The following is a 144,179-nucleotide window of genomic DNA, read 5'->3' as shown; positions in this document are numbered from 1 at the left end:
ACAATAAAAAGAGTTTCTAAGACTTTATTTTTTAAAAGCCTTTTAGGACCATTATTCTGGAAGCTGTGCAGAGAAGGGAGCCAGACTGGAAACAGAGAGGTGATCAATTGGGTCTCAGTTACATACAAGAAACAGCAGAGATGAGACGGTTGAAAGATCCTTCTGGGTTCCTTCTCTGCATCCGAGCCAGCATGTATCATTAGCATCCAGTAGTAGGAATATTTGATGCCAACATTTTTCAGAATCTGCAGAAAATATATCTTGGCTCCTCCACAGAGCCTTGGGTGTCAGTTCAGCAGAAATCAATAACTAGCTTCTGTTCTCTTGTTGCCTATTCAGGGGTCCTTGAGTCCTGAAGATTTTACTCCTAGCCTCCCATGTACTTACAAAGAGTCTCCTCCTCCTGTTTCCATCCATTCTGCCCTTTCTCCTCCCTCATGTATAGCAGACAGATAATACACGTGCTACGTTACTCCCAGATCACAGCTGAATCAGCATTCCTCCAGATAGGGTTTCATGTAAATAGGGAACATTTGAGGTGGTGTTACCTATCCCCAAAGAACTAATTGCTAAAAAGTAGGTACTTTGGGCCTGCAGGAGGGGGCTAGAAGAAATATTTGGGGCCAAAATCATGTAATTCATCTCTATAATGATTTGACAGGGTTTAAGAAGGCTGATCAAATGGTCCCAAATCTGGCTGCATCACAGAATCACCCAAGGGGTTAGAAAAAATGTACAGATTTTGAGATCCCCAACCGCATTCTGAATCACTGGTTTCTGGGTAGAGCCTGGAAATCTGTATGTACAGCAAGCAACTCAGATGATTCTGGTGCAGGGGGCTCTGGTGCAGCTCTTCAATGGGCCAGTACTGAGGAGCCAGCACTCAAAAGCATGCCGGGTCATTAGAGCCCACGTTCCTCATGGCCAGGAAATGTGTGGGCCACCTTTGCTTACCTCCGTCCAGTTGCCCTGGGTCCAACCTGAGGACAAATGTTCCTCTAAGAGCCCAACTTGATCACCTTGCAACTCTCCAGATATCTGTTAGGTAAACCCAGGACAACTCTAATTTCTTCCCTCCACTCTGAACTAAATGCTGTTCCGCCCCCACTCAAGAAGACAGACCTTAGTATAAAGTAGTTCTGCATGCAGGTAGATACCCAAAAGAAAGTCAGGTGGGGAAGTATGGCCACAAGTTTATGTGATGTCTGGGAACAAAGAAGGATGCCTCTGAAGGGATGTTTTGGGGGCCATAACAACATGCAAATGGGGTATCACATTGAAGCCCTTGAGAGCAGCCTTTCTTAACTTTTTGATCTCAGGACCCCTTTATGCTTGTTTATGTGGATTATACCCATAGATATTTACTGCATTAAAAATTAAAAGTGAGAAAGGGCTTCCCTGGTGGTGAAGTGGTTGAGAGTCTGCCTGCCGATGCAGGGGACGCGGGTTCGGGCCCCGGTCAGGGAAGATCCCACATGCCGCGGAGCGGCCGGGCCCGTGAGCCATGGCCGCTGAGCCTGCGCGACCGGAGCCTGTGCTCCGCAACGGAAGAGACCACAACAGTGAGAGCCCCACGTACCGCAAAAAAAAAAAAAAAAAAAATTAAAAGTGAGAAAATGTTTAATATTTACTTATGAATTAATTTATAAATAACAATAATAAACTCATTACATATTAACATAAGTATCTCCTATATGGAAAGTAACTGTATTTCCCCCTTCAAAAAAAAATTTAGCGAGAAGAGTGACTTGTTTTAACTTTTTGCAAATCTCTTTAAGTTTGGCTTGATAGAAGACAGCTGGATTTTCAGATCTTCTGCATTCAATCTGTGGCAATATGTTGTTTTGATAGAAATATATAAAGAAAATCAGGCTTCACACAAATATGTAGTTAGGGAAAAAAGGAGTATTTTAATCTGCTTCTGCACTCAATCTGTTGTGCTAGTCCATGCCATGTAACCTCTGGAAAATTCCACTGTACACATGAGAGAATGAAAATGAAAAAGGCAAAAACATTCTAGTGCTACTATGAAAATAGTTTTAATCTCACAGACCCTCCCTGAAAGGTTCTCTCCACCCACCAGGATCAGGACCACACTTTGAGGACTGCTGCCTTAAAGAAAAACAGTGTGTGCATTTGTTTGCCAATAGCAATAGCTATTGCTTTGATACTGCTGTCTTGGCTGCACAACTGAGGCAGGGTGAGGTGGATAGGCTAATGGACCACATGCCTCTGTTTGCAAAGCTGGGTAAAGCACTAATTATAGGCAATTATGATTGAGGCTTTGGTCCAAGACGACACCTCAACAGGTAAACCTAGTGAATAAACCTGTCTCTGCTGGGAGCCACAGCCCATAGTCCTACTCAAACAAGATACCCAGGGCATGTCCAGGCCTGGGGACAAGTGGTACTTGGACTGAGAAACAGACTGGCCAGTATTCAAAACACCTCAAAAGCTGTGGTGTTTACAGGGTTCTGAGTGTGGGCAGACAAATGGCTCTCCTCATTTGCTCAATGCACTTGCTAGGTGAGCCTACCCAGACCACATTCTTTAATACTGCAGCTGCCAACCCCGCAATCCTGATCTCTCACGCCGTTCTGTGTTTTTCTTTGCACCAGCACTTATCACCTCCCAATACACTATATAATGTACTTATTGATTATGTTTATTGCTTATTGCCTGCATCTCCCATGAGACAAGTATCTTCGTCTATCTTGTTCACTGCTATATCCTCAGGACCAGAACAGTGCCTGGGATAGAGTAGGTGTCAATAAATATTAGTGAACTAGTAAGATTTACAGAAGAAGGGGCAGAGAAGAACATCACCAGCCTGCAAGCAGCTTGCACCCAAGAGAGGAGGAGGGCTGAGCTGAGCATGCCCAGTTTATTCTCTCCAAATTCCTGACGCAGATTAGACCATTCCTTCCCCTTTGGGTGACTGAAGAGCAAATAAAAGTTGAAAATGTGGCATCTCCACATGAAAGGAAACATCAGAAATGGACAAGCATCACCTACCATCGACTTTCAATTGTTTGTTCTCAATCCCTTTGTGCTTTAACTATTTAGCCTATGGTCAACCAGGGGTGTGGTGATCCTCAGATGAGGAGACCAGAAGTTCTATCAAGACCTTTCTACTCCTCTTTCATCAGACACTCCCCCAATGCCATCCACAGCATCTGGGCCCTTTATGTCCCTACTGTTTCTCAGCTCCAAGCCCACCCTCCACTCCACTTTTGATGCTGAAGGTGGGGCGGGGACTCTGCAAACCACATTTCCCAATTCCTTTGACAGTTGTTTCTTGTTAGGTAGGATCCGCCAAAGGGAGATGGGCAGGATATTGTAAAAAAAGAACACATCTTGGAGAGTATGGGGGGCTCATTTCCTGTCTTCCAATCATCAGCTTCATCATCTCCTCAGAGTTACTAGCAGGATTCAGACCACACTTCTCCTCGGGTGCATAGAGCTTGCCCCAGGAATCCCAGCATCTGCCCTGGGGGCCCTCCTCTGAACTCATAGAGTAACTCCACGTCTCTCCTTTTGTTCCCCCAGTCTGAGGGATGGTAGCTGCTTTCTGCAGTTATTAATCTCTATGTTACCATTCTTCTTTGCTATTTAAGCTCTCCAGCACCTGTGTACCCAATTCCCTGCACTGAGACCCTTCTATTTGAAATATCTACCATGGTTCCTCTTTCCCTTGGATGGCCCCTGACTGGTACAGCTCCTTTGTGGATCCTCCTGGGACCACTGGTGGACAAGTTAGAATTGATCCCCAGAGGATTCCTACATGAGTCAGAAAATCTCCATTAATTAAATCTCTACATTGCTGGAAATTGATTCCCTATTCCATTTCTCTTTCCTAATGATGTCCCTCCACATTGTCCAATATAGCTAGAGTGACTGTACAGCCCAGTTCAATCCAAACAGTATAGGTTTATGCCTGTTGTCCCAGCATAATTATTAATAGAGCCTCCTTTCTCTCTCAAAACTATCCTAGTTTGGGTGATAAATTATATCGTCACTCTAATATAGATCATTATATGTTCTACAAAGAAATTAAATGACGGTAAGATACTCCAGCAATAAAATACCAATTACAAGATGTTCCAAGTTTGAACATCAACCCCTTCTCACCACGAATTTTCTGGGAAGAAATTAAATTTCAATGATTAAAGCCAATGATTAAGTTAAAGTTCAAAGATATTAAAGTCCAAAGGATTTAAGGTCTCAAATCATATTCTCTTCCCCTTGTGATTTAAGGTTCGAGGAAAATTAGAGTCCAATTCTCTCCCAATTTGTTATTCAACTCCTATGTTATATTCCTCAATGTTCCAAGGACCTGCACCAAATGTTGGAGTTAAGGGGTCCAAAAATAGCCTCTCTCTTCCCATGAGAGCTTTGAACAGATTATAAAATAAAACAAAGGATGACAGAAGGGAAATTAAAACAACACCCTTATGTGCTCCCTTTTAGCATGATCCATAAAAACTTCCCATGAGTATTTCTCATGCTCTCTCCAACCCCATCTGCAAGCTGAATGGAAAGAGCTCTGAGGACTTAGAAAAGGGTGAAGCTAAGAAATTTCCAGAAGTTGTTTCTTGCAGCACTTAGGTCACCCTGCCTGATATACCCACCAGGTTCCTGGAAGCACTGACCCAGGACAGGTATTCCTACAGCAGGGAGTTAGCTGCGCAGGGGAGACTTAAAGGAGCAGAAGAAAACTTCTGTACCCTGTGGACAGCCCAAGCCCAGGAGAAAGAGAGTGGAGCTGAGGTGAGCATGCTCAGCATCATCTTCCCATTCAAGCCAGTCAGATTCAACTCCACCGGGTAGGACTGAGGGATCCTCTTTCCAGAGACTAAGGTGATCACACCTTCCCAGGGAAGGATCTATCTCCCCACCTTTTTGTGCACCCCCTGTTTTGACCTCCAACAATCTTTCCTTTGCTCCCCACCCAGATTCAATTAGCTCTTTCTCAAGACACACCCCCTCCTAACTTCCTTAGGTATAAAATAGAGGAGAACTACATTTGCTTCTCTCTTGTGACTAGCCCACGGCAAGCCAGCCAAATAGTCCTCGCTGGACAAAGTTGGGTGAACATTCAAACAACCCTTCTTGACCTGCCTCTCTACCTGCTCCCAATTTCAGAGTCCACAAAGGGTCATTCTTAGTAGACATAACAGGAGATCCTTAGCACATTCTTTTATTGTTTTTCTTTAAAGAATAGCGGCATTTTCTTACAAATCACCAGGCTTTTTCTGAGGGAAACTTGTGCCCTCAGCAATTCCCTGCCTCAGAGTCCACCTGCCCTGGAGACCACCTTCCTTTGCTTGAAATGGAGAGAGAAAAGCTCAGATCCTCACCATAGCAGGAATAATGCTGGCCTGGGCTCCCTTTAGTGTGCCTACCAGTCTTTTCTGAAGGACACTGTCCTGCATAGCCTTTAATACTCAGGCCAACGTTTGGTCCCATGTGGCCTAGCACCTCATGGCCAAAGCGGATTAGACCAAGGTAGACCCCCAATCCATGGGGGCTCATCCACAGACTGGTCAGCATACTATGGACAAGAGACTGAGTCATTTAGTGGGAACTGAAACCCAAATTTCATATGATTCAAATGGGAGAGGTCACAATGGACACTTTCAAGCCCATAAGACAGCAGGACCCATGAGTAAGCAGAGGAAGTTGACTGATAGAGAAAGGACAATGGGGTAGTTGTACAGAGAAATGCAAATGGAGAGAGGAGGGGGGAGAGAGTCCCGAGAGAAAGAAAGAGAGAGAGAGGACACAGTTTGGAGGAACCTATCCATGGCGTTATCTTCGATCCTAACAGTTGTTCAGTTCCTTCTACATCTGTCCTTATAATAACCCTCTTTTTCCTTGACTAACTTGAGTGCATTACTGTGCCTTGTCTGACTAGAACAATTCATTTCCATAAATGTTTCCAGACTGTGATGAGGGATCCCCTAGAAGACCATGAACATGTGGGCTTCTTCCTACCTACCTGTCAGGTGGCTTGAGCAACTAGCTTTGGGAAGAAGTTGTGAATAAATAATAGAGAGTTTGGCAAGATCGGCACTTTGGGAAGAAAGGAGAATAAGTAGGTGAATCTTTGCTTTCTTCTTTAGGTTATTATGAGGCTCAGAGTTTAGGGTAAAGGAGAAGACATCACAGCAAGAAGAATTCTCCAGGCCACATGGGGAAATAAAGGAGGTTTCTTCAAGGACATCGTGGTGCTGGACATTGTGCGTGTGCATAGTCTCACATTCAATAAGGGAGTTCAGATATGAAAAGGAGGCACTTTGAAATCTGTGGAATGAATAAACTAATGAGGCACGTCTACCCCAGATGGAGAAAGCCCGTCAGTTTTATTAAAAGTTTCCAATCTTGGGACTTCCCTGGTGGTCCAATGGTTAATACTCTGCGCTTCCATTGCAGGGGGTGCTGATTCGATCCCTGGCCGGGGAACTAAGATCCCTCATGCCGTGTGGTGCTGCCAAAAAAAAAAAAAAAAAATCCCAATCTTTAAAATTTATAACATGGGAAGCTATAATATATTGAATTATCTCAATCTTCTGCCCCCCAAATAAAGAAGTTAGTGAGGCCATCAAATGAGATGAATTTGACTGAGTTCAAACTAGCCAAGTAGCCAAATAATCTGGTGTACATTAGAATACTATTATATAAACCTCTGGTGAGTTTCCTTTATTAAAGAGCAAGAAGTCAGCAGGAGAAAGGCAGCTTTCAGGGGGTATGCAGAAGTAAAAGCGAGCTGGAGTCAGGAACCCCTCATCATCCTCCACCGGAAAGCTAGGGAGAGATGAGGCGGCAGTACCCCTCGGCACCTCCCCTCAGCATCCTCCAGCCAGCACCTCCCAGCACTCCCTTATGCCTGCCTGGCTCACCCATCTCTGAGTAGCTCTGGCCTAGCTGGGGAGAACACGGAGACTGGGAATTGCAGCATCCCTGACCAATGAGAGTTGAAGGTCCCTCAGCAGAGAGTAATCCCCCAAGTCAAAGGAAGGGATGAGATTTGAACATAGACCTGCACTAGACACCCAGCGCCAACCCTAGCAGGGCCCACCTCTGGGACACAGCAGCACCTGTGCTTGCCTAGGAGAGGGGTGGTGGTGAGCCTGCTCTTGGCATGAGAGAGAGTGAACTCCCACTAAAGGGAAGAGCTGGGTGCCCAGCATGGCCCAGTAACACAGGCCTGGTTCTTCAGAGGAGAGCAACTTGGGAGTCCTGTGGTATCTGTCAATGTGTTTGCCACCTTAGCAACTCCAGTTTAAACCCATCAGGGCTGCTTTGTCCCCCCCTGTCAAAATAGAATACAGATGGGGAAAGAGGCACTGCCAGTCCTCACATTGCCAAAGGCCTGGGTGGGGATGGTCAGAAAGACGAGGGGCCCCGGCTGCAACACCAAGCCTGTTTGAAGGAAGTAGCAGCTCCAGGTGGAGTTGAGACAAACCTCTCATGAGGAATTGGAAAGACCTCACAGGAAAGCTCACTGTGCGTAGCATTTCGGGCCAGGGTTCTGAGGAAGCGAGTCCCATAATGACCACGGAAAGAAGACTGTCCACCTTGCCACCCTCCAAGACAGGGCTGACCCAGGACCCAGTATGATAGCAGACAGAACTGTTTCTGAATAACACTCTCTGGAAACTGCGAGGAAGGAATTGTCCTCATTGCCAGGTGAGGGCAAGAATCAGTGAAACAGGGATTGGACAGTAAAACAATTCAAGTGAAACAATAAAACAGTTCAAGGGGAGAAATCACAGGCCTAGTCATTCAGAGTGCTTGAAAGTGATTATTCTAAAATGCAAATTTGGTGACATCAGATCCTGTTCAAAATCGCTGCCTTTTCTCCATTCCCACACGCCCCGCCTTAGCTCAGACCATAATTAACTACCACTAGGATAATTGCCATAGTCTTCTAACTACCACCAGACTTGCCTCGCACCCTCCCCACACACTGACTGCTTTTGGGAATCACAACTTGAACCTTTCTTAGAGGGTGAAACCGGCAGGGCTCGGGGGGGTGGTGTGTATTAGTTGAGAGGCAACAGAAAGCGACATCTTTCTGAACTAGAACTCATGATTTTTGTGCCAAGTATGCTAGATACTTTCTCATGCTCTATTTCATTTAATTTCATTGTCACATCCCCTCAAGAGGCACATGTCAGTATCTGCACTTTAGAGATGAGGAAAATGAGACTCAAAAAGGGCACGCAAAATGTCCAAGCCACATAGCCCTAAGGGGTATGGGGTTTGAACTCGGGCTTCCTGATATCCTGTCTCATGGTGTGAACCAGTGGTGACATTTCCCTGCCCTCATCTGCCCTCTTCTTTCTCTCTCCTCAAAGCCCCAGGACAACATATATTGGTCTGGCTCCCAACATCTCTTCCTTGATCTGCTGTGGTCTATGACCTAACCAACCCTGTCACCTTCTTCTGTCCACATGTCCTTTGCCCCTTCATCTCCCCCTCCCCACTCCCCCTCCCAAGACTCCATCAGAGTTTGCTGTAGCTTCACCCCCATTTTCTGGAGAAGAGCTGAATAGATCTCAGCATGTCCAAGGCCTACAGTATTTCTGAGGAAGGTGGTAGGGCCCAGGCTGCGGCTATGTGAACAAAGGCTGTTACAATAATGCTTTCAGGGCTGGACTAAGTGTGGTGTGCACACAATGCCTCGCATTTTGTCTCTTAATCATCCCCTCGCCTATCTGGCTGGTTCCTGACATTGAAATCCTGTAACATCCAGTGAAAAGAGAGCCATTGTTTCTTTCCAAAACAGAATCTGGCCTGTCATTCCAAATACAGATAGGAGCCTCGCCTTTTTAGTCAGTATCTGCAGTGCCACTGTCCCTGCTGGCCCTTACTCTCCCCTAACAATAGCAGCCAGGTGTCACTGAGGGCATGAGCCAGCACAGCTGGAGGCCTCCAGGAAGTGCTGGGGCTTGACACCCTCTTGGAGAATGGCTTCATTCCTCACCTTAAACTTGGGGATCTCCAGGCCAATCCAGTGATGGAGCTGCAGGTCCGGGTGCCCTTACTGGGCCTCTCAGTGGCTTGCCTGAACTTGCAGCCTCTGATCTCACCCCTCAAATCAGGCCCTTGAGTGTAGGGCACCGGAAGCAGCTATGCTCTTTAGAAGATGTTACCCCTTAGAACAGAGCTTCAGTGTGTATAGGAATCCCTTGTCATCTTGTGAAAATGCAGGTTTGGATTCAGTCCGAGATTCTGCATTTCTAACAAACTTCCAGGTGAGATTACTGTTGCTGGTCTGGGACTATGTGTTTACTCACAAGGGCGTAGAGATTTGCTCAGTCCCCAGGGACAGGATTAGAACTGACATATGAGGGGCATCTGTGAGGCTGTGAGGAAGCCACTCTGCTGGAGTCGGCCATGATGCCATTGTCCCCTCAGCAGACCCAGACACAGCAGCAGGGTCCAGCCCTTGGGAAAGAGTTGAAGAGGATGAAAGAAATGATCAGAGATGCTCACAGAATAAAAAGGGGTAGGGGGAAGGACATCTGTGGTGGTATTAGTTGGAAGGTGAGAAACAGGGTGGAGTGTGGGCTATAGGTCCTGTGAGGAGCTATCAAAATGAGGTCACACATAGGAAGACCCTGGCACTTATTCATTTTGATAAACCTTTCCTCTTTTCCGGAGTCCTCTCTTCCGTGTCAGCTCCAGGAGGCTGACTGTGTGATGCACTCAAGGAGAAAGCCAGAAGCCCAGCCAGCGGGGCCTTCCTGGCTCCTCTGCTCTAACCACAGGCTGCAGGTGGTCCTGGGCCCTCTGCTACTTCCTACTGCTCACGACGGCACACGGACGCCAGTGGTTCTGCAAATGGGTCACAGCAGGTTGGGCTATGTCAGAACCAGCAGGGAGGCTTGTGAAATTGCAGCGTTCAAACCTAGAAATTCTGACATAGCAGCATGTGGGAAAGAGCCCAGGAATTTACAAAAAGGTTTAAGCTCCTCAGGCTGTTATGAAGCACAGCCAAACTTGAAAAGTATTGATTTATGCAAAATAATACTACCATCCAACTGTGCAAAGTGCTGCTAACAAAAGGGAGTTAAATGCCAGTGTTATAGTGTAACTCCAATTGTGTTTGTGTGTGTGTGTATGTATATGTTTTGTAGTATATAATAAACAGTATACTTCCAAGTTTATAAATACACACACATTAGATATATAGATGCATAGATATCTGGGTGGTAGGATGATAGGACTATAGGGTTTTCTCTTCTTTATTCCTTTCTCTTCTTTACTTCTGTTCTCCACCCCCACTGCCCAAAGGACGGGGGTGACCTCAGGCTCCCTTGTCCCTGTGTGCACATCTGATGACGTCACTCTGGTCTAGAGACAACGGGCGGATGGGGTCAGGGAGGCCTTGGAGCAACACACATGTGCCCCAGTCCCAGCCTCACCACTTACAAGCTGGGCAATGGACTTCCATGACCCAGTTTCACCATTTGTAACAAAAGGCTAAATAGTACCTTCTTTAGGAGGCTGTTGTGTCCCTGACACAAGCACAATGTAGATACTGAACAGAATGTTTTCTTTTCTGACCCTTTTACTGGAAATTCCTGCAAATTTGATCCCAGTTAAGTCTCGAGGGTATTAAATAGTATTTTTTCCACTTATTTCTGAGTCGTACAGATAGTCTTCTGTGCATCAGCATGAAATTCATGAACCCTTCGCAGGGTCTGAGGCCACTGTCCACATAGCCTCTGCCACTGAATGTCCTCTAAGAAGATGAGAAGGGGGTTCTTTGTTATCCTCCCTCCAACATACGCACACCCTTCCACCCACCCCCACCCAGAGCTTTCGGTCCTGGGGTCTGTTTCTGTGTTAAAATGTACCCAGGTTTGCTTCAGTCAGGTATGACACAGACTGTCACAGAGGAAGAAATTTATACTCATGGATCCCTAGAAACAAGAGGAACACCATGCCATACCATGAAGGGCCACATGAGAAGCACCAGGGTAGGTTAGGAGGCAGAAGAGAACATGGCCCAGAGCGTTTATTAGGGTTTTCCCCAGAGGGGATGGGCCAGGCAGGGTAGGTACAATGAGTAAACTTAGGATGGGAAAGTTTGAAGAATTTCAGCAGTCTCTGGGTGGGTGGTCTCTAGGTGTCTGGCACCTGGCTCTAGGGTGATTAAGGGCAGGAGGAATACTGACTTGTTGTGTGCAAGTTTGGTAAAGGAGATGATGTATGTGTGGGCTCTGGGTTGGTTGGTTTGTATATGACAGGTGCACTCTTGGGGAAATCATTTGCTATTTTTAGGAATTAGCTGGCACTGGGAGGGGCAGTCTCTCCAAGATCAAGGCACCAAATGCCAGAGTATTAAGGATACAAAAAATTTTTTAAATATAGTCAATACAAAAACAAACAATCCAACCAAAAAATGGGCAAAAGACCTACCTAAATAGAGATTTCTCTAAAGAAGACATACAGATGGCCAAGAGGCACATGAAAAGCTGCTCAACGTCACTAATTATTAGAGAAATGCAAATCAAAACTACAATGAGGTATCACCTCACACCAGTTAGAATGGGCATCATCAGAAAATCTACAAACAACAAATGCTGGAGAGGGTGTGGAGAAAAGGGAACCCTCTTGCACTGTTGGTGAGAATGTAAATTGATACAGCCACTATGGAGAACAGTATGCAGGTTCCTTAAAAAACTACAAATAGAATTACCATATGATCCAGCAATCCCACTACTGGGCATACACCCTGAGAAAACCATAATTCAAAAAGACACATGCACCCCAATGTTCATTGCAGCACTATTTACAATACCCAGGTCATGGAAGCAACCTAAATGCCCATCAACAGACGAATGGATAAAGAGGATGTGGTACATATATACAATGGTATATTACTCAGCCATAAAAAAGGAACAAAATTGGGTCACTTGTAGAGATGTGGATGGATCTAGAGACTGTCATACAGAGTGAAGTAAGTCAGAAAGAGAAAAACAAATATTGTATGTTAACACATATAGGTGGAATCTAGATGGTACAGATGAACCAGTTTGCAAGGCAGAAATAGAGACACAGATGTAGAGAACAAACATATGGACACCAAGCGGGGAAAGCAGTGGGGCGGGGGTGGTGGTGGTGGGATGAATTGGGAGATTGGGATTGACATGTACACGCTAATATGTATAAAATAGATAACTAATAAAAAAAATTAAAAAAAATAGTCAATACAGCTTTGCATAATCTACCCTCAAAAATGCCACTGAGGTCTTTAAATGACACAGAGCAAAATCAATTGCAGGGTAAGAAGGTTTGTGTATTTTGGAAAATCTTGTGAGGTAGACACAGACTTCAGGACTCTTCTACCTGCCTCTTTAAATGACGGCCCTCGTAATTTTAGCACCAACTTTTACATAGCACCTTCTTTCACAAATTTTACTTTATTTAATTTCCATAACCATTCTATGAGATAAGCCTTTGGTCCCCATCTGATTTATAAAGAAACAGTCTGGTGGGGTGTTTGGGGTCAGGGGAGTGAAAAATAAGGGACACACTAACATGTGTGAGAGCTTAACACATAGCCCTCCTAAAGGGTAGGTAGTGTTCTCTTCGTTTTACAGATGGAGATTTGGAGGCTCAGAGAGGTTCAATGGCCCTGGTCAAAGCCGGAAACTGAAAGGTCCTCCTGGGTTAGGCACTGAACCCATATTGGTCTGATCTCAAAACCTATACCCTTTCCACCATATTCACTGATTCAAGCAATAGTGGTGAACCCCCGTGTGTTCCAGATGCTACTCTGGATGCTGGATGTACAAAACTGAGCAAAATAGATGGCATGTTCCTTAGTCTTGGGGAATTTACAGAATAGTAGGCGGAAAGATATTAATCAATTAATCATCAAAAAATACAAAATTAGAACTGTGTTCAATACTTTGAAGGAACACTTCAGTGGCCCGGAGCCCACCTCTAAAATCCTGGGCCAGGAGTCCAGGTCTAGGGTCTATTTTACCAACAATGCAGCCCTGGTTGGGGCGCTGAAGCTGTTTCCTGGTCCATAATAACCACCAGGGCACCAGGGGCGCGCAACCTCCTTCATAACGGGTACTGCTTGACCCTTCAATGCCCACCTCCTCCAGCAGGTCCAGAAGGTGATGGCCACTCAAACCAGATTCCAGCAATACCAGAAGACATGGCAGAGAAGAGCCAACAAATAAATTGTTGAGGGCGGTTAGGAGGAAAATCCCTGGAATGTGAGCCTCATATGTTCACCTGCCCAAAAGAGTTTTCCTTCCTTAGGAGGAGTGACAGCATTTGTTACTGACACAAAGATACCAAGACTCTTCCCTTCCCTTTTTCAATTCTGACTCAGGGGATGTGAAAGGAAGACTTTTTTGAGAGGGGGAAGCTGCTGAGAAGGTTCCCTTGCTCTTTAGGGGGAGCCACAGGAAGAGACACTCTGAGTATTGAAAGGTCGGGGAGTGATGCTTCAATGTGGCTGCTGGCACTGAGGACACAGTCAGCGCCCAGGGGGCCTGAGCAGACAGTCAGACCTAGGTCCTCAATGCCATCACCGGGCCACCAAATTAGCTGTGTCTGAAGTCCACCTACCTCAGAACTTCCTGTAACCTGAGATAATAAAGTCCTTGTTTAAACCAGCTTGAGATGGGGTTTCTTAAAGACAGATATATATATATATATATATATATATATATTTTTTTTTTTTTTTTTTTTTTTTTTTTTTTTTGCGGTACGCAGGCCTCTCACTGTTGTGGCCTCTCCCATTGCGGAGCACAGGCTCCAGACGCGCAGGCTCAGTGGCCATGGCTCATGGACCCAGCCGCTCCGTGGCATGTGGGATCTTCCCGGACCGGGGCATGAACCCGTGTCCCCTGCATCGGCAGGCGGACTCTCAACCACTGCGTCACCAGGGAAGCCCCAAGACAAATATATTTTAACTGATGCCTAAGAATAAGTTTTATTTTTAGTATCATGAAGTTTACTTACAACCTCATGGGAGCAAAGTCATTGACGCCGTCTACCTAGATCAAAGGTATCTTTTTAAGTAAACGTTTTATTGAAGTATAGCCAACATTTAAAAATTTGTGCAAATTCTAGATGTACAATTTGATGAATCATGATAATGGGAACACACCCATGCAACCACCCAGGTTGGACCTAGAAAAATGGGGAAAATTTGGATAAGTAGAAGGTAAAGGGCCAGCCAGGCATGGTAGGTAAAATGAACAACGTTAAGTCTAAGTCCCAAGGTAGGACCTTATGAGGTACACTAGGGAGGCTATAAGAGTGCAGACTTGACAAACATGGATAATTAGGATAAAGAAAGAAAGCGCATCCAGACTCATTCATTATGTGCATTTTAATAGACTTGTCCTGCTGATGCACCCTTTTGTCTGGACCCAACAATATCTATTCCTATTAGGAATATAAAGAGGAGGAATCCAAGAAGTACCAAATCTAAGGTCAACAGCAACTTAGAAAAACGCTGGTTAGTAAGCACACATATATTTTCTTGCTCTGCCAGCTAAGAGGGACTAAAAGCTGTGACACTCCAGTAGCGATGAGCACACAGTGATTTCTAATATCATTCTCTAATTCAAAAAGCCAGGGTTTATCCAGAGCTGATTCTACGGCTGGGGCAGGAAATATACAAGATGAGCCTGGAGCATCTTGTAGTGCCAGAAATAAGGGAGTTCTTGGGAAGGAATAAACCCCACAGTGATGGGGGTATCTCAAAAGGACTGAGGAGCCAACTGAAAGAGCCCCCATGGCCAAGCTGGAACAACTTGAACAACAACATAAAGTAATGTTGGATCATAATCCACAGTGTAGAATAAATATCCACGAGTCCATATTCATATTAAAATAATTAAATAAATTAATAAGTAGAGAAGAAGAGACAAATCTTCCATACAGAAGAATTCTAAATAAGGTTGGTAGGTATTTCACCCTCAAGGATGTGGATTATAACTTCCCATCTCTTAAGTGTGGGCTGCAGATACTGACTTCCTTCCAAAGAGCACAGTAGGAAAAGGGAGAATAAGCATTTTTCTCTGTGGTAGAGAAAACTGACAAACACTACCTCAACCAGGTGGTGAAGGTCGGCACCAGTAGTCATAAATCATATCGATAGTATGCACCCTTGATATGATGTGATTAGAACCCCCAAAATACATAACCCCAGTGCAATCATGAGAAAATCATCAGACGAATTCCACTAGAAGGACACTACAAAATCCAAGTTTATCAAAAACAAGGAACGTCTGAGAAACTGTCACAGACAAGAGGAGCCTGAGTAGACAGGACAACTGTATTAGTTTCCTAGGCCTGCTATAACAAACAACCACAAAATGAGTGGCTTAACAGAGCAGAGGTTTCTTCTCTCACAGTTTTGGAGTCAAGAGGTCTGAAATCAAGGTGTTGTCAGGGCCATGTTCCCTCTGAAGCCTCTAGGGGAGGATCCTCCCTTACCTCTTCCAGCTTCTGGTAGTCCCAGGCATTCCTTGGGTTGTAGATGCTCCACCCCAATCTCTGCCCCCATCGTCACACGACTATCTTCTCCCTGTGTGTCTTCTCCTCTTCTTATAAGGACACCAGTCATGTTGGATTAGGGGCCCCCCTACTTCAGTATGACTTCATCTTAACACCTTACAGCAGCACCAACCCCATTCCCAAATAAGGTCACCTTCACAGGTACCAGGGATTAGGACTTAGTATCTCCTTTTGTGTGGTACAATTCAACCCAGAAACAATCCTCACACCAACTGCCATTCCCATTTTACAGATGAGGAGCCAGGGACTCAGAAAGGGAAAGCAACTTGCTCAAGAGCACCTGAGTAGCAGAGTGTCAGAGGCGGGTTTCTAACTCAGGGCTGCCTGGTTCTCAGGCTTGAGCTTCTCCACTACCTTATACAGTCTTTTTCACATTAGACATCCCTTCCTGCCTCTGCCCTCTCTGTTCATTCCCTTCAAATTACAAGGGAGCAAATTGAGGTCTAGAAAGGGGTAGTGATTTTCCCAATGTCAAATAGAGGGGAAAAGGGCTGAGACTTTGAATTGATGTATTTCAATTACAAATTCTTATTAAAAATCTTACCACTCAGCCATGTACAGGGAGAGGGAGAAAGAGTGAGAGAGAGAGAGAGAGAGGAAAAAAGCCTTGGGAATTGGTAGGATCTGGATCTGAGGGCCCTGTGTTTACAACAGAAGAGTTGCCTATGGCATTAGGTCTTCAATTGCTTCCACAGTTTTTCCTCCCATGATACTATCTCTGAAAACAGTGACCAGAAGAGAAAAGAACCAAAGAAAAGGAATTCTTAGAACAGGTCATCTGTCTTCCATCATCTGTCAAAAAGTTGGTACATTGAGGGTTTCATGGTGTACTTAACAAGGAACCCATGCCATAGGTCCATAGACACATCCTCTGTCTTCTTAGCCTGGGAAAGTTCTGTGCATTTTTCTCTAAGAACGTCAGGGTCATCATCATTGGCACTCACCTCGTGATTGATTTTACAAAGGTCACAGCTATGATGAGAGGCTGGAAATGCAGTCACTTATCCCCCTTCCTTGCTGATGGCCATTGACAAGGCTGGTGTAAAGATGGTGTCATGTGTTGAAAACTGGTCACACAAATATATCAGGTTCTAACTACTGAGACCTGTAAATGTTATAAGGAAAAAGAATCATTGTAGGTATGACTAAAGAAAGGATTTTGACATAGGAAGATTATCCTAGATTATCAGGATGGGCTCTAAATGTGATTACAAGTACCCTTATAAAAGAGCACAGTGAGAGATCACACGCAGAGGAGAGGAAATGTGACCACAGAGGCAGAGACTGACGTAGCTACAAGTCAGAGGCAGAGATTGAAGTAGCCGCAAGTCAAGGAAAGCCGGCTGCCACCAGAAGCTGGAAGAGTCAAGGAACAGATTCTCCCCAAAGCGCCGAGAGAGAGCACAGTCCTATGCCTTGATACCAGCTCACTGATACTGATTTCAGATTTCTCATCTCCAGAACTGTGAGAGAATAAATTTCTGTTCTTTTAAGCCACTGAGTTTTGGGGAATTTGTTACAGCAGCCTCAGGAAACTAATACACGTGGTAAAAGATGGATTCCACTAAGTGAGAAAACTCACCCTCCCATGTTCCTGATCTTCTCTGGTTGGTCCAGGTCTTGTCTTGGGTTCATAGTCTGTCCTCCTGGGACCCCACCCCCACCCCCGCCAGCTGCCCTAAGCAGTGACTGTCTCCTCTGTCCCAGAGACAACACTTCCTGAGCAGAGGTCTCATCAGCATCCCCTGGGGGTTTCTCATTCATTTTCAGATCTTTCTTAAGCAGGTCTCACCTTGAGGCACCCTCACCTATGACAAATCTCTGTTTCCTGCTCCCAAGTTGTCCCACTGGTTCTACTTCTGCTCTGCCCTTAGTCATCATGCCCGAAGCACTGAGACCTCATCCCTCTTCCCACATGCTACCCTCAGATTTTATCTTTGGCTTCAAGAGATGGTATATTTCTGCATTTCTGTTGTAACATTAATGTTTTCAAACTTCACAGAACTTCTTGGGCCATGGTAAGCTTTCTGGAGAAAATGTTCAATTGAGTAGGGCCACAAGGAGGATAAGTGGGACATGGATAAGAGAATCCAAGGATAGAACAAAGGAAATGGCACAACCTGATCACTCTAGTGATGAAGAAAAAGTCCGAAAGGAGAGAAGGAGCTGCAAGGTCACTTGCCAGCAGAGTAAAGATGAGCAGCCTCAGGTTCAGTAGAGAGGTCATGGAAAGTGGCTAGGGTAGGCCTGTCCTAGCAAGTGGGGTCCAGAGCTGCCCTTTGACATGGTGTCCGGTGCCGCCACACTGAAGGAGGCATTGCTGGGCTGGATGAGGCAAGGTTTGATGAGGTCTCCCCGTCCCACACCACCACCAGCTGTGGTCCCCCTGCAGTAGGTTGAGAAATAACCCTCCAAAGATGTTCAGCTCTCAGTCCTGGAACCTTTTACCTTACAGTATAGGGAACTTTGCAGATATGAGTAAGTTAAGGAGCTCTGGATGGGGAGATTATGCCCAATGTAATCACAAGGGTCCTGACAAGAGAGACACAGGAGGCTGAGTCTGTAGCAGGAGATGCGATGACAGAAGCAAGAAGCTGGAGTGGAGTGGAATACAGATGGCTTCTAGATTTTGAAAAAGAGAAGGTAATAGATTCTCCTCTGAAGCCTCCAGAAAGAACACAGCCCTGCTAAGATCTTGGTTTTCGCTTTCTGACTTTCAGAACTGTAAAAGAATAGATGTGTGTTGTTTTAAGCCACTAAATCTGATTTAATTTGTTGCAGTGGCTGTAGGGGATGAATACACCTCCATACAGTGCAGGGAGGGTTGATGGGAGCACATGGGGGCTTTGGACATTTTCCAAAACTTCATGGGCCAAGATATGCTGCAAATGGCAACATCCGTACCTTCTGCGGTCCCCAGGCCATCTCTGGGTCACTCACTCACTTGGTAAAATGCTTTTTATGTTGCCAACAAGGTCATCCACCTAGATGGTGAGGCCAGTGTCCACCCAGAGCCTGTTGGAATCCTCCAGGTTGACAGCATTGTGTATGTTAGCGCCAGTGGGACACAGCCATTCCACCTGTCACCAGGTCTCTTAACTAAAGCGTGACCTGCCTCACCCTGGCACTGTGGGGACAATGGGGTCTGTTCTTCTTTCCTGACTCTCACCCAGAGAGAGGAAAGAGAGCCAGGGAAAGCAAGTTCAGGCAGACTGTGGGATGCAGGGAAGGCACTTCTCCAGGCCCAGTCAGCCTGCCAGGCCAGCACCAGCACCCTGCCAATCGTAGCTGGCATCCCAGATGCTTGCAAATCGAAAGTGAAGAGCTAGGAGACCTCTGGCTGCCAGCAGGCTCCATTTCTCCACTCTGTGTTCCATTCCCTTAATAAAAGCAATTTCAAGCTACCACCCTGCAGAGCATGAGCGTAACTGGCCGAACCCTGGCAGTACCATCCTGATTCTTTCATTTGAAGCACATGTTCATTATAGACTTTCTTTCGAATAAATCATATTACTGGCTCCCAAGAGAATATTCCTCTGGGCTCACATGGCAACCCAGGAAACAATAGCACCACAGCCTCTGTGACATGCCAGGTACTCAGGCCTTACTATCAAAAGCTGGAGAGTGCCTGGAATCAGAGCAATGTTCCTACTGTGATCCTAAAATAATGACCACCGATCTGCAGGTGCATTTTCTGCAGGGAATAGTAATTTGCATGCACCTGCCCTGCTTGAAGGGGGCTGGAACACCACGCTGTAGGACAGCAGGGGGCAGGACAGTGGCTTAGATCCTGGAAAGCTATCTAAGGCAGCCTTCCCAGGCGGAGGTGAGCCAGCACCAGAGCACAGAACCTTCTGATTCCAATACCAGTACTCTCTCCACCGCCCATTCTGTACCGCCACTGGTAACCTCAATCCTTTTGCTGAAGGCCCCCAAATTCCAACACGCCTCCTAAGGGTAATCTAACTCTCCAATATCTACCTAAGCTCATGTTAGCTTTTTTTTTAACCTAATTTTCTAAGTTGATCTAAGGGAGCAGACAGTGATGGGTCCTTTGGCAGGCAGACCTGGGCGGGGCCTCAGTCTCTCGGCAGGCCCAGCCAGAGTTCCTTCTCTTCCACCTCCACTGTGCCTGTAACTGGGTGGGAAATTTAGGCTGAGGTCTTACATCTTCAGGGAAGGGGAGTGAAGCCTCTCTTGGATTCCTATCTTTACACTGAGAGTTGTGGCATCTGGCACTTAACGAAAAGGCACCTTGATTTCCGTTTGGCTATTGAAGCTTGTGTGTAAACCTCCTACCAGGTATTGACACTGGGAGGCCAGTGTAGTTGAGCCCAGAGCCCTTAACAAGTCCTACAGCTCAGGAAATAATGCCATAGGAGGTCATATGGTAGGCCTCGATCAGCAAGTAACTATAATTGAAGGGGAATGAAATCAATTACATATCTTGAGCCGTCCACACGTAATTATTTTAAAATCATATCATGGTATTTGGGCATTACTTAAATGACTTGAAAATTGGTCTTGATAAAGCCAGTAAATGCATTTGATTTAGGATTGTGTTGTGGCCAATACTTGTAGGACATGGACAGACCTCTGTGGTAGGCAGAATAATGGCCCCCAAAGATACGCACGTCCTAATTTCCAAACCTATGAGTATGTAAGGTTCCAGGGCAAAGAGGAATTAAGGTTACAGGTGGAATTAAGGTTGCTAATCAGATGACCTGAAAAGAGGGAGATTATTGCGGCTTATCTGGATAGACCCATCGTAATCACAGGCGTCCTTAAGTGAAAGAGGGAGGCAGCAGAGGGAGAACCCGAGGCATGGCACCTGAGAACTTGGCCTGACACTGCTGAAGAAAGAGGGCAGGAGGAACAAGTTACGAAATGTGAGTGGCCTCTAGAAGCTGGAAAAGGCAAGGACATGTTTTCTCCCTTAGAACCTCCAGAAGGAACATAGCCCTGCTGACACCTTGATTTTAGCCCAGTGAGACCCATTCAGATTTCTGACCTCCAGAACTATAATATAATAAATGTGTGTTGTTTTAAGCCACGGTGTTTGTGGAAATTTGTTACAGTAGCAATAGGAAACCCTCTCAACCTGAGTTTCTCAACTTCAGAGCTACTGACATTTTGGGCTGGAAAATTCTGTGTTGTGGGGCTGTCTTGTGAACTGTGGGATATTTTGTAGGATCCCTCACCTCTACCCACTAGATGTCAGTAGAAGGTCCCTCCCCAAGTTACAACAACCAAGAATGTCTTCAGACATTGCTTTGAGGGGGAAAGAAAGGGGGAAAATCACCCCTGGTTCAGTACCTCTGCTCTGAACTCACCATGGTTGTCCATTTTAATATGCACTTGCCCTCACACACATGGGATTCTAGTCACTGACCTTTTCTATGTGGATGCTTCTGGATGAGGTCTTTGATGCCAATTGAATATTAAGTACCACACAAAATCGGCATTAGTCTCTGATGCCTCAGAGTAAGTTTCTATCATTTCAACCAAGCTGGTTTAATGGTGACAGAGAAAAAGGAATCTGAACATGCTATTAAGTAAAGAGAACTGATATCTAAATGGATGCAAGACAAACTCTGCCCACTCCATGCAATGCTCTTTATCATTTAAGCTGGGCTGCAGCATGAACATGAGTAAGATGTGATTTCTGCTCTTAGGACCTCATTGTCTCATAAGGGAGACTCATGTGCAATTAAAAAAACCCAAACTCTCAGCAGAGATTAAAAGGACTGTACATACACCATGGTCATATATTTTGAAACAAGAATCCATGGTCTGGACACAAGCTGTGAGAAAGTATAACAATAGGACCAAATATTTGAAATCAAGACTGCCTCAGAAAATGTGTCCATGCCACCTATAAGAAGCATATGCAGCAACATGGATGGACCTGGAGATTAGCATACAAAGTGAAGTAAGTCAGACAGAGAGAGACAAATATCATATGATACTGCTTATATGTGGAATCTAAAACAAATGATACAAATTAACTGATATGCAAAACAGAAATAGACCCACAGACATAGAAAACAAACTCATGGTTACCAAAGGGGAAAGGTGGTGGGGGGAGGGAGGGATAAATTATGAGGTTGGGATTAACATATACACACTACTGTACATAAAATAGATAACCAATAAGGACCTACTATACAGCACAGGGAACTATACCCAATATTTTGTAATAACCTACAAGGGAAAAGAATCTGAAAAAGAACATATACATATATATATATATATATATATATAGAGAGAGAGAGAGAGAGAGAGAGAGAGAGAGAGATCATATATGTATATATATATCTGAATCACTTTGCTGTACACCTGAAAGAACACAACATTGTGAATCAACTATACTTCAGTAAAAAAAAAAATTAATTAAAAAAAATTTTTAAAGAGGCATATGCAAATTGCTACTGGAAGCTTCCAGAGCAGAGATTCACATGGGCGAAGAGGAGGAGGAGGAGGGGACCACAACCCAAGCAGGAGAAACACGTGCACAAAGAGGCAGGACAGGAAAGCATATGGCCCACTATGTAGAGTTAATCAGCAATTCCAGATAGATGGGGCTGTTTAAAGATAATTCCAAACATGCATAATACTAAGGTTTAAAAAAAACAGATGTAAGAAGAATAATTTTTATTTAAAAATACATAATCTGTCAAGAAATTTTTCAAGGGTAGGTGCTAAGGATTTAACCTAGATTCTCCTCTCTCCCTAATCACCCATGGTGTAACCCTATGCGAGGTACTTCTCTGTACCTCTGTTTCCACATCTGTAGCCTGGGAATAATAATGTCTACCCTGAGGTGCACTGAAGGAGTCATATATCTAGACTAAGTGCTTTATAATTGTTCCTATTAATATCACGGAAAGTGTTATTGCCAACAGCGCTTAAATAATAGATAGGCTGCAGTTCACCTGCAGGACTCCTTGCTACAGGGCAGAGTGTTGGGTTTGACCCCATCAGGGCACATGCTGCTGGGGGAGAGACTCAGGAGTGGGGAGAGCAGCCACGGCGTGGGGCACTCCAGGACCAGGCACCTGCAGGGGAGGTGTGGGGGAAGATCCAAGCCTTCTGAACCAGAGAAGGATGACTGTGTTTATGACCTCACCTGTGTGCCGCATGGTCTCACACGTGTCCCTGCAAGCACTGCACAAGAGCCCTTATACAGAACAGTCACGGAGGACTTCTCAATCTGCTGTCCAGATGGACATTAGGGAGCGGTGGGGCCCCTGGTGAACTTGAGGGGCAGACGTCTTTGGAAAGAGAGAGTCACCCCTCAGTTCCAGCCAATCGGTGTTATGAACATTTTAGCAGATCTCATTTTTAATTAAGAGAAGCTGGAAATCAGAAATTTCAGGGGGGAACTTCCTATGTTTTAAAAAGACAGCTCATTGGTCTGTAAGACAGATTCAGACTATAGACCACCCCTGTGAGACCCCAGGTTAGAGGCTTATGAAATTACGTTTCTTGCCATGTCTTCTGATGTCAGAATACCACCGGCAAGAAGTCTGGGTACTTTTTTTGTAAGACTCTGATGAGCCCCAGAGGAAGAAATTATTTCTGAGTTTCTCTGGAAGAATCTATATGTTGATTAAAGTAGTATTACTACCTTAACACCATTTTACTGCTACTTTTAGTGCCTCAGCTGGCAGCTCGCCAAACCCTTCAAGGCCAGGAGGCTGGGAGTCATTTGCTATCTCCTTCTCCTGGCCCTCACAGCCAGGTCCTAGAGAATGGATCACTTCAGTGTCTTGCAGATCCATCACTCCCACTGACACTTCAGGTTATGCCATCCTGTTGCTGAAGCCCTGCTGATGGTTCCTAAAAGATCCTCATGCATCCACCTGACCAGGTCCTCCTGCACACTCCACTCTGCGGTTACCATCCAAAGTATACATTGTCTGAGCTTGTGTCACTGCCTCACTTGGAACTACTCCAAGGTACCAGCATCAGCAAGTCAAAATCTGAGCTCCTTGGCATTACATACATGTCCAGGGAGTGCTGAATATATACATGTGTCTGAGTGTTGGGGGCAAAGGAAGCTGGGAATATCAGGTAGGGGCCATATTATAAAGAACCTGGAATGTCATGCTGAGGAGTTGGGCTGCATTATATAAGCAATGCAGAGCTATGGATGGTTTGAAGAGAAAAGAATCTTGTCTGGTCTAAATTTTATAAATCTCAACACTGTTTGCTTCCTTTATAGCGCTTATCACAGTTTGTAATTATTTCATTGACTTGTTTATTTTTTTCCATATCTCCCATTAAACTTCCAACTATGAGAGGAAAGGAACCATGTGTGTTTTGTTCACATTTATTTCTCTTCTACCCTGTAAGTGCCTGGAATATAGTAGGAATTCAATAAAAAGTTGTTGAATAAATGAGTAAATGAATGATGAATGCAGGAATGAATGAGTAGAAAGAGCACAAAAGTAACCATGGCTTCCATCCAACCCATACCTCACCATTGCTATTTATATAAAGACCTTTCAGAAATATGTCAAGATAAGCTGTGTATCACAGTGAAGTTTTGTAATGCAGGATAGAGCAGCAGTGACTGGACATTAATAGTGTGCATTTTTATTGAATATCCGCACAATGTAGAGCAGCAAGTAGTAAGTGATTAAAGGAGTAAGACTTTCAAAAGTGCATACATGCCATAATTAATTGAAAAATCTGCTCACTGTTACTAGGAGCATAAATGCCAAGATTTGGTATTCAACTTGTTCTGTAAGCATGAAATATCAAGAGACGTAGCAACAGACTTTATTCAGGTATGCCTTCTTTTAATTCAAATCAATCAAGTTCTTTAACAATTTGGATATATGCTGAAATGCTATCAGGGGTCTTCTTTGAGCAGTGAGATTTTCTCAATTTTGCAAATTTTCAGTTATAAGCACGCATTACTTTAAAAAATCAGAAAAACAGGATAAACAACAAGGTCCTACTGTATGGCACAGGGAACTATATTCAATATCCTGTGATAAACCACAATGGAAAAGAATATAAAAAAGAATGTATATATGTGTATAACTGAGTGACTTTGCTGTACAGCAGAAATCAACACAACATTGTAAATCAACTATATGTCAATTAAAAAAATTCAGAAAAATAAAACCTTAAGAAATGCTTCCTAAGAAGGGAATCAATTTACTGTGTGTTGTCTTAAGCCCTATAATTGATATTTTTCAAAACCTTTCTATATTAATTTTGATCCTTACAATCATGACTTTTTAGAGTAGGTGGAAATCTTGTAAGATCATCTCATATAGCTCTCCCATGTTTCATGGGTAAAATTTTGACTACCCACTCCCTCCCTCCCCCACTGCATGTAATTCTAATAAAACTGTCAATCATGGGGATGGGTAGGGTTGGAGGGGAGTGTGGAGATGCTGAGAAACAAGATCCAAACTAAACAACCAGAGAGTAATTTAAATCATTTCTTTAGAAACAATAATTAATCTGGCAGTGTTCACATGACTTAAATGGCCATTCAGATTACTTCTGCTGGGTGGAGGATTATTCTCTCTGTGTTGGCCCTCGAGTGAAGGAAAGGTGTGGATCTAGAATGGCCATTCATATCTTGAATGACAGATGTGCTTGGTCCAACTCCTCGGACTTCCCGGAAAAGTAGTAAGCCAATAAATGACCTTTTTTGCTGAAGGTTGGAATTTATTTTCTGTCACATACATCAGACAGAAATCTTAATTACTAATGCCATTTGTCCACTTTATTGCATTTATTTTATTTTTTAAAGAAAGGCAGACTGCCACATGCAGCACCACATTTGGATGTGTCTGCAATCTTGGAAGCTTGGCTACCCTACGTTTTCCTGCAGATGGACCTGGAGAGCTTGATTGGAAGTTCTAGCAGGGGAGTGCAGCTACTCATGTAGCCTTGACTAAAGGCTGGTTCTCCTCTATAAGTGAAGGTTGTCCTCTTCAACTAAGTGTGCAGCTTTGGGAGGGATGCTTGTGGAGCAGTGAGGGAGGAAGGGGACACCTGCCTAGCCAGCCAGATCAGCCAAATCAACCCTCGTGATCAGTGGGGTGACAGATGTCACAGTCAGATTGCCTTCACATTCTGTCCCCTTTATTAAGGCCTCCAAGACGAGGACTCCAAAATATCCCTGAGTCTCCTATCTCTATGATTTTTTTCCTAATAGTCAGAGAAAAAAACATTTGCTTATGTTGAACTTAAACTTTCTGCTACAATTTTAAGTTAAAGACTTTTGCTTCTACCTGAGATAGAGTGAAAGGAACTGGATTTACTCTCCTACTGAAATAGCAACAAGGACATAATATATGAAAAAAAGATTTTTAAGTCACTGGATATTAGGCAATGACGGACAGTGATCCCAGAGATAGCTAACTAATGAGGTGAGCCCTAGAATTGCCTCAGATTACAGCCTTGAGAGAGTTTACAGTCTGCAGCCTGTGAAGGGGGAAGCCAGAAAGAGGATCATGGACTCCCTGAACTGAGAGTCTGGGGAGGTGAAGGGAGCTTGAGCTTGCAAGACAGAGTACCAAAAGGGAGAGAATTGCTCAGATGGTGATCTGTAGAGGTTCCCTGGGTATTCAGCACAGTACTGATAAGCATAGACACTTAAGGAAACTACCCAATGCTGGGGGCAAACCATCTTGAAGGATTAGAGAACAGTGCCCAGTGCTCACACAGGACTGTGAATAGTGACTGTTTCTACCAGCCAGAGAGAAAAACACATAATTCATACACATTGGGTAGAGTACCCAGGAAAATCGTGTAGTAGAAAATAAATGGTCCTAGACTGAGCACAGCTCTGAACCCACCTAAAAAAATCATAAAAGCAAGACATATAAGATCTGTTTCAAAGTAACTTAATTGCATCACAGAACAAAGTTCAAGGATATTTATAGGAATATAAAAATAATCAGCACCAAACGGGATGAAATTCACAATGTTTGGCATAATCAAAGATCTTCAGATATGCAAAGAAGCAAGAAATCATGACCCATGATGAGAAGATTAATCTATCAATAGAAACTGACCCTAAACTAACATAGATAGTAGAACAAGCGGAGAAGGACATTAAATCATTTATTAAAATGTATTTTACCCAATATGCTCAAAAGTTCTGGAGAGACATGGAAATATTTTTTAAAGACCCACATAGAAATTCAGGGCATGAAAACTATTATGTCTAAGATGTAAAGTACACTGAATGGTATTCACAGCAGATTAGACATTTCAGGGAGGAAGATTAGTGAACTTAAAGGCACAGCAATAGAAACCATCTGAAATGAAACACAGAGAGTAAAAAGAATCCCTCCCTCCTGCCCCCCACCTCCCAAAAAAAATCGGTAAGCTGCAGGACAATTACAGGCAGCCTAAAATGTAAGTAGCTGGAGTCTCCAAAAGAGACAACAGAGAAAGGGGTATGGACAGAAAATTTATTTGAAGAACTAATGGCTTAAAATTTTCCAAATTTGATGACTACTATAAACCCATGGATCGAAGAAAGCTCAATGAAGCCCAAGGTCAAGAAACATGAAGAAAACTATACCAAGACCCATCCCAATCAAATTGCTAAGAAGCAAGTGAGAAAGGGCAAATTTTAAAAGCAACCAGAGAATTCTGACATATTACATATGGAGGAATAACAATAAGAATTACAGCAGATTTCTTCTGGGAGATGGTGAAAGCAGGAAGACGGTGGAGCAACATCTTTAAAGTACTGAAAGAAAAAACTGTCTACCTAGAATTCTTCACTCTGTAAAACTATATTTCAAAACAAAGGAAAAATAAGACCATTTCGGTCATACAGAAGCTGAAAGAATACCTCACCAGCAGACCTGCACCACAGGAAGTGTGAAGGAAGTCCTTCCTGTAGAAGGAAAATGATACCAGGTGGAAATCCTGAGCTACACAAAGGCATGAAGAGCAAACATGGAACTGAGCAAACATGTAAGATTTTTTTTCTTATTATTTAAATTTCAAGTCATTCTACCTTTAATTGGTCCTCCATGACCTCCAACTCTTCATTAAAGCCCTTCATATAAGTGAATACCAGTCAACTTGCCTTTTATCCAGCTCTCCTTCTAACTTCACATTCTCATTTCTATTGATTTTTATTCTCATGGGACTCACTTTCTTTACCTTCAGGACTGGTGCTGCTCTTCTTTACACTCCTCTAGCTTCTCTCCACCTTCCTGAACTGTGTAACTAAATGTCCAGAACAAGTTTCATTTAGTACCAATAAAGTCATAAGTGGCTTGATTGCCACCTCCTCCACTAAAGGGCTTTAAATTGCTTATGAGAACTTGCAGGTTATCCTTGTCCTGGAAAGTCATTGTGCATATTGGCATATTAAAGGTTCTGAGAAGGTTATTACTGAAGTATTCTAAGTCATTTATTCCAGCATTTCCCCAACTTATGGACACATAGGACCCTAGGAACACAATTTGAAAATTATTGTTCCCATTCAACATCCTCATTTTATAGGTGAGAAAAAGTTCAGAGAAGTAATTTGCCCAATAACACACATAATGTTAGTGTCAAAGTGGAAACTAACACTTAAGTCTTCCAGAATAAGTCCAGTGTTCTTTCCTCAGCATTCACTCAGAAATCTTGGAATTCTTGAAACTTTCCTTAGGAACTTCCTATCCTTCTATAACCAAGCAGGATCCTATGGGGCCTGGGACAGACCCCTCCCCCATATCCTCTGCTTTAGTTCCTCTCTGAAGTACCTAGATAACAGTATCTGATGCACATTTCCTGAGTTGTTTTACAGATGCTAAAACCTCTGCCACGTGGAAGAAGTAAACCACTTGAAAATCAGGGAGCACATAGGCCCCAGGCCTACTGGTACCTGAGGACTGAGAACCTAACCCCTGTGACACCACCGTTACCTCACCACCAACCAATTAGATAACTGTGCGCAAGCTAATCACATACCCTGCAACTCGCCTCCCTCACTTTGCCTTTAAAAATACCTCCCTGAAACCCCTCGAGGAGCTCGGGTCTTTTGAGCATGAGTTGTCCTGGACTTCACATCTGGCACCTTAGGATAAATGCTGCACTTTCTTTCACCACAACCCAGTGTCAGTAGGTTGGCTGTATTATGCCAGCAAGTGGACCCAGGTTTGGTTCGGTAACACCTCCAAAACCAATTTCACAGCTTATAACTTTGCCTTTCACGCAAAAGGATTTTTCCCAGCATAAAACTCTACAACTCTAGGAGTCAGTGGATGCCTGGGCATTTGGTTAGGAATCAAAATTTCAGATCATAAGCCTCTGCAGGGAGTGCAAGGTCGATGTGAAAATACCATGTGAAAAGGCAATGCTGGTGCGTTCTCCAAGGTGGCAATTCTACTTGGAATTAGCAGCCATTTCTCTGTCATCACTTAGTCATTTTCCTGTTCATCTCAGAAGGCATCCCTAGCTCTGCAGGGAGTGACAGATGCTGTGCTGAGCAGAGCTCCCGGCCCATCCATCTCAACCAGCCAGGCCCACTTTAAGCAAAGGCTGAGTGAAAGGGGCAGATGTGGGAGCCAGACTATTTTGACAGGAGATTGATTTTCTCCTCCCTTCCCCCACAAAGCTTTTTTTTCTCTCCTTATGTTTGGATGAATTATTCCTACTCTCAATGAACAGCAAAGAGGAACAGCAAAAAATTATTCTGGGGGGGTTGGGGAGACATCTGGGAGGAAAAGCACAAAAAGAAAACCTCAGAGGTTTACAGTATTAAGAATGGTTAGGGCTTCCCTGATGGTGTAGTGGTTGAGAGTGCGCCTGCCGACGCAGGGGACACAGGTTCATGCCCCGGTCTGGGAAGATCCCACGTGCCGCAGAGCGGCTAGGCCCGTGAGCCATGGCCGCTGAGCCTGCGCGTCCGGAGCCTGTGCTCCACAAAGGGAGAGGCTACAACAGTGAGAGGCCCATGTACCGCAAAAAAAAAAAAAAAAAAAAAAAAAAAAAAAGAATGGTTAGTGATCAGTTCCACCCTGATTTGCTCATCTGTGCTCAGCACTATGATTAAGGGAAGGGAAACGGAGGGAGAATTTTTTTGTTTATAATTTATTTTATTTTATTTATTTATTTTTGGCTGCATCAGGTCTTCGTTGTTGCTCATGGGCTTTCTCTAATTGCGGCGAGCAGGGGCTACTATTCTTTGCACTGTGTGGGCTTCTCATTGTGGTGGCTTCTCTTATTTCAGAGCATGGGCTCAGGGGCATGTAGGCTTCAGTAGTTGTGGCACGTGGGCTCAGTAGTTGTGGCGCACAGGCTTAGTTGCTCTGCAGCATGTGGGATCTTCCCGGACCAGGGATCGAACCTATGTGCCCTGCACTGGCAGGCGGATTCTTAACTACTGCACCACCAAGGAAGTCCCAGAGGAAGAAAGTTTTTAAGGTGTCTGCTATTTAAGCTTGATAGGGAATTCTTTTCAAAGAGATTCCTGATCCTCTGGTTGGGAAAAATAACCTAACAGAAATGTTTGGTTATGAATGAGAAGCCCCCTGGGAATAGATAACCTAGATAAGAAGGTTAGAGAGAAAAGAATTGAAATCAGGATCTCAAAGAGATATTAGCACTGCCATGTTCACTGCGTTCATAATAACCAACTTGTGGAAACAACCTAAATGTCTATCAACAAATGAATGGATTTAGAAAATGTGGTATATACATACCATGGAATATTATTCGGCCTTTTTAAAAAGGAGGAAATCGTGCTATATGTGACAACATGGATGGACCTTGAAGACATTATGCTAAGTGAAATAAACCAGTCACAGGCCCAATACTGCATGATTCTACTTATATCAGGTATCTAAAATAGTCAAACTCATAGAAGCAAAGAACAGAATGGTGGTTGCCATGGGCTTGTGGGAGGGGAAGATGGGGAATTACTAACCAACACGTATAAGTTTCACTTAACCAAGATGAAAAAGTTCTAGAGAACTGCTGTACAACATTGTGCCTACTGTTAACAATACTCTATTGTACTCTTAAAATTTGTTAGGAAGGCAGATCTCATGTTAAGTGTTCTTACCGCAATTTTTTTAAAAAAGGGTTAGGCAAGGAGGAGATAAATTGCTCTGCGCAATGAAGGGGAACTTACGATTTGACCAGAGGGGGCTCACTAGTGGCTGGAAGTGGGGGGCTGTTGACCAGAGGAGGAAGGAGAGTGAAACAGAGCAAGAACAGCATCCAGCAGCCCGGCAGAGGGCTGGGCCAAGGGAGGAAGCCTAGCCAGTGAAACATTTCCCGAGGTCTTAATGGGAGCACAATGGCAGCACCACCACCCAGGCCCTCCTTTCACCCCAGACCTCAGGGCAAGTGTGTGATGTAGTGGCTCTGGTGTCTGGCCAGCCGTGTCCAGGGGCTTAAAGGAAAAGAGCTGCCTGCTGAGTTCAGGGTGAGGAGGAAAGAACAGTGATAGGAAAGAAGATGAAAGAAGGTGTTGGTGTGATTGACAGGCCAGCGAGGTGAAACAGCAGCAGGTGGGAAGAGATCCCTAGATCATTTTTATTCTTATGTTAAATGGAAGACTGAGCACAGAGAGCTGGCAGTAACTTGGTCACAAAAATTAGATCTCATTTAAACCTCACACCCAGGCTATGAAGAATCATTATTCCTACTTTACGGACTTGAAAACAGAAATTTACAAAGGTTAATGTGTTGCCTAAGATCCCTTAGCCTTTTCCAGAGAATGGCAAAGCCAGGCTGCATGCCCTGATCTGACCCTCAGCAGCACATGTGCTCCTAACCAGTGTGCTTGGGATAAAACTTGCACGTCCCTGAACTTAATTCTGGCTCTCCTTGACAGCAGGGAGTGTTACTTATTTATTCTATGATGATTTCCCAGTGCCTGGCATACAGCAGGTACTCAACATATGCACGTTAAACTGTAACAAAAAATGAAACTAAATCCTACAATTTCTGTCATGGAGAATATTCTCCAGATACTCAGAAGTTAATTAGTTTGCCTGAGATCACATAGCTAAAACGTGACCCAGATCTGCCTCAAGTAAACACTTCCGGAGGACCTTCAGCCAACCTCCCAGTGGCCCTCTGGGGGCACCACAAAGCCCCCCAGCCTGCCACACCTGTGCTCCCGGCCAAGCTAAAAGGTCCCAGCGCTGGGGTGAGTTGGCTTTTGCATAGCACCTCCTTGGGTAGGGAGTGTCTCGCCAATTCTTTACCACCCAGGGTAAGATTCCAAGTCAGGGGGAAACAGCAAGCAATGGGAGGCTGGGTGAAGGGAGAAATCAATAAAGGAGGCTATCGTGCATTAAAAAAAAAAAAAAAGCTTTGCACACAGACTATGAATGATAAGGCCTCCTGACTTCAGGAAATTGATTCTTGGCAGAAATCTTTGCTCAGCATGATTCTTCTGTTACCATAGGGATCTTTTGGTGCTAAAAAAAGGTCTTTGTGTCTGGAGTAAACAGGGAACCACAATAATCATTTGCACAAATGCAAAGTGAATGTTTAGTCACCTGGAACCAGAAATAAATTCTGTATGAGTATCAAAAACACGAAGCAAGGGGCACGAAGACACACTTAACTAGAAACCCCAATGTGCCCTTGTGTGTGCCAGTGCACACAGGAGTCTCTTTCACTCTCCAGTGTGGTGCCTTCCTGCCTGGGTGTGGGGAGGCTGATGAGGCCACATCATTTCAGCCTCCTTATCCACTGCCATCATGGGTAGGAGGCAAAGGAGGGAACGGGCATTTATTACACTTTGACTGCAAAACTTTTACATACAATACCTCATGTAATCTACATAACAGCCATGTGAGACTGGCATTATTTCTTATCCCCACTTTACCCAGGGGGAAATTGGGCTTTCCAGAGGTAACTGACTCGGTGCTTGTAGAGCTAAGTGTCAGAGTCTGGATTCCAACCCCATTAACTGTGTTCCCAAGGCCGAGGCTGTGTTCTTCCTACCACACCAAGGTGAATGGGGTGCCTCGGGCTAGGCCCTGGGGAGCAACTTTCTAATTTCAGCTTTACTACTGAGTACTAGCCCCAACTGGGGCAAGTCACTTCCCCTCTCACAGCCTCAGCTTCTCCATTTATAAAAAGATGTCAACTTCAACCTTGCCAGCAAACACTTTCTTCTAACAGCCTGTGGTTTTGGAACCCAGCAGAACCTTGTGCCCCCAGCCCCCCCAAGTACAATACAAAGACCGCTCCATGTCTCCTGTTTCTTGTTTGTAGATAAGCTGAAATCTCCCACGCCTCCCTGATTCAAAAAAAAGCAGGCTTAAGCAGTTAAGGATTAGGACAGTAGAGTCACAGACCCACTGTCTGATTCAGTTGTTTTACAGGTACTGTAACCACCCTCAGCAGGAAACCCCCTTTGCTTTGTCATTTTTTTTTATATGATTTTTCAAAACATCCTTATTGGAGTATAACTGCTTTACAATGTTGTGTTAGTTTCTGCTTTATAACAAAGTGAATCAGCTATATGTATACATATATCCTCGCATCCCCTCCCTCTTGCGTCTCCCTCCCGTCCTCCTTATCCCACCGCACTAGGTGGTCACAAAGCACCAAGCTGATCTTCCTGTGCTATGGTGGCTGCTTCCCACTGGCTATCTATTTTACATTTGGTAGTGTATATATGTCAAGGCCGCTCGCTCACTTCATCCCAGCTTCCCCCTCCCCCTCCCCATGTCCTCAAATCCATTCTCTATGTCTTTTTTCTTTTTTTTTTTAGATTCCATATATATGTGTTAGCATACGGTATTTTTCTCTTTCTGACTTACTTCACTCTGTATGACAGACTCTAGGTCCATCCACCTCACTACAAATAACTCAATTTGGTTTCTTTATATGGCTGAGCAATATTCCATTGTATATATGTGCCACATCTTCTTTATCCATTCGTCTGTCAATGGACACTTAGGTTGCTTCCATGTCCTGGCTAGTGTAAATAGTGCTGCAATGACCATTGTGGTACATGACTCTTCTTGAATTATGGTTTTCTCAGGGTATATGCCCAGTAGTGGGATTGCTGGGTCATATGGTAGTTCTATTTTTAGTTTTTTAAGGAACCTCCATGCTGTTCTCCATAGTGGCTGTATCAATTTACATTCCCACCAACAGTGCAAGAGGGTTCCCTTTTCTCCACACCCTCTCCAGCACTTATTGTTTGTAGATTTTTGGCCATTAATGGCCATTCTGACTGGTGTGAGGTGATACATTGTAATTTTGATTGGCATTTCTCTAATGATTAGTGATGTTGAGCATCCTTTCATGTGTTTGTTGGCAATCTGTATATCTTCTTTGGAGAAATGTCTACTTAAATCTTCTGCCCATTTTTGGATCGGGTGTTTGTATTTTTGATATTGAGCTGAATAAGCTGCTTGTATATTTTGGAGATTAATCCTTTGTCATTAGCTTCGTTTGCAAATATTTTCTCCCATTCTGAGGGTTGTCTGTTTTGTCTTGTTTCCTTTGCTGTGCAAAAGCTTTTAAGTTTCATTAGGTTCCATTTATTTATTTTTATTTCCATTTCTCTAGGAGATGGGTCAAAAAGGATCTCGCTGTAATTTATGTCAAAGAGTGTTCTTCCTATGTTTACCTCTAAGAGTTTTATAGTATCTGGCCTTACATTTAAGTCTTTAATCCATTTTGAGTTTATTTTTGTGTATGGTGTTTATTTTTGTGTATTGTGTTCTAATTTCATTCTTTTACATGTAGCTGTCCAATTTTCCCAGCACCACTTATTGAAGAGGCTGTCTTTTCTCCACTGTATATTCTTGCCTCCTTTATCAAAGATAAGGTGACCATAGGTGTGTGGGTTTATCTCTGGGCTTTCTATCCTGTTCCATTGATCTATATTTCTGTTTTTGTGCCAGTACCATACTGTCTTGATTACTGTAGCTTTGTAGTATAGTCTGAAGTCAGGGAGCCTGATTCCTCCAGCTCCATTTTTCTTTCTCAAAACTGCTTTGGCTATTCAGGGTCTTTTGTGTTTCCATACAAATTGTAAAATTTTTGTTCTAGTTCTGTGAAAAATGCCATTCGTAGTTTGATAGGGATTGCAATGAATCTGTAGATAACTTTGGGTAGTATAGTCATTTTCACAATATTGATTCTTCCAATCCAAGAACATGGTATATCTCTCCATCTGTCTGTATCATCTTTAATTTCTTTCATCAGTGTCTTATAATTTTCTGCATACAGGTCTTTTGTCTCCTTAGGTAGGTTTATTCCTAGGTATTTTATTCTTTTTGTTGCAATGGTAAATGGAGGTGTTTCCTTCATTTCTCTTTCAGATTTTTCATCATTAGTGTATAGGAATGCAGGAGATTTCTGTGCATTAATTTTGTATCCTGCTACTTTACCAAGTTCATTGATTAGCTCTAGTATTTTTCTGATGGCATCTTTAGGATTCTCTGTGTATAGTATCATGTCATCTGCAAACAGTGACAGCTTTACTTCTTCTTGTCCGATTTGGATTCCCTTTATTTCTTTTGCTTCTCTGATTGCTGTGGCTAAAACTTCCAAAACTATGTTGAATAACAGTGGTGAGAGTGGGCATTCTTGTCTTGTTCCTGATTTTAGAAGAAATGGTTTCAGTTTTTCAACATTGAGAATGATATTGGCTGTGGGTTTGTCATATATGGCCTTTATAATGTTGAGGTAAGTTCCCTCTATGCCTACTTCCTGGAGAGTTTTTATCATATATTGGTGTTGAATTCTGTCAAAAGCTTTTTCTGCATCTATTAAGATTATCATATGGTTTTTATCCTTCAATTTGTTACTGTGGTGTATCACATTGTTTGATTTGTGTATATTGAAGAATCCTTGCATTCCTGGGATAAACTCCACTGGATCATGGTGTATGATCCTTTTAATTGCTGTTGTATTCTGTTTGCTAGTATTTTGTTGAGAATTTTTGCATCTATGTTCATCAGTGATATTGGTCTATAGTTTTCTTTTTTGGTGACATCTTTTTCTGGTTTTGGTATCAGGGTGATGGTGGCCTCGTAGAATGAGTTTGGGAGTGTTCTCCCTCTGCTATATTTTGGAAGAGTTTGAGCAGTACTGGCGTTAGCTCTCCTCTAAATGTTTGATAGAATTCATCTGTCCTGCGCTTTTGTTTGTTGGAAGATTTCTAATCACAGTTTCAATTTCAATGCTTGTGATTGGTCTGTTTATATGTTCTATTTCTTCCTGGTTCAGTCTCAGAAGGTTGTGCTTTTCTAAGAATTTGTCCATTTGGCATATATTTGCTTATAGTAAATGCTCACGATTCTTTGTATTTCTGCAGGGTCAGTTGTTACTTCTCCTTTTCCATTTCTTATCCTGTTGATTTGAGTCTTCTCCCTTTTTTTCTTGATGAGTCTGGCTAGTGGTTTATCAATTTTGTTTATCTTCTCAAAGAACCAGCTTTTAGTTTTATTGATCTTTGCTATTGTTTCCTTCATTTCATTTATTTCTGATCTGATCTTTATTATTTCTTTCCTTCTGCTAACTTTGGGGGGTTTTTTGTTCTTTTTTCTCTAATTGCTTTAGGTGTAAGGTTAGATTGTTTATCTGAGATGTTTCTTGTTTCTTGAGGTAGGATTGTATTGCTATAAACTTCCCTCTTCGAACTGCTTTTGCTGCATCCCATAGGTTTTGGGTCATTGTGTTTTCATTGTTATTTGTTTATAGGAATTTTTTGATTTCCTCTGATTTCTTCAGTGATCTCTTGGTTATTTAGTAGCGTATTGTTTAGCCTCCATGTGTTTGTATTTTTTACAGTTTTTTCCTGTACTTGATATCTAATCTCATAGCATTGTGGTCGGAAAAGATACTTGAAACAATTTCAATTTTCTTAAATTTACCAAGGCTTGATTTGTGACCAAAGATATGATCTATCCTGGAGAGTGTTCCATGAACACTTGAGAAGAAAGTGTATTCTGTTGGTTTTGGATGGAATGTCCTATAAATATCAATTACGTCCACCTTGTTTAATGTGTCATTTAAAGCTAGTGTTTCCTTATTTATCTTCATTTTGGATGATCTATCTATTGGTGAATGTGGGGTGTTAAAGTCCCCTACTATGATTGTGTTACTGTCTGCCTTGTCACTTTAGCAAAGCTATATTATAACTAAACTTCGTTTCAGGCACTCCCGTGCTCTGCTCATCTCCAGCCCTAGCACACTTTTCAAATCTTCTGATCACACGATACGTTGCCTAGCCTGTTGGTTCTTTCTGTAGATCAAAGAAGTAGAAATGAAGAATAAGTAATTAACAGATGACAAGATCTCTTCCCTAGCTTCACCTTCAGTAATCTTGAGAACAAACTGTGTGAACAAACTGTTTGAACAAGATAACATGTAGAGGAAGATCACAAGACGAGGAACCTGCACACAATGGGTGGGGGGTGGGGTGGCAACTCCTCTGACCCCATATCTCAATGATTAACTGAGATTCCTTCCCCTTTTCCCTTTAAAACTTTCATGGCCGAGCAGAATCTTCATAGTTGGTTTTGGGGGACATAGGTCTGCCTTCTTCCCAGATCGCTGGCTTTCTGATTAAAAGCAACTTTCCTTTCCACCACCAACTGCATCTGGGGTATTGATTTTTGAGCAGTGAGCAGCTGGACCTGAGTTCAGTAACAGATTTTATCATCCTAAATTGTTGCTGCTGGCCTTTTAAATGAGACACCTGTTTCCCTTCTCCCTCTGTTCCGTTCATATTGAACTGAAGGCCAATGGTATGCCAGGCACCAAGGGAAATATTATTTACAAATTGTGATTGCCAGAGAAATTGAGGATTTTCTCTCAACAACCTGCCACACCTATGATGGGCTCTTCTTTTCATGTGTATTAGTATCTGAGAGTGTCTATTTGTTTTCTCAATATTGAATATTTGTTGAAGAATAATTATAAAATATGCATAAAGTATAAATAATTATAGTAAAATCACATCCATGTACCCACTACCGCATTTCAAAGAAGAACACATACACTTCAACTTTGAAGACCCCTTTGTGCCTTCCATCCTCTGAGAGACAGTCACTAATATAATTTTACTTATAATTTACTTGTTTTTCTTCATATTTTACCATGTTTTAATCCCTTAAAAATGTGTTGTTTAACTTTACATGTTATTGAACTTTCTCTAAATGAACTCACATCACATGCATTCTTCTGCAAATTAGTGGGGGTTTTTTGGCTTAATATTTCCCCAGGAGTCATCCATGTTGTTGCCTACAGCTGTTTTAGTTTTACATATTCAATAGGACACTGCTGGATGATTATACTTCAATGTCTTTATCCATTCTATTTACTCCAGACACATGTGCAAGTGATTTCCTTATTTTCTGCTGTTATGAACACTTGGCAGTAAATATCTTAGGCATGTATCCTGATGCACGTGTAGGAATTTTTCTGGGGTATAAATCTAAGGCATGGAGAAGTTGGGTCTTAGTATGTATAATCTCAGATTTATCAGGAAATGCCATTTATTTCCAAAATAATTACCCTCTACTGGGAAGGAAAAAGACTTTGTGTTGTCCCACCCTTTTCCTAGTACATTAAAATTTTAACCAATGTTGCAAGTTATAAATGTTGTCATTGTGGTTGCATTTTGAATTTCCCTGATTATGAATAGGTTGGATTTTTTTAAAGATTATGAGCCATTTGCATTTCTTTTTCAGGAAATGCCATGTTTTTGGCCAATTTTTCTTTTCATTATTTTTACTCTTTGTAGGAGTTCTTGATTCTGTATACTAATCTTTTGTCAGGTAGACAAGTTGCATATATCTTCTACACATCATGGCTTGCTTCACTCTCTTCATGTCTTTCAGTGAATAGAAGTTATTAACCATAACATAGTGAATTGATCGCTCCTTTCCTTTAAAGTCAGTGTTTTGGACTTCCCTGTTAGCGCAGTGGTTAAGAATCCGCCTGCCAATGCAGGGGACATGGGTTCAAGCCCTGGTCCGGGAAGATCCCACATGCCGTGGAGCAACTAAGCTCGTGTGCCACAAATACTGAAGCCCACGCACCCTAGAGCCCACATGTTGCAACTACTGAAGCCCACACGCCTAGAGCCCATGCTCTGCAGCAAGAGAAGCCACCGCAATGAGAAGACTATGCACCGCAACCAAGAGTAGTCCCCGCTCGCCGCAACTGGAGAAAGCCTGCACACAGCAACGAAGACCCAATGCAACCAAAAATAAATAAAATTAAAAACAAGAAGTTATTGTTTCGGGATTTTAGGAAGTCCTTCTTTGAGGAAATTCTCCTTGAGGACATAAAGATATTATCCTACATTGTATTCTAGATTTTATAGTATTATCTCTCATACTTAGGTCTTCATCTATCTGGAATTTTATTTTTATGTATGATGTGAGGTAGGGAAACAATTTATTGTTTTCCATATAGATAACCAATTGTCAGCTTCATTTATTAAATATATGCACGTTTATTTTGAGCTATCGATTATTCTATTAGTCAATTTCCATATCCCTGTGCTGATACTTTTACTGCTGTTGTGATAAACCTTTCTGGATGGCAGGCAAAAATGTCCTTTCGTGTCCTTCTTCAGATTTGTCTTGATTATTCATCCATAAAATTTTTACATTCAGCTTGTCAAGCTCTATAAAAAGCCTATCGGTATGTTGATTAAAATATAGGTCAATTTCAGGTAAACTAGTATTTTTACAACTTATGTTCAATTCATTCTTGGTTCTTGTTTACATCTTTGTTCATGAATGTAATAGACCTGTAATTTTCCTATACTGCATTAATCCAACTCTGCTCTTGTTGCTTAATGTTACAGTTGCCAAAAAACTGGAGTTCTCTTATCTCCTATTCTCTGGGTGTTTGTACAAAATTGATATAATCGGTATCTTGAATGTTTAGTAGAAGAGGTCTGCAAAACTCTGGATTTGTTGTTTTCTTTGAGGGAAGATCTTAAAATATTATTAATTCAATTTTTTTGCTAGGGATAAGATTATTCCTAATTTCTATTTCTTTTTGGACTAGTTGTATTTTTCTAGGAATTTAACAATTTATCTAAGTGTTCAAATTTATTGACAAAGTTTTTCATAACATCTCCTCCACCTACTCTCTGCAGCTTCTGTAATTTGCCATTCCTAATTTTTATGCCTTCTTATTTTCTCACAATTATGAATTATTTCAAATAACCAACTTTGGCTTTGATATCGTTGTTTTCTATTTCATCAAGTTCTGCTCCTTATTTCCTTCAGTTTGGGGAGGGAGTATTCCGCTGTTCTTTGTCTATATTCCTGACATTGACATTTGAATTCATTTTTAGTTTAATATGTGCATTTTAGACTAAATAGGAAAAAAGCAAATTTCTAGATTTGCTTTAATTATATCCCTCAAGTAGTTTGTAGTATACCATTGTTCTATTTTTTTCCTCAAATTTTCATCATAAGATTCTTCTTTGATTCATGGAGTATTTAAAACTTTTTTAAATTTTGTATTGATTTTTCACATTAAGGGGTTTTAATCATTAATTTTTTTCAAGAATCATTATTTGGCCCCCCGTTGGATCAATTTTTTTCATTCAACAAATATTGAGCACACATATATGCCAGGTACTATTCTAGGTTACATCAGTGAAAAAAATAGATAAAAAATTCATGCCTCCCTGGAGTTCATGCTTTGTCAGTTCTTAAAAACGTCCCACACATTAGAATAGAACGTGTATTTTTCATTTGTTCAGTGTAGTTGTTCTATATATGACCATTACATCAACATTATTTTATTACTCAAATCATGTATATCCTTACTGACCTTTTTGCCTGCTTATTACATCAATTTCTAAGACAGGTATGTTAAAATTTCCTGCTGTGTTTGTGAATTTGTCTACTTCTCGTTTTTAACCACCCTTGGAGGCATATCCTTTTTAAAAGAAGACTGATTCTCAAATAAACATGTCTTACCTTAAAAAGTTTGTAAAGAATGGATCCAGGATTCTAATTTAGTTGTCTCAATTATGGTAATATTAATTGTATGACTGCTGTCATCTGTTTTGTCTAACATCCTCATCTACTGATAACGTGAGTCTCTCCCCATCCTTTGGGAATCCCCTCCTCCCAGACTTGAACTAAATTCCTAATCAGAGTTCCCTGCTTCCTGACCAGCAGTGAATGTGCCCAGGACTGGCCATCATAGTATCCTGGGCCACACAACCCAAACTAGGCCAAAGAGAATCCTTCCTTTGGAGACAGACATATCCATCTTTGCCATATTGCTTCCCAGCAGTTATTTGGTTACCAGCCATTTCTGAATGTATCAAGGTAGCTAGCTAGGATATGTTGTGAGGTTCATTTTTGTTTAGCTGCTTATCAAGGACATTTTTTTCCTATATATGATATTAATCTAATCTGGAGATACTGCGTTTCCTTATTATTTCATCTCCACAGTTGGAATACATAATCTTCCATTTCTTTTAGTTTAAAAAAATAAATTTTAGTGCCATCTACAATGGAATTGACTGCATTGTTGAATAAAGTATGGTTTATTTAAAAAATCATTAAGTGTTACCACTTGCTAGGTACGGTGCTAGGAGGCACTGTGGATTCGGAATGGAATAAGACATAGGTCCCGTCTGACAGGACACAATGCAGTAGAAAAAGTCATGTTAAATGTGCAGAATTTAGGGGTTATAGAGTGTGGACAGTAGGGGCAGTTCATTCAGCCAAAGGATAGGCAGTCAGGGAAGGCTTCACAGAGGAGGTGACATTTGAGTTGAGTTGTATCTTGAAATTAAAACTGATCAAGAAAGCATATTCCACGAAAAAGAAAAAAAAATCAGCAAAGAACAGAAACCTGATTCTGCACAACTAATATTAAATTGTCAAAGTGATTTTTAAATTAGTCTCTTTTTATTCCTTTTTGGTTTTTGTTTGTTGGCTGCTATATCCCCATTTCTCACTGTCACTCAAATCAGGGTTCACACATATACACACTTATGCTGCCACTCTCCCGCTGCCCACAGCCACCATGGCACTCATCTCTAACCAAACACAGAATTCTTTCCTTAGAGAGTCTACTCAACACTACATTTCATTATTCATAAAGTAGAAAGAGTCAATCATTATTAATAAAGGAGACTGTGTGAGAGAAACTTGCTTACCGTTTCTAATTCGATTGGGCAGAGACATGCAAAGGGTGGACATACAGATGTAAGGCAGAGAGGCCTGGTTCTAAAACGTCACTTGGGCATTTTTTTGAAGTTCCAAATCTTAGGACACACCCCAGACTGATTAAATCTCAATCTGTGGAGGTGAGGGAAAGGCTTCAGTATTTTCAAAGCTTCGCAAATTATTTACAATGTACAGACAAGTATGAGGACGACTGCCATAAAGAGTCTTTGTTAGAAAAAGCCAAATTCATCATAGATTTGGAGTGAATAACCGAATTGCAGCTCCTAGGAAGAGGATGTTCTAGGGCAAGAGGGAGGCCTCTGAATCTGGACTCTGGTTAATAAGCAGATACCAAGAGTGAAGACCAGAGGGGGCATCATCACCAAGGGGGGCAGAACCAGGGATGTTAGCTGTGTCCATAAAGCTGAGCTGAAGAGCTGGCCTTCAGGCACCATTTTAAAAAAATCAGTTTTCATGGCCTGATGCCAAATCTTCTTAGACATGGTCATTTTTTATTTTCAGTTCTATTTTTTTAGAAATGGGTAAGTACTAAAGCTTTAAAAGCAATCAGCATAACAACTGAATGAGCATAATTCTGCTACATTCAACTTTCTTTCAAGGTATTAAATCTGCATACAGGGGAAAAAAAGTCCAGCTACTTTTAAAAAATCAATGAAATTATATTATGCTGAATTTAAATGCACATGCTGCATAAACAGAATACTTGATAGTGTTACCATTTATTTGAAAGTCATTTTGACAACTCATTACTTAATTAGAATTTTGGGTTAGATTTAAAAGTACAGAAAGCATTGCTCTGAAAGCAGAGCCAATATCAATAGTATCTTAATTTCTTTGCAAAAAAAAATCTACCTTTTAATTACACTACAATGACTCAAAATCTTGAGAAAAAGTCTCCAACTCTCACATTCATTCAGAATTTTAAAATCTCTCTCATGGGAGGAAAGGTAAGAGGAAAGAGTTTTCAAGACTTTTCTATATCTGAATGTCCTTTTTAACTTCGAATGTAAAAATGTATTTGTACTGATACAGTATTGTGAAATAAAAATCAAGAATGTAATGAGGGCTTCCCTGGTGACGCAGTGATTGAGAGTCCGCCTGCCAATGCAGGGGACACGGGTTCGTGCCCCCGTCCGGGAAGATCCCACGTGCCGCGGAGCGGCTGGGCCCGTGAGCCATGGCCGCTGAGCCTGCGCGTCCAAAGCCTGTGCTCCGCAACGGGAGAGGCCACAACAGTGAGAGGCCCGTGTACCGGAAAAAAAAAAAAAAAAAAAAAAAAAAGAATGTGATGAAGTTCAAAAGCACCTCCTCTTTTTCTGCACAGGGAACAATTTTACTGATTTAAATTAGAAAGGTCTAGTTGGGGGAAGGAGAAAGGGAAGGCAGAAGAGAGAAACAGGTGATCTGTGAACCAGAGCTGATCCTTAACTGCTCCCTAATAGAGGGAGAAGACTAAGGATTTTTGGAGCCAAACAAAAGTAATAAAGTGGAAAATGAAGTTTTAAAATCCACACACATCACTGAATATATCTATTTTCTTTTAGGCAAAGTAATTTTACAAAAGTAAATTTGATCTCAAATGATTTCACTCTTTTTCCATCTCTGAACTGAAAAGAAACAGGTCTAAGCCCAGTCTAGTGTACAAGTTCAAAATACTTAAATGACCCATACCACCTATTCAGAAAACACAATGCAAGTGAGCTGTATTAGTGTCTGGTTAAAAATTACCTTATCTGTTCTTGGTTAAAAATCACCTTATCTATTCTTTGCTCCTTGCAAGTTCCGTTGAAGCACGCTCCCTAAGAGACAAAGAAAGGACTCCGTAAAATTCAGTTCCCAAAATAGGGACCCTCTAGCCTGTCCTGGTGGGATAAGTGCTCTCAGGAATGGAGCACCCTCTAGAGGCCAGGATTCCAGATAGTCTCTTCCCATCCATTAGAGCCACTTTTCTCAAGTACAATTCCTGCAGGAACATCATCAGCATTATCTGAGAACTGGTTAGAATGCAAATTTGGGGGTCCTACCTGACTTACTACTTTGGGGCTACTATAACAAAATACCACAAACTGGGTACCTTATTAAGAACAGAAATTTATTTCTTACAGTTCTGGAGGGTGGAAGTCTAAGATCAAGGTGCCAGCTGATTCAGCATCTGGTGGGAGCCCACTTCCTAGCTTATAGATTACACCTTGTAGCTGTGATCTCACATGGTGGAGGAGGAAAGGGAGTTTTCTTGGGCCTCTTTTATAAGGGCACTAATCTTATTCATCAGAGCTCCATCCTCATGACCTGATCACCCCCAAGTGTCCCACCTCCTAATATCATCTCCTTGGGGATTAGGATTTCAACATATGAATTTTGGGGACACAATCATTCAGATCATATAGCACCACCTTAGGCCAACTGAATCAGAAACCTCTGTGGTGGGATGCAGCAATCTGTGTTTTAACAAGCCCTCCAGGTGATTCTGATGCACACTATATTTGAGAATAACTGACCTCAAACATGTCAGAGAATGAAGGTGTTACTGTGTAAAAATATTATGCAGGCATGAATTAAGCTAAACTGTCTTTCCTCCAAGCAGATTAAAAACAAAACAAACAAACAAACAAAAACTAAGTTGATGCTTATATCAAGCAAATACAAGGAGCTATAATTTAGGAAATGTCATGAGACCAAACTGTGGTTTAGAACTAATGTATGAAAAAAAGGTTTCAGCAATTCTGGAATTATCCTCAAAATATGGCTTTAAAGAATGATTGTGTCCCTTCATGGAAATGATAAAGGAAATGTTAGTGTATAATGCCATAAACATAAGAAGAGTATGGGGAACCTCAACACCTATACCACCACTGATGGAGAGGACTAAGTGGTGTCATGGACCTTTAACCCTTCCCATTTATTCAGGACTGCAATCTGTCACAAACCAGTTCATGGTTATCTGACTACAGAATGAGGCTGAACATGTCCACAGCCAAGGAGGAAATGAAAATAACAATCAAAAAAACACTTTCTATATTTTTCATGATCTTTTTTATTTAACATATATAGTACATGTAAACTGGCATAAAATTCATAAAAATACAATTCCCCTATGCATTATCACTTTATTTCTGATACATCCTTTCATTTTCTCCTTAATATCATTGTTCTATTTTAACACTACGCTGTTTCTGCTAAGCACTTTTAGAGGCTTATCTTTTTATAGAAATAATGCCCCAACTTTGTTTTTTTTTATGTCATAGCAATAGCTATTTTATCACTTCCTTGCCCATCCTAACCTTCCTCACACTAAAGCAAAATATTTTTAAATGCTAAAAATGCATAAAATACTGAGCTTTAATACTATTTTGTCATGTATATCAAACCTACCACTACTCTGTCCTGCCATAAAAGATATTAATAATCTACAGCACCAGCTGCTACCAGATGTGACCAAGGCTGAGTGTGCAGTGTAGCCCAAGGCCTCTGTTCTAAACTGACTGGCCTAAAATATACTCATAGTTTGCTGGTGGAGTTACAACAATAAATACTGTTAAAAAAGGAGTCTTCTGGCAAAAAAAAAAAAAAAAACTAATTTGATTACTTTTATCTTTTCCCAGCATATGAAACAGTTATAACAGTATTTTAATGTTTTTCCTATATAGAATTTCAAATAATTACATGTGAACTTACTGGGAAAGGAATTCCTGAAAGGTGGGAAGAATAGAGAACTTTAAAAGTAAATTTTTTTTTTAAAAATTGTAACTGCTGGATGTATAAAACATATTTACGAGAGAAACAATGGCAAATAAAGCAGAGCACACACTTCCGCTCTTCCTGCCCGTGGTGCCTCTCATCCTCCTCGACCTCAAGTGCCCACTTGCCATTTTTCTGCATTGCTTCATCATTGCTCAAATTCTACTCCTAATCCACAACTCCCCAGATGCTTCCTTGTTTTCTGACTGGCAAAAGACCAAGAAATAAGTCACCCGGTAAGTGAGAAAGAGGGGGCAGGCACCTGAAGACACTGACAATCTCCGCTGGAAGGAGGCTCCCTGGGAGAGGCGGGCTCTGGGGAAGGCTGGGGGCTGCACAGTCCTCAGCCCAGGCTGTCTCGGCAGCTGTCTGCTCTAAGCAAGCTAGTGCCTCCCCCAGACCAGGCTTGTCCTTGGGCTCTGGTGAGAAGGCAGAAAGAGAACAGCTCTTCACTGGCTCCCCGGAGTGGGCACCGGAAACCATCCCTGAGGACTCAGGTCTCAAGGACAATCCACAATGAGGTTAATCTGCCTGTGGTTAATAAAGAGAACACTGTGTAATTAAACGTGTAGTCCACCAGAGTCATGGTTTGCTTAGAACGTTAAATCTTAAAACCATTTCTCAAAACTATGAGGATTCACTGTTTTGAAGAATCTCATTTCACACAAATTAACTTTTAAGAAACAAAAATTCATACTAGAAATTTAAAGCAGGTTGGAAAATTTTCCAAATAAAAATAAACAGGAAAGAAAAAAAACAAAGAGGAAGGCTGAATATACTCATTCCTCATACTGAAATGATGCTTTTTGGAACCAAAATTATAACATAAGGTTTAAGGCTTCGTCTTATTAAAGACAGGCAATTTTAAAAGTAAAATATAAAAACTCCATTCACTTATCATTATTCACTTACTTATTTGACAAAAAAATTAGTCATATTTTATTGTATCTTAATAGTAAAAGAAAAATTACCACATACTACAGTCTACTGTTCCACTATAAATTATGTCTACTCAAATATACATTAGTTTCTAGATGCATTATATTTGTGGTTGTTCAAAATAGTTTTCTTAAGTCTACAATTATACATGAAAAATTTTAAGTGGTTTAAAGTTATTAAAATATAAACATTTGAACAATACTAAAAATGAATACTAAAAATACACAATTGTCATTAAATTTTTTAAACCAAGAATAAGTACTTGCTAAGCAACTAAATGTGTAAATAGCACTTATTTGACAAAGAATATTGAGAAAGAGAGAGACAGACAGACAGACGCACACACACTAATGCCACATGGTTGGTAGTTAACAGGAATTTGGTGTTAAGGACTAGCTCCAAGAGCTTGGATTAATAACAGGCAGGAAATGCTTCATTAACGAGAGCAACAGAGAACAAAAGAACGTGAAGAAGTGAAACAAACAGAGTTCTACATAGCAAATACGCATGTCTGCCCCATCTATTCTTACTGAAGTTGATGACAGGGGCTGACTTGACTGAGGAACTTACAATAATCGCTGAAATGTTCAAAAGACAACAGCAAAACGCAGAGAAAAAAGCAAGTGGCATCAATAGTCCACGAACTGTAAAATGAGCCCCTAAACAGTCCGTAAGTGACTATATTTTCATATCACCCTTGTCATGACCCATCATATTTTTTATACAGGTAGCTTTGCTCACTTTAGGACAAATATTTAAGTCAAGTACAAGCATATACTCATTTGCATAGCAAATTTTAAGGGGTGCATTGAAATAACCAACTGATAAACGTATAAGTATTTTTACAATCAGAATGACATTCAAATTGACCAAATAAGATGTTTTTCATTTGAAAACAGTTACTCATAAAAGTTTTGGGGATTTGAATTAAAAACAAGGCATGAGCTATTAGCAAAACATGAAAACCATTACTGGTGGACTTCTCTGTAGGCAGCGGTCATTCCTCTATAACTTCTAAGACTTTGTAAACACTATTCTGGAATACAGTGGTGAAGTGAGGCTTGGACTCCTTTACTAAGAGGGTACATAAGGGAGGTTTCCCAGCATTAGCAGGATCTTCCACATCCCAGATTTCAGGCATACTGCAACCAGGCCTAGAAAAGTTAATGTGCAGATTAAAAATCAATGTACATTATATAATGGCAGATAAAGGAACACACTTTTTATGTTCCTGCTCTCATGTCATTTTTTTCTTAGTTTTTTTTTAAATCCTATCATAGTTATTTATATTTATGTAAGCTACCATAAATCCTCTTGAGAATAAGGTGAACACAGCGAAGGTAACTATAAAGAAAGAAAAGACATATAATATACATGAATTCAGGTGCTGGGGTAGGAAATCTCCGTTGAATTCTGCCTCAGCTACATACCAAGAATTTTGTGTTGAGTAGTTCACTCAGTCTCCCTCTCCACATTTGTAAAATGGGAAGTACCCATGACATAAGCGATTAAGTGAGAGACTGTATCAAGCACATACTCAGTGGTAATATACTGACACAGAACATCATACAGGCGTACCTCCGGGAGATCGCGGGTTTGGTTCCAGACCACCACAATAAAGCAAACATTGCAATAAGTTACATGAATTTTTTAGTTTCCAAGTGCATATAAAAGCTATGTTTATATTGAAGTCTATTAAGTGTGCAGTAGAATTACATACCTTACTTTAAAAATTCTTTATTGCTAAAATAACGTTAACCATCACTGAGCCTTCAGTGATAAGGCTTCACAATCTTTTTGCTGGCGGGGGGCCTTGCTTTGATGTTGATGGCTACTGACTGATCAGGGTGATGGTTGCAGAGAGCGGGGGTGGCCGTGGCAATTTCTTAAAATAAGACAATAATGAAGTTTGCCACCTTGATGGACTTTTCCTTTCATGAATGATTTCTCTGTAGCATGCAATGCTGCTTGACAGTGTTTTACCCACAGTAGAACTTCCTTCAAAATTGGAATCAGTACTCTCAAACCCTGCTGCTGCTTTATCAACTGAGTTTATATAATATTCTAAATCCTTTGTTGTCATGTTAACAATCTTCACAGCATCTTCACCAGGAGTAGATTCCATCTCAAAAAATTACTTTCTTTGCTTATGCATAAGAAGTAACTCCTCATCCATTAGTTTTATCATGAGATTACAGCAATTCAGTCACATCTTCAGGCTCCACTTCTACTTCTGGTTGTCTTGCTATTTCTACCACATCTGCAGTTACTGCCTCCACTGAAGTCTTGAACCCCTCAAAGTCATCCATGAGGGCTGGAATCAGCTTCTTCCAAGCTCCTGCTAATGTTGAGACTTTGAGCTCTTCCCATGAATCACAAAGGTTCTTAATGGTATCTAGAATGGTGGATCCTTTCCAAAAAGGTTTTCAACTGACTTTGCCCAGAGATCCATCAGAGGAATCACTAGCTATGGCAGTTATAGCCTTATAAAATATATTTCTTAAATTATAAGACTTGGAAATTACTCTTGATCTATGGGCTGCAGAATGGATGTTGCATGAGCAGGCATGAAAACGTTAATCTTGTCGTACATCCACCAGAGCTCTTGGGTGACCAGGTGCCTTGTCAATGAGCAGTCATATTTTGAAATGAATCTTTTTTTCCCGAGCAGTAGGTCTCAACAGCGGGCTTAACAAAATCAGTAAACCATGTTGTAAATAAAAAGTTGTGCTGTCACCCAGGCTCTGTTGTTCCATTTATAGAGCGCAGGCAAAACAGGTTTAGCATAATTCATAAGGGCCCTAGGATTTTCAGAATGATAAATGGAGCACTGGCTTCAACTTCAAGTCATCAGCTGCTTTAGCCTCTAATAAGAGAGTCAGCCTGTTCTTTGAAGCTTTGAAGCCAGGCATGGACTTATCCTCTCTAGCTATGAAAGTCCTAGATGGCATCTTCTTCCAATAGAAGGCGAATTTCATCACTGAAAATCTGTTGTTTAGGGTAGCCACCTTCATTAATGATCTTAGCTAGATCTTCTGGATAACTTGCTGCAGCTTCTACATCAGCACTTGCCACTTCACCTTGCACTTTGATGTTATGGAGACCGCTTCTTTCCTTAAATCTCATGAACCAAACTCTATAGTTTCAAACTTTTCTTCTGCAGCTTCCTTACTTTCTCAGCCTTCATAGAACTGAAGAGAGTTAGGGCCTTGCTCTGAATTAGGCTTTGGGTTAAGGAAATGTTGTGACTGGTCTGATCTTCCATCCAGACCACTAAAACTTTCTCCATATCAGCAATAAGGCTGTTTCACTTTCTTATCATTCATGTATTCATTGGAGTAGCACTTTTAATTTCTTTCAAGAACTTTTCCTTTGCATTCACAATGTGGCTAACTGTTTGGCACAAGAGACCTAGCTTTTGGCCAATCTTGGCTTTTGACATGCTTTCCTTACTAAACTTAAACATTTCTAACTTTTGATTTAAAGTGAGAGACATGCAGCTCTTTCACTTGAACACTTAGAGGCCACTGAAAGGTTATTAATTGGCCTGTGTCTCAGGGAGTAGGGAGGCCCAAGGAGAGGGAGAGAGATGGGGGGAATGGCTGGTTGATAGAACAGTCAGGACACACACACCCATCAAGTTTACCATCTTATATGGGTACAGTACATGGTGCCCCCAAACAATTACAATAGTAACGTCAAAGATCACCTAATCAGTAATTGATATATTACTTTCAAATCTATATTACCTAACTATTTTATAATCATCAATGTAATAACTGATTCAGGGAATTATAAGAAGTGGATGCAAGAACTACCTGGTGAAAGGCTATTGATTATAAAGGAGATTTGTCTACTTAAAATGGAGAGAATTGGGGAACATTCTTTAATCAAGTGATCAAACTTAGCATCACCGATAATAGAACAAAGTGACAGGTACCTACCAAAGTGACATAATGGAAAGTACACATCTTCTATGTACTATTCTTGCCAAATTTAGTCAAACTGAATCTAATCATGTGGAATAAATTAGACAAATCCAAATATGGGACATTCTTACAAGACAACTGGGCTGGACTCTTCCAAATATCAATAGAAACAAAAAAGGTGAAAGGAATTTCACAATGTTTATGTTTTTTTTTAATATTAAAAACAGAAAAATCAAGGAAAAATTACAGAGATTTGCAACAGCTTATGTTTTGTCATAGTTGTTTCACTTTTCTTTATAAGGGAAAAAACCATTTCCAACAAGTCCCTTTTATTCCCAATGGCAGTCCCACTCCCCTGCCCTCCACCACGAGGCAAGCACTAGACAGAAATGCACATGCTTCCTCCTTTTCAATAACATTTTTAATTTAAAGGTAACCTTCACCCAAAAAGTGTCAAAATATAAACCTATCAAAATAAATAAGTGAGTCACTGTCACCTCCAACACCGTTTCTCAGAGGTGGCTTCTATAAACAATCCAGCATACATTCTGCTAGACCTTTTCACGTTCAGACATACAAGCACACAAAAACATAGGCACAGACATATTCATATTCACAGATGCTCCTGGGTTGCTTTTACAAAAACAAGATTAATCTGGGACTCCTCACTTAGGAATGAAAAGTGGTCATTGTTGCATTTCATAAAGACCTACTTTATTCTTTTTCATAGATGCTAGTAATTCTATGTATTATTTAACCACTCTTTTATGTATGGATATTTTGTTTCTCATTTTGTCATTATAAAACAATGCTGATATAAACAATGTTATGCCCATATTTTTCTGTAAGCTAAACTTCTAGAAGCAGCACTATCACTATGTCAAAAGGCTATACAATTTTCACTTTGTTTCTATCAAAGTATCTCCCAAAAAGGTATTACCAGTGAGTGTTCCTGCGAAGAGTGTTCAGTGCACACTTTTTTGCACACCCTTGTCGACACTAGATTCTATCGATGTACGAAAATATGACTGAACTTGGATTTTCTATGTTTTAATTTTCTCTCACATACTAAGGCCAAACCGTTATTACACTGCAGGCCAATGACAGTAGAGAGTAAAACATATATGAAGTACTAGCTACTGAGTTCAATTGCTTTCAGGAAAAGAAGAGGGCAAAGAGCTGCCTTTGTGAGCTCTGTCTAACATCCTTTAGTCCTTTTCCGAGTTTTCTGAAGTTTCCCCAGGCCAGCCAGCTACATCTTTAAAATGGCATTAGTGAAAATCTGAATAATTTTCTTCTGAATTCATGTATTTTAATTTTATGTCAACTCTATTATGGGAATTAATGAGAAAGAGAGCAGAGAACTGAGAATAAAAAAGGAGTTAATTAAAAACTCATCTACAACTTGCATTTGAGTATATTTTCCTACTTGTATTTGAACACAGGGTATCAAGTATTTAAGGAATAATCAAGCACACAATTAACCCACTGTGTTAATGAGAGCACATAAATACAGTGCCCACCAAGGTGCCAAGCACAGTTTAAGCTCCAGATAGATATTAGTCCCTCTTCCCTTTCTTCTCCTATTTGAATTCCCCACTTGCTCCCCCTGTTCTGCCATAGCTTTCTTTTCCAGTAACATACAGCTGTCTCAGGCTGGCATAACAGAAAGAATTGGAGAGTGAGGGCCAAGGGAATAAAGAAGATCCCGATTCTGGTAGAGAGCTCTCCGGCCAGAAACTCAGTTCTTCCTTCTGCAAAGGTATGTGCTAAGTATTAGTCCTTCTTTCCTTTCCTCTTCTGTCTGAGCCCTCCACCTGCTTCCCTGTCAGGACAGAAAGCACAGCTGTGTTTTGTCTCCAGCTTTAAGCAGAGTGCACCTATCTAAGATTTCCTGAGACTTATAATCCTGTAGTAGATAGTGTTTTTTCAGTAACTGAGCAGGGAAACCAGATGAGAGGAAGCCACTTCTTCAGCTTCCTCCCTCCCCACTCCTGCTGCAACAAATACAACAAGGGCAAGTCAAGGTCCAGAGGCGGGGAAGCTGGTACACACCTCCACCCCTCTCAACTCTCAGTCTTAATGCCTGTAAGTGAGCTCTAAATGGAGATGATCAGAAGCCAGTTACTTTACTGCTGACTTTGTTTAGTGTGCAAGATTTATTGCCATACTTCCTAAATTTGTCTTTTGATCCTTTCTTGTGTACAAAAACCAGTGCTCTGCCCATCGAACATGAGACTACTACAACTATGCAAATCCAAGGAGCTCCGTCAACATCTTAGCTCCATCAACATCAACGGGACCAGGGATTGAACCCATGTCCCCTGCACCGGCAGGCGGATTTTCAACCACTGCGCCACCAGGGAAGTCCCTTTTTTCTTTTCAGAATGAAGCACCTTAGCCTCTGCAATTTCCACATATTCAAAACACTACGCAGGAGGCTAGGAAAAAATGAAGAATCTTGAATCAAGGTTCATCATTAGCTTGGAGAAAAAAGGTCATGAAATAATTTTTATGTTCCAGTAACCTACAGGTGTTTCAGGCTGGCATCACTGAACTGGAGAGTTGGAGAGTAAACCCTAAGTCAGTAAAGAAGATCCCAATGCTGGTGGAAATCTCTGCCAAAAAACAGTCCTTCTGACTGCAAATGTCAGCCCACCATTCATTTATTACAGTGTCTTCATCAAATTGTTATGAGAGATGCTTATGACTTTTTGTCCTAAATTTATATAACAAAGTTAAAGTTTATGTATATAAGTTTCACATATATTCTTACGTTCATAAAGACTTAAAGCGTTTTCTAAATTATGACTCAATAACATTTTCTGTAGATCCTGATTAAATTCAAATCACCTGTGACATATTCAATGGAAAATCATTCAACAATAAAAATTTATTTGAGTTTCCTTGTGGGCAATGCTTGATAGGTACTGTGTCACAGAACTATCTTTACTCCTAAGTCAATATTTAATCATTTCATCTTAACACCCTTGTGTATTGTTGAAATACATGGTAAATGAGTATGATTAAGCCACAGATACAGCAATCTCCTGGAGACTTCTGTTTACTTAAAGAGTAGTGAGAATTTTAAAAATAATAGTATTCCATAAAATATCCTTGATTTCTGATAAAACTATTCCTTTCTGTATTCCTCATGGGGTGAATGCTCTGATATTTTAATAGCAAGCTATCATCTGCTGTCTAGTCACCCAAGTGTAACATTTCTAAATAGTCAACTTTAGAATTCACATTTGCTTTTAAAATCTTACTCTTATTGCTCTACTCTGCTTAGTGAACTTCTCTGTGGAAACAGATACTTTTTAAAACTATAAACCCAAGAGAATATGGGTCACCGTAAGGTTAATTATTTTCCCACTCAAATAAGATGCAAAACAGAAAGAAAGAAGTTCACTCTGAGTTGATGCTGGGAGGGGGGGTCCCATCTATCACAGGATATGGTATGGTGCAGAGATGTGGTATGGACAAAGCTGCCTGACTTCATTATAATGAGACTCTCCATTATTTGGTTTCAGACTCCACAAGTCTTTTGAAAGAAAATACATCCAACTTTAAATAAAAGTTTCTCAAAAAAACAGCAAAGGCAAATATGAACAATTTGGGAAATTATCAATGAGTGCCAATACCTTTAAGGTAATATGCACATGTAAATCATTATAAAATAAATAGATGTTTAAAATGACTAGAAAAGACTCCAAATAATTATCAAAAAAGTTTTTTCTGCTTATACTTTGCTATTATATACATCTCACACATACAACTAGTAAAGCACTTGCCATGAGACTGAATTAACTTTAATGTCTTCTGAATATAAAATGCTGTATTAAGTACTCACTTGGATCTTCTTATACACCAGGACTCTTCCAGAACGTAGTAATTCACTTGTAACTTTATCAATTCTCGCTTCACTTCTTCAGCTGCTTTTCGACTATACATTGAATATACTATTTTTGTTCTGGCTCTAAAGAAAAATAATTAGGCAGAAGATTTTCAAGATCAAAAGAATGCAATCAACCTATTTGGACAAAAGCACTGAATGGAACTAGAAGAAAGACTCTACAGAAGGATCAGGTCAAGGGAACATTCTGCACAGGAGTTCCTGCTGAGGGGCACTGGGGAGGTCAATGGAGAAAAGCACAGGTAGCACAAGAGTCCTGAGAGAAAAAGTTCAGTTTAATGAATCTCTTCATTTCCAAACTTAGTCTTTTGGTTTGTTTGAGTGCTTGTTTTTGTTTTAAATTCTCCATCACTCTATCACAAGTAAGAGTATGAGCTACACAGACACAACTACAGGACTACTTTAAAGGTACAACAGTCCTAACTTTGAGAACAAACGATTAGCATTAAATGGCTCTCCATTTTATTCCTAATTTAAAAAAACCCAAAATACAAAAAACGAAACTTATTCAACACGATTGCTCTGGAAATTAGTTTGCTAACATTGATTTTTTTAATGAAAAAGCTTTTTATTTATAAAAGGTATGTCTTGGGTTACACAAAATATTAATAAGGATTCACCAATTACTTAGGAAATGACTAGCTGATCAACCTAGAAATTGCATGAAAATTAAATCTATTTCCTTTACAAAGAGAACACAACACTCTAACTTATAAAAAATTAGTAAAAAAACCCAAAAAAACAAGATCATTCTAGTAGGCTATATTGGTGAAAATGAGAAAAAAATCCTCTTTGAATGGGATTCCATCTCAACTGACTCCTCAGAATTCAAGAAAAATAGCCTATAAGAAAACCTTAATAAAAACGATAGGCTAGTGAATCTTCTGGGGAACTTAAAAGGTGATGATAACTAATAAGGACCTGGGTGTTTGGAGCCCTGTAACCTGTATAAAACAGACATGGGGTGATTTCTTTTTACTGCCTAGGAGAGAAGATAACCCCAAAGACTGTAGTTTTATTGTCCTATGGGGCCTTAACAGTTTGTATTGAACTTAGCCATCTTATTTCAGCATTCTTTGTCCCCAAACTCTATAAACCCCAGTTCACCATATCCTTTTGAAACACTTCTCATTATTTTGCTGGTTCCCTCACTCACTATTTGTAAGAAAAATTTGTTTTCAACAATGTGATATTTGTGTACTAACCTCAAACCTGCATCTTCATAATGTGGATGATTCACAATGGGCCGAAGTGCGGAGAGTTTAACACTTGCCATTGTAGGCATGGCACCTGCAAACACTGCATCTGCAAAGCAGGAAGGAAGGTCTTAGGAAGACACCTGGTGAGCATGACAAGGGTTCTCCTTCTGGTCAACTCAGTTACTTCCCAGGTGAAAAAGCTGAGGCCCGAATCATGATACAGAGTCAATGACAGAACCAGAATGAAGTCAGGTAGCTAATAAAATGGTGGTCAGCAACCAAGCCTGGATAAACTATTTTCCTTGGAAGATAAAGCCTCATCATATGTCTCATCATTGAGGATTTCTGTTTCTTTTGTTTGTTTTTAATGTCTTTTCTTGCTTCTAGGAAAGAAGTAACAAATTGACTAGGGAAGTTTTATAGCACCTAGGAATTCTGGAAGATGATTTAATATTCAGTCACTTGATACTCAGATGACAACAAAAACCTCTCTTTCTATACATGAATAAAATATCACATTCCATGAGTTCATTTCAAAAAGGAATGTGAAGGGCTAAGATTAAAAATTAATTAGGAAAATAAGGATAACATAAATTATTTTAAATTGTGCCATGCAAAACTTTGGATATACTTTGAAAAAAATTAGAATTTATGTAAAATAGAGAAATAAATTACTAAGAAAATAGATGTAACATTTCCTTTGCAAACTACATAAGCAAGACTGACATCTCTCTCTTTCTGGATAATGTAGAAGCAGGATTGCTTAGAAAGATTGAAAGTAACTTGGGTTCAGGATTGTGCAGTTGTACATAGAACTGTAGGGAAAACCACAGTTTTCCTGGAAGTAAAACCATTGGAAGTAACTTGGGTTGAGGATTGTGCAGTTGTACATAAAACTGTAGGGAAAACCACAGCTAAATAATATGACCTTTTTTTACCTGGTTTAGTGCTATATTTAATCCACTCTATAAGTTCTTCTTGCGGCAAATTGCTGAACTCCCCTACAATATTCCACTGGGTTTGCAGATTTGCTGAACCTTGTATTGACATGGCTGCTAACACAGCAAAAACAACAGCACCAGGATGTACTTTGCAAAAGAGCCATCCAAATAGCTGAAACCAAATTAAAAATACATTGACAACTGTTAGTACAAACCAGCCTGCATCCAACTTCCCAGAGAAGAATACAGTCTCTGCTAGAATCCCTGATACAGGACTAATAATTCTAAGGAAAAGTTCCAGAAATGATAACCTGAGGGATCAAAACAATTCTACCATTAGCCTAATATAGGTGGGACATGATTTAAGAAACTCTTCTGTCAACTTCCTCTACTCCCAGATTCGGGTAAGGCCAGGCCTACCTACATAATTTGCCAGACTCAGTGCAAAATAAAAATGTGGGTTCCTTGGGACTTTCCTGGCAGTCCAGTGGTTGAGATTCCATGCTCCCACTGCAGGGGGCATGGGTTCAATCCCTGGTCAAGAACTAAGATCCCACATGCCACGTGGTGCAGCCAAAAAACAAAAAAAATGTGGGTTCCTTGTCTGACATTTTTTAAGAAGTTCAAAACAGCAACAGCAGAGCATCAATCTAGGTGCAGAGTCCTTCTGAGTGTGGGCCCCTGTGCGATCATTGCTTTCTATCAATATCTGTAGTTATCATTCATGAATTCCGCCTGCACTGAATGAGTGTTTGTTGTACACCAAGGACTATTTTAGAAGTTAAAAGGATAAGGGATCTGCTTTGGCCCTTACCCCTTAGGAAAGATTAGTACAAAACCATGAAGAACTTTAATTATAAACAATTTAAAGAACTTTGGGTAATTTAATATTATTTTAGGGCCACTCAATAACAAAGGTTGGGGTAAAATTATCATAGCAGCTATAATGCCAACATAACAATCATCTCACCTGTCTTGAGCAGATCAAGGAAGCCATAACGCACATGTGTGGCGTCAAAAAGAGTTTTAGTCTCATAATTAAAACACCAAGAACTGTATATGCTAACAGTTGCAATGCATGATAAACCAGCTGAAAGAAAGAAAATATTTTTACTCTTACTATTTGTGAAGTTTAAGAATATATTGTTAAATTGGTGAATATATGGAAAAGGGTACTTTTTCTTAGTAACAATATTTTGATTTCTGAAATAATATTTAATAATATTTAATATTATAATCAATATTTTGATTTCTGAAAGTCTTAAAATTCACTTTCAAACTTGTCCCTTTTATTAGAGGGCTAAAATTATAAAGTCCCTAAGGGAAGTGGTCCTATAATTCTGCTCAGAATCAAGCCTAGGGTTAATAAAGCCCACATTTCTGAACCAGATGGAAATATGAAACACAGTATCATGAACTATAGTCACCATGCTGTTGCTGAGAGAGTAGATCTTAAAAGTCCTCTTCACAAGAAAAAAAAGAAAAAAACTTTGAATAACTATGTATGGTAATGGATGTTAACTAGACTTATCATGGTGATATTCCACAATATATATAAATTCTAGTCATTATGTTGTACATCTGAAATATAATATTATATGTCAATTATACCTCAATTTAAAAAAAAACCAGGCTGAATCACCAGGAGATAAGAACAGCAACCAGTCACATCTCTGAGGCCTCAGGGCAAGGTGAGCAGAGAGAAAAGTGATCCCTAATCATGCGAAAGACACTCTGCATACACGTCTAAATGGTCTCCAGCAATGAACTGCTATTACCTTGAGGATGATCAGAGCCGACCAAATGAGTTTCCTATCTAATTGCTCTAACAAATGAATGGTCGTGTTTGTAGTATTCTCGTAAAAACACATACAGACCTATTTTGAAGATGATTAGTGACTTGCCAATAAAGTTAGAAAATGGAACTAGAAAGAAAAATCCAAACATATACAAACATTAAAACAAGCCAAATTTTGGTAATATTAAGTCTTTACCTCTCCATGATCAAGTTGGTGTTTTCTGAAATGGAAAAAGAAATACTATCATTGAATCACTACGGAAGCACTTACTTCAATCATGCGCATTTTTACCTTACAAATATGAGTTTTACAACTTCTGTAATATGCCCTCAGGACACATACATGTAAATCAAAATAACTGAAAGTTATAAACCAAAACTGTTGCTACAGTCTTTTAAAACAGTTTATTTTGCATATCCCACATATCTGACTACACGGGTATTTATTAGGCCAACAAGGCTTGCTGGCTGTGTATCAGGTACCTCACTGGTAATATAACCTGGCAAAGCAGGGAGTGAAAGAAACTCCGCGGCCCTCACAGTCCAATACCCCTACTTCCTGTCCTCAGCAGCCCCTCAGCTCTGCCGTAAATTCTAGCTGCTTTAGGGACAATTTAGGAAGCCACACACAAGATTTTTTTTCAGCAGCAGCTCTGGAATATAAAAATAGCCACATAATGCCAGCTTTACCTTTGCTTGACAGTTTTAATTTCCTAAGAAAGGCTGCATCTTTATAGGCCCATATATCCTCCCCACATCTCACTCCGGTCCCCTTCCCGCACCCCGACCCCGTGTTGAGTCTCATCACAGCAGTGAGAGCAACCGTTTGAAAATGGGAATCCAGACATGCCACTCCCTTACTTAAAACTTTCCAATCGGCTATGGGGTTTTTTGTAACTAAAGTAAACTCTCAAATCCGTACTATGCTACACATAGTCCTCCTAATCTGGTTCCCCACCTCCCATCCTGGAAACTCATCTCCTACCAGGTTCCCTCTTGATCACTGTGCTCCAGTTATACTAGACTAATTTTATGCCTTAAAACATCAGAGAGCCGCCTTTGACTCCCATATTCAGTGCCCCTTACCTTGATCACTCCCACTCCATTTCCCTGTTTTATCTTCTCACAGAAAACACAGTTTTCACTTATTGGTTTATTTGATTATCATATGTCTCTCCTAACTAAAATGAACCCTTCAGGAGGACCAGGTACAAATCCATCCATCCACTCAATTTCATTGAGCCTTGAGCAGTAAACAAGATGGAAAAAAATCCGTGCCCTCACAGAGTTTACATATAAGTTGAAGGAGACAAACAAAGAGCAAATAAACATACATCACATGGCGATAAATACTGTGGGGAAAAAAGGAAACAGGGTAAAAGATGCAGGGAGTGCTGGGTGACTGGGATGGCATATATTATCAGTGTGGTCACCAACTGAGTGACATCTGAGCATAGCCTGAAGGAGCTGAGAGTTTGAGCCTGAGGATCCCTCAGGGAAGAAGAGCACTTGAGGCAAGGAGAACAGACATGGCAAAGCCTCATGGTAGCAGGCTCCCTGATAGGCTAACAACAAAGACAGCACGATTAGGGAGAAGAGAGAGCAAGGAGCAGAATGAGATGAGGGAGATCCAGGAGAACGGTACTGACAGGGAAGCACATTCTGAGGCTCAGTATTGTGTTCACAAAATTTGAGATTCTCATTAGACACCCAAGTAGAAATGACAAACAGGGAATCGTATGTATAAATCTGGAGTTCAAGGGAGAAGTCTGGATCAGAGACACAAATGTGTGACTTGATAACACATACCTTCTCTATCCTAAACACTGATATATTTCCAAGACCTAGAAAACAATGCCTAGCACATAGAGTTCAATCTTTTTTTTTGAATGAATGAGCAAATGATTCAATTAACCCCTAAGGTAGGTTAATTGAATAGGTAGCACACAATCTAGGTAGCACACAATCTGATTTGAGGACTTGCTTTCAAATATATTGATGTGTTAGCAAACAGTAAAATTACTGGGCAAATGAAGGAAGTGAAATGGATCCTCCTTTATTATTCTTTCATGCCAAGTAAAAATTATCAGTTACCATTTACCGAGCACCTAAAATGTTAATATGATCATTACATTCCATTAACTCTGATCTTACAACTATTTATTATCCTACTTACAACTGTTTATTATCCTAACTGGCAGCTAAGGAAAACAGGTTACAGAGGTAGTAAGAGGCGAAGCCAGGTCTATATATTGACTGGTTTCAGAGTCAATATATTTTCTACTTCATCATGCTGTCTCTATCCTACTTTATCCCCTAGCTCCCTGAATAAAGGAGATACTGATACTCACACCTTGAGAATTAAAATGTATGTCCTACCTCTCCCCTTTTTACATTGGCATATGACTTTGGTACTTATGCAAAATGAAATGTCGATATGCCGTTCTCCTGTCCAAAAAGCTCTGATCCTACCTGAATTGAGAGCCCCGTGAAGCTCAGTGCTTTTCTATAGTTACTACTATAGTTGAGTTATTATTGAAAAGACTGTTTTGTTTCTGTGAAAAGTTCCACCTTTCTCTTCCAGAGGTGCATAGTATAGTTATAACGGTAGTCCCTTTCTGAGCTCTTAAAAAAACTTCATCTCAATTGAAGAGAAATTTTGGCATTACATACCAGAAGCTTTTTTCTTTTCCCCGGCCCTCAAAGGCATCAGGTAGAAGTAAGGGCACAGTTACAGTAAATTGTTTCTAAACGAGAACAAGGATTGTCTCAAGAGTGCATGCAATAATTTATCACTGGTTAGAGGTGAAAGAACAATAGATAAGGCTGTGTGTTATAAAAGAAAATATATAGACACACAAATTCAATAATCTCTACTCCCCAAAAAAATCCCACAAAAGAATGAAATTAGAATTAAAACTTCCTTTGCTCCATCCTCTAATCCCATGCTCCTAACAGTTACAAGTTTTATCCTTCCATATCCCTCCTATGTACAAAGACACATACAAAATCTTTATATTTTAAACAAAAGTGTAATCATCATGTATATGTCTTGTAATTTTTTAATTCAAGGATGTATGATGAAATATTTCCATAAAGAAATTCCACTTTATGACTGGGTCATAAGTAAATCAATCCCGCACTAGTGGATATTTTGCTTGTTCACATTTTCCACATTACATACACCACCACAGTGGGCATCTCTGTATCATCACCTCTGCATTTCCGTGAGCATTTCTAGGGGACACATTTGCACTGGTGAAACTGCAGAGTTAAAGGACAGGCCCACTGTAGGTTTTGCTTGTATTGCCTAACTGCCCTACCACCCACTTCCTCCCACGCTTGCAAGCACTGGGTATTATTAATTTTTACAAACTTGATAAGTAAAAAGGCTTTCACTTTTATCTTTACCATGGGACGGAGCACTTTTTCATGTATCTGTAAGTCATACATAAGTCTTTACTCACTCAACTACTATTCTTTCCTATGTGCCAGGCACTGCATATAAACCACTGAACTGAACAGAAATGACCCCATCCCCCTTCAGGAGACACAGGCAACACATCAGTAGGTAAGCACACAAGGTGACAAATGCCGAGAGAAAGAAAAAGGGTGTGATGGTGGAGAATAACAAGGAAGGAGACAAGGGATCTACTCAGAAATGATGGTCAGGAAAGCCTTCTTGAAGGAGGTGGCATTTAAGCAAGGATTAAAGGAGTGAGTCACGCCAAGCCAGGCTGCGGAAAGCAGGAGGCACAATTACGGACTTAGGGTACAACCACTGCAAAATTGCAGAGGCAGGAAACTACTTGTCATGGTCAAAGAGCAGAAAGGAGATCTGTGGGACATTAGTGTAGCGGAAAAGGGAAAATGGGAATTTTTTTTTTTCTCAATTGCCCATTTGAGTCTTTCACTCATTTTTCAAATGGGTTTTTAGTATTTTTCTTATTAATTTATAGCAGTTCTTTATGTATAATGGTCATTAGGCCCTTGTTATAATTTGCAACTATTTTCTCCAAGTTGTATTTTTCTTTGAACAGTGCTTACAGTATTTTACCAAACCAAAGAATTTATCTGGTCAACCTTGTCAACCTTTCTTTCTAGCTTATAGGCTTTATGTCATACTTAACAAGGCATCTCTAACCCTAAAATTATAAAAATAATCTCTTGGTTTATTTGGGAGTTTCATTTTTTTTCTATATTTAAATCTTTGCTCCATCTGGAATTTATTTTATGTAAAAATGAGGTGTGGGTCCACTTTTACATTTCCCTGCTCTTCTCTCAAAAAGCTGTCCGTTGGTCCTAAAACCATCAACAGAGTAATTTGTTTTCCCTGCCAAACTGAAGCACAAAGCTGTATCCTTCAAGCATAGATTAGTATAGGGCTACAGTCAGATCATACTGGATGGGATTTGGGGAATGAACAAGTGATGTGCTGAGCTCTACATAAATGGGGAATAATGAGAAAAGTGGAGAAGGGGGATGGCAACAATTGAAACACCAATTAACAAATGTTGAGTGTACAACATGTAACTATAAAATTAATATACTGTAAATAACTACTTAATAAACAGAGGAGGTAACAAAATCATTAATGGCATATTTACCTTATATGTGTTTGTTGTTTAGTTAAGACACCCCACATGTCACTAACAATCTGCAAATAGATTTTTAAACATTTTATAACAGCCGTATTGGGAAAAAGAAAATTTCAAATAATGTATCTTCTAAACTTTCAAACTTTTATTTACTTAAAAATACAGAAGTATGGAGATAAGAAGTAATTCAGAAAATAGTAATTACAACAACAAAATCTTACATTTGTACAGTACTTCATCATATCTATATCCAACCCTGTTCAGATAAGTTTTAGTATCCTCATTTTAAAAATGAGCAACAGGCTCAGAAGGATTAAATGATCTCCCTAAAGGTGGACAACAACTAAGAAGGGTCTTGAAACTTGACCTTTTGGCTTCCGATTCACCTTTAAGAGAATTCCACCATGCCCAGGTTGTTGGCAATGCCTCTTCTTAATTATACACACACATAACTGGAGAACTGGCTCAGAGACTGATAAGCACAACTAACTAAACACTGTGTTTTCATATTTAGCAGTCACTGGGAGGTCATCTAATCTGAAATCCTGTCCCCAGTGTGGATGTCCTCTGTGACACTGCCTGATAGGTTTTAATTCAGCCCTTGGAAGAACCACCTAGCTGCTGATTAAACCTATAACACTTTCCTAATCAGTCCAGATCAATGCTGGTCAAAAGCCCTAACTCTTAGAATTGGCCATAATATTAAGGAGCCAAAATGAGTATAATCTTATTTCCAAGTGGTAGCCTTTTAAGTCTTTGAAAAGAATTATCCTCTTTCCATTTAAGTCTTTCTTCTTTACATCAAACATCCCACTTTCTTTGACCTCAATCTAGTCATTTTCATCATCTCTAGCCATCCAGGTTGCTATCTTTTTAATACATTCTGGATTGCCAACATCTAGTATTTTTTTATTACCTACTGGGTGCCCACCCACATAAAGAAAACAAAGGAAGCAAAGAGCACAGAGCCTGGCATACAGCAGAAACTGACTAACCATAAACTGACAAGACTTAAAAAGGGCTGTGAGACTACAAAGCTGAATACTATACAACACTCAATGAGGGGGGGGTAAAGGTACAGTCTGATTCTCACTCTTCCCTTGCTTTTTTAACGGACATGATGTGAGGCTGGTAATAACCTCACTGACCTTATAATTTTGCACTTGTCAAAATGGAAATAATAATAATATCTGTGTACCCCATAATGCTGTTGAAGAACCAATTGAAATAAGGTATATGAAATGTTTTGGGAGATTATAAATATATGATGTAAATAATAATTATAGTACAGAATATTCTACAAATATATGACACTGTATTAACACAAAAATAATAGCTACAAATCAGAAAACTTTTAGGGTCTATCATTTTGATTACAGACTAACCCCAATTCATTCTCTTAAAACACCTGTACTTACAGAGTTCACCAACTCTTAAAAGAAGAAAAGAGGGACTATTACATCACTCTTTACTGAAGATTGGAACTTCCCTGGCCTGATTTATATGTGGACTTAAAATTTCATTATCAAAGTCAAGTTGGGAGTCTTTTATCAAGTTTAGTAATACACTGTTAATATTCTATTTTTTCCTTTTGATTAATAATAAACTCTATCCAGAAGTTAATGAATACTGCACAAATGACTTAGAAAGGCATATATTAAATATTTTAAAGAAATATTACATAAAGTTAAAAGTGAATCAGTAATAATTCACATAAGCAAAAACAATTGTATCTGCGTCAATAGGGTTCCTCTGGTCCTATCTTTCAAAATACATGACTATCAAAACTTGAGCATCCTTTCCCTAGATCTACTTTATGCTGGCAACTAGCACAATGTTTTTAAGGCTTATAAATGTTCATCAAAGGCTGTTAGTAAGAAAATACAGAATGTGTTTCAATAAATCTATATAAAATATTGTATTAGATTAACATGTAGCCTAGTATATGTAACTACACAAGAAATGAAGAAATAAGAAAATGTTCTATTATGAGAAAGTGCTCTTAAGTGATAGACCTACCTTTCTAATGATTGCAATAAACACGACAAGAACAACTGGAAGCAATAATGTCTTTGTATACCTCAGTGGAGTCTGAAATTCAAAGAGATGTTTTGTTAGAAGATGATTTCAAATGAAATTTCAAATCATGATCCAAGTGAATTTTAAAACATGTTAGTATAGAAACATAAGCATTCACCCATCTAGGGTCCAATCTACTCACTGACTCCCATTGTAAAAATGAACATGCATTTCCATAGAAACGAACTTGCCCAAAATGTTGAGTTGAAAACACTAACAAACACAGTTCCCAAACACTTGTAAAACATGACTAGAAAGACTACTGTTCACTTTTGCACACTACTTTTCTAACTAGAGAGCATAACTTATTATTCACCTAGGGTCAGCAGAACTCCTTTAAATGGCATGAGCTTTACTGTGCATTTTATCTGGGATAAAAATCATAACCATGATCTCCAGATACACACACACACACACACAAATGACTAATGTTTATAAGAGGAATAAAAACATTTTTACGTTTTCTTTGGTAACAGATAAAAAACTACAGAAAAATTTTTTTTATTAAAAAAGCCCCACACATTGTAATTCTATACACCTCTCGATAATTTGAGATCACAGTCTTAAAACAATCCTGGGCTTGAAATTTCTAAATTGCAATTGATTTGCTTATTACCAACACTTTCCCTCAGACAAATAATTTTACATCATTAAGCAAAATGATGTATGCTTTCCCCAATCTGTTTATAAAGAGAAATCTAGCTTCAACCATACTAAAAATGCTGGTACATTTTAATTCTACAAAGTATACAGTAAGTAGCATTTTCTGATTTCCCTCTCCTTAGTCCAATTTTCTCACTATTCTGTATTAGACAAGTAATTTTCATAATTCATTATACAAAATGCATTCTTCATGAGTTAGAAATTCCATTAAAAAGAGAATTTTTATGTTTTCATTTTACTATTTACCTTTATAAACATTTGCATGCTATTATTTTAAAATAATAAATATATTTCTATTTTGTAATTTTTAAGTTATGTTTTAACCTACACAAAAGTCATAACTAAAACTATTTTTTTATAGATCTAAACTTTCAAATTTTATTTACTTTTTTGGCTGCACTGAATGGCATGCAGGATTTTAGTTCCCCAACCAGGGATCAAACCCATGCCCCCTGCAGTGGAAGCACAGTCTTAACCACTGGACCACCAAGGAAGTCCCCTAAAATTATTTTATTATTTTAAAAGTTAGACATTTGCTAGTAACAGTTAACAATAAATATAAGTAGTAAGATACAGATATTTAGTTTAAAAAGGAAGTATGTCAAAATTGTGTTAAAAGTATTTAACAAAATTTAATAAGGAGTTCAAACAATTTTAACATTATATTCCAAAAGTTTATTTAAAAGGTGTTTTTTAAATATTTCTTTTAAAAAGAAAATCATATTAGCATCAGATTTTCATAGCAACACTTTAGACCAGAAGATAGTAGAGTAATTTATTTAGGATTCTCAAGGAAAGATAGGTGAGCCAAAGATTTTGTATCTAGCCAAACTGACCTTCACACATAAAAGCCACTGATAAAATATTTTGAGCATGTAAAAATTCAGGGATTACTGCTCCCATGAGCCCTTCCTGAGGAATCCACTGGAGAGTAATCTTCACACAGCCAAGAAATGTGTTCTTTGATCCTACAACTCATAGTGTACAATAAAAACAATGATCTACAGAACTACGACAATGATGGGGATATAAAGGTGACAGAAGAGTATGAAAGGTTATACGTGCTGACAATGAAGATACAATGGGACTCTTAAAAATGGGGTAAAAGGGGGAGAGTATATAAGAAGTAAAATAATCTCACTGATTATAGTATTACAATAAATTAGAAATGGGTGGGAATAGGCATGGGGCAAGAAACGACTAGCTAAGTTCAGTATAACTCTCAGGAGGAAACCGATAGAAGGGACTAAGGTTAATATATACAAGTATTAATATAAAGGAAACAAAATTATAAAACTTCCTCAATGCCAAAAGATACACCAGAGAGAGGGTATGCACAGAACAAATGCAAACCACACAGTGAGAGATGTATGCACATGTGTGTGTTCTATTAGAACTGTAAGTTCTTTTATTTTAATATTTCTTGTAATTGTTGATTTTATTCTAAGCATAAAAGTTACATGTGCTCATTGTGAAAACTAGAAAATGGAGAAAAAATAAAGGAGACAATGAATTTCACATTTTAATCAGTTATCAGCATTTCCTCCCGGATGGATTGTATGTTCACATTTGCTCATTTCTGCATATGTTGGGGGGGAGGGGGAAGGGGGGATGTGTTTTTGGTGCTGGGAAAGGGTGAGAGCCCTTGGTAACTTTTTTTTATTGATTTGAACAAGCTCCTATACTAATTATATTAATCTCTAGTTTCATTTTTTATATTTATTGCAAGAATCATCCCAGTTAGTCATTTCCTTTTTAATTTTTATAATATTTAATGTACAGATGTTTTAAGTTACATGCAGACAAATCTATTAATCATTCTCATATATGTTTTGCACTTGTATTATGCTCATTAATAATGAAGTTAATATTCATTCAAATTTTTCTCAGATTAATTTTTCAGGCTTCATTTATATTTAACACATTAACTGAATGAAGTTTGGTGTATAATATGATACAAGGCCTTAAGCTGACTCCCCACCCCAATTCAATTTTTCAAATAATATTCATGAAACAATGCATCTTTTAACAATTTATTGATATATTATGTGGTGCTCTCTTCACGTCATACTAAGTACATACACATAAACATAGTTAAGTACCTACACATGGGTCTATCCAGCATTGTCTGTTTTTGGTCATAATGTTCCTGTTTTGGTATCCTTGTACTTTAAATACTATTGCTTTCCATTTTCATATCTAAAAAGCAAAGATCCCCCTCACTGTTTTAACTTTTTTTTTAGTAGCAAAATACAATTAAAATATGATTATTATAGAAAATTTAGAAGACGCAAATTACAAAAAAAGTTAATCACTGATTATCTCTCCACCAAAAAAAAAACAACTGTTAAAATTTTGGTCTCTTACACTTTATTCTATGTGTGCTAATTATAGGTCAATAAGATCGGACCATTTTGCTCATCCCATTATACATCTTAAGTGTCTTTCCATATCGGTATGATATCATGTTAAATTTTTCCCTCTTCCCCACTATATGGACGTACCATACAAGAGATGCCCTCTCTGAACTGGCACCGTGCCCTGTCTCTACAGCATCGTCCCTGTGAAGGTACCTATGGAGATGAGGAATGGCAGGCTGGACACAGCTTTGCCATTTTCTTCAAATTGACTGAAGGCATCTTATGCCTCAATAAACAATTTCTTCTATCACATAACTGATGGTTCATACTCTCAGGTTGTAAAGGTGTGTATATCCTCAATAATGTTAAAGGATTTCCACTGAGTCCTAATTTCTCTGTTGATGTCTATACTCTACTTCCTTTACCACTTCCTTGAAAGAGGCTTGATCTACTATTAAGCATGCATTTTAAAGCCTTGCAAGATACTTTCCCTTAGTTTCTTTCAGCAGGTTCAACACTATCATTTGTACACTTTTTATCAAAACCATTTGCCAGAACACAGGAAATGAAGACTGATAGGTCACTGGAGGAAACAGTACATCTGCAGGACACGCTCAACTCAGAATGTCTGGTTGGTAAAAGTCTGCTGTGTGCTGCACTCTCCTCCACTGGTCTGTAATTTAGGACATGGGCTGACCCAGTAGGGATCGGGGAAAATGAATGTGTCAACAGAGGACTGTTGGCCACTTCCATATATATACACACACACAGCTTTGAAGAAAAATGTCTGACAGATAATAAAATATCATTATAAATCGGGGCCACATGGGTGGTGTGAAAAAAAGGCATATATATACACGTCTGTTGAACCAAACTAGCTCATAAAGTATTGCAAAATGGTATTTAATATAAAATATCTTAAAATATCAAAGTACTTTCCTATGTATCTCCTTTCGTCCTCACAATATCTACCTGTAGCATACTACCAGAAACTAGTAAGCTACAACTCCAAGAATGAGAGTCACTTGTTCAAGAACATCAAGTAATATCGCAGACTTCTGTCTCACTATCCACTAAACTACTCTCTGGTTTCCTTCTAAACACCTGAATACAGTTTTAGGAACAAAATGTTGTTGGAATGAAAAACTTATACTCAATGATATTTCAAAGCAATGAGATCATTCAAACAAACAATCACAAAGTGAGTGGAAACTTAAAAGCTTGAGAGCTTCACTGAACTAATGCTATCCCTAAAAAGAGGCGACTTGAAATGCCTCTGTTTTTACTCAATCCTAAAAACTATTGCTAGACTGAATGCATGTTTCTAAATTATCAAAATAAGAAAAGACTATATATTTCAGGAAGCTGTACTAATGTAAATAGGAATATCTTCCTTTAAGCTGCCAGGTTTTCCTTTTCCTTCAAACTGAGATAAGAGCACAGAGGTAAGAGTCTGAATAACAGGAGCACCCTTTATGAAAAATGAATGGACCAAAAACTAAGGAAAGAAAGGAGAAATCACATCTTACCTCCTTCTCCATAAAATCAAACTCCGCTGCACAGGTATACAGTAAAGTGTCAAAATCCTTGTAACTGAAGAATTTTGATGTTAATAAGTTGCCAATATGAGCCTAGTAAGGAATAAAGGGAGGTACCATTAGATTATGCCGTATATTGTAATAATGCATTTTAATCTTAATAGTACCTAAAAATAGTTTCCACTGCGTGACAGAGCTCGCTGTTCCCACACCTGGCTACTTCTGGACCCTCCAACTTCACAGTCTCCCTTCAACTGCTGACAAGTGATAGCTCCAACAACACCCTGCCGTCCACGCTCCATCATCAACATTCCAAAGGTTTTTACCCTTGGGTTTTCCCTGCTCAAGGTGTTAAACCTGGTGAAATACACTACACAGTATCGGGTAGGCTTGGTAACACACACAGGCATCTGTCAATCACAAAGGGACAACGTGTGATAGAGCAAAGCAAAGCAAACGTTAATTCAGATTTCTGAAAAGCGGTTGGAAAAGACTTTTTGAAAGAAGTAGAAAATGGGCAGGCCTTGGAATAAAACACACTTTTGCCTCACAATCAGCAACTGTGTAATTCTTCATATGTCACCAAGTGCTCACAGTTATATCACCTAACTTACTTCCCACAATTCCCACAAGCTGGAATTGTTTTCATTTAACAAATGAGAAAACATTTGCCAAACTTTCAATTCATTATTGTCTAAAAGAGCAAGAAGAGCAAGAACCATAGAAAAGGGGATAAATTATAACTGAAACACATCATGACTAAAACCCTAAACGATACCTAAATGAAGTAGGGGGTCAGGGAGTGAGTAGGAACTATAAAGGGTGATGGGATATGCTGAAGAATCTCAAATGCTCTGTCTCCTGGGGAAGAAATGTATTCTGATAAGTTTAAGAAATCAATAGGAGGGAGAGTACATAGGTCTAAAATACACAAAGTACCTAACCACTGAAAAGGAAAAGAATCTAAAAAGAAAGTAAAATGTTTGGAAAATCTCAAATAAAATGAAAGAAGTAAGTCCTAATATAATGATAACTGCCATAAATGTAAAGAGGTTAAATTCACTAACTAAAGGACAGATGCTCAAGTTGGATTTAAGGGGAAAAATTCAATATCATATTATCTACAAAAGACAAACTTAAAAGTATGCAGAAAGGTTGCAGAAAGGTTGAAAACAGACGAAGAGAACAAGATATACCAGATAAAATGAACCAAAGAAATCTGGGTTAGCTACTGTGATGTCTCACAAAACTAAATTCAAACAAAAATATATGAAAAAAGACAACAAAATGACATTATATGCTGATAAAACAAACAGCAAAGCAAGGTTATACATATCACGAACATATAATATTTGCAATTTGCAATTAACAGTATCGATTCAAAGCGTATAGAAGAACAACTGAAAAACTCTGTAGGAAGAAAAAGTTGACAGTGTTCATTGGAAATGTTAAATATTTCCCTCTAAAGTAGAAAAAGCAGATAAATGTTAACATAAAATCTGAACAATATTAATAAGCTCACAAACAGAGAATACAAACTTCACAAAGAGAGACTATATGTTACCCTCAAACACAAGTAAAGATTTTTTTAATGTTCACATCCTATGCCACAATAAATCTCAATGAATTTATATAATGCAAATTATTTTTTTCTAATCATAAATGCAGCAAAATTGGAAAATGGTAACTAGGAATGGCTTTAAAAATCCTTTCAGCTAGAAACTAAATAACATAAAGCTTTTTAGGTTAAAAAGAAAGTCGCGAAATAGTTAATTTGTAAGACACACAAAAAAGTACTACTTAGAGGGAAATTTATAGATTTAAAATGCATTTATCAGAAAATAAGAGAGGTGAAAACAAGAGCCAAGCACTTTCCGTCAAGCATCAGAAAATGCTACAGAACAATCCCAAAGAAATGAGAAGACAAGAAATGAGGGTGACAGAATTCAATTACAAAGAGCAATACAAGAAAACCAAGGAAGACTTTAAAGAAGTGTACTTTGAAAATATTAATATAATAAATAGAAAGTAGAAAAAATAGCAAAAAAATGAAAAGCAGGTCTTTACAGATTAATATAATATCAAATCCAAATAAGGAAAATTAAAGAGCATAAAAGACAATTCACATATATGCAAAAAATTTCAATAAGAATTTTTCACTAACTGAATTCTACAATAATTTTTTTTTAATTTGATGATATATATGAAATGGGTGAGTTTCCTCTAAAGACATAAAATGCCAAGACTCCTACAGAAAGTGGATTTGTAGTAGAAAAATCTCCCATGAACAAAACTCCATATCCTGAGGGCTTCACTGTCAAATTCTAACAAACCTTTAAGGAAGACATAATATCAATTCTATATAAATTCTCATTAAAAATAGGAGATTGAACATTTCCCAATAATTCTGGAAGGCTGCATTACCTTGAAACTAAAACCAGGCAAAAACATTACAAGAAAATAAAACTACAGACTAACATTCCCATAAATATCAGCAAAAGTCCTTAAAAATATTAGCCAACCAAATCCAGCAATATTTAGAAAAACTAACACATTGTAAACAAGTGAGGTTATCTGAGAAATATAAGGCTGGATCAACACGCAAAAATCAGTGAATATGGGGACTTCCAGATATGGCAGAGGAAGAAGTTAGTAAATCCCCTTTTTCAATAACAACTATGAAATTGGACAAAACTGTCAAAAACCATATTAGGATCAAGTAATTGATCAAAAGGAAAACAAATGGAGAAACATGCATTCACAAAAAAACTGATGAGGGGGCTTCCCTGGTGGCGCAGTGGTTGGGAGTCTGCCTGCCGATGCAGGGGATGCGGGTTCGTGCCCCGGTCCGGAAAGATCCCCATGCTGTGGAGCGGCTGGGCCCGTGAGCCATGGCCGCTGAGCCTGCGCATCCGGAGCCCGCAACGGGAGAGGCCACAGCAGTGAGAGGCCCGCGTACCGCAAAAAAAAAAAAAAAAAAAACTGATGAGGGACTTCCCAGGTGGGGTAGTGGTTAAGAATTCACCTGCCAATGCAGGGGACACGGGTTCGAGCCCTGGTCCGGGAAGATCCCACATGCTGTGGAACAACGACACAACTACTGAGCCTGCCCTCTAGAGCCTGCAAACCACAACCACTGAGCCTATGTGCCACAAGTACTGAAGCCCGCATGCTCTAGGGCCCACGTGCCACAACTACTGAGCCCTCATGCTGCAACTACTGAAGTCCACGTGCCTAGAGCCCGTGCTCCACAACAAGAGAAGCCACTGCAATGAGAAGCCCGCACACCGCAACGAATAGTCCCTGCTTGCTGTAGTAACTAGAGAAAGCCCACGCACAGCAACGAAGACCCTATGCAGCCAAAAAAACCAAAAAAAAAAACTGATGAGCTCTGGGTGGAAATAGTGGGAGTCTGTGGCATTGTTGCTTTGGCCGCTCCCTCCCACCATTACATCACCTCTGCTTCCCCCAGCTTGGTCAGCCCAACGGTCCTACCCGGGTGGGGTTGGCCATGAAAAGCAGAACCTTTGCTACTGCAAGGAGCTGACTTGTTTGGGGGCAGAGAGCAAAAAATTTATGCACCATCAGTAAAAGCATCAAACTCAGGAGGAAATGAAAGGCGGAAATTCACAGTTCTGCCAGCTTAGGGTTACAGAACTCGTTTGGTGAACAGTAGACTGGCAGACTAGCTAGACATTTTACAGAGATTCTGAAAAGGAGACAACCAATGACAGGAGACAAGTTCTCACATCCCTGGTGCACTGGAAAGTTGTCCACAGACGCTGGTGGATCCAAGAGAGCCCAAGCTCTCTACAAATCTATGACTGACTGGGAAGTGGTATGCATATTCATGGGAGATCCAAGGTGGGCATGGCAGAAAGGAAAAGATGAGACAAACTTGTTGTTCAGATGAGAGTTAACATAGTAGGTCTGAAGGGGATCCTTTGAAAAACCTGCTTGCAAGGTTGACCCTTAGCTGGCATCAGGGAACTTGAATTCCGGAAGGCTCCCATCACCCTAAATGACAATAGTGGCTTATACTGAACACCTACATTCTTTCTGGGAGTTTGGAATTTTGATAACGTGCTAGGCAGAGGATGCTTATGTTACCAGCCCCCAATAAAAACCTTGGGGCACTTAGTACTGAGCTTCCCTGGTATACAACGTCAGAATTTTACCACGAAAAATGTTGATAGGAGCAAGGATGGGAAATCCAGGATAGACCGAGAAATGCCTCGCTGGGTTCCTAAAGGACAGGAAGTGTGTGTCTAATTAACAGAGAAGGGTGGGTGGAAATGCTTCTCAAGAGCCGTGTGGCCTTGCCATTCTCTTCCTTTGACCAATGTTAAAATTAAGAATTTATTTATAACATTGATGTCCTTGATCAATGTTACAGATTTCTAGAAATACTAAAGCTGCAAGTAACTTATTTCTGATTTGGAAATAACTTTTTACAGCATTTTTTTTTTTTTTTTTTTTTGGCCCTGGTGCAACATCGGGCTGTGATAGAAATGACAATAGTCACTTTAACCTGAATTAAAACTCTAACCAGCTTGTCTTCCCCCAATGAGTAGACAGATTCCATAAACCCAGGACTTGGGCTCTTTCCCTTTTCTTCCTGCTCATTCTCTGCCTCCTGGCTGACTCAATCACCACTTAGTGCTCATCTTCACAGTTGACTTCTAGGAGCCTTCCCTGAATCTCCCTGGGTATTCCTGTGGCACTCTATACTTATTTTTTTTAATAAATTTTTTTAAATACATTTTGAATTTTTAAAATTTTATTTTATATTTTTATTTTATTTTATTTTTGGCCATGCCATGTGGCATGCAGGATCTTTAGTTGCCTGACCAGGGGTAGAACCTGTGCCCCCTGCAGTGGAAGCACAGAGTCTTAACCACTGGACCACCAGGGAAGTCCCACTCTGTACTTATTTTTATCAGAGCTTTCATTACACTGTATTATAGTTGCTAGAAATTGTCCCTGTCTCCCACTAGACCATGTCTTATTCAGTTCTGTATCTCTAGGATGCATTCTACTATCAGGCACATAGCAGGTACATTGAATGAATGAATAAATAAATGCATTTTAGACTATGCTTTTAAACTTTTAAAATGTCTTTCACAGGTTGTAGACCACCCCTTTAATAGCCCGTTGTTTTCCATCTTTTTTAAGCAAACAATTCCTTTGTTCATATGAAAACATGTATAAATGTCCACTATGTAAGAGATTAAAGCAAGACTATCCTGGGTGAAGAGGGGCTGGCAGGGGGACTGAGAAGTAGATGGACCCCACCAAAGAGTCCTTGAAGTCCCAGAACTTCACAGAACTCAGTTTCAAAACCACAACTTTAATCTAATACAGAAGGAAGAAAGACCATCAATTAAAATAAATTACAGAAAAAAATATGTGGCTTACTTTACTCTTTCCATGTTGGTTGGTGTCCTGCTCTCTCTTTTAATTTAATTAATGTGCTTACCAAAACATCAAAATAAAATAGGCAATACAAAATTATAGATAGAGTGAATCTCTACAGTTATAAAGCAGAATTCTTCTCATTTTATTTTCTCTCCTACCCAAATACCAAAAAAAAGCAAAACCAATAACAATAATATCTCTTAATAAGACTAACTTGGATTAAATTACCTACAAACCTTTCACAAGCATTGACTAGAAAACTGGAAGAAAAAGAGAATAAGTTATATGATCTATTCTTTAAGAGACTCTGAAGATGGCATCTTTATCTGTTACAAAAGGGGATTATAAAGAAACCAGAGAAAAATGACTGTAGAGGCCTTAAAATTTGAGCTTAAGTCTCTAGAGCTTTCTTACTTTAAAATTTTAAAATCTTTGTGGAAGACCAATAAAATATGAGAGTTATGTCAAGAAATTAATTTTGGAGAATGGACTACAGACATAGTCATATTTACTCTCTATTATAGTAAATAGATAAAATAACAGGTGAATAGACTTCACCTTAGAATTTGCCTTAAATAGTAGTACTTTAACAACTCTAGTAATTCATTCTTAGCCTGTTTGATTTATTTCAAGTCTTCCAAGTTTAAGCAAAAATACACTTACATCATCTGCAATGCCAAAGATTTTAGATGTCAAATACTTGAGTATGACAGTTCCAAATAACCAAAAACATCCTTGGATAACCTACAAAAGAAAAATATAGCAAAACAAAACTAAACTGATGCATCATATAGCCATTGCACAGACATAGCCTAGGAAGAAAAAAATAAATGCTTTAATCACACGTGAAGTAATTATCTCTAGATCCAAGAGAAAATGTCAAAAAAAAATGCACCTTAAATTAAAGAATGTTACTCCAAAATCAAGGGGCTATCATCAAAAAGAAAAATATACACAATCTTGTTGTCAAAATTAATATATTTTATAGGAGATTTATACAGCAATTGCAGTTAAATTCCCCTTCTACTAACAGTTTCTTACACATGCACTGCTCCTCAGAAAAAACATGGGTCATACATAAAACTGAAATTCTTTAACTACCTATCCAATATTAATCTTAACTTGCTTCACAAAAAGAGCAATTTGGCACATTAAAATTGAGCCTTAATATGTTATAAAACTGTTAGATCCTCTGCATTATATAGGATAGTTCCTTGAAAGTAAAACATAAAACCAATGATATATTTTGGAGAAGGAAAAACATATACATTCAAATAGATTGATTCTTACCCATAAACTAAGTTCAGATACATTTACTTTCAGGAAACATGGTTTCATTGCCAGTAAACCCTGCATGCAGAAAATAACATAGCATACAGTTAATACTTATAGACACAAATTCAGGTACCAAAAAAATACTTCTAAATAATAAGACTCTCAAGAATCTAAACTTCAGCACACTTTCAGTGTTTCACATAGAATCACCACAAGCTCATTTGATTTCAAGAAGCCCTGTTTTATCCAGAGTATTTTAGGTTAGTCACTCTGTAAAGTTGAAAACAGAATCTCCATACGTAAATTTCTATGATTGATTTCTATGACTGGTTCTGATTTACCAAAGAACCAAGAAGTATATAATAATTTCAGAATTTTAGACAGGTGTCTAATAGTTGTAAGATTTTCCTTAAGTTAAATATTACTAACTCCTTGAGTAAACTACAAATGAGTTTTTAACAGATCAACTAAATACTTCTCCTCTATCAAATCTTATTTCTTTCCAGGTACATAATAGACTCCCAAAGTATAGTACCTATACAGATCTAAATCTACTTCAAACCTGGCAAAAATATGCTTAGAATCAAAACATAAATACATGAACCCAAATTAAATCTTTTCAGAAGTTTCTGAATATCTGAGAACACAAAATGTGTTACGATTGTTTCAAAGTGATAACTAGAAATAAAAACAGGCAAATGTGTGTTTATAGTTAAATATGCAAAAACATGCTATATTCTGTACCTGTTGCCATTATTTATTTGTATACACCAAAATACGTGAAATATGCATAATGCTTAATTCATACCTAAGACACACCTCAGTGTCAAGCACCTAGTAGGAAACCTGACACACTGTAGGTGCTCAATAGAACTGAAGAGAAATTTCCTGCAAAATGTACTTAAGATTAGATTTACTGACAGGAAATCTTCCATTCAATGTACTTGTGTACTGTACACAAGTAACAAGAGTCATATACTTTACTCTGAGTAATAGCAGGACTTCCCCAGGTACACATTTAAATATAGAATTGAGTCCACTGACACACTTCCTAATTACAAACAAAATTCATGACTGTAAGAACTATCACTAATCTCACAGCACAGCAACTCAGTTACTGGGTTTTTGTTTTTGTTTTGTCATTGTTGAAAACACAGCATCACCACATGCTAACTGCTAATTTCTGTGCCTAAGTATACTCAAGTTACACAACCTGAAAAGGGTGGTGGCCCAGATTGGGAAGAGGCATACTCCTGGGAAATGGGATCTTAAATAAATATTACTTGTAAAATCAGACAAAGAAATAGCAGATTCCAAATCTGTTAATGGGTTCTAGAAATCAAGAAAGACAAAATGATCTGAGTTACTTAAATGATTATTCAAGTAGAAACCATTTCAGTTAAGACAGTGCAGTGTGCTTTCATCTTCAAAAAACCAGCCTAATCCTAAAGCACATGCATGTTAAATATAAGGAATAATTTTTTTCCTCTTAGGTTTGCAAAACATTGTAATGGAGAAACCACCAGCAAAAAAAAAGGAGTAACCACCTCTGGCAGTCCTTAAATTTACAGAGACTTATATTTAGAAAGTCATCCTGCCAAAAGTGGCAGAAGGAGTTAGATAACCTTTTACCTTTTGCTCTAATTCTATAAGACAGTCTCCCCATAATCTAAATCTGTTCTTGGTAGTGATCTAGTAAAATATAACTGAATCATCACCTGATTTAAACTATCTGAATAATTCAAATAGACACGAGGGGAAAAAACTAAAAATATAAGGCCTTGAGCCTCTGATCACAGTGGAACAAGGAGAGACTGCTTGAGATGCCAGAGGGAGGAAAGGGGGTCAGAAAGTGGAGCAGGAGTAGGATAAACACTGAAAAGAGGGGAGGAAACAAGAAAAAGACGAAAGCATAGAAACCATTCTAAAATGAACTCCAGGACCAAAAGTCAGGTGACAGAAAAGATGAGGAAAGGACAGATTAGGACTGTGAAACAAAGCACTATGTTTTCCAGTATTAACTTTTGTTGTGTTTCTTTGGAAACGAGAACTTAAATACATTATCACATATAGATGTATTCAGTAAGACACCTGAAACAGTTCTTGTAGAAAATCCCTCACGAATCTCAAGCCAGTGATAAAGAAACTGGTAAACCATTAGTTTCAAAAACAGACATTTACTTAAGGAACACTTACCCAAATAATTACCAAAGAGGAAGCATAATAAGAAGTTAATAACATTGAGTTTCCAAACATCAAAACAAAACAAAGTGCAAGAGAAATCTGGAAAAATCCAAGAAAAATATAATTAATACACAGAAAACAAAAAAAATGGTTTTATTCTGAAAATTGCACATGCCCATGATAAACAAAATTCAAACTGTTCAAAAGAGAATATACAAGGAAAACAGCCCAAATTCTATGCCACACTTCAAAACCCCAGAGATCACCACCACCACCAATTTTCTGTGCATCCTTATAGACATTCACATGTACAAATTCCAGTTTATAATTTTTTTTTTAAAGAATCGATTTTATTTATTTTTGGTTGTGTTGGGTCTTCGTTGCTGTGCGTGGGCTTTCTCTAGTTGTGTCGAGCAGGGGCTACTCTTAGTTGCGGTGCGCGGGCTTCTCATTGTGGTAGCTTCTCTTGTTGTGGAGCATGGGCTCCAAGTGCACAGGCTTCAGATGTTGTGGCACATGGGCTCAGTAGTTGTGGCTCCCGGGTTCTAGAGCGCAGGCTCAGTAGTCGTGGCACATGGGCTTAGTTGCTCTGTGGCATGTGGGAATCTTCCTGGACCAGGGCTCGAACCCGTGTCCCCTGCATCAGCAGGCAGATTCTTAACCACTGTGCCACCAGGGAAGTCCCCAGTTTATAATTTTTTAAAACCACAAATGGAAACTTGGCCCAGAAGCTATGCTATTGCTTGCTTTTACTCTCAGTTTGTTTCAAAGAGCTTTACCTATCAATTCAAAACAATCTAACTCATTCTGTTGAATAACTGAAAAAAGTACTCCACTCTAGAGATGTACTACAGTCCTCTGACTACTTCTGAAAACTTAAGTGCTTTCCAGTTTTGTTTTGTTGTTAGTTTTGTTTTTCCTATTACAAACACTGCTATGAAAAACACCCTTATTTATGTATCTTATGTACATGTCAACACATTTATGGGATAAATTACTATCATGGAATTAATGAATCAACAATACACATATTTTAAAATTTGAGAAAATACTGACAAATTGCAATACAAAATATTGTACTCTCCACCAATAGGGCATGAGAGTTCCTGCTGATACGCACTCCTGCCAACACCGTGTATTATTCTTTCAAATATTTGCCAATCTAATCCAAAAAAAGATGTTGCCTCATTGTTTCATTGTTCCATTCTTTTATTAGTGGGTGAGACACAGCATCTTTTCTTCTATTTACTGTTTATATTGTTTTGTGTGTACATGAATTGTCTATTCCTAGTGCCCATTTTTCTATTGGGCTTTGGTATTTGCCTTAAGCACTCTCTTCATATATGATAGAGCATAGCTCCTTACCAAGCAAACATATTATAAATATTTTCCCAGTTCACTTTTATCTTTCTTTGTAGTATTTCTCTATTGTAGTTGCTTTCTACATTTTTATGTTAGTCAGTTTTTCATTCATTTCCTCTAAGTATTCAGGATTTAACTCCATTATTAGAAAGCCTTTAAAAATAAAAGAACCCATGTTTTCTTCCGGAAGTTTTATTTTTGATCCACATATATAAATTTCCATATGAATTTTATAATTAGTCTAAGTTTCAAAAATTGAAATTTTTATTAGAATTGCTGTATTCTACAAATGTACATTGCATTATATTTTAGTTACATCTGTCCAATATTGAATCTTTACATCTGAAAATAATACATGTTGTTTCCATTTCCTTTTTTTTTTTTTTTTTGGCCACACCATGCGGCTTGCAGCTTCTTATTTCCCAGACCAGGGATTGAACCCATGCCACCTGCAGTGGAAGCACAGAGTCCTAACAACTGAACCACCAGGGAATTTCCTGTTTCCATTTCTTTAAGTCTTCTTTTACCTACATCAGTAGAAGTATAAAGTTTTCTTTATATAGATCCTGCATATTAAGTTTATTTCAAAGTATATGACTTGTTTTGCTATTATATCAGAAATCTTTTCATATTTTCTGATTTTTTATATTTAGAAAAGTTACATTAAGTATGCATAAATGAATATAAACTTTCATTGTTTCTAGTAGTAATTAGTTCATTAATTTGGGTTTTTTAAGTATTCAAAAGCATACTTACAATGATACTTTTACATCTTATTTCCTCTTATTTTTTAGTCAATTTTATTAGTTAATATTTATGCAACAATGTTAAGAGTGGCAGTAGGCATATTTGTCAAGTTTCTGGCATTAATGGGAATAGTTCTACTGATTCATCATTTTGTGTGATACTAGCTTTTGGTTTAAGGTATATGTATGTATTAAAAGTTCAGTGAAATATCCACCTATTTTCATTTAATTAAGATCTTAAAAATCAGAAACAGATGTTGACCTTTATCAAATGGCATTACAATATCAAAGGAAATGATCACATTGTTGATCTTTTTAAAATCTATTAATGAGATATATTATGTTAACATAATTTCTAATAATAAGCCAATCTTGCATTCTTGGAATAAATTTACCGTCACATTACTTTTTTCTTATATGCTTACTAAATATTAACTGCCAAGGTCCTTGGACTCTTTAACCAATAGAAGTTGATAAGAGGCCAGATGAGAATTTCAGGCAATGCTTAATCAGGGCTCATGCTGCAGCACAAGGGAGCGAAAGCGAGAAAAAGGTACCCTTGCCCACTCCCAGAGAAGAGCTGCTTGGATCCTTACATGGGGTAACGATGGGGGTGGACCCATGGGCTGGGCAGGAGGCCTAACTTAGGTGGTCTGTCCATGCCCTTGGAGGTGCTATGTGCAGGAATCATGTGCAGTACCCTGCTTTTTGCTCCCAGCACCTCAAAAACTTGTAGTTTATTTCTGGCCTTTTTGTATCCTGTTGCTCATAATTGCTCCAACTGTGCATGGTGTAGTTATTTTAGTCACTTATAGTTTCTTTGTATCTTATTGCTCAACGGAGACTTTTGTCCAGGTGCAAGCACTGCAGTAGAAGATTCCAGGTCCCAGCCTATCTCAAATGGATAAGGAACCAAATTCTCAAAATTTTATAACAATAGCCTTTTTCCTTAAGTGCCACAATTTAAAACCAACTTTAAAATTTTCCCAATCAATTTTGGCAGAAACTAGAAAAATATCATCACTTTGAATAAACAGATTCATAACCAAGAATCAGGCAAAGCACTGCTAAGGGGATTCAAGAGAAATATAAGGTAGTATTAAGAAAGGATGTGTCAAGGGTCTGGAGAGATATTTGGGGTCCATTTCCCCAATTTTTTTTCCCACTGTTCAAGGTTTATTTATTGTTGTAGTTGGTATAACACTTAGATAGTTGGCTGCATTATTTATGTCGATTTTTTTTTTACATTACATGGCAGTGTACACTATTCTGATACATATGGTACATAAAATAAGATTCTTTAGAACAGTTATGCACAAGACATGCAATACTGGATTTATAATCAATCCCAGGATGTGATTAATTGGAGAAAAAAAAGTTGGACTTGGCATCTTGGCTAAAGGAACCAGCAGTTATATAACACAGAGTTAAATACACATCTGGTTTGAAGGGCAACTGCAGCATCTGCAACATTGTCAGTGGTACCTCTTGAGGAAGTAGAACTATTTTATACAAAACAATTTAGGACCACACAAGATAACTGCCATGTAGCATCAGGATAGAGCTGCAGGGTTTTATGAACCATTCCTATTGCTAACGTTAGGAAATTGATGTTCTTCCTAGGCTGTCTTAACATTACTGCTTTAGTCACAGATCAGATATAAAGGACAATATGCACAACCTCCATTCCCAACTCTGGTAACTTCTCTGCTCAAACTCTCTAAGGGCTTTGATTCTCACTTCAAGGAGAAACCAAAGACCTTTCAAAGACTTACACGACCCTATAGAGTCTGCCCACTAACCTCTGGGACCTCATTTCTAATGACCCTTCCCTTCTCACTCAATCCAGCCACACTCTGCAGATTCTAGAACACACCAGTATATTCCCACCTCAGAGCACTTACGCTTGCTGCTTCTTTTAACCTAATGGATGCTCCCTCATCTAACCCCATGTAACCTTCTCAGTGAGGCCTTCTTTTCCCACTCTTTTAAATTACCACCTCCCCTATGTACTCAGTAAATCCCACTCTCCTTGTCTGCTTCGTTTTCCGTAATAGTGTTTATTCCCATTTAACATACTGTTTATCTTATATATTTGATTTATTTCTGTCTATGTACACTAGAATATAAGCTCCACGAGGGAAGAGATTTTTTAAATTGTTTTTATCACTGTTGTACGCTAAGGGCCTGGGAAATGTCTGACAAACAACTGGTGCTCAAAACCATCGGTTAATTTAAATGTGAAGAATAAAATTTGAGGAGTGTTATACTGAGAAAATTGAGAACTTAGAAGGTACATAATGAAAGAGAGATATTACAAGTTATTTTAGTATCTATATCTTTTTTGAGTATCTATATTTTAGCAGATTAAAAAAAATAAGAAAACACTGTGAACAACTTCATGTCAATGAATTTTAAAACTGAGATGAATGGGAAAATTCCTAACAACATAAAAGTGCTAAAAAATGACTCAAGAAAAAATCTAAATTGTCCTATTGTCATTAAACAACTTAGATCACGAATTTAAAATCTGTCCACAAAAAAAAAATAACAGGTCCATATAGTTTAACAGGCAAGCTCTGCCAAACTTTCAGGGAATATTCCTCCCAATCTTACAAAAAATCTACCACAGACAGAGAAAGTAGAAACACAATTAATTCTATGGGGCCAGAATAAATCTGGTATCAAAATCAGGCAAGTGTAGCTGGAGGATTCTGGAGAAATGGCAGCATAGGGAGCACTAGGAAGAATCTGTCTCCCCACCTAGACAACAAATGCAACTTGACAAACTATCTGATGGAACTATTTTGGAACTCGGGCATCTATCAAAACTCGCAACTTCCAGGAGAACCCCTAGATGGCAAATTGTAGTCAATTTCAGTAAATTTTAGCTCTTAGCTCACCAGCAGCTATCCATCCCTCATAAACCAGCCCTAATGCAAACAGGCATGCAAGAGTTTAAAAACAGACAACGAAAGCAAAATCACAGCAAGTGGAGCCAACCTAAAAAGCTTCTGCACAGCTAAAGAAACAATCAATGATAAGAAGAAGCAACCTACAGAATGGGAGAAAATATTTGCAAACTATATACCAGCTACAGTTAATATCCAAAATATACAAGGAACTCTTACAACTCAGTAGCAAAAAACCCCAAAATAATCTGATTAAAAAATGGGCAGGGCTTCTCTGATGGCGCAGTGGTTGAGAGTCCGCCTGCCGATGCAGGGGACACGGGTTTGTGCCCCGGTCCGGGAAGATCCCACATGCCGCAGAGCCGCTGGGCCCGGGAGCCATGGCCGCTGAGCCTGCGCGTCCAGAGCCTGTGCTCCGCAATGGGAGAGGCCGCAGCGGTGAGAGGCCCGCGTACCGCAAAAAAAAAAAAAAAAATAGGCAGAAGAACTGAATTGATGGTTTTTCCAAGAAAGACATACAAATGACCAACAGGTACATGAAAAGGTGTTCGATATCACTAATCATTAGTAAATGCAAATCAAAACCACAATGAGACATCACCTCACACCGGTTAGAAAGACTTTTATCAAAAAGCCAAGAGATAAGTATTAGTGAGGATGTGGAGAAAAGGGAACCCTTTTCCCCACTGTTGGTGGGAATGTAAATTGGTACACTATGAAAAGAGTATGTAAGTTCCTTGAGAAATCTGCAGGGCAGAAATAGAGACACAGATGTAGAGAACAAACGTATGGACACCAAGGGGGGGAAAGCCGTGGGGGGCTGGGTGGATGAATTGGGAGATTGGGATTGACATGTATACACTGATGTGTATAAAATGGATGACTAATAAGAACCTGCTGTATAAAAAAATAAATAAAATTCAAAAAAAAAGAAATTAAAAATAGAAGTACCATATGATCCAGCAAATCCACCTCTGCGTATATACCCAAAAGAAACAAAAACAGGATATCAAAGATATATCTGCACTCCCATGTTCATTGCAGCATTAGTCACAACAGCCAAGACATGGAAACAGGCTAAGTTTCTATCCATGGATGAATGGATATTGAAAATGTGGTATATATACACAATAAAACAGTATTCAGCTATAAAAAAGAAGGAAGCCCCTGCCATTTGCATCAACATGGATGGATCTTGAGAACAACCTATTTTCCAGAATAGGAGAAGTAACCTATTCTGGAAAAGACAAATAATGCATGATTCCACTTATACGAGGTACTTAGAGTAGTTAAAAGCATAGACAGAGGACGCAGAATGAGGGTTTCCAGGGCTTGGGGGGAGGAAGGAGAATAGGGAGTTATAACTCTATAGGGTATAGAGTTTCATTTTTGCAAGATGAAAAGACTTGTGGAGATAGACGGTGGTGATGTTTGCACAGCAATAAGAATGTACTTAATATCACTGATATGTAAACTTAAAATGCTTAAGACAGTAAATTTTATGTGTATTTTATCACAATAAAAAAATGGAAAAAATTTTTGGAAACAATTCCATATTTTTTTCCTTTTTAACTATAGGGATTTAGGAGTTTATAAAGCAACTATGGATAATAAGTGACTAGTTCCATAGTCAGTAAGTGACATAATAAAGTGTATATCATTTACCCAGGATAGGTTCTACTACAAACTAAACCTGTGTAATGTTAGTAGTTTTATAACTATAACTTTGAGTCAAAGTCCTCATTGATAGTTGCCTATGTGACTGTGTGATTGACAGACTCTAAATGCTTAACAATTACTTGAATTTTTATTGCTATGTAAAAAAAAAAACATATTAAACAGTTTGGGGAAAAAACTCAAGTCTAAAAAAGGATAAGTACTGTCCAATACCATTCATGAGATTTAAAACCCTAACAAAATAGCAAATGAATCCAGCAATATAATTAGTATAAAAATTGTTTAGTCCAGAAAAGCATGGTTTCTTAATGTAAAAAATCAATTAATGTAATTCACCACAGTAACATATTAAAGAGGGAAAAATACAGAGGATCATCTAGACAGATGCAGAAAAGCATTTGATGAAGCTGAGCCTTTATTAATTTCTTTGAAAAAGTGTTCAAAGCGTAATGAGGACATGTTAAAAGAACAAAGAAGCCAGCAGGAAGTAGCTGGCCAAATCGGGAACAATTCAAGCATCAAAGCAAATAATGAAAATAGGGGATTACATTGCAGTGAATAAAACAGATGCCATTTTTTCCTTGGACATAAGAGAAAAACTGATGAAAAGTCTGAATAGGAGTGACACAAAAAAGGAAACACAAAGGGCCCATAAACATAAGAAAAGATGTTCAACTTTATTGAAAACCAGAGAAAATGTAAATTAAGGCCATAAGATACCATTTTATACTCTCCAAATTGACAAAATAAAAAAAAGATATAGGATAAGAAGAACTGTTACTGTTCAAAGTAGTCTAATCATTTTTGAAAAACAATGCAACATTAAATTGTGAGGTTGAACATGTATTTAATTTACCACCTAAAAATTCTACTACTATGTAAATACCCTAGAGAAACTCAATATATATTCCCCAGGAGGTACGTGTACACCATTATACATAAAAGGAAAACCTAAATGTCTTTCAACAAGAATATGGATAAATATATCATGCTGTATTTATACAATGCGAAACATAAAGCAAAAAAAATGTCTGAACTCCAGCAACATACAAATTTCAAAAATCTGAGTGAAAACTTATGTCTCACAAAAAGGATACCATTTTATAAACCTTAAAAACAATACTAATATTTAATAATAAAAATATATTATTTAGGAATAAGTAGATGGTAAAGTCATAAAGAAAAGCAAGTTAATTATAATTTTAAAAGTCAGGATAGTGGTTATGTCCAAGAGAAGTGAGGAGATGTGTTCGGGACACACAAGGGCTTCAAAGTAATGATGGTTCCATTTTTCAATTGTAGGGTAGGCTCATGGTTGTTCATTTTAGAACTCTGTCCATAACTTCTCTATATGTTATAAATGTCCTATTTATATGTATCAATTATTAGAGAATAAAAAAGTATATGGGACTTCCCTGGTGGCACAGTGGTTGAGAGTCTGCCTGCCGATGCAGGGGACGCTGGTTCGTGCCCCGGTCCGGGAGGATCCCACATGCCGCGGAGCGCCTGGGCCCATGAGCCATGGCCGCTGAGCCTGCGCATCAGGAGCCTGTGCTCCGCAATGGGAGAGGCCACCACAGTGAGAGGCCCCGCGTACCGCAAAAAAAAAAAAAAAAAAAAATATGGCTGTAGTATAAACCCTGACAGTTGGGGATTTTTTCTTCTTCGTAATACAAGTGTCTGACTTAAAGCTTTTATTGCAATCCACTCCAAACATGGCTATCTCTTGAATAAACATATTGCCAGCCACATGACTAGATAAAGGGTCAGGCCACCTGCCCCCCTGAGGCTCCTTTGTTTTAGAGATCTTGATTAACTTCAACAACTGACCTTTGGGCCAGTTTTTTCTCTTCCTGTGATGTAAATTCCCACTCATATGTTTTAAATTCACCCAAAAAAAAAAAAAAAAAAGAGCCCTCAAAATCCTAGGCCCCCATCCTGGACCCCAGTAAAGGCAGAACTCCAGGGCATGCTTGTTCCCTAACTCTCCCATGCCTCCCCCCACACCCCACGACCTAACTGTGTGGTCCCAGGTGTGCTGTGTAATTTCCAGGTCCTGTAAGTAATAAACCTTAGTTTTTTTTCAAAGTTTCCTGAAAATTATTGCTGAAGGGCATCTTGCAATCATAAGAACCACAAGTGCCTGTCCAACCACAACATTGTTACTGATAGGCTGAGACCAGCACAAAACAAGAGCATGCTGTAATTACATTAAAATTATAGGAAAAAGAAAATATCAAAATTGTAAGAACTAATGACAGAGAAGACAAATGTTTTTAAAAATCAATATTCATCAAAATCAACCATCCAGCCTTAAGACCTTTGCCCTGGCTATTTCATCAAGCTAGAATATTCTTCTCCATGACATCTACTTAGCTGACTCCCTCTCCTCCTTCCAATCTTTGCTCCACTACCCCCTTCTCAATAAGACCTCCTCTGACCTCCTCATGTGACACCTCAATCTCCCATCCCTTGACACTTGGCCAGCCTGACCTCCTTGGGGTACCATGACTTGTCCTTTCCCATAGCCCTTACCACCTTCTAACATACTATATAATTTACCCATTTACTATGTTTATTATTTATCCATTTCTTCTCCCTCCACTCTTTTAGGATGTAATCCACATATATGCTGGGATCTTTGCAGTTTTATTCACTGATATGTCCCACATGCCTGGATAGTTTGTGCTCAATAAATGAATATTCCACTTCATTTTAACAGAAGGCTCCTGGATAATATACCATTCCATGTTTCTCTTTCACGAATTACCTCTTTTGCTGATAATGTATAAGTTGGGCACAAACTCAAATCAGATAATTAAATTTTCTGGGTGGCCTATTTAAAACAAGGTCTGTTAATTATATCACAGTTTTTGAATAACACTTGTTTTATTTATGGAATTATGTCAAAACTAGTTGCAACCATGAATAAATAAAATACTAATCAGGAGTTTGTTTTAAGGTCAAGGTAAATGGGAAAAAAAAAGTAAAAACCATTACCATGTGCATATAAATGATCTTCCGTAATTTGCATATATCAATGTATCCCACAACATATACTGCAAATAATGATGCAATCTGAAATTTAAAAAGAAGTTATATTAAAATTATATATATAATGAATAGATTAAAAAATTAAGAAAAGATTATCTTTATTTTGCCTCAAATTTATATTTATATTGAAAGTAAGTTCTTTAGTTACCCTCTTACCTGCTAATTTATTATTTATTATGGTCAATATATTAATATAGCACATATCAGTTGATTTTTCTCTTCCATTCATATCTCTCTCAATTAACCATGTAAATTATCTACTTTACGGATTATCCAAACAATACTCCTTTTAATGTCAGAGTGACTCTACTGCCAACATGTACAATTACAAAGTGCCTTGCTCAATCAAAAAATATAAAAATTTAATTATAACATGTGACATTACATAACTGGGAAAAGTACATTAAACTAAAAAATAATTATATAATGCGTGTGTGTGTAAAAATACACTGAGTTCTGCTTGTTAGTCAGTCTTTACGAGTATCTCCATTAGTGCTTTCTTTCATTTATACAAATATTCAAGTGTTGGGCATAATCAAATTTATCAAATTTCAAACTAGAAGTACTTTCACTACAAAGGTATTTTTAATTTTTTTAACAGTTTTGAAGAAAACTGTGTATGTATTTACCAAGAATTCTAAGAGTACTGGAGTTATTTATATGCATTAATTCATTATATGAATTAACTGATTAAATAATTTACCTCAGTAAAGTATAGAGAGGTATTATGTCAAACAATGCCTCTCCACCTTTCTTCATGGAAAAAGCAATTCAAATTAAATTCCATGCTTCTCCTACTACACAAATATGGTTTAAACAAATGGCAAAACAGCTGAAACTTAAACATGTAAATAAGTTCTATTCATCAAATTTTTTGTCTCCAAATAATCTACAACAAATTTTCCCAGTAGCAAGAAAAAGAAGGTCTCCCTTGACCCAGATTTCCCCATGGGGAACGTGGCACTGCTGAAGGGTGACAGATATGACACAGTAACTGTGGAGAAGTGTGTTGTTATTCAATGTAAGCCCGACAGAGGAGCACTGTACTGCCTACCCTCACTCCATACACCTCCCCCCAGTTCCTCCCCCTCCCGCACCAAAAAAACAAAAAACAAAAACAAAAAGCAGGCCATCTCCAATAAGTGAAAGGATAGGAACTCTCCCTTTCCACTCCAGGGGCTAAGCAATACACAGCAGGCCTACAGGGTAGAATCTTAAGGAGTGTCCCTCAGGGACATTTTAAACCAGAAACATTTAAAATGTCCTCAAACTAAAGAAGACAAAGGAGTCTAAAAGATAAGATCAAAGAAAGAATGAAGTACAAATAGAGCCTCTTTAAAAAAAAAATGATAGAAGCAGCAAACTTGATGTCTTAAGTAGCAGGTAATGTGTTAAGACTCTTACATACATGACTCCATCTGATCCTAAACGCAACCCAATACAGTAGGGTCTTTCATTTTCTCTACTTCATGAGACAACTGAAACTAAGAAAAGTTATGCAGTTTGTCCAACTCAAGCAGCCAGTGAATAGAGTTAGGACACAAATCCAGGTCTGACTTCATTTCTCAAGCAAGACATCTCAAAGAACATTAAAAAGCGACTCTTATACTGCTTTATATGAATATGAACATGGCCAGTATAAGAAAGAAGTAGAAACAGTGGTGGCAGGGAGAAATGAGCACACATTTTACTCCCTCTCTCAATAAGCGACCTTTACCTTGCTTTATAGACCTCTATCTGAAGGGAAAGAGACAGACAGAGTACGTGGAAAGATGATAAATATATTACAGGCTGGTAAGGGAGTTATATAAAACATAAATTGTTTAGCTATTTTTCCTATGTTATCCTATGTGTATTTATCCTATGTGTAAGAAAGTCCAGTTATTCACAAAAACATTTTACTTAAGATAAATACTACAGTCTCCTTAAGAGAAATACTTAATGTTATAACACTAGTTCTCTTTTAAGCAAACTAACATTTTGCATTTTGAAAAAAGATAAGCATTCTTATAAACTTGAGTTCAATAAATGCATTCTACTAGTAAGTAAATAATTAACACCCATTAATAAGTAAATCATATATTTCCCTACCCCAAAATTTCTTTCAAAATATGGACTAAAAAAGCTTTTTAGGACTTAGAATCATATAACATCTCAGTTCTGTAATTTTAGACAAATGAGTTCTCATAATCAAGCTCACTAAGCTTAATTCGTTTTAAAAATGTAAGCACCTTACCTGAGTAAGAAGTACAAACTGAGCAAACTGCCATGGAAGCATAAAAAACACATTGGAAATGCAGAGTGCAATCAAGCTTCCTCTGTAAAGTTTTGTAGCCCTTAAAAAGATAAAATAAGTAAGTTTAACCAGAAGATATTCTAGCATGGCTCCAAACCACTGCAAATTAGAATCTCTAAACATGATCTGGTTATAACATAAACCAGATATATAATGAACCAGTGGATTAGAAATTATACCTCCTGACACTCAATTACAACAATTTCCTGTGAAAAGTAAATCCCCAATATAACTGTAAAAAATAAAGCTTTCCAAGGAGAGAGAGAGCACCTAGGTCAGTGTATCCATTGAGATTTTTCAAACTATATTTTGGTGAATTCATAACCAAACGTATTTAAAGCTGCATTCAATAGATTCATTTGGAGAGACAAACGATGTCTATGAAAAAATCACAGAAGTAGCAGATTCTAAGTGCTACGTATTCTGCAGACAAGCAAGCAAGTATTCAGGATACAGGTTGGGCAGCTGAGGGAGGTTTTGTGGCGGATATGGGATAAAAGTTGGGTCCTGCACAGGTAGGACACAGAAAAGAGGCAATGGCAGGAGCCCTTCTGGAGTCACATTCAGAGGCTTTGCTTTGGTCCTGACTTGTATGCAAGGGATTTTTAGGAGGGTGAGGTGATTCTCTCGTGCTAGTTTTAAGAAGTACTTTTCTCCTAAATCAGTGAACCACTGTGAAGCCCCCAACATGCCTAACATCTTCACTGTGGCTGTTATTAGGTGATTTATACAAAACTGAATTTCTAAAAATATTTAAAATTCAAAATTGGACAAAACCAATTTGTTAGGATAAAATATCTTTCTAACCTTATTTGTAAATGATGTTTAGCATTAGGAAAAGTCTATTCTAGCTTTATAACAGTATCCTTAGTACCTGCAGCCCACATGAACATTGCTCAGCTTCTTCCTGGCTCACTCAAGGCATTCACCTCTCCACCGCCCCACATCACGGGATGTCAACTCTAGGTGGAAACCGAGAACTAGAGGAAATGGCTGCTCTACCAAAGAGAGAGAATTCAGTAATAAAGATGAAATATCAGAAGACTTAAAAGACCACTAGAAATTAGGCTGTCATCCTTCAGAAGAAAGGTAAGAAGTTTACCACAACTCTAGGAAAGGAGGATGTGCTTTTCCCCAGCAAAAAGGACTGCAGTTGCCAAGAAAGCAGAAGGAAGATGTCAACTAGAGAAAAACAAGGAGAATGATAAAAGCCCTTGAAGGAAGGAAATTCCCTTACCTAACACTTTTTTATAAAAACCAAAAGTAAAGACAAGAATGAGGAGGTGGATGAGGCTGAAATGACAATGATTAGGAGGCTAAAGAAAACATAAAGAGCTTACCACAAAAGCACCTGAAAAACAAGACAAAAGAACCTAACAGAACGCAGTCCCTGAAGCCAAGAAACAGGAGTTGGAGTAGCTCCACTGTGGTCAGTAGAATAATAGCCTCCAAAGAGGCCCACTACATGGCAAAGGGGAATTAAGGTTACCAATCAGCTGATCTTCAAATAGGGAGATTATCCTGGATTATCCAGGGGGGCCCAATGTAATCACAAGGGTCCTTAAAGTCAAAGAAGGTTGGAGTAAAATGACTGCTAAGAACTCAATCCACCATTGCTAGCTTTGAAGATAGAGGGGGCCACAGGTCAAGGAATGCAAGCAGTCCTCTAGAAGCGAAAAAAGGCAAGAAAACTGGTTCTTCCTTAGACTCTCCAGAAGTGCAGCCCTGCCGACACCCCTATCTTAGGATTTCTGAGTTACAGAACTGTAAGATGTAACATGATAAATCTGTTTGTGGTGACTTGTTACAGCAGCAATAGCAAAGTAGCAGAACCTTCTACAGTACACCCCTCGGGATGGATTAAAGGAAGCAACCCTTAGCAGGTGGAGCAGCACCGTACACAGCTGCTCAGATCACAGCACATCAGCAAGGGAATATGGGAAGAATCAAAAGTTTGCCATCACTGGATTGAAGACAGAAGCAGAGGCAGAACAAAAGCAGAAAGTAGAGATTGATGGGCAGTCCACTGTATTGGAGAAAATACTGTATTGGAGAATACAGTATTGTATTGTATTGGAGAAAAAAGCCAAGATCAAGAACGCGGATGTGGAAACACAGCATGTGCAGTGATGAATCAGACACTCATACGGCACAACACTTCCTCCTGAAGTGTTTGAGAAGGAAACCTCTATCAAAGTGCCCCAGAACTAAAGGTTATGAATTCAGAGTTCATCTTATGTGAAGATGCTAAAAAAGTTCTAATTTTCATAATAAAAGAGGAATTTAAGGGACAGCAATCAGGCTGGAGTTGCAGAGACTTTAAAAGCTAATATAAAAGCTGCCACCCATCCCACATTCTGTGAAAGGCTGGTCTAAAAACCCTACATAAGAGACAAAGCCATGTAATGGCTCTGTTCCTGTTGAGATCATCACAGGAAATAGATCATTCAAAGGGCTTGATGTAACAGACTTCAACCAGGTCTCCTGAATTCTGCAGATCACTGAAAGGAGTTCTTAGTCTGGGTCATCTTCAGATTTTCATCATGCTCTGTTCTGTTCTTTCATAGACCCCGTTTTGTTTTATCTTCACCCTCTGAAACAAGGCAGCATCAATCTAAATTCAATATCTGTCAATAACGAGGGGAGGGAAATGTTCTCGGTCCAACTCTCTCCACTCTTGTAGTGAGAAACATGGGAGGGCTCAATCCAATCCTGAGTTTCTAGCAGGAATTATCCTAGCATACCTTTGTCTACTCATGTGGTTTCTTTCTACCCCTACTATCCAATTCTCAGGGATGCTAAACAAACACAGAAAAGAACTACGTGTATTAATGTACCTGACCACACCTATTCTATGAACCGTTCTTTGCTTTGAAGGGCTATAGCTTATGGGATACACCCTACTGCCACCAGCTTTCCCTCCTTTTTTTGGGAGGCTGCGGTGGTGGCAGAAAATGGCTTGGGAAAGTAGAGATTGCAGAAGAAGTGGAAGCAGATTTGCTGCTCCTCGAGCAGTACCTGTGGACCACTAATTAAAGGAAAGAAGACTAAAAGGCAGATCAAGAAAATGTTTTGGGTAGTAAATATTTTGAAGTTATACTTTTTTTTTTTTTTTTTTTTTTGCGGTACGAGGGCCTCTCACTGTTGTGGCCTCTCCCGTTGCGGAGCACAGGCTCCGGACGCACAGGCTCAGCGGCCATGGCTCACGGGCTCAGCCACTCCGCAGCATGTGGGATCTTCCCGGACCGGGGCACGAACCCGTATCCCCTGCATCAGCAGGCGGACTCTCAACCACTGTGCCACCTGGGAAGCCCCTGAAGTTAAACTCTTAAAACCCCTTTATGAATTCAACCTAGCAACTGCATCAACTTAATTATTTTATTACACTTTTTATACTGGAAGTTTAAAAAATTCTAGCTTAAGTTATTCAATGCAAAACAAACAAACAACAACTACTAAAGATAAGACAAAGTTACCTGAGAATATGAGTCACAAGCAGCGTCTGAAGTACAAGGAATGGATATGAGAAGCTTTCGCGGAGAGGAGGTGTCCACATCACACGGGTACACTGAAAAAAAATTCATAGTGTATGTATCTTTGCTAAAATTGTTGAGTAAGAAACACCAAGCGAAAGCTGCTATGAAGTTTTTTCTACAACTTAATGGTGTGCTGGAAAACAAGCTACTAACTTTTCTACCAACAGCAAAACTGGAAGATACACATGGCATAAGCTCTTGAGCAACAGTAACATCATGAACTGTCAACAACGAAGTCCTAAAAAACTTCAACTGTAGCCTAAAAGGAAAGTAGGGAAAGCACCAGCAAGAAAATGTTCTGCCAAAAGTAAAAATACATTTGAACTGGTTTTGAAAATGAACTATAGTTTGTCTTCTTTCACGTGAATTTCAGCAAAACTCTCCATAACCAATATTTTAAAACTCCCTGTGGTCATCACTGTTAGTATTTTTACTGACAATGCTGCTTAAAAGGAGCACTCCATCTTTGTTTTTACTTCTTTGCCCAAGCCACCCTGGGCTGCAAAACATTTAAAAGCGGCACAGGGGATCAAATAAAATCACAGAAGTCCTAAAATAGTTAAGTATCAACCTTTCTGAAAAGCTTACTTTAGACTTAATTAAATAATGTAGTATCCCAGTATGAGACTCCATCATGTTTCTGCATATATACTAAATATATTAATAAGTCCATCTTTCAATTTAAAGAAAACTGTACTGGATTAAATGTAAACAATTTGATATTACTACTACTAAGCTCGTCACACTAGAAGAAATCATTACATCTTTCACGTCAAGCAGGGCTACTTTAGAGACTATGTAGTATTACAAAGACCACAGTGGAAATAAGTCTTTCCTTTATTTTAGCTCTACCTCAGACTATTAGTTATTTCTTCTACTGCTACAGAAAGTTTGAGCCAATTTATTCCTCTTTTTTTACCAAAACTCACCATTCTCTACAAAATTAACATAAATATCTATTTATAAATGAACTGTACATACAAGAGAATATGAAAAGATTGAAAAAGTCTTTAAAAATGTATATTTGTTTTTACTGAAATGCAAAGTAAAAAATCTGTTAGTTTATTAGATTAACTAGAGATTTCAGTATGATTGACAGTAGAGATATATAAAATTCATAAGGCTACCAATCTCTATGCAAAAACGAATAAGAAAATATTTAAACTATGTAATACACAATTTGAAAACTTTCTTCATACAGACTGTTCACCCATATTTATTTTGTTACCAAATACAACTATGTTGTCATCTCTTAGAAATTCATTTCTCTTAATAGCAGGAGTAACTCAGTTTGCTAAAACTCGATTACATCCTCTGTAAAGTAAGGATAAGAAGGCTCAATTATAAATTAGTAACAAAAAGCAAGGTTTTCTCCTTCTAAAAAGTTAAGAGTGAATGAATTCATATGTATGTGAAAGTGCTTCTTATTGTTTCTCCAATAACACAGGGTGCTTTACTAGATCTGGTACTAACATAATTCTGTTCCAGATGACACCATATAATATGAGAATAGTAAACAGATTTGTTTTAATCATACCTTAAGTTTCAACAAATAAATATTTTTTATTTAACTATAATTTTAAATAGAAAATAAAAATCTATCGTTCTCTTTATAGGTTCAAATGTAAGAATGAAAGGAGGAAATATACACACGTGAACTGCTTCAAAAAGGGTTACACAAATGTATTCTATACTCTGACAAAGAATAAGAAATTCTTTAATTGTGAAAGTAAACTCAATAAAAAATCTTACACTGTTTTAATTGTCATCATCCACTAAATAATTTTCAGCACACACTTCATAGCACTGAATAATACTGCAACATAACACTGCCTAGATATTGATGACAACAGGCTTTTAACCTATTTTCTGCTTGGTGAAGGCTGAATTTTTTAATCATCTACTCAAGAATCAAAAATGAAGAATTTTAGCAATAAACAGCTTCATTTTTCAACCTCTACTTTCAAATAGTTTACTTACACTCTTAGAGATCTAGCATAATCTAATTGATTTCTCTTCACAATTTAAAAATAGGAATAGAACTGACTAGTCAATTATAAGTTATAGTTAGTATCAAACAGATCATGTTTAAGGCTTGTTCAAGAGTTTTAACTAGAGTTAACCTTTGTAGGATCAATTGTAACTTGTTGGTATAATGTTTGGGTTTAAAACAAATTATCCCACCTCTGACTGCTGCACTGCTATGTTAGCTATAATATTGCTGTAAACACTATACTTACAAGCGATTCCAAAAAAGATTTCTGACCACCATGGGTTTGGCTACTCTTTTTCTGAGAATGGTGTAGGTTTAAGGATTCAGCTATCCAGATGTCAACCATAATAACGCTAGGTGCAACAGCTATCGTTTGAACATCTTCCATCTGATGTTACTTAGGGCAGCCCCATTGTTTAGGTAGACCCTTAGCTTGGCATGGGCTTTGTGAGGCTGATGGGACTGCACCTTGATAATAAGTCAGGTAGCTTTCTTGGAGTTTGCCTCTTTCTATACCATGTACTGACATGCTGCCCAAATAACCAGTCAGTTACAATTTGAATTTGTAATACAATTTTGGCTCACACGAAAATTAATGTTTCAGTGATGTATAATTGTTATTAGTAAGCTTTACCATCTTAATAAAGAATTTCTACTGGTTCTATGAAAACCTTTTTTATCTCTGAACTTCTAGGATATCACCATATCCTACCATAAAGTTTGTACAGAACTTCTGTGAAATCAGTCAGCTTTGTTGGATAAGCAATAAATTACATCTTCATGACTCTATCCTTTATAGCAATGACGCAACCTGACCATTCCTTACTTATTTAAAATATAAAAAGCTGACAAGATGTTATCAATATCAACTCTACCATCTTACCATGTGGTTGTAAACTAAACTTCTCAAGGTTATCAACATAATCAGAATTCTGTATACAGTATGAAGGTATTTGTCAAGATACAAAGGCGGTATAAATATAAACTGAAACAAATGATTCTAACTGTATTAAATGGTAACGTAACAGAGAAGCAAAAATAATCTAGGTATATTTTGAGCTGTTTTACTTTTGAACTCTGTACCCTCTTAGTAGAATATAATCTTAGGAAAAAAAACAACAGCAAAGAAATCTTAAACCTTACTTAGTAGGTTTGTTATTGGTAATCGTAATGTATTAATTCTGAAACTATTTTGTGTATATTACAGAATAAAGCAAGTAAGTAAATACATTTAGATTGTGGGGAGGGAGGAGATACGAATATGGAGTGGGAGAAGGCAGGGTTTATACTACTAGATTACTAGATTAGAATTATTGGAGGAATCAGTATGAATTAATGATTTTTGCTAAAAGGGCCTAAAAGTCATTACATCCAAGCAGTAATAAGCGCATCAAGCACCCCACTTGTGGTCTCTAGTTACCATTTTCCACTAACAGGATCCAAGATTCCTTGGAAAATAGCTGATTCCACATCTGGGGGCAAGACAGTACGAGGTGATCTTGAAACACCTTTTTGTGCAAGAAAGTAAGTGTTGAAAGAACACTGAGGACATATCAAAAGGGCAGAGAATAGTACCCCTCCCTCCCAAAAATACACACACACACACACACACACACACACACACACATTTGTTAGGAATTAATCTAATAAAAAATTTGCAAGACATAAAACATTGCTGAAAGAAATTGAAGAAGATTGATATAAATGAAAGAATACCTATGTTTATAGATGGGAAGATCTGATATATTTAGAATGTCACTTCTCCCTAAATTGATCTAGAGATCAAGGCAATCATAACTAAAGTCCTAGCAGGTTGTAAATCTACTGGGGGAAGGAGGAATCATGGAAAGCTGATTCTAAAATTTATATGGAAATACAAAAACCTGGACTAGCTAAAGCAACACCGGAGAACAGAGTTGGAGACTTTTTACTACCAGATATCAAACTTTTAAAGTTACAATATTTAAGATAGTGTGATACTGGCTTAAAGATAAATAGAAAAATAGAACAGATTTGAGAGTCTAAAAACAAATCTACAAATATACAGTTACTTGATTAATGACAAAAGCACCACTACAATTCAATGGAAAAAGAATGGTCTTTTCAACAAACAGTACTAAGTTAATTGGATATTCAGATTGGGGTGAAGAAGCAGTGAAGAACAGGGAGGAAGCAGAGAGAAGTCACAATCTCACACAGTGCTTAGCTTCCAGGAACTTGCTGAAGTCGAATCCAGTGATGGACTGAAACTAAAAAGCTAAAACTTCACCCCCTCCAGATTCAATTGCTGGTAAGATCAAAGAGATCATGCCCTGGGCTGAGCATCTGAGAAACTGGAGATTGAGCCACAGAGCAGAAATCTCCTTAATTCATTTGAAACTGGAGGTAAACTAAAACAAATTAAAACCACAGCCCTGCCCAGCTTAGCAAGACTCATGGTGGGATCAAATTGCTCAGGCCCTTACCCTACATACCTGACACAGGAAAAGATAATCCCTCTCTGGGAAAAAAACAAGCAAAAACAATTATCTAGTTCAGGCTTTATCATTCTTTTATACAAAATGTCTTGCATAAAAGAGAAATCTATGAGACATGCAAAATACAAAAATATAACCCACAATCAAAAGGTAAATTCTAGTTAAATCCACAGATAATGTGAATGTTGGAATTAGCAGATAAGGACTTTAAATTTAAACTATAATAATTAGGTTTAAAAATTTACAAAAAAAGATGGACAGAATGGGTAAACAGACAAAAATTTTCAACAGAGAAATGGAAGCTCAGGAAAACAATGAAATTCTAAAATTGAAATTTATAATATCTAAAATAAACAAGTCACTGGATGGGCATTAAAGCAGACTGAATATCAGAATAAAATACCAATGAACTCAGGGATATGGCAAAATAATATATCCAAATAGAGACAAAGAGAGAAAAAATGAAAATTAAAAAAAAAAATGAAGAGAGTATCAAAAACCTATGGGATAACATCAAAAGTTGAACATACATGGAATGAGAATCCTCAAAGACAATAAGAGAGAGAATGGGGAAGACAAAATATTTGAAGAAAAGATATATGCTAAAAGGTTTCCAAAAACTGATTTAAATTAAAAAAAAAAACCCACGGAACAAAGATGTTCAGTGAAACTTAAGCAGGATACATACAAAAAAGACCAAATTTAAGTTCATCACCATCAAACCAATAAAAATCAAATATAAAAACAAAGCTTTATACCCCAATAAAGATGTAAAAAAAAAAAAAATATTTAAATTCAAAAAAAAAAACAAAAAAAAACAAAGCTTTAAGGACTTCCCTGGTGGTGCATTGTTTAGGAATATGCCTGCCAATGCAGGGGACATGGGTTCGATCCCTAGTCAGGGAAAATCCCACATGCCGTGAAGCAACTCAGCCTGTGAGCCACAACTACTGAGCCTGCGCTGTAGAGCCCGTGAGCCACAACTACTGAAGCCCGTGCACCTGGAGCCCATGCTCCACAACAAGAGAAGCCACCGCAATAAGAAGCCCGTGCACCACAACGAAGAGTAGCCCCCTGCTCACGGCAACTAGAGAAAGAAAGCCTGCATGCAGCAACGAAGATCCAACACAGCCAAAAATATAATTAATTAAATTTTAAAACAACGACAAAAAAAAAAAAAGAAAAAAAACAAAGCTTCAAACCACCACAGAAGATACACATTACATTCAGGACAACAATAATAAGAGTGACAGATGACTTATGAAACAATGGAAGCCAGAACACAAAACAATGACACTTAAAGTGCTTAAAGATAAAGCTTTCAATCCAGAATTCTTATCCAGCAAAAATACACTTTAAAAAAATGAAGGCAAAATAAGGATGTTTTTAGAAAGGCAAAAGCTAAGAGAACTTATGGGCAGCAGATCTTCACCACAATGCTAAATAAAGTTCTTAGACTAAAGAGAAATTATACCAGATGAAAACCCAGATCTGCAGGAAGAAATGAAGAACACCACTGAAACCCAAACTAAAACATCCAGTTATTAAAGATGACTAAGAGTTAACTAGGCACAGATTAGGAGATACAGGGGGAGGGAAGTATGCAGGGCTAGGAAACAGCATGTGCAAAGGCCCTAGGCACAGATTAGGAGATACAGGGGGAGGGAAGTATGCAGGGCTAGGAAAGAGCATGTGCAAAGGCCCTGAGGAAGGAAAAGGAACAGTCCTTTCTGGGAACTAGAGGAAGGAAGGACAGCAGGACTGAGGCAAAAAGAAAATGCCCTGGAGTAGTGAGACGCAGAAAGGGCCAGGTCACGAAAGATACTGCAGGATAGTTTTCTACTATATTAGAAGCTAGTTTTCAAATCTACATCAACAGATTCATTTCCAGCTAAGACTAGCACACTCTCTGTTTTTGGACTTTTGGAGTTACTGTAAGTTTCACAAATAGGCACACCACTCAATAGCCTGAATAACACATCTTGCACTTACACTATAGTCCAAATTAATGTAAAAAATATTTAAATCATGTCCCTCTTCTGCAGGTAACCCTCCATGGCCTTTCCACATGCTCCAAATGAATTTTACAATGACTGACAAGACTACAGAATTGGCTCCTTCCACACACCACCTCCCGTCTTTCACTGTTGGCCTTATCCCTTCCACTCTCTGCTCTTCCATAATGGCCTCCTTGCTTCTCCCCAAATAAACCAGTACTCCCCCACCTTAAGCAGAAGATTGTCCCACCTTCACATGATTATCCACAAGGACAGGGGTCTTTGTTTTACTAACTGACACATTCCCAGCATCTACAAGTCCTGACATACAGTAGGACCTCAGTATATGTTGTTTTAATTGAGTTGAATAAACAGAAGACTCAGAATAAATATCCTGGCCAAAACCTTACCATCATTAGAAAGGAAAGCAAGGGAGGGAGGGAGGAAGGAAAAGAAATTAACAGTCAAAAATTGCAGAAAAAGGGCTTCCCTGGTGGTGCAGTGGTTGAGAATCCGCCTCCCGATGCAGGGGACACAGGTTCGTGCCCCGGTCTGGGAAGATCCCACATGCCGCAGAGCGGCTAGGCCCGTGAGCCATGGCCGCTGAGCCTGTGCGTCCGGAGCCTGTGCTCCGCAATGGGAGAGGCCACAACAGTGAGAGGCCCACGTACCGCAAAAAAAAAAAAAAAAATTGCAGAAAAATATTGCATTTAGTTTTTTTTTTAATGTACCCATCTAAATGCTTTAAAAGCTAAGCAAAATTGTTAGCTTTCATCTTAGCAATAATTCTCAATAGGGACAGAATCAACATTTAATTAAAAAGCTTGATAAGTGAAAACATCTGCATAATTTTTATTATGAAATATATAACCTCAATATTATTGATAATTACTATGAGCAATTAATAGCTCCTTTACTGTGTTTTCACACTTTTTAGATTTGAAGGTTTTACATTTCTGTTTTAAATAATTTGATTAATCATTTACACTACATAATTTGCAGTTCTTTTATTAAAGCAAATATTTTCCCTTGTAAAATCATCTGAGAAAAAAATATTTTAAAAAGTACATCTTACACTATCTTAGACTCAAGTACAGAGCAAACTAAATAATGGAAATAGAAAAAAGCAGGTAACAATTCACAACTATTTTCTGGCACATAAACCACTCACTCACATGATTTAAATAACTCTTCTAAGAAAGAAGGGTACCAATTAGAAACTGGCTAGAAATTCCCGTGAAGCAAACACTGACTCTCCGGAAAAGTTCACTAAATGCATTAATAGGTACTATCAGAGTAGATGCTTCCCCCCTTATAAAAACTATGTACTTTAGGCAACATTTTTAAAAATCAGAAGAAAACAAGGGTCTGAAAATCGTACAATCTGAAAACCAAAATAAATATAAAATTATAATAAAATAGATTTTAGTTACTTGAGTTCTCAAGATTATTTTACCCAAAACTGCAGTTTATGTTCTAAATTTTAATGTCATTACTCAAAATGGTTACTTTTCTACTCTAAAGCTATAGTTACTGATATAAATACAATTATCTACTTGACTAATTCAGTAAAACCACAATTCTAATTCTAATCTCATTTAGTTTACCTTTTCCTAAGTGGAATGTGTTCCCTAAGCATGTTTCAGTGTACCAAGTAGCTAAAAAGTATCAAAAAAAACCCTCTCAACCTGAAAAATGAACTGAATTGTCTGAATTTCATTGTTAAAAACTGAAAAGACTTTGTCAAGAATGATGTTCATGCTACATGAGTATCAAAATTATTAGAAAAATGTAAGATCAGGAATTAATAACCTCTAATTTACACTGAGAATATTTCTGCTTAAAGACAGTAGTATTTAAAACTGTGCCTTGGCTTCAAAATTTACAACAGTCCCTTTCCTCTCAACATCTCATTGTGAACCCTCAATGTTCCTTTCTTCCATTGTTAAGCAGTTATTTCCTATCTCTTAGGTCATTCTCACAGATCTGTGCTTCCAAAAGGTTTATGGTCCAACGACAGCACTGAGCAGCATCCACAGTCAAAAAGAGCCAAATAATTCTTTTTTTCTTTGCTCAAAATTCAGATCAAATCAAGTAACTGATGTCATATTGCAATCATTTGTCAAATGCTCTAATCCATAAAGCTTTAAGTTTCTGTGATTCTAAATGCTAAGCATGTGTTAGTTCAATTTCCATCAGTAATCCACTGAATAATAAAAATTCAACCTTAAGTCTACAGTTAAGTTTTTGCATGACTACTCTTAGAGCTTTGTAACATGTGCATATTCAAATGCTGTAGACACTTAGTGTAGAAACACATAAAAGGAATGAGTTACTTCACACAAAGCAACCTGACCTTTCTTTTCTTTCCCTTCATACAAAACTTACCATGAAAGAAAACTGGACAGAGATACATTACTAGAAATTCATTTACAACTATAATTAATTTCCTGGAAGGATTTCACTGGCATCTTGAATTTATATTAAAATTTAATCTCAAATAAGTTACTAATGATAATATAAACAATTACACAAACTAAATTATTTAGCAGTAACTGTGTGTCAAACATCGTTCTAGGCACATTACACATATGAACTCATTTAATCTCCCCAATAATCCCATGAAATGGATACCATCATTATGCCCGTTCACAAAGAGGAAACTAAGGTGAGATTAAATGGCTTGCCTAGGTCACTCAGTCACTAAATGGCAGAGCCAGGATTTGAACACAGGTAACCTGGATCCAGAGTCTATGCTTTTCACAATGCTGTTCTCTTTAGAAAGCCCTTGGATACGTGAAAATTTATAGATACAATAAAATATTCTGCAAAGGATACTCAAAAGTATATCAAAGTTGAATAGAAATGCATTAAACTAGAAACATACACTATAGCTCCTACATCGAAAAGTTACCCCGACACAGGAAGTTAATGGATACATGGCTAGCTTATTTGCGTCATAGTTAAAACACAGTGTTAAATTATATACAGAATTAACACAGACCCACTATTTCTTCATGCCACTAAGAGACGTATCACATAAAAGATATAATGGTCATGAAAAGTTAACTAAAGATAAGTGCTAGTGTTTAAAAAAATGAATCAAAATAAGATCAAACATTTAAAGAATGCTACTATAGATTACATTTAAAGAAATTAAGGAAGAAATTTATATTTCTATTAGTAAAATCTCCTAAAATTTTAAAAAATACTTGACTGACTACCTAAAGAAGAAACTCATATTTCTAGAAGTAAAATTCCCTAAAGATTTTGAAAATATTTGTTGACTACCTACCTCTCCATGATTGAAAAAGAAGCACAACACTGTAACCAGGCCTCCTAATCGACTGCCGCTGGAAAAGAGAATAAGAAAATGTAACTTGAATAACAGAAAGCAGGTCAATCTTAATAAAACCTTGAAATAACAGAGCATGATAATCTGCCAGTACTACAAGAAGTTTTAGCCACACTAGAACTCTACTATACTTATTTACAAAACAGCTTATTTCCTCTAAGGTATCATTAGCCAAAACAAGTTTTATTTTAAAAAAATCATTTTCCATCTTCAAAATGTACAGAAAAACACAAACTGACAAGAAATAAAAAATTCTTAATAGTCATGTTACTGTGCGTCATGCAACCTGACCTGTCTTTTTCTTCTTTTTTTTTTTATCCTTTAGTACACATATTAATTTGTGTCCCTCAGCATTTCTCAAAGTATTTTTCTTGGCATATAATATATATTCAGAAGAGGGGATGGGAGCAAGTACAGAGAAGTGCTTAATGGTCATAAAGCTGGAAATCACCACACTGTCTCCTGCTCTTGGAAATTCACAAAGCATGTTAGCACATTAAAGATTTAATTAATTCAGTATTTCCCAAACCCAAGCTACTTTTATACATGCTTGGGAAACCTAGTTTACAGATAAAGTTTTATCGTTCATTTGTTTTCCAAAAATTGGGAAATACAACACAAATATCAAAATATGAGAATCTGGCGTATAACTCTAGCTAAGAAACCACAATGGTATAGTTTGGCAGTCCTAACAGTTAAACCTTCATTTGATCAGGTAAGAGTGAAAACATCCCCATTCTCCTCCTCCCCTGGCCAGAAGCATTTGGGCAGGTGAAAGTAAGGCTGTTTTTAGGTTTGTTCCATCGTTTCTTTCATCTCTACTATTGAGGTCTTTTTACTCTCTTTAGCTCATGCTGCTTTCTTGTTATTTTACCCAAATATCCTTCTTTCTTTCTTTCTATCCATCCAGCAAATACGTGTATAACACAGAGAAGTAACAAAGAATCAGACATAGGTATTCTAGGCCATTATATTTATTCTTCAGGATGTATGAATGAGGAAACACAGAAGAGATACATGAGATGGCAGGGATAATCCATGTAGCAAGAACATACACCCTCTGCATCACCCCCAGAAGGAGAAAGGAAGGGCTGGGATCCCCAGCACATGGGGCCAGTCAGCCAAGAGGAAGGTGAAGTTTGCATGTTTAGTGGCAAGGAGTTTACAGAGTTGCCGTTTTCCCTAGAGTCAGGGCACAGAGTCACTTGCTGCTCAAGAGAACAGGTAGCAGGGCTAAAGGCTTGAGGAAAGGGGGGAAGGGGATGTCTGAAATACCACTTGCATTTAAGGAGAGAGGTAAGGAGGGAAAACAGAAGGACTGTAGAGCCATCTTTTTTTTTTTTTTTTTTTTTTTTTGCGGTACGCGGGCCTCTCACTGTTGTGGTCTCTCCCGTTGTGGAGCACAGGCTCTGGACGCGCAGGCTCAGCGGCCATGGCTCACGGGCCCAGCCACTCCCCGGCATGTGGGATCTTCCCGGACCGGGGCATGAACCCGTGTCCCCTGCATCGGCAGGCGGATTCTCAACCACTGCGCCACCAGGGAAGCCCCAAGGCATTCTTTTTATTTTAATAGATGTCAAATATTGCACAGTACAAACACACTGCAATTTTTTCAGCCCTTTTCCTGTTATTGGTCATACGAATGTTTTTCAATTCCTTGCTATAGTTTTTAAAATGTTAAAATAACATCGCTGTACATGTAAAAAAAAATGGTGCCTTTATTTCTATTGAATAGACGTGTGAGACTGCCAAGTCAAAGAACGTGAACTTTCCAGAGAAGCCATTCCAGTCCACACCCTCACCAATGTATGAGGGGTCCGTATCTCTATAATACAGCACCCAATATGCCCAGATCCTTTTACATTTTGCCCATAGGAAGGGCGAAAATGTTTTTCTCACTGTTATTTTGATTTGTTCTTCCTGCCTATTTGTACAAGGCATCATTTTACTTTTTTAAAAATTTTTTTATTAATTTTTATTGGAGTATAGTTGCTTTACAACAGAGCATCATTTTAGTGGGCTGTCTTGTTCTGTTTTCTTCATTTACTCTTCTGTGAATTGTATATTCACATTCTTGTCTGTTTTCCTATTGGATTCTCTGTTTCCCTATTTAAAGATTAGGGATACAAATTTTTTTACTGTCATGTGTGACAAAATCTTCTGATATAATTTACAGTGTATTCTGTCAGAAAAAAATTTTAATTTTATGTAGTTAATTTCATAGTAAAATGTCAATATTTTAATTTATTTCTTCTGCATTTCCTGTCTTGTCTGTGAAGGTCTTCCTTACCTCAAAATTATATAGTGTTCTAATATACTATAGGTTATGGCGCAGCATCTTCCATGATTATGTAGACACCTTTGCTTAACTAATAAAGCAGGGAGGCAGACTTTCTGGTATATTCAGGCCCTGCATAGCCAGGAGGAGAGAATAAACTTTGCTTATCTACGAGGAATGTTCTAAGTTACAATCACTAGGAAATGATATGACTTGCAATAAATCCAAAGTAGTGTTCCCAGCATTTACCTTCCTACCCTCCGATCCTTAATGACTATCACATAGGTCATTTTATTTTGCTAAACAGAAAAGATGTAGTAATCAGAATACTTAAAATTGATTTTTTTTTCCATTACAGTTGATATTTCAGCATTCCCTAGTGGTTAAAAAAAAAGTTTCTTCTGCAATATTACCAACTACCACCTGTGAGAAAATATGAAAGTTCCTACTGTGCAAATTTGAAAGGATTCTGAGCTTGGCAAACAATTACCACATTTACTCATACATCCCATTAATCTTTTGAGTCTTGATTTCCTTAGATATAAAATAAGGGGGTGAGAATGTAAAAGATCTTAAAAACACTTTTCAGTTCTAACGTTTAATAATTTTATAATTCTCTTCTTTCCCAAACTTTTCAGTGAAGCAGATTCAAACCAATCATCACATTTTGGTAGGCTGTGTTAATCTCAGAGGTTTCTACCTCTATTTACCAAAGAATGATGAAACATGCAAAGTTCAAAGAGAAAATGAAAGTAGTAATTCAAAATGATATTAAATTACCCTTGGAGTGAGTTTTCTTGCTGTATAAATGCTTAAGAAACAGCATATGAGAGAATATTTTGGAAAGAAATCAATTAAGAGGATTTCCAGTCTCAAGTTTGAGATGTAATCCTCAGCACCTGCTAGCCCACCAGGCCTGGTTGAGAGCTGAGCATCTTCCCTTAAACTTAGAGGCAGGGATACTTTGGAGCATTAAGGAAAGAGAAAGTAAAGGTGAGAGAAAGAATGAGAATCAGGAAGGCTGAGAAAAGTTCTCAGCTTGGTCCTGCCAGTCTGTTATAAGCAAATCATTAATGCCTTTAAATTAACTCTTTGTCTGCCAGGGCCAAGAAAAATAATATTTTATTTACTAGATTGTGAACTTTCGATACATCACTGCAGCTGTTGGAGTGCCTAATACTGAGCCTCTCCTAGGGCAGAGATTCAAAAGGTATCTGAAGAGTAAGTGAAAACATAAAAACTATTCAATCAGAAGACTGTTGGCATTCATTTTGGGGGAATCTTGTGGTCAAACATACAACATCTCACGTCATTGCTACTGGGACCTCCATTCCATGGTGAAAAACTTCTTTCCTCATCAGCCTCAGCCTCTACCCAGATGCTTCCTTCTCCTGCCTTGAAACCTCACCTTGCTGTGAGAGTCACTCTGTCATGCTCCTGTATTGGCTCTTGACCTGGAGGTGAGGCCAGCAGCCACCTCTATTGTCACTTCCAGACACTGCTCCTGAGCCCTTCATTAAACCCTGCTCATCTCAGCTCATTTCTTCACTTGCCCTCCTCAGGGCTGTTATCTCCCAACACTCCAGCTCATTCCCCACTATTCACAGCTTTCTCCTTCCTCACAGGCACTCCTAGCTTCTTAACCCTCTGTTGAGCACCACTGGAGAAAATTACACCAACGTGCAAACCTGTGCTGTCCTAAAATTATTTTAAAAAGAACAACTCAATCACAAAGCCTCATGAACTCTGCCTCCCAAATATCATGGAGTCTGTCCGCTTCTCTCCATCCAACCCCCACTATACTAGCTCAGGCCACCATCCCCTTCCACATGGACAATGGCAGCACCTTCCTGCACACCTTCACTATATCCAGACTCACTCCTCCTACAGTGTATTCTCTACATCATGCCATCATTAAAAATAAATTAATACGATCACACTAACACTATCCACTCAGTCCTTCGTTGGCATCCCATTGTTCTCAGGAGGAAATTCAAACCCCTAAACACGTCTAAAATGCCATGTGGGATCTGGTCCTGCATACGTTTCCAGACCCCTTTCACTATTCTTCCTTCTTCCCCAAAACTTGTGCTCCTGTTGCACTGTCCTTGTCACAGTCCCACGGTGTACAAATAGCCCTGTGGGGGACTGGACTGATGGCAGAGCTGAGGCAGTCCTAGGGAGAGAGAATACCATGGTATCCTAGTAAGAGAGATGCTGGGATGTCCCAGAGAGACAGAGAATGCCAGGGTGTCCCAGGGAGGCAAATGATAGGGTACAAATAAAGAAGTGCAAGGACGCCAGAGATATTCTGAAGGAAGAAACCAATGGGATTTTGTGACTACTTGGATTTCAGAGGTAACTAAAGGGGATAGTCATGGATATCTTCCCAGGGTTAGACCTGGACAACAAACAGTGTGGTCAAGTGTCATTTGCTGAGGGACTTCCCTGGTGGTGCAGTGGTTAAGAATCCGCCTGCCAGTGCAGGGGACACGAATTCAATCCATGGTCCGGGAAGATCCCACCTGCCGCGGAGCAACTAAGCCCGTGTGTCACAAATACTGAGTCTGTGCTCTAGAGCCCCCAAGCCACAACTACTGAGCCCACACACCACAACTACTGAAGCCTGTGTGCCTAGAGCCCATGCTCCACCACAAGAGAAGCCACCGCAATGAGAAGCCCACACACTGCAACCAAGAGTAGCCCCAGCCTGTGCAACTAGAGAAAGCCAGCGCACAGCAACAAAGACCCGACGCAGCCAAAAATTTTAAATTTAAAAAAAAATGTCATTTGCTGAGATAATGACATAAAAGGGGGCAGATTTTGTAGAAAAGACACCAATATTTTTAACCAATAACTTTCATCAATTTAAGCATGCTGAAGAGAAATACACATCTTTTAAATATTCATATACAACTGTTAGACCAAATGATTAAAGATGTGCTAGCAGGCCAAGTTAATAGAACATTCAAAAAACCAAAAAAAACCATGGAGCTGGAAAAGTTTGAGCTGGTTCAATTCACAGCCTACTTAAGACACGTTTTTAACCAAAAATCCAGCCTGCATAAACAGTAAATGCTTGATTTATTAATGAAGAACAAAAAAATGTCAAATAAAACAATGCAAGTGAAATTAGCATACAGAATAAGAAATTCAACTTTTCCTTAAAACAGGTGGAGGGCGGGGAAGGAGTAAGAAATTGATGTAAAAAGTTAGTCTATTCTGCCACAGAGCCTAAAAAAAAACACTGAGTCACTTCATAGGTGACTTGGGTTGGATCATGAGAAGACAGTGTTGGAAAACTGGTTATATTAATTATGACTATTCACTTCAGGTTAGAAAGGGGGTTATTAAGCAAAATTAAAAGGAGGTTTTGACATACAGACTAATCTTCCAGTCCCTCAAGGCTTCTGGAACCTATCTATAAATAAAGTAGTTCTAAAAAAGATTCTGGTATCATAGAAGCCACTATGAATCTCCAATGGCCAAAGATAATAGAGAAAAACAGAAAACCAGAATTGGATTTTCTTTGTACTCTGTGAGTGGTTGGTTCCTCATGTGGAAGGCATTTTCTGATGAGTAGCTATGTCTACAAAAGAGTGGCCAGGCTTTTCTCACAAAAGCTGAGAAGCAGTAAAGAACTTAGCAGAAACAGGTAGAGAAAGGTAAATATTCAAAGGAGAAGGAGAGTCAGGGACAGATCCGAGTGCTCACATAGGTACTGAGCAGCAAACATTAAATGTAGAGACCTTCATAAAGAAAATCATTTAAAAGTTCTCCTCAAAAAGCTCCCTTAATGCAATAAAGGGAATGGAAAAGAGAGACGGGGAATACTGCTTCCTGCCTTTGTGAGTGGACTTGAGCCCTCACACATAAGTGTCCACAAGAGGTGGGGGTGGGCAATTGTCACTGGTACCTGGTGTCACTTCTGCACTGAAGTGATTAAGAATCCAATGTGCCTCCACTCTCCGTATAGAGGCTTCTGAGGCTGGTAAATGAAGAAGCTACAAGATGATCCCGACCTGTTCATTCTATAACAAAAGCCACTAGTCAGTAAGTCCCATCCACCTTACACCCTTCCAACGGGCTTTTACAAGCTACCTCGTTCTTAAAAATAAATGTCAAGCTAAGGATCACCAGGTTGTGAGGAAGCTTTCAGCGTGAAAAACAGAAACAAATACAAATTGAAGGGGGACCTGCAGTCAAGAGACAATGCAAGAAGCAGAAGAAAACTTCAAGCTCAAAACTCTTTAGGAGAGTTGGAAACCTCATAGAAAGTACAATAAAGTATAACAGATAAAATAAGGGAGGGAAAAAACTAGAAATTAGATTTCAATCCAAGAGTTCCATATCCAAACAATAGGATTTTGAGAAAAACAGAGACAATGGAGAAGAGAAAGTCATCCAAGGAATAATACTAGAAAATTTTCCCCAGAACAGAAGAATACACATGTCCAAATGAACAGAACCCACAGGGTATCCAATGAAAAGGATGAAACGAAATCTACCACATCATGACCTTTATTTAAGACATGAAAAAGAAGAACCCAAAAGCTGCCAGAGGGAAAAAAAAGCCACGTACAAAAGGAATTGATGGCAAAACAGAACTAAATTTTGAAAAGCCAAATTGAATTCTTAGAAGACAGTGGAACAAAGTCTGAGGAAAATAAAATACTAAAATCAGTCAAATCAAGTGAAAAAGTAAAATATAAAGTTCCAACATGCAAGCCTAGAGAGTGATCAGCCTAGTGTGGAACCAGAAGACAGGACTCTAAGAGGGAGGCCCCAGGGACTAGGGGGGGGGAGAACTGAAACGGTGAATTTTATACATTTGGCAACATATAAATTAAGCATTTTACAGTTTAGTTGTGGTTCAGAATTAATCAGTATACAGAAACCAAAGGAAAACAAAATAATAGGCAATTACTAACTACAGGAAAGAATCTGTTACCATGTAAACAATTAATTACCCTACGTGACTCAGCAGTGAGCAATATTTACATGGTTATAAGAACCTAAGTATGGGCTACTGGTTTCCATGGTAGAATTGCTGAGATTTCAAAGATGTGAAAGTGGTTTCTCTGGACAAAGGAATGGATGGGTTATGGAGACAGACGGGGTAAGAAACTGCTGCTGCATTTTATCACAAAAAGCCAATAAGCCAAGGTCATGTACCTACACACAAAATAATGACAATTAACTTTAAAAACACACTAATAAGTCTCTTACCCAGCTGTAGAATATACTTAAAAAAGTAGTTCAATAAACTTATTTGGGGACCTGTTGATATTTGTCAGACAAAGAGCTATGAGTAAAACAATCATAAAAATCTTCCAGACAACATTAAAACAGATGTTCTTATTCATCACTGAAGGAAATAAAATAGTATATTTTATTAATTTGGGCTTGAAAAACCATTAGAACAGAAACTTCAAAAAACAAACTGAAACATCACAAATCGTCAGACCATCCCAAACTATGGGGCACACTTCTATAGGGAGGAGGATGAATTGGGGAGAGATGTGCAATCAAAGAAATACACATTCAGGGAAACTGAAATGCCACACACAGCCTGCTACCTTTCATTTCAATTTGTAATGTGTCAACAAAATTATTCTAAGAAAAATTAATGGATCACAAAATCACATATATGAGTACTAAAAACAGAGCAAAATAGGATCCTAAAAAATAGTAATATTAAAAAGAGTAAACTTGCACGTGTCAAACTAAAAAAACAATGTCCACAGTTTTTCAAAACTAAACAATATACCATATTTAAGAATATATACATAGGTGGTAAAGTTACAAAGAAAAGCAAGGAAAAACTTAGACCAAAAGTTAGGATGCCATTTCCTCTGAGGCCTGGGAGAAGGGAAGAAAATGCATTAAGGAGGAATTTTAAGTGAATGAAAGCTTCCAATAATGATATTTCTTAATTTGAGTGATGGGCACACAGGTGTTCACTTTACTATTGTTTAAAAATATATGTAAATATTTTATACAATTCCACAGGGAGGACACATTTCACACATAAAAAAGTTTCCTAAGAGAGGATAGTGGGTACTACAGTAGGTAATGTACTCAAACCACAGAGATGCACGAAACATAAAGTAAGGAATTTCATATAGTTGTTTCTTTTAAGACCCTAAAAGTAAAGTTCAGTAAAAGTATTTTCCATGGAGGACAACAAACAAGTGTGCAAGTAGGCAGCAGGGCCTGGAGAGTTACCAGACCGTATAAGTGGACGGTCATCAACTCTACTCAATGCTCAATGATTTCTAAAGAAGATCTGCTCAGATGATCTAGAACAGAGAGCTACATGCTGAAAGAGCCTAAAAATCAAAAAGGGGTATTCTCTGGGCACCCTGCAGTAGAACAGTGAATGGAAAAGGGCTCAAAGATTCTATTACAAGATCTAAAAATCATACTCAAACTTAGGTGCTTTAATGATTCTCCTCTATTTCTCGCCTTAAGAATTGTGGGAGGGACTTTCCTGGTGGTACAGTGGTTAAGAATCCACCTGCCAATGCAGGGGACATGGGTTCGAGCCCTGGTCCGGGAAGATCCCACATGCCACGGAGCAACTAAGCCCATGAGCCACAACTACTGAGCCCACATGCCACAACTACTGAAGCCCACATGCCTAGAGCCCGTGCTCCACAACGAGAAGCCACCACAATGAGAAGCCTGCACACCACAACAAAGAGTAGCCCCTACTCACCACAACTAGAGAAAGCCCGCTTGCAGCAACGAAGACCCAACACAGCCATTAATTAATTAATTAATTAATTTTTAAAAAAGAATTGTGGGAAAGGAATTTTTGTCCATCCTTCAGCTACAGTTTTTATGAGAGGTGTAGAAATTCTAAAGATGGCCATAATCAGTGAGAAACTAAAGAGAAAATTAAGCACAAAAAGACAGGAACAGAGTCCCTATAGGCTGTTCACAGCACTTCTCCGTGAAAACCTTGAGTGGTTTTATGCATTATTTTACCATCCTTAGATTAAAACCAAACAAAAGAATGGCTTGGCTGGCTGCCAGGTAATCACTGTAAAAGGGGCAGGTGGTACAGGTGGATGGGACCACACCCTCACCACTGGTGAGACCAGACTTCAGTAGAGAAAGGAACAGGAGTTTTAAAGATTAGATTGGGGGTGACAAGGATACCCAATGGGTAGACCAATTAAAAAATCTTGCTTCAATTTTGTCCTTTGAGAGGGAAAGGTAAGAGATGTACATATTCCTTGGCAGAAGGGAAGGAACCAAGAAAGACAGACTGAAGGATGGTGACAAATAAAGAATAACAAATAAAGAATAACTACGTGGGCTTCCCTGGTGGCGCAGTGGTTGAGACTCCGCCTGCCGATGCAGGGGACACAGGTTCGTGCCCCGGTCTGGAAAGATCCCACATGCCACGGAGCGGCTCGGCCCGTGAGCCATGGCCGCTGAGCCTGGGTGTCCGGAGCCTGTGCTCCGCAATGGGAGAGGCCACAACAGTGAGAGGGTCACATACCGGGAAAAAAAAAAAAAAAAAGAATAACTACGTGGTAGCAAGTAGGGATGAACTCTGTAACAGCAACAGGGGGATGAGCCTTAAAACAAAAACACATCTTCAAATGGACATCCCTTTTTCAGGACTAATTCTGTCCTAAATTAATTTTCCACTAATAGAAATATTCACCCTCAAAAAACAAAGTTTGTTTTGACTTCCTTTGAATTTCAAAGCAAGGCAAAAGGACGAAACCAACTAACTGGGGAAATAAACATACTTCTGACAGACACCTCTATCAGAAGTAATAGAGACAAGAAACACGTGGAGTAGGAGGAGGGAAGGAGAGAGAGTTGATATGGAGAGGACAGGCCTCCTTGGTTAAAAGGGCTTTCAAATTCCCACTTTCAGTTTTCATGAGGCCCAAATACTTTGTTTCCTGTCCCTAATACCACAAGACCTCTGTATCCCAGTACCACACTCCTTCTTTTATTTGAGCTAGTCAGAGTATTTCTGGTGAGCTATTTCCAAAACGAACTAAAAAATCCTGTTTAGAAACTCTGTTATTATTTGTACACATCTTTTATATCAATAAAATTTATAATAAATTTTAGGTATATGTATATTTTTTCCCGAGAGTTGGCTATTAAACATTTACCAGCACACCACTGCTTCAGGGTAAATATTAATAGCTATACATACCATCCAATCTACTCTTACTTAACAATGCACAGTGGACTAGTGAAGAAGCATCCCACACTCCAGAATAATACTAAAATCAAACTGAATGACAAAGAACGAAAGGATTAATATTACTTGCATGGTATCTGCCCTTCAGGTCCAACAAGAAAAGCCTGCATTTATCAATAAGAGATTCCACTCCTCAGGAATGTATTGAATTCCCCTCAAAAGAAGCAATGGGGACTTTCGTAACAGCCTACTAACTACTCTCCTACGTTCCCTCCCCCTGGCAGAACAGAGACTTGCACACGCAGGGTCTTGAGAAACTGGCCTCCAGAAACTGTCAGTCTGTGGCTGAGAAATACCAGGGCATCTTATGAAATAAATAACTGTAACTATGTCTTCACAACACAGCTTTTAGAAAACAATCAACAATAGGTGTTTTAAAGAAATACCAAAATCCTGAGAATTCCAGACAAGAAGGTACATCAGAAATAGGTTGTGTTTGCAAAAACATCTTACTTCATCTCCGTAAGTCAGAGGTTGGCAGCCCAACCTCATTTCACCATTTGGCTATGTTTGCTATTTTCCCTTCTACTTCCATTTCCGGTGAAATAAACTGGCTTATTTGACTTCAGAAAACCCATGTGTGTGTGTGTGTGTGTATGTGTGTATATATATATATATATATATGCCTATAAATTTCTAACCTGCTAAACAAATATCAACTTTTATTTCTCAATAGAAACACAATTTATAAAAAAGATTCTAAACTCAATTGAAGATATCCTCCTCTTTATTCTTAACCTACATGTTAAGAAGCCTGCAGCTTTATCCCACTTCATAAAATTAGAAGGGTGACAAACCTAACAATCAAGGAAGAAAACATTAAGAACTACCTCTAATTGGACACCTCTAAAAATACTCATGTCAAGAACACTTAAAAATGCAATGAAAAAAACTGATAGAAAAAGTGACACAAGACTTGATTCAACATATTATAGACCAAGGTCACTACTGGAGTATAATTTACACACCTGGGCCCCCAGGGCGCAGTGCAACAGTCAAGAGAATACAAGTGGCTCCACAATGCACAAGAACTGGGTGTCATTTGGGGATGGGTGGATGATCCTGGAGTTTCGGATGTGTTTGGACAGGACTAAAGACATTATTTAGGGAAAAGAAAATGTGTGACACTAGTGGGGTCTCTATATCCAAGCACAGCTCCAGAGGGTAAACCACCAGGTACAAGAGTCGGACAACATCAAAAGGGCCAGCTGGGGCACAAAGCAGTAAAGTGGGTGAAGCTGAAACAGGATGCAGCCCTCAGAGCTGGGAGAAGAACCAGAGACAGCTAGTTGGCAAGACCCAAATCCTCTTAAGGTAAAGTCAATCCCTCCTGCTACCCTAAGCAGTGAATGGTCTATGGATGTTTTTTTTTAAATCCTAAAACTACAATAAGAAATTAGACTTTACACCACAACTCAGCACATGTACATCTACACACATATATACAATAAGCAACAAACAGAAGTTTCTCTAAATAACACCTATTTTATAATGGTATACTTTACTTTTTACATTTGTGTTCTTTTTCATGTAAAAAAGTTGCTGGGCCTAACCGACTAAATTGATTTTAAAATCCCCTAGGTAAAGCCCTGCAATTTAACAGACTCTGTGCTGAAGTAGTCACTGGCTGACTTTGGGGGCAGGTGGGTGTCAAGGGTCACATGAGATCATAGCTCAGCTTGAATCCTGTCCCTCTATTGGTCAAATTTCTGATTTCCTTCACTTGCTTTGGAAGTGGTTTCAAACCAGCCTGGCATTAAGGTCATGCATCAACCAGCCCAACTCATTTCTCCAATCTTACTCTTCCACAACGCCTCCTCAATCATCTGCGTCCCAGTAAAACTGATCTGCTTGTAACTCCTCCATATCCCAGATTTTCCACCTTTGCTCGTCCCTGGGATTCTTTTCTCCTCCACCTATCCAAAATGCTCTGACCCTCCAAGGCGGAGCTAAATCGACTGCTCCACACAGAACAAATTTCTCCTGCCTCCAGAACTGTAAGCACTTTATCCTTGCTGTCTATCTTCTACTGACACACACCTACCACCACTGCCATCTCTCACCTCACCCCACCACCATGCTCTCAGAACCCAAACACGCAGTCTCAAAAAGAGACCACTTGGTATGCACTTTATGTGCTGACTGAACAAACGAACATGTAGGGAGCATACTGCTGTTTGCGGACTAAAAAATCTCAGGCCAGGGCCCAAACCACCAAGACTCCCTCAACCAAAACTAGAACCTCATATTCTCTGCGGCAGATATTGTGCCTTCAGCCTCTGAAACAGTTGTTATAGCAAGCATTATACGAAAATGATACTGAATGTTTACTTTAATAAATGTTTAGAAATTCTTTCAATTGAAAAACAGCATAACTATAGATTAGCAATTTAGTAATAATGTCATGTTCCATGTTTTAACTTCTCTTACTTAAAATCTAATTTCCCAAATGTAATAAAGCTATCCATAAGACAGCTGGGTAGTACTTAGCAAAATGGATAGATCCCCTCAAACTCATCTAACTTTGGCTTCTCATGAGACAAGGCACACTGGCCTTGCTTTCCTTCAAGTCAGCCTCCTCTCCTGATGACCAGATACTTTGGTTAAGTTATTTCTGTGTGCCTTGTTTCAAAAACAAAATTTTTCACATCATCTTTTAATCATGAGTTTTCATTTCGGTCTCCCCCAATTACATAATTAAAAGAACTTTATTTGATGCTAATATTTCTGACTTTGCTCTGAGTATCTTAAATCTCTATGCAAATATATTTTAAGTTGATCTTCTAATAGCTTCCTCATTTGACAAATATTTATCAAGCAACTGCTATACACTCAAACACTGAGCTAGGATGCAATAGACTCTTTGAGGCACTAAACTAAGAATGCCACACTTCCAAAGCAAAGAAGATAACAGGATAATAGCAGATTCACACTCATTAACCCAAATTGAAAATCACATACATACGCTATATTTCTGTACCGCAAAGAATCAGTAAGAAGTAAAAAAGAAAATTCTAAAGATACTCTGAAGGTAAAATAGTTCAAGCAAGTAATGTAAGGAATCAAAAAAAAAGAAGAAACAGAAATACAAAACACAGAAAGTTTGTCTATCTTTTAGTTTTAGAAATGTTGCTCAACTATGAAGTAAATGAGGTCAGATATTCAATATCTGTATAGAATATATTTCTATTTAACATCAGCAAAATAGTCATTAACACCATTTGATAATGAGTGGTTCTTTCCTTTATATTTTATGTGAACAGTATATACTGCTTATGCACAAATGCCTATGAATATTTAATATTTATCAAATATCCCCATCCTGCTCTACTTAAACCTTTAAAATTATTTTAAATGTGGCTAGCTAAGCCAATGGTAAAATCATTCAAATGGGAAATAATTTTGTATTTACAAGTAGATATATTAGAAATGACATTGTTATAAAACTGAACTATAAGTCAATCATTATCCCACTATTCTTACTATTCTAGTATATAATATTATAAACACATATGAAAAATGAATAGTCTTACCTTAAATATGTGCCGTATATGAAGAATAATGCCATCATTAGTCCATTTAAAATAAAAATTACAGCAACATAAAAGCAAGCAGGATCTCCCAATCCTTTAAAAATAAAGAAAAAATATGCTCTAACTATAAATTATGTGTCTGGCAATTTACATTAAAATGTGCTTATTTTGAAAATGGTTGCCATATATATTAAATGGTTGCCTTGGTTCCCATATGAACACATGACACTAGTGTGGAACATAGATGAGAGCAGAGTAGTAACTACTGTGGTTTCAAAACAGGGCTCAAAATTCATGGACACTCCTCCTGTAGAGGTACGGGGTCTATGCCCCTGCTTCTGAGTCTGGCTGGGCTTGTGACTGCTTCAATAGATCATGGCAGAAGCCATATAGAAGACGTCATGCAGTATCAACTTAGAGCCCTGAGCTACCACATGAAAAGCCTAACTATCCTGAGGTACTATGCTACACAAAAGCCCAAGTTACATGAAAAGGGCACATGTAGGTGTCACAGTTGAGTCTCAGTTGGGCCCAGCCTTGCAGGTACAAGTACCATGCAGGTACTTACATTCTGGCTCTAAGTGAAGTAGCCCCAAGTTAATTCCAGTCTTCCCAGCCATCTGAGTCTAGCAGAGTCCTCTGACATAGTGGAAACGAACCAATCATCCTATACCCTGCCCAAATTCCCTACTTTCAGAAGCTGTACACCACTAAGTTTGCAGGAAATTTATTATGCTGCAACAGACAACTGGACAATATCATAGAAACTTGCCTTCACAGCTTTCAATAGGGCTGAGTCCTTCTCCTCTGGTAACTGTCCAACATATCTTGGTTTGAATACCAATCAAGTCCATTATTTTGATATAAATCCTGTACCAGCTGGCTAAGACTACCTAATTTTTTTAAAAAAAGAGAGACACCATAAGAAAAAAATGTTATCCTCAATAGTTTCCTTACTAGAATATTTTTGAGATATTTTGATAATTATCAAACTTTCCCTTCCTGTACCATCCACTTGGGTCCCTTTAAATCTAGTAAAAGGACCTTCACAATCCCCTGTGTAGATTCTTCACTGGTCAGTCTTCACCAGTGCATGGCCTCTCATGGGTAAGAATAAAATATAACAAGAAATATGCAAATCTGTAATTTTCAAAAGCTATAAAACTCGACTAAGGGACATAAAGGAAGAGTTGAACAAACAGAAAGATAATCTGTCTTCCTGAATAGATCTAATTTTTCAAGATGTGAATTCTTCCTCAAATTAATTCATAAACATAACACAATGCTAAGCAAAATCCCAAGTGTCTACTGAGATGCATTATATGGAAAAATGACAGAAAGGAGATAACTGAAGAAAATGTCCTAACAGATAACAAAATTTGTTACTTACATAATTAAACAGTGTGATGCTGGCACAAGAATAGCCAGACAGATCAAAGTAACCATGGTGGAGGCAGTGGAGTGCCACCCAGATCCCCCTTCAAGGCTGAGGCACTCATTCCCCTAGCAGCTGGGAGGGTTGGTGGCCGACAGCTCCCAGCTGAGTCCCTCTCTGGGAGCTACCCTCTGCTGAAGAGAGCAAATTCACTGAAGATCATACCCCTCCCAAGGGCAACTGCATCCAATGTCTAACTACTCAACAGGGGGAGGTATAAAGGCCAGGGGCCCTTGCCTCAGGTAGGACAACTCTGCGGGGTCATCCCAGTTCCAGAGCTTCCCAGGGGATTGGCTGAGGCCTTTGCTGTGACTGCATCACAGCTCAGCTCTCCTCCTCCTCCTCCTACTTCCTTCATCCCCCTTCAGATGTTGCCCCCAAGGGCTTTCCCCTATACACTTCCTGTGTGCACATCTCCTCTTTTCCAGGACCTCAACCGAAGGTAACACTGAACACGAAGTCCAAAAGCAGATGCAAGCATATATGTATAATAATTCTGGATATAATAAAGAAGCAGGGAGAAGACGGACCACTCTTCCAAGTGTTAGGTTACACACAAGACCACTTTGAAAACATATAACGTTAGATCCCTACCCCAACACTGAGCATCCAGACGAATTCCAGATAAATTAAAAATGTAAATCTCAAAAACATAATTATAACAATTAAGAATGAAGATTTTTTACATATGAATGACTAAAAACCATAAATCTAAAAGCTTCACAGATACCTCTGAACAGAAAAAATACATTCTCATCATACTGTACAAAACTAAAAGGCAACAAAAAGCTGGAGAAAATATCTTATCATATAGCATAGTATTAACATCCTGCATATAATAAATGAGCGCTTATAAAATATCAATAAAAACATAGACAAAGGGCATGAATAAGCAATTATTTTTAAAAGTGAAAATGCATTTTAAGATATAGCATTGAATAAAATATACATACACACACATATATACAGCAATGAACAAAATACTTCATGTGATCTTAACTTTTTTCAGCCTATTAAATTAGCAAGGATGCAGGGAAACAAGCATTTTCAGAAAAACTGCTAGTGGGAATATAACCTATCTAGAAAGCATTTTGGCAACATGTACCAAAATCATTAAAGCATATATTCTGTTGAACTAAATAGTTCCACATCAACATATTCATTGTTTAAAAAAACATAAGAATGTATGTAAAGATTTCGCTTCAAGGATGCTTATTGCAGCTTTAGATCTTTTAAAAGTTGAAAACAACCAAAGTTTTCATAAAAGATGGACTAAATAAACAATGGTAGATTGTATATACAGCCATAAAACATGATGCTGAAGAAAAGATGACTTAGGAAGATGGTTTTAAATATTCGTAAAAGACAGGGCTTCCCTGGTGGCGCAGTGGTTGAGAGTCCGCCTGCCGATGCAGGGGACACGGGTTCGTGCCCCGGTCCGGGAAGATCCCACATGCCGCGGAGCGGCTGGGCCCGTGGGCCATGGCCGCTGAGCCTGCGCGTCCGGAGCCTGTTCTCCGCAACGGGAGAGGCCACAACAGTGAGAGGCCCGTGTACCGCAAAAAAAATATATATATATATATATTCTTAAAAGACAAAAAGCACTTATAAAAAATGTTATGTGTTGTGTGATCTCATTGCTGTAAAAGTAAATGTGTACATGGTTATAGAAAGTACTCAATAAGTACTTTGGTGATTATTTATTGGTCTCTATCTCCTCTATCTCTATTGCCTTACTAATCAATCAGGCTAACTCAGTTGATCTGGAAGTTGGACTCCACTCACTCAATGCGAAATGACCAAAAGCCCTGCTTCGTGCTGGTACTGAGCCCGGGCTTGAGATCCCACAGAGACCATGGCCCTGGCATCAGGCAGCATGCCTTCTAGAAGCATCAGCACGCTAAGAAGGGGGAGCCCAGGGGACGTACGCTTAACAGGAGAACCTCAAGGAGGAGTCACTGAGGAAGTTACATCTCAGGTTGGTCCTGGAGAATGCTTAGGGATGCATCAAATGAAGGAGGGATGGTGAAGGAGAGGCCAAAGGTTACTGATATCACTGCCTTCCTATCTCAGGTCCTTTCTTCCACTCCCACAGGGGAAAAGTGCATTCAATTAAATGAAGAATCCCAGATAAGGAAGAAACATTATTTGGCAAATGACATGTACAAGTAATGGCGCTCCTCTGCTATAATCCCTATAAACATACCAAATCTAGACAGTTTTCATAATTTGTAAACCATGCAATCATACTAATCATTCCCATAAAATGAGTTAAAGACCCCCAAAATTAATAATGATCTTTTTTCCATATTCCTTTCCAAGAAAAGATACACGTTTTCTTTAAAAAAAAAAAAGAAAATTTACTATACTGAATTACATCTTAGATTTAGAATCAGCATTTAATATAAGTAATACTTTAAAAAGTAAAAAAAAAAAAAAAAAATCACAATTGAAAAAGTATCTTACCTCAGGGTAAAGATTGAACCTTTTTAATGTATTAATAACAAGGGGATATTCAGTCAGCTTATCATTCATAATCATCCATACTCCATCCAAAAATGAGGGTGCTTCCACAATAGTCTTAAAGTAGGAATAATATAGTCCCTGAAACAAGCACATGTTATGATTAAAAGTACATAATCACTATGCCTCTTATTAGCTTAAAAAAAAACTTAAATATACTGCTTTTGAAAAATAAAGCCATCAAGAAAGTAACAGCTACAATTAATTTCATAGGTTTCTGATCACTAATAAATGCTCAGGTTGCAAAAAACTTACATATCTTAGTATAACCTTGTCTTAATTGAAACAATTGATCTCAAAATACCTTCAAAAATAGTTTCAACATTTAAAAAGTAATATAGGGCTTCCCTGGTGGCGCAGTGGTTGAGAGTCCGCCTGCCGATGCAGAGGACACGGGTTCTTTCCCCGGTCTGGGAGGATCCCACATGCCGCGGAGCGGCTGGGCCCGTGAGCCATGGCCGCTGAGCCTGCGCGTCCGGAGCCTGTGCTCCGCAACGGGAGAGGCCACAACAGTGAGAGGCCCGCGTACCGCAAAAAACAACTTAAAAAATAATAAAAAGTAATATAACTCAGACAGCACACTTCCTTTAAGAAACCCCTATAACCCATACTAACTGAAGTGTTAGTAAAGGCTATCTTATGAACAGGATGAGTTTACTATGGAACCTAAGTTTACCATGAACCAACGCAATCACCCTCAGCCAAAATCGTTTCCCCCTAAATGCTTATTTGAATCCTCAAAATGGTGCTATCAGCCACCTTTCCTCCAGAGTTATATGTAAAAGTACAAATATATTAGGAAGGCTACACACTGATGTATTACATACAAGTTACATTCAGATGCCAGCTAGTTTTACAGACTATTTTCCTTCTTCTCAGCTCAGCATAAAGTAAGTACCCTGCAGGACCAGGGGTCTGAGGGTGGAAGAGAGGGACAGTGGTAGTACTCCCATTTTGAGGAAAATAATTTTTTACTTTGACATGCTAATTATGAAAGATATCAAGGTTGGAATACTACATGGGACAAAAAACAAGCAAGTACTAGAAGCCTTATGAGGGAGCAGAAGTGGCAGCATAGGGCAAAACAGATGAACCAATTCCATCTGCTATACAGTTTTGTCTAGAGCTCCCCTGGTAGCCAGTACCATTAGCTATCAAACTCTAAACTCACCTTAAGGTTTATAAATATCAAAGTGATTTGCCTACCCAGAAAAGGAAAAGAATGGTTCTTGATACCATGGTATTTAGCTCTCATATCACTGTTTTTTTAAATACTTCCTACTGTACTAGGTTGAATAATGTCCCCCAATATTTCATGTCCACTAAAACCTGTGAATGTGACCTATGTGGAATAGGCTCCTTGCAAATGTAATCAAAATAAAATGAGGTAATACTGGATTAGGTGGACTCCAAATGCAAAATAACTGATATCCTTATAACAGCAGGGAAATTTAAACACAGAGGCATAAGGGAAAACTGCATGAAGACAGAGGCAGAGATTGGAGTGATTGTACCTCCAATGCAAGCCAAGGATTGCCAGAACCATGAGAAGCTAGGAAGGAGTCTCAGAGAAAACATGGGACAGCCAGCACCTTGATTTCAGACTTCTAGCCTCCAGAACCGTGAGAGAATAAACTTCTGCTCTTTTAAGGCACCTAGTTTATTGTACTTTGTTATGAGAGCCCCAGGAAACTACAACCTACCTTGTAGGTTTGATTTTGGAACCATGTGAATATCTTATATAATTAAAATTTAAAAACAAAAAATTTTACATGCCTAAATAGCAAAAAAAAAAAAAAAAGAAGAAGAATTAATTATTTATCTAGTTGGGAGAGGATTTCAAACAACTTTAAGACATATCAATAGTAATTTTACTGTACACCCCTAATGGAATATATCCTAAAGTCAAAAAGAGCTGCAAGAAAGTTTTAAATTATTTTCAGTAATCATTTTGAATAATATCTTTGATACTTTTATTCCTCAAGTATAAGTAATTTGAAACCAAGATTCTCAAGCTAACAGAAAAGATACAAATTTAATATCAAAAAAGTAAAAACCACCTAAAACTAAATTTGAATTAGAAATATAAATCAATAATTTATTTTCTCCTGTTAAAAAACTGTTTCCTAATTCTGTTTACTAAAAAGGCCTAGACACAATGGCCAATCTAATATAAAGTATTATCAGTGAGCACCTCTAGAACCAAAATTGTGGTCTCTAAATACCATGTGCTACTGAAAGCAATCAGGGCTCCTTGGAAAACTGGATGATTCCAGGTCTGGAGAGGAAATGTCTTGTAATACCAGCAAGTAAGGAAGCTACAGAATACTAGTGAGGTCATGTCAAGGAGACAGAGAGAACTGCAAGGGCTCTCACCAGCTAAAGACAGGTAAGTTTAAAAAATATGTTAAAATCTATCAGGCCATAATGGTATTCCAAAAGGAGTACCAACAGAACTCCATTGGTCACCACTAGAAGATGCTAGGGAACCAACTCATTTTTCTGAAAAGTTGTAATAAAAAGAAAGAATCAAGCATTTTCCTGTCTTTCCTGTGAAGTGCACCTCAGAGAAACAAACCAAATTAAGTATTGTGGGAAAGTTCTTCTCTACAGAGGAATTATGGTTATTAAATGCCCATTCCCCCAGGTAATTTAAACACTGGTTGATCTTTGATGACATTAAGTAACTGCTCTTCATTATTTTCAAGTATGACAATGATACTGTAGTTAACAAAAAAAAGTCCTTTCTTTTGAGACACATATGAAAAATATTTACAGATGAAACGATATCTGAGGTTTCCTTTAAAAAGAGATGGGTGTGTGACGATGTAGATGACAGAAAAATGGGTATGTGTCCTCAGTTGTTGAAGCTGGGAGAATGGGTAGGGGGAGTTGTCTACTCTTCCTACTTTGGAACATCTTTGAAAACTTCCAGGATGAAAAGCTTAAAATGTTTAGACTACTAAACTACTATAATAAAATATTACATGAAAACTAACCATTTCAGTGCGAAAAGCCATCTCCCTTTCCAATGTTGAGAGGTGAGAAAAATGACGATCATTTTCAAAGAGGTGTGTGATATGGCTCCTGTAAAACAAAAGAGTAACAAAGCAACAGTGTTGAAACTTATACTAAGTATAATTTTAAAAGAAACTCTAAAAGCAAAAAACAAAAAATCTATATATTTGCAACTCATTTTGTGATAAAACTCAAACACAATGGTATGCATATTTGTTTTTCCACTCAGTATATCTTACATTTCTACTAAACTTTCTCTCTATAAGAATTTTAAAAGCTAATTCAAATTAGATTTTAAAATTAGAATGAACCAGAATAATGACGTTTTAAGCCAAGTAAAATAAAATTATAGATTAAACTATAAATGTCATTGGGTTACCATTTCAGAAATGTCTGATTTATGAAATTCATATTTCTTTCTATCCAGAAAATTAAAAGAATGAATCTCCCTCTCAACATGAACACTATATTAATGTTAAGGGAAGGAGAGTCTCAAATATAACCTCTTTAATAATAGATCTTTTTTATTAAAAAATTGCATTATTCTGGCTCTGATTTATGAATTAAACTACATTTTCAGACTAGTGTGCTGCATGTAATAATGTACATTCATCCTTAAACTGAAATTATTCATATATATATGGGAAATAGTTTGGTAGGCTATAAACATCTGCATAAAATATACCACAGGAGAAAAACAATCTTACCAGTGCAACACTGCTGCAAAGGCAGCTGCAAGAAAAAATAAACGTAAATTATTACTTTAGCATTAAAAAATGTTTTCACCCTACAGAAAAGCATTACAAAGATAAGCATGGTAAAGTTTGGGAACTGTAAATCTTGAACTCTTAGGGACTGGGCAAAGAATAGGGACTCTTCAAAAGAAGTCCCAGGGCTCTGCTTAAAATACCAATAGACTAAATTATAAAAGAATTAAGCATATATCTACAATTTTCATTCATACACTCATTCAACAAAATAAACGAGGAGCTATTATTTGCCAACAACTATACAAGAAACCCTCAGATGGAAAGTTCCACAAACTCAACTGCAAAGCGAATAGAACCAATGGTGAGAGGCAACAGAATAAAGAAATATGGTGACCTCACGGAACAGGACTGGGGATGGACAAAGAGAGGGAACTATCACTTTCGATATGTGCTGCAATATCTTAATTTCTATAATACATTTTACTTTTTTTTTATTTTTTGCGGTACGCGGGCCTCTCACTGTTGTGGCCTCTCCCGTTGCGGACGCGCAGGCTCAGCGGCCATGGCTCACGGGCCTAGCCGCTCCGTGGCATGTGGGATCTTCCCAGCATGTGGGATCTTCCCGGACCGGGGCATGAATCCATGTCCCCTGCATCAGCAGGCGGACTCTCAACCACTGCGCCACCAGGGAAGCCCACATTTTACTATTTTTTAAACAAATTTAAAACAAAAGAAGAAGGAAGAAGGAGGCGGGTAAGGAAAATAGAAAAGAGAGAGAAAACAAGCTAGTAATAAAACCAGTCTCATAGTTTGCTTTCTGTACAAGTACAAAGAACACATTAAAATGAATCCAGAAAATACCATTCAGTTTCCTTGTATCACAAGATTCACTGTATTGCAGGCTTCTGATTAAATAACTACTAAGGAAATGAACTATAAAGTACTCTTAGAAATGAAAGACAAACAGCTCAGATCTTATTATCTTATTTTTAAAGAAGTATTTATATTTTTAAAAATTAAAAAATGCATTTTACCTAGAAGATACTAATAGTTACAAAAGAAAAAGATTTACTCTTTCCAGATCATTGAAACTACAAATATTTAACTAGGTTTGTCATTTGACATTTATTTGTACATGGTACTTTGACCTTTTGAAATTTTGATTTTTTTTTTCTTCTTTTTTTTTTCTTATTGACAAATCTAGTATCCACTCCCTTTTTGGTTTTTACCTTTAAAGACTTCACACCATCATAATATAATATGGGCTTTATTTTCTCAATGATCTAACTATCATGTTGCTGAATAAATCATTCTTCTATCATAGAATGTAAATACCACCCTATACTGAAGACTTGTCACATTATACTTTGGTAATCCCTTAGAGCTTATAATTTTGATTTCATTCATAAATTAATATGGGAAGAATCTACATATTTATAATATATATGTATATGTTAGTATCCATAAACATGATATATAACTTCAATTATTCAACTCTTTTCAACTGCCGTCGACAAAAATCCTATCAGTAGAGCTAATACATAATACATAGTTAACTCATATTTCTTATTAAGTCTTACCTGGGAGTTTAACATCTTTTTGTTCCTGCTAATAACCATGAAATTTTGTTTTCATTATACTTTACTGGATATTGTTAATGTATTTATTTTGTAATGTATTTCTTTTGGGCTCATTTACTAAACTATTAATTCTTTTATTTATTTATTTTTTTGGTTTATCATCTTCAATTCTCCATTTTAAATAATATTTTAAAAAGATAACTTTGCTCATGTTTTATAACTTTACTATTAGTTTCTTCTTCCCATCTGACAATAATAATAAACTTCTAGACTAATACCAAGTAATTCTGGTAAAAGAGGGCATCCAGTATTCTGCTGACTTTAACAGAAATGCATTTCACATTATGCCTTTAAATTAGTCTTTGACCTTCACAATTCTGCAGCGATACATAGGATTTCTCAAGATCATCATCTCTCTACTTCCTCAGAATACTACAACTTCTCAGAAGGATGGAAGATACAAAGTGCCTTTTGGTGCCTTCCTTTAATTCAATCCGTGCAGCACTAGACAATTCTTGGATTTCTTGGCATTTGAATGACCCTCTTTCATAGTTTCCAGGGTCGATTCATAATCTGCCCAATGTTTTGAAGTCCTTTGTTCATTTCAGTTTAATAATAGTAATAAAGCAGCTAACATTTGAATTCTTATTACCTGCCAGGCATTTTTAAGTGCTTTACTTGAACTAACTCAATAAATCCTCGCAACCATCCGATGTGTTAGGTACCAACCTTCCCTGGTATACAGATAATACGTTGATTCCCAGAGAACCTTAGGAACTTGCCCAAGAAACAAAGTGGATAAACAGAGAAAGGGAGGTTGGAAGCAGGAATTCCGACCTAAGATCCCTGTGCTGTGTGGCCTCTTGTGGAGGAGGGAGGGGCTGACACAAAGGCCAGAGCCTCCTTACCCTAAGTATCTTATTCCCCCTTCCCTCTTTCTTTATTTAAAGATAAAAGAAAAAAGTTACAATTCATCTGTTGATAAAGGCAGTATGTTTTATAGAAGCTATTATTTTTTATAAAAGTGTAGAGCTATACTTTAATTTATTCAAAATTGAGATAAATTATATGCATATGTCATTTGAAAATGAAAGCCCCAGCAAGTAAAGCAGATACTGCTTTGTAAGCATAATTTAAGCATAACGACATAAAATGACAAAAACTTCCTCAAGTATCCCTAAAGAGCTTTTCTTGCCTTCTTGCCTACAGAAAAGATTATAAATGATTTTCTCTAAATGTATTCCAGTGATTATCAATCCTGTGTATAGTCTTCTGGGAGTGTCACAAAATTGATAACCAATTTTTCCAGTTTAACACATATGCTATTCTTGTCATTCTAAGGTACTGAGGTAAATACAGCATTTTTGTTAAAAAATCAGAAGATAAAGAAAATTTTCAAAAAATCCAAAACTATTCTATAAGAAAACGGTGTTCAAGGAAAGAAGGTTTGCTTTGTAACGTAATACAAAAGATTGCAATCCTGTGGCTGAGAATTCTGAAAGGCTCTTAAGTTTTGCTAGAAGCACACAAATTACCAATACTCTGAAACTAAATTGGCCACTCCTTCCACTTTCTGATTAAAGAAATTTTGTACAAGATTATATGTCACATTATATCAATTTTCAGCCTTATGCGATTTGAGCTGCTTCTTCACTGAAAATTATTCTTCTCCTGTTATTAGAATCTTGTTTAAACAAAATAGAATGTAATTCCCTGAGGGTACAAACAATGTTTCACTGAATTTTACTACAGCAGTACTTAGCAAGAAGCTGAGCACATAGCCAGACTCAAATGTTTGCTGAATTAACGCATATAATTAAGGTGGGAAATTAAATAATCCTAAACCATGTCCACATAATAAACCAGAGTTGAATATACTTTGATTGATGGATAGCTACACACACACACACACACACACACACACACACACACACACACTCGTGTGCATATAATAGTTTTCTTTTTTTTTTTTCTAAAATAGAGTCCCAGCGATCAGTGCATATTAGACCCCTCGCCTACGCGCAGCCCGCTGCCTAAGCCTGCCATTCTCAGTCTGGAACCCCGGCACAGTGGAGTTCCCGAGGTCCTGCCCCAGCTCTGCTCCCTCTGACACCCCTCCTTCCAGCCACAGCTCGGAAAGTGGGAAGGGGACACCCCCTGCTTCCCCCCCTCGATCTTGCCTGGCCCGCAGAGCTTTCCAAGCAGTAAAGAGGGCAGGAGGAACGGGGAAAGAAATGGAGGAGGGGGTCCTTCCACGCTGTTCTGCTCAGTCCTCAAGGGTTCCTAGATCCCATCCCCTCTCCAACCAGCACCAGATCCCCCAGACCTCTCTCACCAACTCTCCCAGCCTCCTACCTTCCCCCAGGTCGCCTCGCCCCAGCAGGTGACTCAGAAGTCCTCCCACCCACCCAGTTAGGATTGCTGGGAAGTCGAGCCCCGCGATCTGCTTTCCTAAGATTCCTCAGCTGAGTCTTCTGCACGCTAAAGTTGGAGACCCACTGTCCTTTCTCTCTTCCTCCTCCTCAAGGCAGGAGAGCAGGAACTGTGAAGCCAGGGTAGGCTGCTTCTCCCCTTGCCCCCCTCTGGTAACCTGCCAGCCACCCTCCTGCAACCGCAGCCAGGACTACAGTTTCCCATCGACCCTACATTTAATCCCTCACGCGTGTACTTCATAACTAGTACTTGACTTAATTCACAGAATACCTTCACAAGCCCTCTTATTTGAGTCTCACAACAATCCTGTATTTATTCCCATTTTACAAATGAAAAACTGGGCCTCTGAGAGGTTATTTCCCCAAAAGCAAGAACCTGGACCCAGAAGTTCTCATTCCAAGCCTCAGTTTCTTTCCACAGTGACAGAGCTGCCACCCTTCCCATCTGTAGGCATTTGATGACCTCATCTCGTAACAATATTTATACAGAGAAATATACTGTAAGTCCAAAATGACTTGCAAAATTTAAAAATACATCTTATTCTTAAATTGAGGTTAATCCATACTTAAAGCATTCTGCACAGTTTTGGCCTCCCTAATGCTCAAGTAACAAAACGACATAAAAAGAAGTTAAGAACTCTTCTTAAATCCACTGGACAAGGTTTTAAAATCAACCTTGACAAGTTCCACACTCAACCTCTTCCTAATATTACTAACAATTGTTCTCAAGGGTCCATTCAGAGTTTAAAAGTTTCTTCCCAGAAGATGAAGTCACCAGTAAATAGTCTCCCTATTCCACACCAACAATCCATCCTGGAGAAGGAAGTCAGTTTCTAAATGTACGGACTTAAGCATCTCCTCCCCCTGTCTAAAAAGTCCCATGACTTTCCATGGCCCACACCATGGAGTCCACATTCTGGCCTTTTTCCAGTTAATCCCACCACACACCCTTCATGCTTGGCTGCACTGGGCAATGATCCCCTAAAATGACAAGTGTTTTTTGGTTTTGTTTCGTTTTGCTTTTGGCTGCGTTGGGTCTTCATTGCTACGCATGTGGGCTTTCTCTGGTTGCGGTGAGCGGGGGCTACTCTCCGTTGAGGTGCGTGGGCTTCTCTTGTTGCAGAGCACGGGCTCTAGACGCGCGGGCTTCAGTCCTTGTGGCACGTGGGCTCAGCAGTTGTGGCGCACAGGCTTGCTTGCTCTGCGGCATGTGGGATCTTCCCGGACCAGGGATCGAACCCGCGTCCCCTGCATTGGCAGGTAGATTCTTAACCACTGCGCTACCAGGGAAGTCCCTACCAAGTGTTTTAATGATGCTACGCCTTTGCTCCTGCCTGAAAACTACTAATTCATCCTTCAAAGTCAAAGGAATTCAAATGTGGCATTTTGTGAAGCTTGTCCTGCCAACATAGCTATTACACTTTTATTAGAGCACCTAAACAGTTCCCTATGCTAGGATGAGAAGCCTTGAGGCTGAGCTTGTGTTTAATTCATCTTAATATCTACATCTTCTAGCATTGTGCCTGGCACCTCACTGGGTTGAACTGTTAAATGACTATCACCATGTGAGAGAAATTAGAGAATATACTCAATTAAGTCACAACCTAAACACCTAAAGACAATATCTAAGCATTCCAAACTGCTCAAAGGGTTCCAATCATGTGAAGGTAAAACAGATATAACAAAATTAATATATTGAAGGAAATCATGTTTCTAGTCTACAGCACCTAGAAAAAAATCAAAGCCCAGTTTCTGTATAGTAAACTAATAAGTAAAAAGACATTCTTTAGGACCCAGTTTGGGAAAGAGAAAACGGTCGTATATACCTCAGGCTTGGCCCCTTCCTTCTTTCTACACCTAGACTGTGTGTTATCAAGGGCTTTAAAGCCAACAAGTACCTAAATGCCTCCTAGATGCACAACACATTTTCCTAGAAACTGAGGACATTAAAGCGATAGTAGCCAGCATCTGGGCCTTTAAAGATAAAATCTTTGAGAGAGAAGATTTAGGTGCATAAAATAATGAGAGAACACATTAGGCACCCAAGCAAATAGCACAAAGTCTATGAACTGTAAGAAATCTGAGAAGGCAGATCAATAGTGGCCCTCTCAGCACAGGGTTTATTAAAGTGGGATGGGGGGGAAGGGGGATGGATTACAGGACATGATTACAATTTAGGCGAGGATTTATGGTGCGTAGCCAGAAAATAAGAGTTACAATAAGGCTGTATGTGGACTCTGATCCAACATCACAAAAGAATTCCCATCACTGATACTGGTGATACAAAATACACATGATATTGACAATAATGAGACATTAACTGAAGGCTCACTCACTATATATATAGTGTGTCAGGCTCTCAGAGCTCTAGGAACACCAGGAGGGGAGTTTGGCAGAACCACTCAACCAGTGGTATCAAGAACGGTAGGGCTTCCCTGGTGGCGCAGTGGTTGAGAGTCCGCCTGCCGATGCAGGGGACACGGGTTTGTGCCCCGGTCCAGGAAGATCCCACATGCCGCGGAGCGGCTGGGCCCGTGAGCCATGGCCGCTGAGCCTGTGCATCCGGAGCCTGTGCTCCGCAACGGGAGGGGCCACAGTGAGAGGCCCGCGTACCGCAAAAAAATAAACAAATAAAAATTAAAAAAAAAATTAAGAATCGAATTCTTTTTTACCTTCCATGGTAAGAAAGTCATTCTTAAGAAGAAATATTCCTTAGATTTTATATGACTTATTTAGCTTCAGTCTCATCTTCACCAAATGTGAAATGAGGGGTTTTCACCTGGTTATCTCTATTCCTAGCATGTAATGACAGTGTATAGCTACAACTACTAATACTTAGGACTTCACACTGTCCAAGGGGCCTCCATAGCTATTTTCTGTTTTCCTTTTAGATCTTTCTGCTCCCCAAACTAAAAGCCTTGGCAGGTTTGACTCTTTTAATTTGTTTTTTCAATAGGGAAAAAAGGAATGCACTCAATTTATTAATAGAGACATTAAGTCTCAAAGTGAGAAGCAGGACTACTTTAAAATTCCATCACGATTGGAAGAAACTATATAGCTCCCAGGTAGAATTCACAGTGGTCTATGTAATAATGCTTGTAACGTTGACCTTAGTTAATTTGAATCTCCTCCATATATTTGGCATTGAGCAAAATAATACCTTACAACAGTTAGGGAAAAATTAAGGAATTCTCAATTATAATGAATAAATCTAACAACTGTTTATCAGTTGCAGTTCACAGAGCACTTTCACATATTAAGCAAAAAGATCCAGGAGCCCTTTTGAGGCAAAAATGGCTCTTATTTTCCCATGAGGCCCAAGGTCACATGATTGGGATAAACCAAGGCCTCGTGGATTGCCTGGGTTCTATGCCATGGTGCCCTTCTAATTGGAAGCTTAAGCATTAAAAAATGTTAATAAGCACATTTAACCAAAAGGGTACACTGACATAAAGGAGGAAACTTCTTAGAAATAATTTAAAAATCAAGGACAAAGGTTTATTTTGAAGTGAAATTATAAAAACAGAACCTGGAAAATGTATATCACCACCCCCAAACAGTATAAAATTAGGCCTCTAAACAAAGAAATAGACAAAGAAAATGTTCACATTTAAAATATTTATGTATATACATATATTAAAGTAGGCAATACTTAATACAATTACCCAACATATGGGTTTTTAAAGCAATAAATTCTAACTTCCTTCTAAAATCGTATCCTCACATAATATGGACACAAATATTTCTAAATCAAACAGTAACCTACATTACCAATTTTCATAAAGTAACTTTCTCCTTACTAAAAAAAAATTCCATTCAGTTTTTAAAGAACAAGTATCTAGATAAAATATACACCTGAAATAATATGCTAGCTCATTAAATGCCCCTGAGCAAGCATAGTGAAACTGTAAAGCTTTAATAAATCTAATGGAAAAAAATGTATAAGCTACATCTCTTCACCAGAGGAAAAAAAAAAACGATCCATATATACACAATATACACCCAGGCCCAGCATATTATTAAGCAAGAGATTTTAACAAGTTCATTAATCGATAAGCCATTTAAAGTTTCAAGGCTATGGTTATGGATTCTCAAGGTTATGCATTCTCCCCAAATTGCAAACTGCCCTTGGGTAGCACAATGTTTTGCTTAGCCTTTAAATGATTAAGAAAACTGTGATACTGTTTTTTACTATTTTATTCTGGTTTTTTTTTTTGGTAACAATGCCAAACAACCAACTAACACAATCAAAAACAATTCAGAATTTAGTAGTTTCCGAAAAAAGGTTATGCAAAGACAAAATGGAGACTGACAGGTTGACCATAAGGATTTAACAATCAGATCAATTCCCCATAAGCCACCAAAGTAGTGCTCTTGCTAAAAAAGTTATCAGGTCTTGGAACACATGAGATCATCTTCCCATTAAAGCATCTGTGACAGTTGCCTTAGATTGTAGATCTGAAACCTACAATTTGACAGATGTGCTTAACAAGCCAAGATACCTTAACTTTAATCCCAAACTTCACCCAATGAACTCACTAGAGATGTCAGACCATTCACCTGGCCCATTTTAGTTTCCTCACATATCAAATTCCAGGAGTTAACTTTTAAGTTCTAGATTCCCATGAAACTTCCATGAAGATCAAAGATGAGAAGAGTGAGGAATCAGGTCTTATTTTAAAAAAACTTTTAAACATAAGTAGAAAACAGTAGCTCTCTGCTAGTTATGTAAGTACTTTATGATTAGTATTAAAACGTGGGGAAAATATTCTGAGGTGTGACATTTTCAGCACTGAAAGGCTGCACTACAAAAAGCAGTGGTTACTGTTAGGAAGTAATAGGAAAATGCAATGCAGAGCAGTAGTATATTAGGCAAATTTGAGTTGGCGTGAACATACGAATAAAGCCTCACTCTTCTCAATTATAACAATATTCTCAAATTAAAAATCTGTCAAGATGGCAAGTTTTCAAAAGTTATTGGCCAAGTGATTTATAAACTGTGTTTTAAGATATAGTTGGTGCTATTGTAAACTAGAAGATAAAATCACCTCCATCCTTGGTCAGTACAATGAATCACTCAGAACTTCTGTGAATGGTTTTGGTGACCGTGCTGTTATGTTAACAATTGCTGCTATGATTAAAATACAAAATGCCATCCAAGAATCAATTACGTGTAGTGAAAGTACTGAAAAACACACCTGATAATTGGTTACTTTGGAAAGGAAGTCAAATATGAGGAAATATGCCAGGAAAACATGAAGATATATGAGCTCTTAAATGCATTCGGGGGGGGGGGGGGGAGACAGTAATAATGCTGAGAAAATGAAAATTAGTATCAAAACAAAAATAAAAGTTACAATAGTTGTAGATTTATGTACTCTAAAAATTAATTCTTCCACTTTTTAAACTTAATCGTACTCAATGATTCTTGAATTATGAAAGATCACCCATGGAGAACTGATCTTTCCTATGAAACAGGACTGCTTTTTATGGGATTAAACAATAATATAAAGGTTTTGACCTAGAAAGAGGTGTAATTTTTACTAACTTTTATGACTAGTAATCATCAGAATGGTAACTAAAGAAAACTAGCAGACTCTTGAGCTTGGAAGAATAATGTTCCAATGGTTTGGGCAAAGTATAATCTGATGGTAAAAGATGAACTAGCAAAACAAGAATTTAAGATTAAACATATAAATTATAAAGCCTATGCTACCCCATTTGGAAACAAGCACACAGGCTTGTAGTCTCTATGATAATGTAAATATCTCATTAACATAAGCTTTAAGAGACATTATAATATAGCCTAATCTTACAAAGTGTGTAAAGCTTACAAAAATAGCTACAGTGCAAATTTTAGCAACATCCAAATACACACATGTAGATAATAAAGTTTTATCTGCTTTCATTATTGATGCCATATTATGGGCCAAAAATCAATCACGAGCTGGTAATATACCCTTATATTTACACAAATTAAACTTATCACATTTGTTATTTATTTGAGCTCTCATGAATATCACATATTCAGAACCCTCCTAATTGTATATTTTAATAATAACATATATTTAAGTGATTATAAACATTCTTTAAAGTTAACCAGAAGTGTACTTTAGAAAGAAAAAAACTGGTTTTAAACAGAGGAAGCTCTCTAAAAGCCCAAATACCCATCCAACTCACTGGCTTTCAGGGAACTGTATTGGCCCAACATCTATGTATTAACACACCCTCAGGGCTGGTGCTCAGGTGTGTCTAAGTGTTTGTTTGAAAGCCATTCCACAAGATGGCCAGTGGCCCCTGTGCCTCTCGGTTCCTCAGCTTTTCTTGCCCATTAAGCCAACCCCAATATGCTCTTTTTCCACTTCTATTCCCTTATCTCTAGTTATGATCCCTCTCTTCCTTATTTCCCCTGAAGAAGGAAGAAACAAGAAAGCTAACGCTCACTGAGCACTAAATGTTGAGGTTTCTCTGAACTGGACCCTGGGGCTTCATTTCTCTTCTTGCTATTCTCACCCTAGAGAAGATGAAATATAAGCATAGCAGTTAAGAGCGCGAACTCTGGAGCCGCACTGCCTGGGTTCAAGTCCTGACCCTTCCACATTCTAGGGGTGACCTTGGGCAAGTTACTTAACATCTGTGTGCCTCAGGTCCCCAATCTGGTAAAATGGGTATGACAATCACAGTGTCATGGTGAGGACTGACTTAATAGTTAAATGAATTTGAGATAAGTCGGTTAATCTAAAATACTTAGAACTACGCCTGGCACAGAGTAAACCCCATATCAGGAGAAGATACTATCATCAAGTCCCATGAATTTAATACCACCCATTTGCTGATGACTCCCTGTTTTATGTTTCCACTCAGATCTCTTCTCTTATGTCCCATTGCCTACTTGACATTTTTACTTGGACATCTCACGAATGTCTCAAAGGTGACATGTCCAAGATAGAATTCTTGATCTCTTCCCTTAAATCTGTCCGCTCACCACACCCCTAGTCTTCACCATCTCCGTGAATGCTACTCCAATTAAAATAACAGACATATCAGATGATAAATGGCAACTCACAGCCCGTTTTGGGAAAACAATAGAGATTAGAAGAAACTTTGGCAAACTGGGCTGTGTCCCCATTTAAAAGAGGGGAGGGGTAGATACACTTAGTTCCAGGGGATTGCTGTCAGGTAGGAATGTCAGCTCTGTGATGCTAGACAGTCGGCTCCTAAAGGGAAGCAGAACATCAGACTTTAAATCTACTAATGCTTCCCTCCACCTCACCCCACCCCAGATTCTCATTTAATTGGTCTGATGTGTGGCTTAGCTTTTGGGATTTTTTGAAGTTTCCAGGTGACACTAGTATACAGCTAAGGTTGGGAACCACTAGTCTAGTCCAGGTCTCCCATTTTTACATGTGTACAAACTGAGGCTCAGAGAAGCTAAATGCTTTGCTCAGGCACCAATGAGTTTGAAACAGGTACAGAATCAGAAAACAGTTCCTCTAAGGCAGTGTTTTCAAACTGTGGGTCATAATACTAGATCATGAAATCAGCTTAATGGTTTATAAACAGCATTTTTAAAAAAAGGACAGAACAGAAAATCAAAATGCACTGTATATTATAGAGTGAGTACAGTGCATGACCTTTTTATTTTAAATGTATGCACATACTGCTCTTAGTCTCCATTTCCCTTTTCAAATCCGTTCTCCTCCCTTCTCTGCCTTGTTCCCAGCCCCAGGAGGCTGACCCTACAGAATGATTCAGCTGGACCCCTTGCCTAAGGATTTCCCGTTGGACAGCCAGTGAGAGGCACCAGTGGGAGATCAGAGGGTGGGCAGAGTGTCTGGGGTCACTCTTCTTGGGTGATCCTGCCCCCACTCCACAGCTCTCCTTGGGTTCAGCTCCGGAGGAAGCTCCCTTTCCCCTTCAGGCCCAGAGGTGGTAGCACCTTCCCACTGGTGACAATCCCTGGGTGCTTCAGTGTCCTTTTTGGGTTCCTTAAACCTGCTCACACTTTTGAAAACAGGCCACTTGTTAAATCTGTTTCCTGCCAGGACACTGACATAAAACAGTTTGACAGACAGAGAGACACATGCATAAATATACAGGGTTGGATTTTCAGAAGTGTGAGCAGTTTAACGTAAATTGTGTTGCTTGCTGCGGGTTGTGGTCAAAAAAGTTAGGAAAACACTGTGTCATGGTTCTTCTTACTACACCACTGCCTCCCCTGGCTGATATAGGGAGCTACTGGGTTGAAACATCTAAAAATAAACATTTCAAAGACCTTCTTTATGACTGTTACCATTAAATGGTAAATAATGTCTAAAAAAAAGAAAAACACATTTATTAAAATGGATTTTTTAACAGGGCTTAAGACTGCCCAACAGTGGAAAGGGCCATCCTGGTAGGTTGTGAGTTCCCCATCAAAGCTTCACACACGTGGAGGAGATGAGAGACTAGGGACCCCTAGTCAGCCTCTCATTAAAAGGTGTGCTTCTATCAGAGAGCCTCAAGTTGTAAAATTTCTTCCAAAACACAAATGAAACAATTTTTGTCATAGCAAAATCCTGTACTAAAAAACCATACCACGTCAGCTCAGTTCTCACTCATTCTGGGAGGGAAGAAGAGTGAAAATGAGGCAGCTTTCAAAAATGTCTAAACTCTGCTCCTCTTTACAGGTTTTGAGAGTACAGATCCAGAGAAAGAACCAAACATTCCAGGTCTGGTTATCCTCCAGAATCATTTTTCAAGCTGCCCCGTGTCCTCATGTAAACGGTTAGCAAGGACAGAAAGTCTCTAGACCTTGATCTGGTCATCCAACCTCCATCCATCTGATGGCCAGTGTCCAGAGTACATCCAAAAATGTGGGACAGCACCTTCACTGTACCTCTTTCCAATACCCAAAGGGATGAGTCAAGTAAAGTGTCACACTGTTACATTAATACAAAACTTAGGTATGAACCATTACTAGATCCAAATATAAGCCATCCAATATAAGATTCAAAGGAAATGAAATTCCAAGCAAAGAAAATATGCACATAAGAAAATGGCAATAGATATTACTCTATGATTTGTTACTGTAACCTCCCTTAAGGAGTGATGCCCTTCCATATTTTGCTACAAAGTGGTTAATGTTTATAGTAGCTATCTATTCAAGAAAAATGCAACTTCATTCTGTCACCAGATATCAAATCAATATTATGCTTGTGCTTTTAGTTTAACAGCAACTAAAACTTGTTAAATGTTTTAGATACAAAGTGTCTAGCCATATAGTACCCACCCCTTTTAGTTCTGCTCCTCAGGATGTGCCCTGGAGTAAGTAGGCCAGGTGATAATCCCATGTCACAGAGAAGGCAAGGCTCGCAAAGGAAATAACTTGAAACTTAAACCAAACTTAAACACAGTGAACTGGATCAGGAGCCTCTGTCTCATCCACTGTACCATGCTGCCTCCCCAAGGTGAATTGAACTAACCTGCACACTGGCAAGGTTTTTCAAGCTCGCTACTGAAAAGAAGGAGAAATGTACTGAAAATACTGAATTTCTCTAGTCTTGAATCTACAATAGAAAAAAAAAAAAAAAAGTACCCCAAAAGCAATATCAACATTTCTGAGCCCATTAAAATGTGTGTGTGTGCAGGCGCACACACACGGTGATGACTGGCTTTCTATGATTGAGTGGCTGTGATCTCAGGGGAAGCCGATTTGTTGAATTTTATTCCCTGGTCTATACTGAACTCCAAATTCTTTGGGGTCACTAAAGGAATTTGAAAGGATCAAGAGTTAAATAATTCAGTAGCCAAAGCCCATTAATGACATTATATAGGAAAAGGCAGTGTTACAGCATTTTACTTGCTGACTTAGACTTAGAAAAATTAGGCCTATTATCCAAACTGCTATAACTTGCCTTATCAGAATGTCGACCAGAAAACAAAGGAAACCTGAAGTCGGTCCACAACATGTGAATGTTTCAACTTTATATTTTTCAGCACATCATTACATATCATCCGTTAGGTCAAGGCAGCGGATGAGGGGGAGCCCTCCATACCAATCTGTCCCAGGTCAGCAGGGTCCCAGCTTGGGGGCCCAAAACACAACACAACCGGGAAGGTGACGTGCGGAAGGGAATCACAAATAAAGTGCCATCGGCGGTGTCTGCAGCCAAGAAGAAAACAGCACGCCAAAATTTAATTATAAGTTTAGCAACTTTCTAGAACAGGGGACGTGCTTTTGCTTTGAGTTCAGTGCAATCGCTTCCAACCCAAAGCAAACCATCCTCCCGGACAGGAGGCGAGATAACTGGAAGGCTGCCGGCCCGCGCCAATCAGCAGCGTCCAATCTCGCTAGCGCAGACCTGCCAATTCGCTGCCAGGCCGGGCAGCTGTTGATCTCGGGGCCATTTTTTTTTTTTTTTTAAAGCAGAGACAGAGAGCAAGTAGGAAGGGAGCGAGGAAGACTGAGCCTAGGGGAGGGAGAGGGAAGGAAGAGGTAAGGATGTCCCAGGAAAACTCGGAGAGGGCTGCGAACTGGCAGGGACCGACCGGCGGGGCTCGGCGGCACGGAAGCCGGAGGAGAGCGGAGGGGAAGGGGAGAGGGGGCCCGTGCCTCAAAGTTCCGCGTCCCGGCGGCGCCCGCGCGCTGGGCTGCTCACCTAGCAGGAGCGTGGTCCAGGTCCGGCCGCGCCCCGAGAGCCGCAGGCCCAGCGCCCCGCGCAGCCCGGCCGCCAAGCGCCCCCCGAGGCCGCCCCCGGCGAGCGGCGGGGCGGGCTCGGCGCGGGGCCCCTTTCTGCCCGCGGCGCCCTTGCGCCGAGGGGACGGGGGCGCGCGCTCGGGCCCGGGCTCCCCGGCGCCGACATCTGGCGACCCCCTCAGCGGCGACTGCGAGGCACGGGGTGGCTGGGGCGGCTTGGGGGCCGCCTCCCGGTGCTTGTTCCGCGCCTGCAGGACCATCTTGGCATAGTCGCGCCCGCTCGCTGCGCGCGCCCGGACGGCGGCCGGGGAACGGCGGGCTGGCGGGGCGGCCCCGGCGCCGCTCACTCTCAGGCGGGCGGGCGGAGGGCGGGCCGGCCCCTCCCCGCCGGCGGGGAGGCGGGGAAAGCTGCAAGGCCTGGCGGCGGCTGCCTGCCTGGCGGTGCGGCCGGGAGGCGGCGCCGGACTCGTGCGCCCGCCGCCGCTGCCGGTTGTCACGGCGACCGCGGAACGCCGGGGGGCGGGGGCGGGGGCGGGGACACCCTGTGAGCGGCTGCGGTCCCGCTCCCCCCGCCCCTCCGCGCCGGACGCGCGCTCCCGGACAGCCAGCGCGCACGCGCGGACTTCCGGCGAGGGCGGGGGCCGACCTGGGGCAGCCCGGCGACCCCGGCCCTACGTGGGACCCGAGCAGGACTCAGCCAGGGCGAGGGCACGGATCGCCTCCCGGGAGCGGCTGTCCCTCCCTTTGGGAGCGGCCGGGAAGAAGAAAGGGCCCTCTTGGGGCGGGGGCCGCTGGTCGAAGTTTCGGACCCGATTAAGGCTGCAAGTGGACCCCGAGAAAGCCCGCGTGGCCCAAGCAGCTCGTCTCGGGGACGGCCGGACCGGGGAGGAGACGCTCGGGAATGACCACGCGGGGGCGCTGTGCGTGCGCTCTGGAGCCTCGGTGGCCCTGCCGCTGGAAGAAGAGCAGAACAAAGTAGAGGCACTGGGTCACGTTACTCCACAATGTGTGGCCTTGCAGTTTAGAGCGCTGCCGAGTGCAGCTCCCGCATTAGCTGATACGACGAGCGGGGCAACCCGATTTTAAATGGCAGCAGAGTATCTCAAGGGGAGCTGTTAAGGGTCGAGACACAAGTGTGTGCCTGACATTAAAACTGAAAACCAGGGTAGGAGCCCAGGCTGAGGGTGATAAAATTGAGTGGACCGAGAAGAAAAAATTATCGTATGTTCTGTTACTTTTAAATGCTGTAACCTTGTGGCTTGAAAGAAAGCAGAAAAACTTTATTTGCTGTTAAAATACAAAACCTTAGTCGAAAACGCATTTTCTTACACGTAGCAAGCGGAAGGCATGACTGAAGGAAGCCCAGGAAGATTGGGAAAACGAGGCAGATCCCAGTTACCCTTCTCCCCCCCCCCCCCCTTGCATTCTTTGGACAAAACCCTACAGCCTCCTGGATAACTAAGTTCCTTTACTTGCGGTGTCCAGTGGGCTTGTTCCAAAAAGTTGTCGTTAATTCCCAATTTTGTAAATCAAGCCACATCGTTCTGATTATCTCCATTGTAATTCCAGGTGCTTCACGTGGCTGTGGATCCTTGCCCTTAAGTTTCTTTGTCCAGTGATTTCGTTATTTAAGGAAGTTAATTAATATCGGCATCCATTCACTGTTATGCCTTTTTAAGGGCAATTAATTATTTTGTAAAGGGAAAAAATTTGCCATGCTAATTAATAATCCCTCATACTCTATATATTTTGTGAATTTGAATTTTCACCTGTCTTTCATCAGAACAGGGAACAACTATTTTTAGACACTTTTTAAAAAAATTATTGAAGTGATATTACACAATGCTTGTATTCTGAAATTATGTGTCAGATGGATCCAGTGTGTTTCCCTCTTGGATTCAACTGGTACCATTTTGCCAGAGAAAACACTTGTTGAAAAAATAAATGAGTGATTGAGTGAATGAATGCAGGAGATAACATAATCAGATGAAGATTAAATATGCTGTGTTCTGTAGTTCACTTGAAAGTTACTTAGTTCTAGCCCTCCTCCCATGGTCTCGAATTTCTAGAAAACAAAGAAGCTTTCCTACTCAACTTCATATTGTCCCACAGAGCCTAACCCAGAGCTTGACTGTGAAAATTTGTTGACCTGTATTGAAAGAGGAACACCTATTGTTTAAGCCATACCCAGTGGGTTTTGATCAGTTCCACCAGTGCTGAGGAGTCCCTTCTCTTCTTGGCGACCAAGTGGGGGCAGTCTAGCATATTGGTCAAAACACATGGTGACAATAGGCCCATATTCCAGTCTTTGCTCTGACGTGTACCAACCCTATGACCTTGGCCAAGTTACTAGACCTTTTTTTTTTTTTTTTTTTGCGGTATGCGGGCCTCTCACTGTTGTGGCCTCTCCCATTGCGGAGCACAGGCTCCGGACATGCAGGCTCAGCGGCAATGGCTCACGGGTCCAGCCGCTCCGCGGCATGTGGGATCTTCCCGGACCGGGGCACGAACCCATGTCCCCTGCATCGGCAGGCGGACTCTCAACCACTGCGCCACCAGGGAAGCCCTACCAGACCTTTTTGAGTCTCGGTCTCCTCATCCCTAAAATAAGAGTAATAAAAACATCTACCCTACAGATGAGTAAAAATTAAGTAAGAGTATATGTAAGGTATCTAACAATTACTTCCATCAAAGTAATTGCTCGATAAATGTTCAAAGCAGTGGATGCTGTATACGGAGGGTGGCAAGTCTTCTGTCCTCCCGAAGCCTGAAGCTGACAGTCCAGAATGGATGTGAAGATGCAGAGGAACAGAGTGCTGAGGAGCAAGGACAGCTGTGTGATGTTTAGACCAGACCCACACGCTCTGGGCTTCAAGTTTCTCAGCTGTCTGAGCAGTTGCTCCTCCCCTTGAAGTTTCCTGCTTCCCACACATGCTTTACAAAGGATGACCATTTCGTGGGTCATTAAGCTTGGATAAAATAGTAGGCAACTGCTCTTACTTCTCTCTCTCCTCCCCCCAAGAAAGGAGGATGTTTCACACAGGGAGAGTGGTAGAGCAAAAAATGGAATAGTCATGAAAGTTATGTGCCAGATTTCATTTTGTCTTTATAACTCTGAGACCAAAAGAGCAGAGAATGCAGTTTATTCATATTCATATCTTTAGGCTAAGGGCTGCCACATAGTGGTGGACAGACGCTAAAGAGAGAGAGAGAGAAAGGGGGTGGGGGGGACTGAAAGCTGCTTTTAAAAAAAAAAATGTGTGTAGATGATCCTAAGAAGTAATTCAAGATTATAATGAATACAGATTAAAGTATTACAATTACTGGCCACCTTTAATGCCTTTTTTTCAGGAGTTCCAGATGTACCAGAAAGGTACTTCCTTATGTGACACTATAGAAATACTGGATCAAAGCAGACAAATTCCAAGGATAGAAACCCTACAGAGCAACCACTCATGAAAAATCCCTGGTCTGGTCACCGGGATACAAGCCCAGTCCTTTTCTCACTAAAAGCTACATCTTGGGCATTTGAAATAAAAATTTTTAATTAAAAAACTAATTTTGTAAAAGCTTTGGGGATGGAGAAATAGGAAATTAAAAGGAAATGCGCATAAAATAATAAAGACAAGTAAATGTCCCAAAATAAAGCCTAGCGATATTAAAGTATAGGGACCAGGGAAACATTGTTAAATGGACAATGAAAAGCAAAATTTGGTCAAGGGAAGACTGCCGGGAACCAATTTCCTTATTTCTTTACATTTGCATTTTCAAGGCCCTAATTAAAACTTCCAAATTTCCGCCTTTTCCTCCCACTCGCTCTCCTACCCACAAGAGTGACAGCAGAAGGAGGATCTTGACTGTGGCATCTGTTTCTCATTTCCTTGAACTAGGTCACTTGATCTGTTTATTGCAGAAGTGTCTGGGGGTCAAGTTCTAGATTCTGACAGTTGTGTCCCTCAGCAGTTGCTCATATCAAGAGAGGAACCTGCATAATCCAGGCACACTTCACAGAAACCTAAAATGGGTGCAACAAAGTATATCTGTATAACA

At 39.2% G+C, this 144,179-nt stretch overlaps 1 protein-coding gene across 1 annotated transcript; it reads right to left on the bottom strand.

Annotated features, from left to right (window-relative positions):
* Nucleotides 1–44,756: 44,756 nt before the first annotated feature.
* DPY19L1 (dpy-19 like C-mannosyltransferase 1) lies at nucleotides 44,757–140,430 on the bottom strand. The gene is made up of 23 exons (XM_060156862.1): nucleotides 140,092–140,430; nucleotides 125,437–125,461; nucleotides 124,711–124,798; nucleotides 121,655–121,792; nucleotides 118,526–118,646; nucleotides 117,754–117,847; nucleotides 103,644–103,701; nucleotides 93,822–93,913; nucleotides 90,286–90,385; nucleotides 87,996–88,073; nucleotides 78,311–78,397; nucleotides 76,130–76,189; nucleotides 75,503–75,583; nucleotides 69,413–69,514; nucleotides 64,801–64,872; nucleotides 62,791–62,840; nucleotides 58,380–58,404; nucleotides 57,356–57,475; nucleotides 56,383–56,557; nucleotides 55,451–55,550; nucleotides 54,183–54,308; nucleotides 47,373–47,554; nucleotides 44,757–45,992 (listed from the first exon to the last, which is right to left on the bottom strand). The coding sequence occupies exons 1-22, from the start codon at nucleotides 140,387–140,389 to the stop codon at nucleotides 47,398–47,400; spliced, it is 2,247 nt and encodes a 748-aa protein (XP_060012845.1). The 5' UTR covers nucleotides 140,390–140,430; the 3' UTR covers nucleotides 44,757–45,992; nucleotides 47,373–47,397.
* Nucleotides 140,431–144,179: the final 3,749 nt, after the last annotated feature.

Source organism: Lagenorhynchus albirostris, chromosome 8 (genome assembly GCF_949774975.1).
Source record: "Lagenorhynchus albirostris chromosome 8, mLagAlb1.1, whole genome shotgun sequence".
In the NCBI taxonomy this organism is placed as follows: Eukaryota; Metazoa; Chordata; class Mammalia; order Artiodactyla; family Delphinidae; genus Lagenorhynchus; species Lagenorhynchus albirostris.
The sequence above is the reverse complement of the archived record's forward strand: the minus strand, read 5'-3'. Positions and strand labels throughout refer to the sequence as shown.

Coding starts and splice junctions, on each gene's coding strand:
- DPY19L1 (XM_060156862.1), bottom strand. CDS start 140,389: ATGGTCCTGCAGGCGCGGAACAAGCACCGGGAGGCGGCCCCCAAGCCG. Junction 125,462..140,091: donor CTGGACCACGCTCCTGCTAG/GTGAGCAGCCCA, acceptor TTTTTCTTGCAG/CTGCCTTTGCAGCAGTGTTG. Junction 118,647..121,654: donor GGTTCAATCTTTACCCTGAG/GTAAGATACTTT, acceptor TAAAAAAATTAG/GTAGTCTTAGCCAGCTGGTA.